Raw genomic sequence first — 144,179 nt, 5'->3', positions numbered from 1 at the left:
TCAGGTGGGTTCTCATGCTTCCTTGCTGAACTCAGTCAGGGTCAAGGACACAGGACCTCACAGCTAACAGCTTTTCTCACCATCCATGATTTAGAAGGGATCACAGGTCTCTAGGCTGACCAAGTGGTCAGCTCCACGTCAGTCACAGCATGGCAGCAGTTGCAAACTTTAGCCACCAGATGGCAGAGGAGAATTCATCGTGGCCACATAGCCCAAGGTCTCGGGCTGCATCTGAGCAGGTGACAAGAAGGGGAGGAGGAGACAAAGTGGGCAGTAGGTGGGAGTGGGTTAGTCTGACCTGCTGCTTCATGCATCATTAAAGGGTGGCTTTGAGCTCACTAAGAAAACTGGAGCAAGGACTCCAGGCTGTGGCAGAGGGCTTGGACCAAGCAGACAGATGTTCTTGGAGACACTATGACCTGAACATTGGCCCCTAAAGCCCTAGAATTGCAGAACGGGAAAATCCTACCTAGGTCCACACCTGAGATCTGAGACTTGCCCTCCCATCTCTTCCCTGCCAGTAACACCCCAATGCACTGTATCCTTCTAGTGCTCCAAGAGAGAGCAGCCAGCTGTCTGTGGGTTCCTTGGTGCCCCATGCTGGTGGTTTATCAGTGCTGGTCCTGGCATGACTGGGCAGCGTTCTTCTCAGGAACATCAACAGAGATTTGTATGGGGTATTGAAAGGAAGCATGAAATTCATGTGGCCAGAGCAAAGAAGTAAGAGAAACCCATGAACAAAGGGGAAGGAAGTGAGTAATGGGGCCAGCTTCCTGGGTGTGGAGCACCCCTGGGTCTCTCCTTGGCATCTCCCAGAACTGTTCTGATGCTCCTCCTTCTGGAAGCCTGGGACGCAGAGGTGCAAATCATCCCTTCTAGAAGTTCATGTCTACTAGTAACAAAAATGGACTCGGGGCCATGGGACAGCATTGTGTCGCCTTCAGCACAAGACAGGCTCTCCCTGTCTGTGTGACCACACATGCATTTGCCCTTGACAACCAGAGTAAGAAAGATGGTCTCTGTTCCTTGGGCTGAGCAGACCCTGGTTTACCTGGGCAGGCAGGTGCCTGGGGTAAGAGAACACTTGGGAGGGAAAGGTGGGGCAGCTCAGTGAGGACCGCAGGAATGCAGACAGTGAGGACTGGAGATGCTCCAGGCAATGACAGAGGAACCTGAGGTCTGGGTAGCTACAGTCACCTCAGAGCTAATCTCTTGGTGGCAAAGGGAAACGAGTCTACAATGGTATCCCCCGGTGTGGCTTGTTGATGTAGCTGGATGCTCTCCCCCTCACTGGGGAGGGTCAGCAGGGGTTGTAGGTCAGACTCTGACTCAGCTTCACTTGATGAATTTACTTTTAAACAAACCCCTCTGGGCTTTCCCCCTGAGGCCTGTCACATAAATTTCTATTTAGTGCCACTGGGTTTCCAGCCAGGGAGCTGCCAAGATGTTTTGAGAAGAAGCTGGGAGGTCAAATGGTCTTGTCTTAGGGACTGTGTAGATGAGATCTTGGAGTAGGGTGCCAGATGGGGACTTGAAAGGAAGGCTCTGACTGTGGAGCCATTTCCCCAGAACTCCTGGAAACAGCGGCTGCTGGTCAACCAGCTTCAGGCCCCTGAGTTCCCTAGTGTGTGCACACCTAGGGAGAGGGAGCTGAGGGTCACAAAATCCATCCTCTCCTGGGGTCGGCATATCTACAGAGAAATGCCCAGGAGTACAGGGTCCCTGTAGAACCCTCCCTGTGCTCTGGGCATTTTCTTAACTGTTCTGGTGGCCTCTTATCTAGGGGACAGAACAGTGCAGTGAAGTCCTGGGTGCATGGGTGCTGTTGACATGGACACAGCCATATCAAGGACCCCTAATGCCTCAGCCCCATAGAATTGGAAAAGCCTTCCTCAGGTCTGAGTGTAGATGCTGTTAGTGTGTACAGAAAATGTCCACCATAGCTTTCTCTCCTGCCAGGATGTTTATAACCCGAAGACAGCTTCCTTAGAGATACTGCTCCCCTTGAGATTAGCAAAACCTGCCTCCTTGTTCAACCATATACAATGACCCAGACTCCTTGTTTGTCTGTAATATACCCACCCCTATGTGCAGTTGCATCCAATAGTCCCATCCCTTCTTTCATGCTATATAACAAAGACATCCGCTTCTCCATCAGATTTCGTGTTCTTGCATTTGCTTTTTCCTTATTTCCTGGGCCCAGTCAGGCTGATCACAGCAGTGGTAAGTGTCCACTTTTCACACTGGAACCTGAGACTTGCAGGCCCTGGGGCCCCCTGAAAGCCACAGGACAGGGTTGCAAAGCCTCTAGCTGCCTCCTCCTGTCTATTTTAGAAGAATCTTTATAGAATGTTCACCCTAAGCCATTACTTTATGTGTGTTATTAAACCTTGAACCTTGGCTTGTCGTGGTGTCAGTGAGGTGGCCCAAGGTCAGAGGGATCTTCCATCTCCAGGCCAGTGTGGAAATCCTTCCATACTCTAAACCAAGACCACACCCCTTAGTTAAAGCCGCAGCTTGTATTGGAGCAACGCTGGAGCAGAAACGTGAGGTTTTCTGTCCCGTGTTTCCAAGGTATCTTAGAGGGGAGGTGCATGCATGTTTATGGCAGAGCCAGGCTCCAGAGACCCCACTACAAAGGAGTCAGCCTGACCTGCAGTCCTTGGGAGGGTATCAGAGTGGAGGTACCCTCCTCCTGCTTGATGGGTGTGTGGCCCAGGCAGGCAGAGAAGGTGGGAGGGGTGCAGAGCCACCGAGAGCACAGCACAGCGCAGCCCTGTTTGTGTTGGCAACGTGGCTGCCCAGCCATTTCCAGGTTGGATGACTACATGATGGAGAATGAAGGTCAGGGGTTTAAGCAAACACCTTCTGGATCTCACATCTCTGTGAGTGTGGGGAGGGGCGCAGGGAGCTGCTGGAGAGTTTGGTAAGTGTGGAATTGTCCCTGGATTAAAATGACAGCATTGTCAGCTGTCACTTGCCTTGGTTGGGGGAGAACACGGGCAAAGGAGATGCTAGTCTGGCCGTAGAGCACAGAACAGCCAATGGACAGGAAGACACAGCCTGGTATCAGCCAGGCAGAAGGCAGCCATGGAGGGAACAGAGTGGGCGAAGGGGATGCTGTGGGAATGTGACACTCAAGCATGAACAGGGGCCAGAGGCCACCAACAAACTCTGGAATGAAAGACCCCAGTCACGGAGAAGAAACAGCCCACCCCAGTCTGGGACCATGCACATGGGAGGGCTCTGTGGCAAGTCCCATAGGCTCACACCTGTGAACGACATGGAGTGCTCCCACCCGCCTCTCACTGAGGGGAGCCCACGTATGAAACCAAGATGTCTATCTGAACCCCGAGGCAAGAGTCTGTGTTGACACTTGTCATTCTGTGATCATCGCGCTGGTCCCCGAAGCTCTGAAAACACAGGCAGCGGCTGACAGCGGAACATGTCCTGGGTGGCCTCTGGAGCCAGGCCAGAGCTGTCATTAAACAGGGAGGGAGACCTCTAAACTGCCTGTCACCAAGGATTCATGACAATCTTGCTTGACCCAGGGCTCCACATTACCTGAGGCTAGGGAGTTTGTTGTCCCTGAAAAGAGTGCTTTGGTAGAAGCTTGGTAGAAGCTCCAGAGACCTTGGGGGACACAGTGTAGAGGCTGCTCATTTATATGACTAGCTCAAGGTAGGGGGCTGCAGACTATAGGATGACACCCCTATGAGCTTTGGAGGGGCGGAACTACCACCCAGCTGCCCACTCACTGGTGCGTGCATGTGTGCGTGAGTGTGTGTGGTATGTAGCCTGCTCCCCAGGAGTCCTCATCTGTTGTTCATTTTACATAGAAGTCATCCTACTATTCTGGTCCCAGTAACCCCTGGCCAGAACCCTGGTGCTGGAAGCCTGAGCATGGTAGCCCTTTGTGTAGGGACTAAAAGACACCAACCTGCATGGAGTTCCTCTCTCCCCTCTGTCTTTGCTTGAAGAGAATTTATTGACTTGAGATGGTGTCGCTGTGTGGATAAGAAAAACGCCTTCCTGAGGAACCGCAGAGTGGCCCTGAGAGTCCCATTGCCTTGGTGGGAGGCCTGACCTCACTTCCTCCACTGCGGTAATTAATGGGACAGAAGCGCAGCCTCAGAGCCAGGTCCCCAACAGCAGCATACACTCGGTGCATTATTTCTGTGTAAGGAGCCCTCGGGGCCATTACACTTGCAGGTCAGCGGGCAAAGAGGCCACTCTGGCTCACCCAGTATTTACTGAGAAAACATCACATATCTTCTCATCTGCTCATACACTTAATATTTGACACTCGTCCATACCAAAAACAAGTGGGTATTTTGAATGGGGGGTTTTCTTCTGAGTGCCAGGAGCCGTGGATCAGAGTCTGTGGTTACAGACTCCTCATGGGGATGCTTTCCTTTCCTCTGCACTGGAGGCAACTAGGAGAGAGGGGAACTCAAGTCAAAGGTCAGAGGCCAGAGGCCCTCACCCAACCCACCTGAACTGAATCTCCAGCACTGACCATTAGGATGCCCTGCTTCCTTCTCCTTCTTTGCATTCTCTCCCAGCAGGCAGCCCTGCCTGTGACCTTCTCACCCTCTCTTTCACCGAGTATTTACTGTGCATACGCCATGAGCCAAACCTCCTTCCAGGCACTTGGGGCAATCCGTGAGGAACGTGAAGCAGGCCAGATGCCTGTCCTGAGGGAGTCTGTGTTCTGGGAACAAACAGCAAGGAATACCAGTGAGCCCTAGGGGTGCTTTGAGGCTGACAGGTGAGGGACAGGAAGAGGGACCCGGGAGCAGGGGCAGCTGTGGGAGGCATGGTGGACAGGGAGGGAAGCAAGGTCATGGTGGGAGATGAAATTCGGACAGGTAACTTGCAGGAGGGAGTGGGGCTTGCACCTAGATGTCTGGGAAGGGACATCCCTGAGATTGGGACATATGGTGGAAGAAGAAGCCAAGAGAGGGTGCATGGCTGAGTTGGAGGTTAGGGGTACAACTTGGATAGACCACACAGAGTCTTGGGTCCGCTGTGATGAAGGGACCATACGATGGTTAAAGAGAAGTCTTAAGTCACTGTCAGTGGTAAGGCAATGCAGCGATGCTAGTGACCCTTCTCTTCAATGCCGCCCTCCCCCCTGCTTCTTTACTCTGCTCCTCTTCGCCTTCCTCCTCCCCTTGCTCCTCCTCCTCTTCCTTCAAGGATGGATAGCCATTGCCCTTTGTCTTTTCATCCCATGTAGGAGAAAGGCCCAGAACTGTCGTGTCTCCCTTAGCACCCCCGTGGAATCCACCAGCTCATGTCCTTCAAGGGCTCTCTACTCGCTCCACAAACTTCAGAGCAGGTCAGGGCTACAGCTGGTGTTTGCCTGGACCATAAGCTCAACCCTTCCACTGACAAGGGGCTAGAGATCCCCCATGTTTTCTCTCCCGTAAAATGGGACTGAAGGAGTACTAACTTCTGAGGGCTGCTTTGAAAACTAAGCCAATGGCACACATGGTGACCTGTTGCCAGATGCACCAAGAAATTGTTATTATTGGGGAGAATGTGCTGGTCACTGTGTGGACGGACGGTTTAAGGTCCAATGGGATCACAATTTCACTCTAGTTTTGGAGACATCGGGTAGACAGACCTAAAAAATGCTAACTACAGTTATAGAAAGGCAGCCCTTCACTCAGGCAAGTAAGTGGCTACGCGCTTGCCTGCACTGAGGCGGGAGCATTGGGTTGCAGGCTCACATAGTGATGGAGGTGCGTAAACCACTTAACCATGTCTCCTGGAAACCCTAGGCCTCGCTATGTAAATAGTTGAATAGAAAACCCCAGCAGTTTAAATACCACACTCACCAAGGAAAGGAGACCTGAAATACAGACGCTGAACACTTAGCTGAAAGCAAAAGTCATAAATATGAAGAACCATAAAGCGTGCAGGGGTTCCGGGGAGAATACATGTCCTGGGGCAGATTCTGAAGCCATCTTCCAAATGACAAACCCATGGAGAGTGACCTCGGTTTATTTCAGCTGATTCTGTGTGGCATGCTATACATGTGGAGGTCGTAGGTCGGCCTCAGGTGTGGCTCCTCAGGGGCTGTCCACTTTGCCTGTTAATTCAGGCTCCCCCAGTGGGGCTCACTGTGTAGGCTGGGATAGCCGGCTGCTACCCCAGGACTGTTTCTGTTTTCTAGTCCTGGGATAGCAGGAGGGCAGGCTATTTTATGTGAGTTTTGGAGGACAAGATTGAGGTCTTCATGCCTGCCCGGCAAGAAGGTCAGCAACAGACGCATCTCCCTGACTCCCTTGCCTTATTTTAACAAAGAGGAACCCAGGCATGGTAAACAGAGACTAGTGGATAGCTCACATTACACTAAAGTGATGGGGAAGTGATAAGCTGACAATGTTTAACTCTCAGTGCTTCCACTGATTATCTTTAGACGGAAACATGCATTTCCAAACAGACTTTAAAAAACAAAAATGTAGGGGTTGGGGATTTAGCTCAGTGGTAGAGCGCTTGCCTAGGAAGCGCAAGGCCCTGGGTTCGGTCCCCAGCTCCGAAAAAAAGAACCAAAAACAAAACAAAACAAAACAAAACAAAACAAACAAAAAAAACCAAAAATGTAAAAGCGAACATTAAAAACTGGGTACCAGAAGATGGTTTGGGATAAATTGTTTTAGTAACAGGACGTAAATCCCAATGTTTAGACTGTGATCTAAAATACACAAGAAGACTGAACCTCACAGCCTTTTAAACCTTAATTCTCAAAATTGACAAAGGCAGCACAGAAAAGGAAACTACAACCCACGGAGGGAGGGGTGTGTGAGAACAACTGACAAGACACTTGCAAAGCAGCCTGCTAGACTCCAAGGCAATACCCTGGCCCTCCAGAAAGGATCACCCTGCAGATATACTGAAGGACAGTAGAAAGAGCGTACATTGGAAAGGAAGAAGGGAGGGAGAGGGAAGGAAGGAGGGAAGGGAGCAAGGAGAAAAAGGAGGAAGGAGGAAGAAGGAAGAGGGAAGGGTGAAGGAAGGAGAAGAAAGAAGGAGAAGGAAGAGAAGAATCATTTCTTATGGCAGTGGGCGAGCCAAGACTGAAAATGGCAGTGCTATGGCTAAGAATGGTACTTGGCTGTGGTGGATGTGGAGAGGCTCATCCTGTGCCTAAGCAGAGGACCCCAACTGAAATACAATCACCCCTCCTTGAATTTAGATCTCACAGGTTGGGGAGAAGGATGTCCAGCAATCCTCCCATGGCTCCTTGGTTCTGTGCTTTTGTTGACAGGATGGTCTATTTCACCCTGTGCTGTAAGGACTTTGTTAAGGAGACTGTAGAGGTGGTAAACCACCTCAGGATGCCCAAAGCCAGCTGAGGAGAGATGAAGCATGGTGTCTCCTGAGATCAGGAAGAGAGGGTCCCTTGTCTCTGCCCTGACCCCACAACCTCCATAGATTGGCTCTTCCTGCCAACTGCCGTACCTTGGATGTCACCTTGCCTTACCTGTCTTTTTTGTAGCTGTTGCTGCTCCCATCCCTATTTGGACTTCAAATGCTGGCCATGTGAGTGCTGAGCAGCAAGGCTGAGGCTCAGGCCAGGCGCATGGCCTTGCCATCCATGTTGTGGTACTGTCAGGAGGGTCTGGGAAGCAAGAAGGACATCCAGGGAGGAACTGACGTCATGTAGCTTATATATGTACACAGAGGAGCACGAGTAAGGGAACAACAGGGAGGACCTTGGAGATTCCCACAATTCCTCAGGACTCCATCCTGACCCTTAGCACTTCTATCTGTGAGTTCAAGGATAGGGTCTAGGCTGACCTCTGGCTTCTTCTCAGCACTTTCAGGCACACTTCAGATCCCTAGTTCTCCAATTTGGAACAACTTAACACTTCATGCATTTAACATTTCTATTAAAATGCAATTATATGTACAAAAGATGCAAAGTCCGCGATCTCTGGGAAGTAAACTGTGACCTTCCACTAACTAGTTTCTTAAACTAGAATCAGATAGAGAATGTGGGTCATGAAAAATTAGTTAACAATGAACTCTTTCCTCAATGCACAACTGGCAACAATGTATGCTTTCTTCCATGTACAAATTGACAACAATGTATGCTTTCCTCAGTGCACAGTGATTAAGAAGTAATCCAAAGTCCAATGGTTGTCATAAATGCAGTGCTCACCATGGTGTAATGCAGGACTTCACTGCTGCCTTGGTTCTGAACTCAATATGTACCCTTGACATTGTACCTGTCTCCTAATGCAAGGCTGGAAAGCACAGCCCCAAGGCTGGAAAATCCTCAGCCCAGATTCAAGGCTGCCACACTTGCTACAGTAAGGTTCGTTTTTATTATATTGCAGAGTTTCCTGCATTTATAGAAACATAGTGGTTCAATTATAGGAAACAAAGACTTTTAATAGTTTCCTACCACCATCCTTCAACAGGCAAGCCTTTACACAGTGTTTGGTGGCTAGTTTTATCAGTTTGAGACAATTTAGAATGACCTGGGAAGAGTCTCAATGGGGAACTGTCTAGATTAATTGGCTTAAGGGCCAATCTACGGGAGTCTGTCTCGACACCTCTTATTGATGCGGGGAGACTCAGCCTCACTTGGGGCAGCGTTTTTAGGTACCACCCAGAGAAGAGGATGTGTGAGAAGGAAAGTGTTTTGGTTTCTGGCTCACTCAGCTCTCACTCTTGCTGGTGAGTTCATCTACTGTGCTGCTTCTGCCGTTGTTGCTGCTTCTTCTTTCGATGGCTGTTACTAAGCCAATCTCTTCAGTCTTCAAAGTGGACTGAACACCATGTGTTCTCAGGGATCCTCCAGGCCTCTAGGGACATATTGGGACAGCTGAGGAATCCAACTTCACACACTGAGAAATGAGCTTCTCTGACCATATTGTATAAAATTTCCCTTTAATGTGCTATCGTTTTATTGATTCTGTACCCTGGGGAGCCCTGACCAATACAAGAGGTCTTTCTAGGGATGGCTTGAGGCTGAATCATGGGGTGAGGGAATTTTTTTTTCACAGAGGAAAACCAGCAACTCATATGTCAGTCCAGGAACACCCCAGGGTGAGGTTAGGGGTGGTCAACATGCAGCCCTCTGTGGCTTCGCATTAAAGATCAAAAGACTAAAGGACTTCGGTGGGAAGAGAAAGTATTCAGGCTCTGTGGGATTTGTAGTCAAGAGTTGGTGGGCTTCTGGCTGACAGCAGCTTGCAGAGTCCATTTCAGTCAGGCTTGCCCGTGTTCATTCTGGAGACCCATCATGATACAGTAACAGGACTGTGTGAATACATTCCTCATAATAGTTGCACCTGGAAGGTCCAAGTGACTTCCTTTAAACATTCCGAGGCTGGGAATTGGTCCCAGGAGCACACCAGCAGAAAACAGCAGAGTCAGGCCATAAGGACCCACCTACCTCCTTTAAGATTCTTTGACCTCACTCTGAAGCCTTCTCTAGTATAGATATGACCACTCCCTCCCTGCCTCAATGGATCACATAGGCCAATCAAGAATGGCTTTCACTGCAAACAATCTCTGGCATCCATCTGTCTTGCCCAATGACTAAATGTCTGCGTATCATCTCTATGAGCCTGGCCTTCTGGCTGCTCCTCTGACCTATATCTCAAGACCCCTTAGAACACCTTTTTCTGTGTGCAAGCCCACTGTGTGCTTTCAGATTTCAGATTCCGTGCTCTCTCTTCCTTCTTGGGACCATGCTGTGTAATGGGGCTTCTTCTTCCCTTTACTCAAAAAGGACAACAACCCTGAGCTCCCAGAAACTCTGGTGCCCACATTGGATAACTTGTGAGGCTGCAGCAGTTGGCTGTGCCCTGGGAATGAGGAACACTGCCCTTAGATGGGACCTCTTTGCCTCCTCCTCTGTGTGACTGTCCCCTGCAGGTATCAGCTTTGGACTGGAAGCACCTGTGCTTAGGAAGGTGACACAGTGGCATGTGCTGGTGTATGATGTGAGCATGCTGCTTCCAGAACCAATCAGATGCAAGCTTGGAAGGTTCTGTGAGAGTCGCCTCCCCTCACTCTGTGTGACCTCCAGTGGTTGGGAGCCCAGAGAGAACTGATACATGCAGTGGCGTAGTCTCCTAGAGCTGCTAGGAACTTCTTGCTTCTTAGAAGTCACAACCCCAGGCCCTTGGGGCTTTAGAATTCATATTGGCCAAAGGCTCTATGATTACCTGCCTCTGCCACTTCTGAACCAAGAGTGACACAGCTGGTCCCTGTGGATCTGACACTTTTGTTCTTGGACCAAACCATGCAGCACCCCAGGGTCTTCAGCCTACAGACAGCTGCTGTGAGGATTCTCAGTTGCATGGTATTGTGAGTCAGTTCCACAGCAGACCTGTAGCTGAGTACCTGTCCTGTGGGATCTGTCTGACGCCCAGAACTAACTAGCATGATGTTCTAAAACCTTTTAAAAAGGGCAGGCAGGACTGCTAAAGGCCCACAGCCATTCACTCCAAGGAAGTGCCAGGAAGGCCTAGGAAATGCTAAAACAAAACCGTTAGCAAGGCCCATGGCATGACATGGTCTCATCATTGTCTGAGTTGTTTCTTCAAAGAGCCATGCTGGGTACCACAGAATGGATGGAAGACAGCCTCCTGAACCATCTAGCTTCATCATTGGGCTGTGATTCTATTATGTGGGGCCTCCATGCAGCTTTGTGCTCCCCCATGGTATCAGAAGGACTGGTTCTAACCTGCTGTGTCTCTCACTGGAGCCAGACCCCTGGTTCTGACAAGATCCAGATTAATACCATGGCCCTTGCGTCCCCACCGGTCTTGCCTGGGTGCCAAAAGGGTCCTTCTGAGCTAGGTAAACAATCTGTATTCCCAGTGTAGTTTATATCATAATGGTGGAGGGGGGGATAATTATTTGCCCCTAAAACAAACGACCCTTTCTTCCGTCGACGGCTGCTCAGGCATTGAGCCTTCTAAAAGCTCACATAGCACAGCATTTGGCTTTCTGTTCATTTTTACCCTCTGGGAACTCCACCTTGACACAATTCCACCACGTTTGTCTCTAAGTGAGCTAGGAAGCCTCGTTCGTCTGCCTTTCCCCTCTGTTACTTCGTCTTATTCATATTGTACTTTATAGAGCCAGTCCACATACCGGTCAAAGCCATTCAGGCCTGTGAGAGCTCATAAAGACCAGCCCACCACGGGGCTCACAAGGCCACAGACATCCCATACCCTTCCCAAGGTTGCTGCTGAACCGACCGTCTTCTTACTCGCCAGTCAACGCAGTACTCTGCCTAGGTAAATCTGACATCTAACACTGTTGGTCTCATGTCCAATTCTCGTAGCAAGGCCCCGCCTTCTTCCATTTTCTTCCTGGACTTGGTATTCAAGGGGACCCCAGCTGGTGACATTACAGTGCCATTAATGGCTTCTATGAGCCAGAGGCCACCAGCTACTGATTTTCATTGTGTTACCTCAGGCTCTGTAATCTTTGTCCCAGTGAGGGATAAGCAATTACATTATTCTTTCTCCATCTGAATTTCCAGTGTAGTTTACATCATGTACGGTAGGGGGGGGAGTTATTCACCCCGAAAACAAACTTACCCTTTCTCCCATCAGCAGTTGCTCAGGCATTGGACCCTTCTAGAAGATTGACCCCCATCCCATCTGCCCTCCCGACCCAAGCCTCAGGAGCTGAGCTGTGGCTGCTTCTTTTACTTCTTGTTTACCCTGGAGCGCCCTACTTCTAGGAGGAGTCAGAATGGAAGTTCAGGCAAGCTCGGTAGGAGTCACCTGCCCTCACTGTGCACAGGACTTCCAGTGGCTGGGGGCCCAGTAAACGTATACATACAGTGGCTTGGTCTCCTCCCAGAGCTGGCAGGAACTTCTTGCTTCTTAGAAGCCACGACTCCAGGCTCTTGGGGCTTTGGGGTTCATACTGGCCTTATGATTTCCTGCCTGTGCCATCTCTGAACAGAGAGTGACACAGCTAGTTCATGTGGGCCTGACCCTTTTGTTCTTAGACCAAGTCCCAAATCCAGCAGGTCAGCGCGCAGTGGTCTCCGGCTGTCTTGATTTCCTACTCTGCAGGCTGAGTCGCAGATTTTCCCTTCTTCTGCGTTAATGGTTGGTAAACCTGTTCTATCATGTATTCCTCCTCCTCACTGTCCGCCTCTTCCCACAGGTTCCGTGTGTTTGGATCTCAGGAAGGGCTCTAACATGCCTTCCCATCAGTGCAAGAAACGTTCCGACACTTCCTGCCATCCTCCTGTCTCATGCCACTCTTTCCCCCCACACTCCCCCTGTCAAGTCAGATGCTCATTAGAGGCTTGCAGCTTAGTGTCCTTTTCCGGTTGTAACCCCCACCCCCAACAGACAGGTCTTTCTGGAAGGACACTTGGGCATCAATTATATGACTTATCACTCACAAAACGGCCACACACTGGAGCCTAATAAGGATCTAGTCCCATAGGTGCTTTTAGGGCCTGTGATTATTTTTTTTTAATTTATGAGACATGTTGGGGCACCCCCGCCCTCACAGAGCAGACCCCATTCATCAAAGATGTACACCACTCCATACCACACAGAAGAAGATGGCTATCTTGGGAGTCTCCCCAGATCATCACCACAGCAGTAAGGTAAGGTGGCATGCCATACCACACGGGGACAGGTAGCCACAGTGGGACTGTACTGCAAAGCCTCCACCCTCACATAATCAGCACCAGTTGCAGGTGTGATCACCTGTTGCAGGGCCCATGACACCACTCCCTCCCTCAAACTTATCTTTGGTTTTAACTGTCCATGTTCAAGTACCAATATCGTGTGAGTTTTCCTGGGGGGGGGGTCTGGACAAACACCTATGCATCCCAGGCAGAGAACCACCAACAGACCAAAGTGTCAGTTCCACAAAGTCTACCTTGGTGAATCAGCGACTTTATTTGGGTTCTTTACAGGGCTATGGGCAACTCTGTATCATCCTATGTTCCTCCCTGGGCCCTTAGCAGACAACTTCGTGATTTGACTCCTAGAGCCTGGTGACCAAGACTGGGGAACTGGTCTGGGAGAGGTGTTATCATGCAAGGCAGAGACCACTGCAGGCTCTTCAGACAATGGTTTTGAGAAAGAGCAATGGGCTCTACCCAGGTCAAGTCACTGGGAGAGACAGAGTACCCTCCCCTTCTCCTCCCCCTCCCTCTCCCCCTCCTTCTCTCTCCCTCTCCACCTCCCCGCTCTCCCTCCTCCCACCCCATCTCTGAGTTTCTCTACCACACCAGCAGGCAGCAAGTCCCACACTCGTTTTGTCTCTACCCTATCCCAGCAGCACAGATAAAGGCACACAGCCGTGCTTTGCTTCTGAGGTGTGTGAGAAGACTTGAAGTCAGATCTTCACGCTTGTTCAGCAAACGCTCTTACCCATCAAGCCAATCCCCCAGCCCCTGATGTCTTTTCCGGGCCTTCTGACTACATGATATGTATCTCAAACGATGTTTAAACACGAGCAGAGTGTGGTGGCCTGCACCTATGATCCTGTCACTCTGAAGACCAAGGCTGGAGGACTGCAAATTCCCAGCCAGCCTGGACTATAAAAGACCATGTCTCAAAAGCAAACCAACGAATAAACAAGATGACTCGTAAAGCCATTTTCTCAACCAGGTCAGATTGCTCTGATGGCCGCCACATGGCACGGGCTTCTTTATCTTTTACCCTGGGTTTATCTTCAACAGAGAGCATGGTCTCTGCCCAGGGCTGTGAACGGTGTCTGGAGATAGCTTAGTTGTCTCCAGACAGTGGAGCCAGAAGTGTTGTGGATCTGCCTGCAATGCAGGCACCGAGTGCTTTGCCCCAGATTCGACCAGGCCTCCGAGTCAGCAGGGCTGTGGTTCGGAGGCCCCATTCAAGAGTAGCCCCACACGCCCTAAATTATTTCCTCTGGATGAGCTCTTGGCTGTAGTAACTGGCTGAACTTTCTTTATGTTTAAAGGCACTAGCACTTTGGTTCTATTTTTCATACGACTCCTTAGACTTTCTCAACATCATAGATGGTACAATTTGCTGGCTCATTTTCTTTTTCCTTATTTTAAATTCTTCGTTTTGCTTAAGAAGGCATTCAAAGCCCTGGAAATCCCTTTACTCGCGACTGTGACCAAAACCTCATCTTGGGGTATAACTTGAAAATCTTCCGACCTAAACCATGTTTTATCACAGGATTTGTCCACTCCTTGGTCTGTTTGTTACCCAGGAATGCGACTTTTATGTGGAGTGAAAGGGCATCTTGACAACGTGTTCATCAGTGAGGCATGTCTCCTGTCCTGTGGTCAGAGCGGCTGTGCGCAGCTCTGGTTTTGGTTTTCCTTGGTTGACGTTTTTGATGTGTTTTCATTGACTACCAGTGTGAGAGCTGCTCTCTTCCTTGTCCTTATTTCCTAAACATCCACTGATCCTATTCCAGCCATCTTCTGGATTTAGATCTTATGAGATGTCCGTGCAGTGATTGGAAAGGGATTGTCCACCATAGGTTCATGTATTTATATACTTCTTCCCAGTTGGCGAACTGTTTGAGAAGGATTTGAAGGCGTGGCCATGCTGAAGTGGGTGTGGCCTGGTTGGAGAAAGTGCATCATTGGGTGGGCGTTGAGGTTTCCAAACCCCATGCCAGGCCCAGTGGCTCTCTGCCTGCTCCCTGTGGATCAGGGTTTAAAACTCTCTGCAACTACTCCGGCATCATGCCTGAGGCATGCCACTATGCTCCCACCATGGCGGTAATGAACTAAACCTCTGAAACTATAAGCCAGCCCCAATCAAATTCTTTCTAAGAGTTACCTTGGTCTCTCCACAGCAATACAAATAAATGGGGTAGAGACAGATCTTAGCTTGCCTGCTCATTGCCCCTCGTCCACCCATTCCTGTTTGTCTTCCTCCAGCGAGGTCCCATGACAGTGGGGCTTAGACCCAGGAGATCTCTCTATTTTCAACATAGGACTAGGCTTAGAGATAACAATTTGGGCAGCCACGCCAATGCACTCAAAGATATGAGACACATGCCCTAGCACTGCAGGCAGATCAGTAGCACCCCTGGCCTTACCCACTGGAGATAACCACGCTATATCCAGACACTGCTCACATACCTGGGTGGAAAATATGTTCTCTGCTGAAGATAAGCTCTGAACTTGGGCAAAGATGAGGAAACCCAATCTCTCCCATCCCATCCCATCCCATCCTATCCTATACATGACTGGATCTTGTTAAGGAAGTGACTTTACAAGTGTATGGCCATTGCAGTGCTGGGATAATGGTAGGGATAGAAAGGTCACTGGGGCTTGCTGGCTACCAGCCTAGGTACAGAGGAATCCTCTCAAGGGAATACAGTGGAGACTGATAAAGGGAGACACCTGACATTCTCCTCTGGTATATACATGTGTACCCCCAACATATACATACACATACACATGCACATGCACATACACATACACATGCACATGCACATACACATACACATACACATGCACATGCACATGCACGTGCACGTACACATGCACATGCACATGCACATGCACATGCACATACACATACACATGCACATACATACTCATGCACCAAACATACATGTAAGAAAAAAATCAGAAAAGGGTGTCAAACTTTTAAATTAGTTAATAGCAACAGGCACAGGGTGAAGGAGACACAGCAGAAGGCACAGCGAGTGTAGCTGTGGGTCTCATGCATCTAGGTTCCTACCTGTGGACATCATCTGCAAGAATGAGGGCAGGAGCTCAGTTGGGTATGTCCCCTTTCTGCCTCTTGCTCTGGGAACCCAATCCAGTCTGCCTTATTATGCCTGTCACCAGAACATTTCTAGGATGTAAACACCTCTCTCATGTCTCATAGACTACCATGGCTATGCCATTAAGAACCCTACTATTAGGAGCTGGTCTCCCTCTCTCCTAAAATAGGGTTTGCTTATTCTTGTGCTAAAGTCCCTGGAGTAAACTGAGCTCCTCGAGAGGCTCACCTGTTTGCCCATAGGTCAGTGGCTGTCACTCCCATCTCGGCACCTTGTTCAATGCAGCCTCTAAGCCCTTCGTATTCCCCACTGACCCCAGCCTAACCCTGTGGATGGAGCATGCTCCTGGGCAGACCTGCGCTGCAGAAAGCCCTTCTAAGACCTCCAGAAAGCTCAGCACTCCATGCAGGAGCAAAGCCATGAAGACAGTGTAGGTTCATGGTGGATCCTAAGGCCATGTGGACTTATCTTAGAGACCCCATGACTGCATTCCTGGTCACCCTCTGTGTCTCCGTGGGAGCACCTTCCTCTCTTGTCAGCATTTCCCACTCCTCCCCTCTGCGCCACTGGAGTTCCCTTTATAGAGAAATTGCATCATGGTCTCCAATGCTTCTGCAGGATAAACCAGTCCATGTGCCTATGTGTCTGTGCTCTGAATCCCCTGGGTCTATGATCTGCTGGGGCCAAGGAATGGATAGAGGGGCGCCAACCTGGAAGGCTTCAGTTTCATGGGAGAAGGGTTTCCAGACTGCCCAGTCTGGGCACTGTGGGTGATCCTGGCAGAGCTGTGTGCTGGGTGTGGAGTGGGGCCTTCTAGGCTGGGTGCTATGGGTTATGGGTGGCCTGCTGGGCTGGACACTGTAGGTGAAGGGTGGCCTACTGGGATGTTTGCTGTAGCTGCCGAGACGGCTTCCTAGGGCTGGGCTCTACAACTGTGTGTCTGTTCTCTTGCATGTTCTGGATGTGATCCTACTATATATTCAGTATAACGGGACTAACTGGAACCACAGAACCTTCTTGCTGGGAACCTCCCAGGCCAGCCCCTGGTTCTGGCACCTGTGAGACTGACTGATCTTCTGGAGGCTAGCAAGGGTGGGGTTTATGTGAGTGTGGACAGAGTCCTCCTGTGCTTTGCATCCCAGAGTGTGTAGACACACAGGGACCACATCCAAGAAGCAGTACTTGGCCAAGCCCTCGGGACCAGGGTTCCATGAGAACCGTTTTTATTGAGAATTGTGGTATGTAGTAGATTGAGAAATTGCCATAGTTGGAAAAACAAATAGAAAACCTTCCAGAAAGCAAACCCCGAGGACGGAAGTGCCAGGGCAGGGAGTGCTGTACACGTGGGAGGCTGGAACTCAGTTTCTAGGGGAGCGCCGGGCCATGCAGGTCCCAGTGCCTGCGGATTTGGCCTGGCGGCAGCTCTCACTCTATTTCAGGTCTCAGATATTCTGATTAATTTCTGTGGACTTCACTAGAGTTACAACAGCAAGTCCCAGAGCACTAATTAAGGAAGAGAGGCGGACAGTGACTCATGCTGGAAAGAACCCTCCCAGCCCTAACAAAGCGTCTCAGGTCCTCACAGTGGGAACGGCCTCTGATCAAGACTTTGGCTTTAGGTCAGCAAGATAATGGTTAGAGCTCTTACTAGGCTCGCTCTCTCTCTCTCTCTCTCTCTCTCTCTCTCTCTCTCTCTCTCTCTCTCTCTCTCCTCTCTCCTCTCTCATCGGTCTTGGTGTGTCCTCTCTGTCTGTTTATGTGTGTTTGTCTGTCTCTGTGTGTCCTTCTGTTAGTCTCTGTGTCTTTGTCTCTCTGTCTCTGTGTCTCTGTGTCTCTGTCTGTCTGTCTATCTCCCTCCCTGCCACCCAACAATCTCTGCATGCACATACAGGCTCCAGGCTCCAATTGTGTGTTCCCCAGAAGAGCTGACAGGGACATCTGGCATGGCTTCTTGCACAGTCCCCCCCACCTCCCTCAGAGGCCAACAGACCCTTTCGGGACTTGAACCCAGGGCCTCACACAGGCAAGGCAAGGCTCCCACTGAATTGTGATCCAGTTGTTCCAGATCACAAGTCCATGACCAGGGATCTGCCACCACCTATGTTGGAAGACACAGCATCCATCTGGCTCCAACCATGCGGGGCCATCTTGGCTGACCAAACCTTTTTTTGAAAGCTTGGGTGGTAAGAAGGAGAACAGAGGTCGTTGCTTCAGTCACATGCTGGGGAAGGTTGACAAGGCACAAGGAACTAACTCTTATCCAACATAGAAGCAGAGTGTGCCAAAAATGAGAGCAAATTCAAATGTGCATTTTCTCTCCAAGCGAGAAGTAGCTTGGAGCCCTTCCTGACATGTGACTAGACTCTGGCTATGGATCTGACCTGGGAAGCCACAGAGGGACCACAGGCTGGGATTCCTTTAGGAGCCAAGCACTGACCAGCATGTGCGGACATTATTCCAAGTAGCACTTGATCTTGGGCAGACAGGGAGCTGAGTGCTACAGGTACAGCGTGTTGCTGTGCACCAGAACTACCAGCTCTGTGTCTGGGCGATGTCAAGAGTATTACGTTCTCACAGGCTGTCTGTCCTCAGCCTCCATCCCTGTGAGCACTTTGTATAGAGATAAGAACCAGCATGTTGTTAAGCCAAAGGGAATAAATCTACTTCAGACCAGGAAGAGACACCGTGGCTGAATCTTGACAGCCAGGCAAAGTACAAGTGCAGAAACCTTTGCTGTGAGCAGAGACAGCCAATGAGAAGCACCAGGCCACACAGGGCTAGCAACTCAGCCAGTGACTGAGATGGGCCTATCTGCCAAGCAGCGTGCTGGAGACCAGAGACCCAGCAGGGAACACACACATGTGGCCAGGTCCCCATGGGATGGTAGTTGACAGACAAGCACACTCAGACTGCGTCCTCCTATTCTCTTGGGTCTCACAAAGGGTAGTGGTGGAGAAGTTTTGCCAGCGAGCACAGCAACTGTGGGAGAAGAGGGGTTGGAAGATTTAAGAAGCTGTTTACGTTGTAAGGCCTTTTATTGCTCACACAGCAGTCATAATCCCAGGTTGCCCAACACTGAAGCTGCCTTTGAGCCCCAGCTTTCCCCTGGGAGCCATTCCCCTTTATTTGGTTTCGTTTATGTGTAGAGATGTTCACATGCATTTTTATATAGGCACCATAGGCATAGAGTGCCCACAGAAGCCAAAAGAGGACATCAGATCCCCCTGGCACTGGAGTTACAGGCAGTTGTGAGCCTCTATGTAAGTGCAGGGCACTGAACCCACGTCCTCTGCAGGACCAGCCAGTGTGCTTAACCACTGAGCAATCTCTCTAGCCCCTTCGCTGTCTTTTCTACACCATGGCAATGTAGAGACACTTTCTCACAGCTGACAAAACCCTCTTTATGAATTGTACCTTCACACAGCATTGCTTGTTTTAATTAAAAAAATTAAATAATTGTAGAGTCACAGGCAGTTGTAAAAAAAAAAATAATGCCCAGAGGCCCCATGTGACTTCTTCCCAGTGTCAAACAACGGTAACATCTTGTATTAAGTTAGGACAGCAAATGGGACCTTTTTTGGAGAAGAGCATCCAACCATCCCTGCGTGATAGCTCAGACTCCCAGGTCTCTCATCCCCAGCCTTCTGACATTACCCTGTAGGGGTCCCTTCCTCATTCTTTCCCTGATCCCTGAAATGGCTACTCTGTTCTCTGGGGTCTACAGTTTATCTGCTGTATAAACAGGGCTGTCCAGTTGGAATTCACTGTCCCACACACTGTAATTTTCTGAAGACTCATCCCAGCTGTGTGCAGTGGCCTCTTTCAACGGTGGAAGCGTATTTGGTTGCGTGAATGTGGCTCAGCTTGTGTCACAGTTTGTCTTTAATATAGGACATTACTGAGGACATCTGTGAGCCGGGCTTTCTAGGATCCGTGCCCAGGAGCAAAGTTGTAGGATGCTTGTCCAGGAGCAAAGTTTCTGGGTCACAGGGTAGTGAAGTATTTAAAAAATCTCAAAACCATCCAAATTGCTTCCCAGAGTAGCTGCCTCATTTTAAATTCATAATGGAGATGTGTAAGCAAGCAACTTCCGGGACACTCTCCCTAGAGAGCGGGATGCCCCTGCTTACAGCCATTCGGATAAGTGTGAAGAGACACTTACTTGGTTTTCATTCCCCAGAGGCTGGTGGTGCTTCTTTGCGATAAAATCTCTCCTTTGAAGTGCCCATCATAGCTTTTGTTCATTTCCTGTTGCGTCTCAATAAAAATAATTTCATCCACATCACAGTCCATCACTGAGGGAAGTCTGGGCAGGAACTCAAGGCAGGGTCCTGGAGGCAGGAGCTGAAGCAGTAGTCATGGAGGAATGCTGCTTGCTGGCTTGCTCCCCATGGCTTGCTCAGTTTGCTTTCATATACAATTCAGGACCACCAGCCCAACGGTGGCATGGACCTCAATGCACTGGGCCCTCCCACATCAATCATCAATCAAGGAAATGCCTCACAACTTTGCCCACCAGCTAGCATTTTCTCATTTGGAAATACCCTCTTCTTCCCAAACGTCCCTTGCTTGGGTCAGGTTGACAAAATGTTAATCGGTCAGCACAGAGCCCTTGTGCTCACTGCTAATGCACAGTTAGTTTGTGCCTGTTTGTCGTGTAATTGGGCACTTTCTGATCTCAATGAGTGTCCTAGCATTTTACAAAGCAGACTTTTGGGATTTGGGTGTAGAGGGACATATCGTCTGCAAACAGGGGTGGTCTCATTTCTCCATTTCCAGGGCGTATACATTTAATTCATTTTCTTTTCTTGTCTTATTGTTGTGGCTGAACCTTCCACCAGCATGTTCATTAGCAGTAAGAGTGACACCTTGGTCTCCCTACCTCACATTTAGTAAATGTATTCTGGATATGGGAACTTTATAGATGCCTTTTACCTAACTATGAATCCACTGTAACCACTTTTTTTTTTCTGAGAATTTTGGTTCTCACCAACAGTGGATGGTGAATACTGCCAAATGGTTTGCGCATCCGGTGACAGGCATTTGTCATCTCATCTTTATTCTCTCAGCATTAATGCACAGATGTAGATATTTGTTTCAAATCACTTCTTTTTTTATATAAAATTATTTGAGTCTCATATATGTGTACAATGTATTTTCATCAAATTTGCCCTATTCCCTCCCCCTAAATTCCTCCCCTATCACATTATTATCTTTACCTCTCAAATTCATGTGACTTTTTTACAAAACCCACCAAGCCCACTTAGTGTTGCCCACTATGTGCACGAGTGTAGGGCCATCCGTAAAACCTGATTGCTTTTCTCCCCCAGTGAACATCAGTTGTCAATAGCTCCTGATCACGGGACAGAACTTCATGAGTCCCACCCTTGCCCGTGCTTGAATTTCAACTGATTTGATCTTGTGCAGGTTTTGTGCCTGTAGTCACAGCTGCTGTGGGTTCATGTGTTGGATGATCTTGTTGTGTCCAGGAAATGATGTTTTATTGCAAATGTCTACTATCTCAGGCTCTTACAATCTCTCTGCCCCCTCTTCCTTCGTGACCCCCTGAGCCTTGTGGGGATAAGGGTGTTATATAGCTGTTCCATGTCCCCATAGCTAGACACTCCAGTCTCTTAATTAATTGTGGGTCTCTGTATCAGTTGTCACTTATGTAAAGCGTTTCTCTGGTGAGGGGTAAAGATGTACCATCTGTGGCTAAGAACTTGAGGATAGATCATCAATATGTCCATAAATGAATAATGAATGTTATTAGTTTTTCCCTTAAGATCTAGGACCTAGAAAAGCCATGGATTTCGGCTCCTTTAATGCACCAGACAAGAGTTCCATCTTATGGAGGAAGGCGTTAAATCCAATTAAAAAAATCTTGAACTAGCCTTGCACTCTTGCAGTATCTCTTAGTTGATCAGTGTATCAATGGACACACACACACACACACACACACACACACGAGGGTGGGGGGAGATATACAATAGTGCTAAGAAAAAAATGGTAATAGTGAATGCATAATTGAAATGTCTCAAATAAAAAATTTAAACTCCTCTAGAGCTAGAATTATAGGCAGTTGTGAGCCACCCAGACATTTGCACTGGGAACTAAACTCAGGTCCTCTGTGCAGGCAATGTTCACCCTCGACTACTGAGCCATCTCTTTTCCCTCCATTGTTTTGTTTTTTCAACTGTCTGTTTTTGATTTTGGTACCAGGATAATGTTAGCTTCATAGGTTGAGTGGTTTCCTCCTAATTGTTTTCTGGTTGAGACTATAGATTTGTTGTTGCTCCCTAGTCAAATGTTTGGTAGAGTTTTGAGTATTAAATTATGAATTTAGTTTCCTTAATATTTATAGGCTGTTCAAACAATTTTGTTCATACTGTGTGACTTGTGGGAGGCTGCTGATTCTATTTTGTGTTTAGAATTGGTCTAGTGAAGCCAGTTTGACAGGTTTATGTAAAACTGTCTACGGTACGCCTTCACTATCCTCTGAGGTCTTTAGGATCTGTAATAAATTTCCATTTCATGAATGGTATTGTCTTTGCTTTCCCCCTTTCTTTGTGGGTATTGCTAAATCTGTCAACATTACTGGTCTTACCTATTTGTGTCCCTGATGTTCTTTATTGTTTAATAAACTCAACATCAAGAATTTCTATTCTCGCTTTCTGATCCTCCATCATGGGTGGAGCAGCCTCCACGATGCAGATTTTTGTGAAGAGCCTTACAGGGAAGACCATCAGACTCGAGGTTGAACCCTCGGACACTATAGAAAATGTAAAGGCGAAGATCCAGGATAGGGAAGGAACTCCCCCTGATCAGCAGAGGTCTTTGCTGGTAAGCAGTTGGAAGATGGCCGTACTTTGTCTGACTACAACGTTCAAAAGGAGTCCACCCTCCATCTCGTGCTGAGACGTCGTTATGGTGCTGAGGAAAGGAGGAAGAAGTCTTACACCACCCCCAAGAAGAACAAGCATAAGAGGAAGAAGGTTGGCTGTGCTGAAACACTATAAGGTGGATGAAAATGGCAAAATCAGCCGACTTCGTTGGGGATGTCCTTCTGATGAATGTGGTGCTGGAGTTGTCATGGGAGGCCACTTTGACTGGCATTACTGTGGCAAGTGTTGTCCGACTTATTGCTTCAGCAAACCAGAAGAAAAGTCGTCATTTATGAGTTAATAAAAAGAAGGAACTGATGTTTAAAAAAAAGAATTTCTATTCTCATCTTTATTGTTTATTCTTTTCTTTTGATTTATTTTCTCTCTTAGATTCGTTAGGTAGGAGTTTAAATTTTTTATTTGAGACACTCAATGTATGCATTTATTGTTACCAATTTTCTTACCACTACTGTGTGCCTATGTCCTACAAACTTTTACGTGTCGTATTTTCATTTTCTTCCATTAAATGACTCTAACTTTCTCCTGCAGATTTCCTCTTTGACTTGTGCATTTAAGTTCTGTAGGGTTTTTTTGTTACAAATTACTAGTTTCTGGCTTGGCTATGTTGTGGTTGGATAACACGCTTTCTATGATTTTCACTCTTTGGAATTTACTGAATTTATCTTATGGCCCAAGATACAATCTGCTTTGACTTGTGTTTTTATTAGCACTTAAAACAATATCTACACTGCTGTTTGTGTGTGTTCTGCTTCCATGTATATTAGATACCATTGGTGCCTATATTTTTAGTGTTCTTTTGTTAGATTGTTCTATGAATTACTGGGAGAGGGGCTGAAGTCTTCAACTATAGTTGGATTTTCTGCTCTATTATTTTACTTTATTTATTTTTATTGTGTGTACATGTGATGTATGTGCATGGGGGGTGTTCATGCCATAGTACATATCAGAGGACAACTTTGTGGAGTTGGTTCTCTTTTCACCATGTGGGTTCTGGGGATAAGAGTCAGATCATTATGCTTGTTCACCAAGTGCCTTTAGCTACTAAGCTAGTTCTGGAGCCATCAACCCTATTGAACTTTGTTGTTCTGTGTATGTACATTTAGTGTAGCGCTGAGTGGTTGATTCCTGGTGTGTGTGTGTGTGTGTGTGTGTGTGTGTGTGTGTGTGTGTGTGTGTGTGATGTGTTTTAAATCCAAGCTATAAATTCCTTTCTATTAGTGTCTTTAGACCATTTACATTTAGTGTAATTATTGCTGCCTTGGGATATGTCTTCCAATGGCATGCTCAATATTTTTTGATTCCATTTTTGTTTAGTTTCAATCACCCAAGTAATGTAAACTTAAGAGTAAAAATGTGAATCTGGTTGTTAGCATTTACAGTTTCTCATAGGTGACTTTTCCTCTGTGTTCTGCTTAACATGGAGACTGTTTTCCTTGAAGTACTCTGGGTGTAGATGGGAAATGTGGTGCTTCGTTTGGGGACAAGAAGGTTTCAGAGAAATGGAGAGTCTCTAAGGAGAGTTTCCTTCTTGGGAGTTCTCAATTTCCTGCCTGCAGACTCTGAAATCTGCACGGTCTGGCATCTTTGAGGTACTAATGATTTGTGTACCTTGGTTTTTTTTGTTTGTTTGTTGTTTGTTGTTTTGGTTTTCTTTGTTGTTGTTTTAAATCTAGAATCCATTTTTTTATGCTTTAGGACTTAAATTTTCTTGCATCTTTGATTTGAACAGGAATTAGTTTTGATGGTTCTGTCCCCCAAGTCCCTAGAACTAGAGGGTTCAGATCCTTCGCTTCCCTTCTCCCTCAGGACAGAGCTGAGAATTTTGTGTGGGGCACCTCATTGTTATAAAATACACAGTGTATTTTATTTTAAAAAGTGAGATTAGCACTTGGGAAAAAAAGCAAAAGACCTGGTCGTGGTACCCCACTGAGCTGGACATCACTGGGATACAGCTGTGCTAAGGACCTTCAGCTGCCGTGGAGACAGGCTCGGAGTTGTCTCCCTCTGGGACCTGGAGGGGCAGTGTTTATCAGGGCTTCTCTAGATGTGTGAACTCACTGGCACTAGCACCCCTGGATGTGTCCAGTAGGAATGAGTGTCAAATGGCCAGGAAGCCCTATGCAGAGAATGGGTGTGGTCAGGTCACACTTGCCCTCAGGCAGTTCCTTGGTAACCACTGAAGCAAAGGATGACAAGAGGTTCTCCACTGTTGTAACTTGAAAGTATACGGGAAAAGTTTTTATGTTAAAAACGTAACCCCCAAAGTCACCCATTAATGGTGTCAGTGGATAATATGCCTTTGTGAAGGCATTCTCGGCTTCCGGAGAGAGAGAGAAAGAGAGCGAGAGAGACAGAGACAGAGACAGAGACACAGAGACAGACAGAGACAGACAAAAGAGACAGAGACAGGCAGAGACAGAGAGACAAAGGCAGGCAGAGACAGAGACAGAGAGACAGAGATAGAAACAGAGACAGGCAGAGAGACAGAGAGACAAAGGCAGGCAGAGACAGAGACAGAGAGACAGAGATAGAAACAGAGACAGGCAGAGAGACAGAGAGACAAAGGCAGGCAGAGACAGAGACAGAGAGACAGAGATAGAAACAGAGACAGGCAGAGAGACAGAGAGACAAAGGCAGGCAGAGACAGAGACAGAGAGACAGAGATAGAAACAGAGACAGAGGCAGAGAGACAGAGAGACAGAGACAGAGAGAGTACATCCATTCTGTCTCACCTTGCACCATATTTTTCTACCCACCCCAGAAGCTGGGTGAGCACCAGGACCATGGGCTTGGACTTCCCAGCTGCCAGAACCATGAACTAAATGAACTTTTCTTCTTTATTTTTTTTCTTTTCTTCTTCTTTTTTTTTTTTTTCCGGAACTGGGGACCATACCCAGGGCCTTGCGCTTGCTAGGCAAGTGCTCTACCACTGAGCTAAATCCCCAATCCCCTTTTCTTCTTTATAAATGACCTTGTTACAGGTATTTTGCTATAGCTGTAGAACACGGACTAAAACCATCGCGTACTCTAGAATGCCATCACAGGGCAGTGGACTCTCCTCACCTGTCTCTGGGTGATCAATTCATCTCTCTTACCTACGGGGTTCCTTTACCAGCTGACTTCCTTCCTTCCTCATGGACTCGGCTCTTTTATCTCCCAGCTCGCTTAGGGTTCACATGCCACCGCTTCCCCCACCCCTGCTGCTGACTCCAGAGTCATATCCTTTTGGCTTCAGCTCTTGTAGCCAACAAGAGCAGCCTCTGTTCCCCAAACCCCTAGAGGACCGTGCTTGGCCCAGCTCATCCTTTTGATAGAGGCCACCCATGCCTGGGCTCTTGGCAGCTAAGTCGTTATCCAGAGTTCACCTCCCTCCAATCAGCAGAGTGGGAGGGACAGGGATGGCTATATGGAGATGAGGCTGTTTTCACAGGAGACCAATGGGCGGGAAGACTCTACGTGGAGGAGGAAGACTTGGGGACAGAGAAAGGTCTTCTAATTCTCCCTCACCTTTAGAATTCCTCAAAATCGACAGTGGGAGGAGAAGGGTCCAGAGGTCAGTAGGACCATCCAGCTAATAGAAATTCGCATCTCCTTCCAACTGCTCAGCCTTGTCTGCCTTTGTTTAATCTGTGAATTGCTGGTTCAGTTCCAATATGATAAAGAGTCACATTTGTTAATCTTGGCATCAAAACAGCGTCTTAAAAATCCGAACAAAACTAAGGGAGCAGTGAGTTTCAAAGATGTAAGACCAAGAAGGGAAGGGAGTGTTTTTGTGGATAGTATGTAAAGCAAGACAATGGAGTGAAACCTCTCTGGACTGTGTGAATCTTTTACTGCACCATGGAGGGGAGGTAGGGAGCTGCCATCTAATTTGAACACGAAAAAACAAGTAACTTGTATCAGCACAAGTTTCTCTCCTGGGCACGCCCTGTCTAGAGCCATGCATCATTCCCTTCACAGGAGAGCACAACCCTAGTGTCCCTGGCCTTGCTTTCAGCCTGTCAGTATGAAGTGAGAGTGGGTCCATCCCACTCATTCGTATGTCGAGTGCAGCTGAACAAAGTCAGCAGGGACCATGCAACTCAGAGCTGGGTGCTAATCTTATCAGGATTTCTTCTCCCCTCTGGACAGCCACGTAGCCCCAAGCACTGGCAGCAAATTATCCAGAGGCTCATTTCAAACTTGGCTCCTCCCTGTCCGTTAATTCATTTGAGGGACAGCCCTGTGGGTTGGGCTTGGTTTTCACAATGTCTTCTTTATAGATATGGACTGCTGTTTCCCGGTGCTGTGGATCTCATGAAACCACAAAGCCATCTCTGGGTATTCTTTCCAGGGATGCACGGAGGCCTTCCCAGACCCTAGGGAGGATGTGTGACCCCAGGGCTACAACCATCCGTGCTCTAAGAATACCACACCCGGCTGCACTTTCCATTTTCCTCAGAGTCATTGTCAAGGTTCCCATTTGGCCATGGCCTCTCAAGAGGTCAACGGGTCAAGCAAGTTTTCTCTGCTTTCTTTCTCCTCGTGGTCTGTAAGCCTGGCCATTTTTAGCACTTACTGAACTTCTGTTCTCGATGTAAGTGCTGAATATATATTTTTAAAAATGTTCTGTGTTGAAAGCTGACAGGGATCCCAGCACAGAGGAGTGTAGGGCCATGATTCAGGAGAACTTTGACCCAGCATCAGTGGTGGGGCAAGCACTGAGAAGCCCTAGGTGTCCCACCCTCCCCGCGTCCCTGGTGGCTCTGTGTGCTGCTCCTAGATGCTACTGAGAAGGATCACCCTAACAGCAGCTCTGCCCCCAGCCCACACCAAAGAAATGGAGCCATCCCCAGGAATAGTCCCAAGGCTCACTACAGCTCCCTTCCTGTCCCTTTCACCAGAGCTGTGCTCCTCGGGAATCATGGTGACAGATTGCTCAGTCAGGAAAGCGATTGCCTCATCAGCATGGGGACCCGAGTTTGGATCCTTAGCACTGACGTAAAGAACTCAGGTGTGGCATTGCAAGTCTAACCCAAGTGCTGGGGAGGCAGAGGCAGGCAGATCTGTGCAGCAAGCCAGCTTAGCTGAATTAGTGGGGTCCTCAAAACTAAGGCGATGGGCCGGTCTGATGGCTCAGCAGGAAAGGTATTTGTCTTCAGCCTTACAAGCTGAGTTTAACACCACTTGGTGGAAGAAAAGAACCAAGTCTTGCAGATCCCCACATGTGTGCATTGGTACAATGTGGACACACACACACACACACACACACACACACACACACACACACACACACATTTGCCCATTGGTGAGCCATGGAGGCTGACACGGAGTCTTGGTGCTGCTCTTTCTTCAAGGCTCCTTAGGAACAGAGCCCTGAAAACTCCATGAAGCTTCCTGCAAGACACTCAGCAGCCAATCTCGGCAGCCTTCTCCGCCCAGCCTCATGGAGACCCCATCTTGAGATGGATGCCTCTTGTCATACCCCAGCCCCTGATACACCTCCAATCCCACCAACTGTCAATCCCCACAGTCATCCCATGTCTCTGCCGGCTTCCATATTCCCAACCTGTCCCCACAACCCTCTATTACTACTCCCTATAGACTTCTATCCATGCACCCTCATATCTCATGAGTGGTGCTCCACAAACCCAGGAAACATCACAAGTGTGGCATGTGGCCTGCTCTTGCCTTGGGCCATGCTGCCTTCTGGCCCCATATCTCTGGCCTCTGCTCTCTGTTGGCTGCCCTGTAGTTATTAGAGACCTCTCAGGCCACTACACCAGGGACACGGGGAGAGTGGGACACCTAGGGCTTCTCAGTGCTTGCCCCACCACTGATGCTGGGTCAAAGTTCTCTGAATCATGGCCCTACACTCCTCTGTGCTGGGATCCCTGTTAGCTTACAACACAGAACATTTTAACAAATGTATATTCAGCACTTACATCGAGAACAGAAGTTCAGTAAGTGCTAAAAATGGCCAGGCTTACAGACCACGAGGAGGGAGAAAGAGAAAACTTACCTGAGAATTCCAGGCTTCCTGGAAACAGTCTCGGGAGGTCTGTGTCTTGTTGCATAGATGGTGGACAATTTTAGTGTCTTTTGCTCTGTCACCATCTGGAATCATCACCAAACTTACCACGTACTGGATGGTGTCACCATTTGACTTGCAATTGGACTGTATACTTTCCTATAGGTCAGTTACCCAAGCTCTGTGTGTGACCACCCCGTCCCCAACAAAACCTAAACATACAGAGCTCTATTGACTCCATGCCCCACCACAGCCCCCAGGTCATCACCACCATCTTTATCTTCATACTCTAACAGACACCCTCATGTAGGCCACTTCTCTAGCCTCCGGCCTCCTCTGCTGACACAGAGTAGATAGCACAGGGCCATATATTCTTGTAAGCCTGTTGTCCCAGGAAAGAGAGACTCTGTAAGCCACATGGCCCAGGGCACGCGGCCTTGCTCAGAAGAGACAGTTTGGAGCCTTTACTGTTTCCCAGCCTTGGACTTGGCTAGGCCTCTCTAGCAGTGGCTCCCTGAGCCCTCTCTCTCTGTTTCCCCACCACCATGAGAGGAGCAGTTTTCTATTACACACACCCCACCGTGGCTTACAGCCACAGACTCAGACTACTGAAACTGTGAGCTGAAGTAAGCATTTTCGTCTTTCAAGTTGCCTCCCGGTTTTTGTTTTTCTGTTTGTTCATTTGTCACAGTGACTCAAATCAACACGCTTTGGTTCCTGGGCCCAGGTCTGCTGACACCAGTGTTAACACAGATCAGCATTGCTGGCTTCTAGAAATTTCTACAGCTATTAAGGTGCGGGGAACCAAAGGCATGGCTCTCATCCTTTCTCGTACCCTTTAGAGTGGCGAAATGTTTCATTTCTGCAACCCACTCAGCTTCCAGGCATAGAGATGAGAACAGAGGGGAAACACGGGGCAATGCAGGCCTCTTTATTGTTCCTGGGTGTAGAGCGTTATACACAGCGTGTGGCAGTCACTTGGCTGGTAAAATATCTCAATAAATAAACAAATAAGCAATATATACACTGAACAGGGAATATAAAAAATGGCTAGCTGAGCAGATCATGGAGAGGTAAAGAACAGGAGTGTGCGGGTAAGAATTCCAGGCTTCCTCGAAACAGTCATGGAAGGTCTGGGGTGGGAGGGATCTTGGGTTCTTGTTCTGAGAGCCTTGGTCCAGTTTAAACAGGTTCTACAAGAATGCACTTCTGTTTTATTTAAAAATATACATTTTTTTTAAAAAAAAAAGGCACTTAGAGGGAAATACAATCCAATATATATCCTTACAAATGCATTCCTGAATCTAGAACTTTCCAGAAAGTTTCCCCCAAACTAAAGCTCAGGAGGAAAATCCAATGGTGAGCAGATAAGGACGCAGAAGTCACTGACAGGAAGGCCGGTGTCCATCCCACGGGTATCTCTGAGAAGGATGTGAACCTGGCTCTCTGTCCCCTGCCGCTGTTGTCCCCTCTGAACACTTGGGCGTTGGGGTCATGAGGAGCCGTGGTTGTCCGGGTGCCAAAAGTCACAGCCGTGGACGCATCCAGTTCCTCTTGCGCCTGAGATGTGCAGGTGGGTCTGGAAGAGAAAGAGGCAGGTGAGATGCCGTAGCATTCGGCCTTCATCTGAGGGAACCTCAGGCTGCAGGTATGGCTGGAGAGCTGGCTCTGCTCTACTTGTGCCACTCCCAATTCCTTCCCCCACAGAAGCTGGGTGGGAAGGGACCTCAGAGTTCCCAGGCCCTGGAAGGCTGCTCTTCACACAGCACTGCACCATCTTCTTCTCAGGGCCACACACTGGCTCCTGGGAGAGGCTTCCAGGGTGAGGCCGCTGTTGATGGTGGCCAATCAGGATTAGGAGGGATTGGATGAGCACGTGGGAGAACAAACAGCCTTGGGGGAGAACTGTCCAAGGAGACAGATTTCCCTTTGTAAATTCTTAGGAATCCATACTTATGCCTTGGAAAACAATGATAGATTCCCCCAAAGTTGCACTAAAGTGTGCAGGCAAATCGTATGAGCATTACAACTGATTTCCCCAAAGTGTAAATTCACAGTTAGAATACCATAGCCTCAACACCTGGATGGATATGTAATAAGTGTATATAGTGAATATGTGGTGTGTGCATCTGTGTGTGTATATGTGTGTGTTATGTGCTATGTGTGTAGAGTGTATCTGTCATGCATACATGTGTGTTATGTGGTGTGCGTGTATAGTATTATGTATGGTGTGTGTGATATGTGATGTGCATATATAATGTATGTGTGGTATATGTATATGTGACACATGTATAGTGTAGTGTTGTAGATGATAGTGTGTGCGTGTGGTGTGTGTGTACATACGTATGTTTTTGTGATGCTGCTTAGTGTGTAAGGAGTATGTGCGCGTCACATGTGTACAGTGAGGTGTGCAGCATACATTGTGCTGTGTTCTTGCCACCTCACCTGTCAGTGAGATCCACCACTGTCCATCGCTATGATGTCATACAGCTGATTTTTAACCATGTGAGGCAATGAAAACTGGGCCAGTAGGGCTTGACGCCAATGCCAGCTTCCAAGTTCTGCTCTCATGGTGATCTGGTGTAGGAACCTTCTGGGGGTCACTTAGCCTCTTCTGGGGCCACCTCTTAGAGCATTCGGATGTGGACAGCGGGTCAAATGTCATGTTCAGGGAAGACACTGTATTCACATGCCACATGCCCATGACCCATGGGGCATTTCACTTACAGATACAGAGACGCAGGCACATATAAGTATAACGTATGCACACATGCCTGCAGTGCACTGGGTGACCTGCTCAGCCCCAGCCTACCCTGCCTTCATGAAAGCTGACTCTGAACCAAGCTTCCTGGAGGGGGTGGTGTGCAGACAGGAGGGGAAGGGCACTGCACGAGGGAAGACCTCGAGGAGTCTGGAGGTTTTGACAACGGATCTCCATCATTCACTTTTGCCCACCTCGAGCTCATGGAAAATGCGAAGGGAGATGGTTGGAAGCGGGTGGGAGAGCCAGAATAAGAGAAGGTGACCATTGATTCAAGATTGCTTTACTGCTGCATGATTCCCAGAGTGAGGAGGACATATTAGTTGGCACAAGCTGGGTCAGGAACCAGCAGCACGCTGAAAGTCTCATCCAGGTAGGTAATGAAGCCACTAAGGGTGGGCACAGCCGGGCCTGAGCGCACACCAGGACCACAGCAGAGGCTGCATGGCTGGTCACTGGCCAGTGTGCCAAAGCCTCCAACACTCAGCAATACTGTTTCCAAGGCCTGGGCTCAACGAATGGCTTCTTAAAGCTCCAGAATGCTTCCCCCTTCTGGAATTGTGACAACAATCTAAAAAGTCTAAGATTTTCATTAAAATTAGGTATTCACACACAGAGAGGCACACATACAGACACAGACTCACACACAGACACACAGACACTGAGAGAAACATGTACACAAATACAGACAGACACACACACATACACACACACAAACACACACACACAGAGAAAGAGAGAGAGAGAGAGAGAGAGAGAGGAGAGAGAGAGATGTGCGTGCTTGCTTGCTCTCTCTTCCTCCCTCCCTCCTTTTTTTTTTTCAAGTTCAGAGCACTCCAAATATTTAAGCCTTTTTAAGTGGTCCTGGGCAGAGAGTCAAAGGCTGCTCTATTGGAGAATGTGGTTATAATTAGATAATTAATAGAGGAGAGGGGAGAAAGCTAAATGGAAGCCTTCCTCAGTGGGAGGAAATAATTACAACAGCTTTTGATATCTGAGCTGAGCCAGCCCTCCACGGGAAGCACAGGATGGCCCATGAGAAGCCAAGAACGGTAGAGGCTGTCCCCATAGGGTAGGTTTCAGGGGTTGGCTTTATCAGCCGGAGGGCCCTGGGGCTCAGGCAGAAGCAAGTGGCAGGTTCATTAGTCTTCTTGACTGAGAGCCTCCTAGCCTAACCCGTCGATGTCACCTTGACCCCCACATGTCTGTAGATGTGGGCAAATGTAAAACATCTGGGCTCAAGATGGCCTCCCCACTGAAGGGCTACCCGAGCCCCATGCATGGGCCTCCTGTGGCTCACTCCAGCTCTGCCTGGTCTGAACAGGCTGCAGAACTGCAGCAGCTGGACGGAGAATAGTGTTCAGTGGTCCCTGAACCAGACTCCTAGGCACTAGGAAGCTCATAAGGGCCTTGTGCTGGCCAAAGGAAGGTATGCCACACTAGTGTCTGCCTCCATAATACAACAGTACATTACCTGCAGGAAGTGAGACAAGGAGAAAGGCTGCAAGGTGTCTGTCTGTCTGACTCATGTCTGTCCTTCCATTCATTCTCCCTCTTTCTCTCTCCCACTCTTTTCCCTCCCTCCCTTCCTTCCTTCCACCAGTGTGCACATTCATCCACCTTCCAGCATGTGTTGTGTCTGTGCAAAAAACAGTGCTCATTGCTGAAAGCACAGAGAAAGAGTCAGAGGATCTGACAGGAGGAGAAACACACATATAAACTAATCCATGATGGAGACACTGAAAACATCTCAAGGGAGACCATGATGGAGACACTGAAAACATCTCAAGGATAGACCATGATGGAGACGCTGAAAACCATCTCAAGGATAGACCATGATGGAGACGCTGAAAACATCTCAAGGATAGACCATGATGGAGACACTGAAAACCATCTCAAGGATAGACCATGATGGAAAGCTGCTCCTACCCTCATTTTAGCATTGCCCAGGCTGGCCTCAAATTTGCAAGCTTCCTGCATCCCAAGTGCCAGGGTTACAAGTGTGAGCCACCACTGCCAGAGACCATTCTCCTAATGACTCACTGCTCTTTCTACCAAACTCATCCAAGATAACTCAGGACAAAAGAATGAACCCACGACTAACTGCCACCTAGAGTAACCCACTTACCAAAGGTCCACAGAAGCTATAGGGGACAGTAATTTCTACCCATGTGACGCCAGCTATTCCAGGGTGTAAGCAAGAGGGCACATTTTCTGTTTTTTTTTTATGTATTCATGCCTGTTATTTTAGAGCCTAATTTTTAGAGCCATTTTAGGTTGATAGAATGTAGATTTCCCATCTATACCTGTTTTCTGTTCCCATTCCGTCACCAACTCTTTCCCTCACAGCCTCCCTCCCTCAAAACATTACCAGACACCAAGCCAATGCTGCAAGCACCAGAGGGAGGAACATTGACACGTGCGTCGGCAAATCTGCTTGGGCTTTTGTTGCTTTGGTCTGGTTAATGTTGTAGGTAGGGTTTCAGTAGGTAGCCCAGGCTGGCCTTGAACTCTCAACCCTCCTAGCTCAGCCTTCCAAATGCTGGGATTACAAACATGAGCCTTGGTACTGTTTTTAAGAACTAGTTCCAAATGACCTAAAATGTTAAATTTGGAGGCTCAGAATGAAACACAAGTCCCAAGGATGGAGGGCTGGTTTCAAATACCTACTTCAACACACATGGAGGTCGGGAGGATAGACCTGTAGCCAGACCTTGGGCTAAATACCAACATCTACTCACAAATGGGGAGGACTTGGGGTTTACATTCTCTGGGCAAAAACACTAAGCAGGATTAATGATTGGACCTACCTTGAGGATCATGGACCTACAGTGTGTGGTTGGAAGGTCATGGAGACATATTCGGTCAGTGCTCAGGCTAGGCAGATGGTGGAAGTTCTGAAAGGGAGGAAGCTATCTCCTTCCCTTGCTGGGGCCCTATGCCAGCTGTGGTGATTTGAATAAGAATGGCCCCATAGGCTGATAGCTTTGCCCCTTAGTCCCCAGTTGGTGCAACTATTTGGGAAGGATTAGGAGGTGTGGCCTTGTTGGAGAAAGTGTCACTGGGGATGAGCTTTGAGGTTTCAAAAGCCAATGCCCCCTCTCTCCCCTTCTCTGAATACTGCCTGTGGATCAGGATGCGAAGCTCTCGGCTACTGCTCCGATGTCACGGCTGTCTGCTTCTCATCACGATGAGCATGGACTAACGCTATGAAACTGTAAGCAAGCCCTCAGTTACATATTTTCTTCTAAAAGTTGCCTTGGGCATGGTGTTTCATCACAGCCATAGGACAGTAACTGAGACACTTGTCAACAACATGCACTTAGTAGCTGTCGAAAGAGGGGCACTGTGAAGAGACCAGAGAGAACCTAGCAGCTCACTCAGCTCCTGGCGAGCAGTAGCTGGCTACTGCAGGAGGCATGGTAGGCCTGGACCAGGGTGGGCTGAGGACAGATCAGTAGAGCGATGAGTAATGGTGGTAAGACAAACTTTGCTATGCCAGTGACAGCTCATGCTGGGGGACAGTGGGCACAGGTCCTGTCGTCTGGCCCTCATACTCAGTATTATAGGGAGACAGCTGAGCCTCAGAAAACTCAGCTGCCCCCTGTTACAGAAGGACAGTCGATGAAGACCACACTGACATTACTAGGCAGAGAGAAGACACTACTGACCCCACCCTCAGGACAGCCTTGCTCCCCACCACCAGGCAACCAACCTCCAAGGCCCTAAGACTGCGAGGGGATGCTGGCATATGTGTTTTCCCAAAGCTGACAGTCAGAGTGTTTTTCTAGCCATGACAGAGAGGCAGAAGGAGCCCTGGGTTGGTGATGCCCACCAAGCAGCTTCAGGGGGCCCAGTGAGCAGCCTAAGTCTGGATTCTGCCACTCAGAAACAGGCACAGTGGCTGCAGAGTGTGACCCAGGAGCCTCCCAGTTGTCACTACACCTGTACAGGTTGAAGTTCCCAGCTCTTCTAGACTGCTTCTGAGAATGTGCGGTCCGGCTGTTCACATCCAGTAGCGGCTCAGCCCTGCCCATAAGGGAACTGAGGCTGAGACCACCCTTATCACACAGAAGCTTAGCACTGTGGCAAACACAAGGCCATAAACATTTCGCTGTTCCCTGTCTTGGCCTGGCTCTACCATGGCCACCATGCTGAGGATGAAACGGCTCGTTTCAAAGATCACAGACATTTAGGCCATGGTTTTCTCAGGACATGCAGTGGACACTGCTAGCCACCCTCAGTGATCAACCACCTAAAGAGGCAGGCACCATGATGCTAGGGACAAGGACCAAGTCACCTCAATCAGCTAAAAGGGTTTCATTTCCTACCGGGTAAGAGCTTCAAGGAGAGCACAAGGCCTCTGAGGGGACACCAGCTCTGGACAGTCTCAGGTCTGCTGCCAGCCCCAAGCTACACACACACACACACAGAGACACAGACACACACACACACACACACCCTGTTGCTGCCTCCCCCAGCCTCAGGTCTGCTGCCAGCCCCAAGCTACACACACACACACACACACACACACACACCCTGTTGCTGCCTCCCCCAGCCTCAGGTCTGCTGCCAGCCCCAAGCTACACACACACACACACACACACACACACACACACACACACACACACCCTGTTGCTGCCTCCCCCAGCCTCAGGTCTGCTGCCAGCCCCAAGCTTCACACACACACACACACACACACACACACACACACACACACACACACACCCTGCCTCCCCCAGCCTCAGGTCTGCTGCCAGTCCCAAGCTACACACACACACACACACACACACACACACACACACACACACACCCCTACCCTGTCACTGCCTCCCCCAGCAGGCTGTCTTTTTGACAAATGCATGTGCACAGACAGGGAAGAAGCAACATGTTTTCCTTCCAAAGGCAAAATCTTCTTCTATTCCAGATCCTGCAGCCAACTCAGCTCAGAGTAAGGCAGGGCAGGGCAGGACAGAGACAGCGAATACTGAAGACAAAGAGACTACCTCACAAGAACCGCAAGCCAGGCTAACCTAGATTCTTCAGGTGCTGGCTAGTTAGGAGTAATGATCCCTTGCTGGATGCTGGATACTCGGAATTGGGTACTGGGTACTAGGTACTAGGTACTAGGTGCTAGGTTCTAGGTGCTAGGAGCTAGGAGCTGGGTGGGAGTGACCAGTGTAGGCTTATGGGACAATGGGGCATGAGACAGTTGGGCTTCCTTCTCTCAAGACAACATGTCTGCCTACTCAGACCTCTGAGCAGCCTCTAGATGACTCAGGTGGTGGGGAGGTCATACGGGCAAAGTACAGAGCCACAGGACTGGCCTCAAACCCCCGGCCCGCCACCAGACTGAGGCTTCTGAAATGAAACAGTAGCTGAAAGGGACCTTTCGGAGAGTTTGAGGATGGGGGTGGGGAGCACTTCTGTGGGATGAAGGATGTCAGTGGGCTCTGGAGGAGGGATAGAGGCAGGCTGTTCTTTCTCTGAGGCAAATGAAAATTGCTAAGCAATGGGCCTTCTGGGACTCATTTGTTTTTATAGTTTCCTCTGGGTGGCTGTGCCCGGGCCCCTCACAGGAGGTGCCTACCCTTCAAAGGGCTATTGTGGCGTTCACCTACCTGAAGCAGCAACTGTGTGGTCTCCTTTGTGGGTTTCTGGACTTGGCTCTAGAGTGCTTGGCCAGAGCTTGGCTGTGTATCTCATCAGACAATGAGGACGCTGTGGCAGTAGCCATAGGGGTCTACAAAACTAGCCAGAGCAGAGACAGGGAGCCACCCTGGCGGCAGAAGGGGGTCCTTTAACCCTCTAGGACACAAGGCTTCTCTGCCACACTGTTCTGACCCACGGATGACATTCCATCCCCTCCCACAATCCCGGTTTGCCTATGATGCTCTTCAATCCTCCCATCCCCCAGGCTCGAGATGGGGTGGGTCACGACTGTATGTTCCATTTTGGGACCTGCTGCTCTGATTCTGCTGTAGCTGGTATGGTCTTGGGGAGGGTGACCCCAGTGCATCTGTGCTGCTGAAACCTCTGTGCTCACTGGCTATCTCTGGGTGGCACCATCTTGGCAATTTTGGATCCTCACAGGTAAGTCATTTGCAGGAAGGAGTTGGGCAAAGAGGGCCACATAGGTCTTCTCAACATCTGCCCTCTCTCTAACTCAATGCTTGCATCTGTCCTGGGCTTGCTGTGTGTGACAAAGGAGAAACCTCTTATTCCCCTCATCATCCTTTCCCCAGTGGGCTTGGCTGTCTCCTTCAGGGACTCCAGGCTGACTTTTTGGAATGATCCCCCCCAACTGGTGGCCCCCAAATAACCAGAGAAGGGTCAGGTTTGCCTCTATCCCAGGGTCACTTCAGGGTCACTGTAGGGTCATTCTCTATCCACCACCCATCGATGACCCCACATCCCAGAAGCTAACTCTGTCCCCTTGTCCATCCCATGGGAGCTACCACAGCAAGGCCAGCAGACACAGTGTCCCGCTAGCTAAGCCTTCCTGTTTTCCTGGCAGCCTCCTGCCCAGTAAAGCCTGACTTTTCTTCCTCACGGACCATCAAAAGGCTGCAAAGGGCTTTCCCTAGCCCCAGAGCCACAAAGAGCCAGATCACCAGAGGAGCTGAGCCCTTTCCAAACCCTGTAGTCTCCACGTCCAGGAACTACTCCTCGAAGTGACTTACGACTTCCTCAGACGCTGCTGAATCAGCTCCCAAGTAAAACCCAGGGGAGAGAAAGGAGGATGAGAAACTGCTCCATCCCAGCTCGGTGGTGACAGAGGCTCCTTCAGGGACCATCCAGTCAGACACTGTCATCTCGGAGACAGAAAGCACAGGACACAGGTGGGCTAAGATGGGTAGCTGAACCTCAAGTCCTGGTGGGAAGCACCATTTCGCATGCAAGGCTCCTGGCACGCAGGCACACACTCTGGGGCATTAACTCAGCAAATGCACTCAGACGATGTCAAGGATCACCCCTGACACCAGCACCAGCTTAACAGAATCTGAAGAATGGCTGCAGGAGGTCATACTGGGAATGGGACAGTAGCAATGACTGGGATTGTCCTGAACCAGTTCACTGCTCACTTTGGGGACGCATAGTACAACAACTCATGTAGCAAACATGCCGTAGGTGTTCTAATGATGCGCTCATGTAAGTCCGCTCAGGGCTGTGGGGCTGTGCTGTAGAGTCGATAAGCATTACAAGCACAAAGAAGTCCAGTGTAGCACTGCATGCTCTTGAGAACCCTCAGCCCTACAAGAAGGGCCTCGACAGAGAAGCGGGGCCTAACCAAGGACATAAATAGGAGCATCTGGGGTGGGCCAGAGATACACGGACTACACATGACAATCTGGAGACAGTGGCATTGGATATGCATTGTAGAGCCAAGTCTGGTAAGGAGAGATGTGACCAAATGATGAGGGAGGGATCTCTCATTTGTCCAGAAAACTGGAAGAGGGAGGGGGAGAGGAGGAGAGGGAGAGAGAGGCGGGAGGGGGAGGGGGAGAAGGAGGGAGAGAGCACAATGCAAGCATACTTGTGAAAGCCAGGCAACTAACTGTGTTAGAATTTGAATCTGGGCCCCTGGAGTCCAGTTCTGCAGCTCTTTGCTTCCTGCCTAGGATAGAACTCACAAAACAAGCTGCAAAAGGGGTCGGGAATGAGCAGTCTTGTGGAAACCTTCAGCGGGGGCATCTGGAAGGGAGAGCAGGCAGGTAGCAGCCCCTGCTATCCAGAGGACTGAGCCATCAATACAAGATAACGGAGGGCCAAAGCCTAGACTGTAAGAGGCAGTAAGGGAGCACTGTAAGAGAGCACTGTAAGGAGGACTGTAAGGGAGCACTGTAAGGGAGGACTGTAAGGGAGGACTGTAAGGAGGACTGTAAGGGAGCACTGTAAGGAGGACTGCAAGGGAGCACCGTAAGGGAGCACTGCAAGGGAGCACTCTAAGGGAACACTTAAGGTAGCACTGTAAGGGAGCAGAGATGGAGAGATGACCTAGGAACAGTCTCTATATGCAGGGTACAACAAAGACGGTACCCAGACACTGGTGGGTGACACCCTGGTCCTTTTTATATGCCAGGCAACGTGCTTTATTTGGCCACGGCATGCAACACTCTCAGCAAGCAGGTGCTTGGGGCCCACATTTTATGTGAACCTCCCTGAGATTCTGTACGTCACAGCCCCAGCAATGAAGCGTGGAGGGGTGAAAAGCAGGGAGGTGGACGCAGGTGTCCAGCATTCCTCACACAGTCACACAGTGCTCAGGGACACCGAGTCAGGGAACTGGGAAAGGGCTCCGTGATCACTTCTGGCCAAATGCCATGTCACCTCAGGCCGCTTGAGGGAAGTAGAGAGATCCAGAAATACGGTCATAATTGCTACATTTTTAAAAAGTAATATTCTTGAATTAAATCCCAAATTCATAAATGGTGGGCTATGGAACACATTTATGTATTTATTTTGCTTTCCAAACGTTCTTTGAACAGGAAAGCAATTATTCTGTATTTTTTTTAAACAATGAATTTTTCCCTAAGTAAGAGGCATTGTGAGTGAGTGATAGCACATGTGTGCACATTTCTGCTCCTACTTCTAGAGAAGAAAGCCTCGCTGGGAACCCACTATGGACTATGGGATGCAGGATGCTCCTGGACTCGAGAACACTGGAGTCAAGGTGAGAACCATGGGCCATGGACCTGCTAGCAGCAAGGACTACACCCTGTGACATCAGTCAGCTCCTTAAGCATCCGCCTGGCTCTGTGAGTATGGCTGCTGGGGTGATCACCCATCAAAGAACTGTAGACATGGTCACAAGAAAGGCAGGCAGCCTTCTGACCCAGCAAATGGCGTCCTTGGTGGTCTGGCCTCCCTGGCCAAAAATGCCCAGGGCGTTCCACCCGCACCAAAGGCCGACTTCACTCCTGCAGCATCTCCTTCAGTGCTTCCTTAATCCACATTGTTTGGTGGTATGCACAGGGGTGGGATTGCTCTCCCTGGGCCTGGCTGAATCGGGCTCACTTCCACGTAGCCATCTCTTCACTCCTACATGCCAGGCAGCCCAGGGACAGATTGGTGTGTCTCCCTCTGCGATCCTTGTCTCATCTATAAATGGGCAGGGCAAGGTGAGGGGACGCCTGGCACCTGGCTGGTGCTCACTGAGGGTTAAGAATTCTGTAACTAACACGAGTTCCAGAGCAGTTATTCACAAATGAGGTCACCAGCCCATGAAGCAGGAGAGGTGCTCCAGGCCACATGCACGGGCTTCTCTGGGACTCTAGGTACCTGTTCCTTCCAGGTTATGTAGTACTAGAGACCACAGATGTGTGTGCACAAGCAGAATCTTCTGTGAAAGTCATCACTCAACAACACAGGCCATACAAACCATAGCATTCTGCTCTAGGCCCCCAAGCAGGGACTGATAGGAGGGTTGTCTGTCAGAGAACACACCAGGGACTTTTATACCTTGATTCAGACATCCCTGACACATAGAATCATCCCTATGTATCCTGGGACCACCCTCCCAGAGAATACCAACATTTGTGAGTGCTTCCTCACATGAAATGGAACGGTATTTTCAGACTACATGCCCATTCTCCTGTAGACGTCAGTAAAAGAGGTTTCTATGCTTTGAAAAAAATACAGCGTGCCATAGGGAAAAAACCTTTTACAAATGTTTCCAGTCCCAAAGTGGTAGAATTTGTTTATAGGTAACAACTACATATGTACATGTATGTGTACATATATGTGTGCATTGCATGTGGTCACCCATCTATATAAAAACACCATGTATAAAGGTATGTATACACTCATGCATAAATGCACACATACAAGCACATAGAGATACATGCATATGCATGCATGCATTCACACATGCATGTGTACACACACACACACACACACACACACACACACACACACATAGTTTCTTCTCTAAAAAGGGCAACTTTTGACGCAGTCCACTCTGATTGTTTTTTACTGAGTTCACTGTTTGGAGCAGGGATTTTTAAATTCATGTGGTCCTAAGTGGTTCACCATCAGGAAGTCAGAGTGAATGCAGGTAACTGGATCAGCCAGTCAGGCCCAGCATCTCTCTTGGCTGGCTTCCACACCCCTCCCTCTCTGTCCCTCTGGGACTCCAGGGATATTCACTTGTCTGCTTCTAGGAGAAGGGTTACCTGCACTTAAGCCAGCGTCAGCTTGGAGAGCGGGGTATGTGGACATACCCAAGGAAGGCACTGGGCTTTTATAGAGCATGAACGGCCACCACATGCCTAAGGACACCCCCCAGTTCTATGTCTCTTGAGGACTTGCCCTGGGACGTCATCAGTGGGACTCTTACACTCACACACATGTCCTAGCATTGTATTTTCCTATTGACAGTGGCAATATTCCTAAGTTAGAAATGACTTTTATTTCAAATTATAGCAAAGCTCAGGGCCCGAGATACCAAACAAGATCTTGGAAACCAGCAACGGGGGGTGGGGGGGGCTACTTCAGTCTCCAAATGCTCTCTACAAACTTTCCGACAGAACCAGACCTGGTGCTTTCTGTGGGAGCCAGCCCTGTCCTAACTGCCCATTAAAAGCTTTTGATTAAGACTTGAACTCCATCTTAACATCCCAGAGTCAATTCTTTTGCCAACACAGACCCCATGAATATGCAAAATGGTTTTAATGTCAGTTTTATAAGCGACTTCAGCCATCTACTTAAGGCCTTGATCCAAAAACCCACCTTCCCGCCCCATGTCTCTTTAATCAAGCTTGGTCAGTAACTAGATGTGATGCAGATGTCCTGCGAGGCTTTAAAGAATTCAGGTTGAATTCACTTTAAACAAAACACTGCCCTGCAATCAAATAAAAAGGATGAAAGTAAACCAAGAGGAGGAAAAAAAATCAACAAAACCCTCACCCGAGGCAGGACTCTGAAAACAAGCTAGTAAGTCTGAGCCGCTGATAAAAACTTGGAATAGCGGTTATGGAAAGTGCAAGAGAACGAAAACTTTTCAGCCTTCTAATCTGTGTGACTTTAAGGAAACCTGATCTTGGAGAGCTACATTCACTGCTCACATAAAGTCCTGGGTGAACCCTGGAAGAGTTTTATAATTTGTAAAAACTGTAGTGAGACGTGCCTTCCAGGGCGGAACTCGATGGGCGTGGATTTTAAACGGCTTGCTTTACTCAGCTCTCCTGGAGGGTATGTATCTCCTCAGGGAGCGAAGATTCTTCAGGAGGCCCGGATGGACAGCAATGCATTATGGGATTGCTCTCCCTCGCCGCAGTACGGTTCTGTCAGGGTGAGTTAGGCCTTGCTGCAACAACATGCAAGCCCCCGAATGCTGGCACTCTCTCGGTACTGGCTTATGGTGGTTGACACTGTTCTGCTCTACACAGTCAGGGTGGGACTCCGGCTGGACTCAATATCTTATGTCTGTGCAGTGTATCATTTTCAGGAACTAAGGGCAGCAAGAGACCTCAGAGTGATCCCTGCCAATCCTTCCATGCTTTAGCCGAGAAATACCAGTGGCCCATTGCTTGGAACCAGTCACATGGCCCCACCCAACCTCAGGGATGGGTGGTGGTATTCGAACATGTTCTGAGACCTCCTGACATATTGTCCAGCCCAAACCTCTGTCTCTCCTGCTGTGGCGGTAGGCTGAAGCCGTACAAACAACATTGGGGTTTCTGTGTGACTGTTCTTACTGGCATCCCAGCAACACTGCCGAACTCTCACCTTGTCCCACCTCCTATCCCCCACTCCTCTGCCAATCTTTTCGTCTCTCCAGCTCGCTGACATTGAACCACGGACCAAAGGCTTATCACGTTACGTTACGATGGAGGCGTGGAGCCTCATGGCCACCTCACACCCCGGATAACCAGAAGACAGCCCAGAAGCATGCTGGGAATACGGGATAAGGTGAGGTCATGACGGGAAGACAGAACAGCATAGCCGTACAGACTCATCACTTGCACCCCCACAGCTTCTGAGCATTCGATTTCTCCCACAAGCCTTGCCCTGCGAACAGAGATGGGATTTTAATGCGTTGCAAAAAGAAAACACTTTCTCCTTAAATAGTCTACCTTGGGTTTGGGGTATTGAAATTACCTGTGTGGTTGGCGGAAGACACAATTAGCCATGGGAAAAGCTAAGCCATAGGCACTTTAATGGTTAGTCCATCGTTCCACTTCACTCTCAGTCTGGAACTCAGTCGCCAGAAGGACTGGACAGGCATTAAAATACCAGGACCATTCTGCTAGTTTACGATGAAGGTCACTGAATGTCTGTCTTCGTGGGAAAAACCCCCAGTGATTTAACTTCTAGGCTGGAGCTCCAAGGACAGTTTTAAGATCCCAGATCAAGCCCCTCTAGAAGCCAATTGGAAGTGGGAAATGTCTCCGTGGTAGGTGCTAATCTCCAACCAAGACCTGGGCTTCCCTAAAGCTACAGAGGCCAGATCTTCAGTCTCCTCCATTCTCTAAACGAAACGGGCCAAGTCAGCTAGCAACTGTCAGGGTGCTGGTGAGGCACCACATGGGCCCCTGGGAGTGGCTGTTAAGGAGATGAGCTGGGCCCTTGACTCTGCAGAACTCTGCTGTAGCCCAGGACATAGAACCAGTGATGTGGGGGAAGAATCAGGTACTGCTCTAAAAAATAAGCCAGGGAAACCTAGAGATGAAGAGCCCAGCCTGGCTATGACGGTTTAGCCTCTGACCATCTGCATGATTTGGGAAGCATCTGGGGACTTCCTGGAGCAAAGAATAGGGAAATGTGGTTCCCAGGGACAATGTACCTTCAAGCCGGTTGCTCTGTCTTTACCCATGATGAAGCTGGGTGAGCCTGTGAAATGACTGGTGAGGGGGAAAATGTGCTGGTGCGAGCAGCTCAGACGCAGGGACCGTCCTCACGGAGGAGTGAGCTGTTGGCTAAAAGCCCACCCTGTTCAGCTGTGCTAGCACTGGGGTGGGGGCTTTTTATCAGGGGACATTTCTAGCACCTTAACCTCAACCACATATGCCAGCACCCAAACGAGGGGCTGTTCATTCCCTGACCCCAGGCTTTACCCCGGGGCCTGCGCAATGGAACCTCAACCTTGAAGTTGGCTCGTGAGTCATTCCAGGCTTGGATTCTTGTTTTGGATTTAACCCTCGGCATCCTCGACAGGGCAGTTTCTGAAGACATCTTTGAAAGTCAGTATGAATACCAGGTAGTGTGCAGGGGAGCCCTTGGGCTGAGTGAAGCCTCCCACCCCTCTGTCTGGGGAACCATAGGTTCTCACTCCAGCAAGCAGTCCTCAAGGAGACCTGAGGTGGCGCCGGGCATCAGGACCTCAGATAGAGGTGAGGATGCGCATGTGGGTATTTGATGCAGGTGAGGCCCCCACATCATCTCCCAAGCACTGTGAGTATCCACAGTGCCTTCCTTCTGGGGAGGGGCTTGGCTGCCTGGCTTCACCCCAAGACTCCTGAGAAGGGGTACGTGGGGGGGGGAGGGAGGGTTTCAGATAAGCAGGGTGATGGAGAGGTTGAAGGCAGCTAACGCTGGGCGAGACAGACTGAAACCAGAGCTGCCAGCCTTATCAGCCATCAATCACGGAAGTCCAGCTGATGCAAAAGGGAAGACCAGCCAGTTCTGTGCTTCTCACAGAGGGGAAGGCAGAAACAACAAACCCCTTGGCCTAACTCCTCACAAAGCTTAGCATCTGTCTCCTTTCCCAGGACCCTCTCAGATGCCCACAGAGCCAGGAACACCTCTATCCAGCTCCCTCAGTGGGCTTAGGGCGCCTTTCCAGCCAGTCTTCTAGAAAAGCCTTTGCCTCTGGTGCTAAATGTTTCCCCTGGTGCATTCAAATCCCACACCTTCTAGCTCTGCTGGAATTAAGGCAGACGGGGAGTGCTGAAAGCCGCTGGGCAGTCTCTGCCTCACAGAGCATATAGCTCTGGGTATCTCTAACTACAATCCCTTCCCACTCTGTCTTTTCTCTCCTAGTTTTTCCTGTTTAATGTCAAGTAAGCCAGCCAGGCTCCTCGGGGACCCACAGCTGCAGAAGCAAGCGAGAGTGGATTTTAAATCAGTACAGAATTTTAGAAGTGAGTCAAATGGAAAAACAAAAAAAGAAGCTGGTATGTGACCCTGGGGCTCTGCTGCTCCCACCAAGCGCTCAGCATCCACCCTGTATGTGGATACCCTGTATGCGTGGATCTTTATGTGAGTAAATCTCTCTGTGTGCAACATTCCCACTGTGTGTGTGTGGATCCTCCTGTGTGCACTTGTGTGCGTGAATCCCATGTGGGCACAGTTCCCATCATGTGCACAAGTCCTTGTCTTTTTGCAGCTCCTACTGGGTGCATAGATTCTCATTCGTACATAGTTTATTGCGCATGGATCCCTGGTGTGCACACATTACCTTCATGCTGTATAGACGTCTATGTGTATAGATCCTCCTGTGCATGAATTTCCCTGTATGTGCAGACTCTATATGAAGTCCCCTAACTGTCCCCTATATCTCTCTGTACTCTTACAGAGGATGACATATTACTCACAGGGCATTTCCACGGGAGGAAAGGGTCAGAGGTGCCATCCAGTCCAGACAATAAAACAGGAGTCAGTAAACACCAGAGTCTCTCCTAAGTGCTCCCAGAACTGCTCCAGTGAGCAAAGTAGACGTGGAGACTGAGGTACGACTCAGTAGTAGGGACTTGCCCAGCATGCATGAGGTCCTGGTTTGCATATGTAGCCTCACAACCTAGCTTACTAAGAAAATAAACCATGGAGAGTGGAGACTCAGGTACTCCAAGCCCTTGCTCAAGTTTCTAGAATTAGCTGAAAAGCCAAACAAAAGAAAAGACTCACGGAAGGACAATCCATATCCCTCTCGTTCCTAATAGGAGGACCAGTGATGGGAGCTGTCTGTGAAATCCTGGCATTTACTATCTGTCTGGTGGCTTTGCCTTAGCAATCTATCCTAGAGGGACACACCTGACTAGAGGGAAACCTGATCCTGGGTGCCCCAGCTTTCTGGCAGAACAACTCAGAAACCATGGTTATATTTTGTTTTTGAAAATCCTTTGTCCTTGGAGGAGTTTCAAAATTGAGTTCTTACCTCCCGGTACTCTAAACAGACCCCCACAACCCCCTCACCACAGAGCAAGATCAGTCTGGAGGTTGTAGCACTCTTCGCTCCTGCAGGAGTGCAGTGCAGGAGTCTGAGTGCTTTTACAGACCATCAGCTCCTGGTTGGGAGGCAGGGTGCAGAGAGAGACACTCGAGGCTGACTGTGGGAGCTGTTAACGAGGCCAGGATGAGAGCTCAGACTGCAGTTCCTACATGCTTCCCAAGGACTGTCTGTTCTGTAAGGCAGGGCATCCTGGCACAACAAGGGATGCTGGGTTTTTTGTTTCTTCTGAGGCCACAGCATGAAAGTAGAAAACCAGGATGATGGGTTTTCCTGCCTCCTCGCTACTGGATGGCCTTGAGGGTCCCCGAAAGGCCAGTCAGCACAGGTGGGCTCTCTCTTCCTCACCCCTGAGCTGCACAGGGGCTGGAATTCCGTGACTACCAGGCCACACCACATAGCCAAGTTCAGCCAAGAGAGTGACCTGGGCTTGGAGTGAAACAGGTCCCAGAAATGTCCCTACATCCCAGCTCTCTGTATGACCCTTCCACAAGATGTATAGTAGGATGTGGGTGGGTGGGGGACGGGGGATTGAAGGCTGGCATGGCTGAGAAGCCCAGACCCTCAGAGGATGATCCTTTTCCTCCCTGGATCTGGGAAATCCCTGCATGCCATCTGAAGGGCACGTTGTTCCTCTAGGCTGGCTGGTACAGGAGGCAAATGCACTTGTGCAGGTGCGTGGACTGTGAGACCACTCTGCCTGGGCAGAGACCCCAAACCTTTTCAACCATGCTATTCTCTCGAGACAGCAATATTCCTGGAACCTAGCCCTTGTAAGAGCCCCAAGAACTCTCTTCTCTGGGACACTATTCCCCAGCCCAGGCAGGCTGAATTGAATGACTGAATGAATGACCAAGGGAAGGAGTGGGCAGGTGGTTGGGACAGTGATGGGTACAGGTAAAGGGAGCCGCCTCTGCTGTCAAAGGAGGGCAGCTTCCCTCAGGTGCGGCTGGCGAGAGATGAGCCCTGGGTGATTCTGGCCAGTGACCCACACCCAGTGAACCATGAGTAATGGTTCAATATGTCAGTGGCCTAGGGTTGTCTCTGAGGCCCCCTGTCTGCACACACACAGCTTGCAGCCTTTCAAGAGAACCCTCTCTTGCCAGCGTTGAATCAGACCACCTAGTGGTCCCTGTTCATCCCAGACTCTCTTTACTCTGCTGTAGCAAGCTCTTCATAAACTATCTATTCATCCCCCTTAGCAAGCCCTCCCGTACCCCATCTGCACCAGAACAATCTCCCCCCTTGTGCACTTTCAGGGAGCCTCCTGTGAGTGCTGACAGACCAGCTTCCCAGGGCTGTACTTGCACACCAGCACTAAATGGGCTCCTGGTCTTCATGGATACGGTTTTCAGGTGGCGCATTGGTGTAGATTAAGGACCACAGGGCAGAGGGAGGGAGGGATGTCTAAGGTACTGGAGCAGCCCGTCCGGCAGGGAAGGCACACATGGGTTAGGCTTATCATATATTCTGAGAGTCGAGGATACCCATTCTTGGGAGAATGGGCCGAGACAATGCCTCACTAATGGAGAATACATTGTCAAGTTCTTTAATAACTAAATTTACCAAGACACGGCCAACTCCACACCTTTAAGAAGCTCAAACCAGGTAAGGCAAGATCAGACCTCGGCGAGCGGAGGGAGCCAGATAGGCTGTGTTATCACAGGAGGGGTCACTCAGGAATCTGCTTCAAGCAACACATGCAGAACACACAGGAGACCCTTTCTGCATTATGACTTCACGTTTTATGACTCGGGTGTTTTAGTGAGGTCACATGCTCCTACATTCAACCCACCCATCCTCTCTGCTGTCTGCAACATTAACACTTAAAACATTCGAAGGCAGTCGGCTCCAGAAGGTGGCCTGCTATAAAGAGACGTGCACAGACGACTCCCACCATGAGGCCTGCATCCTCCTGTCTCCACTACATTTGTCCCAGTGGTCACAGGGAGCTCCCAGAGACTGTTTGAGACTTGCCTCTGTGTAGCCGCTACTGCTTTTGGGAGCATGCACCTTGTGTGGCATCTCCTAACGGAGCAGACTGTGGAGCAGAGTGGAGAGCACCTGGGGAAAAGATTGGGCCCCTGCAGCTACTTGTTACTTCAGAGCCAAGGGGCAGGAGCTGACCCAGATCCCTCCCAGCTGAGCTCTGACAATCACCAGACCTCTGCACACCGAGCAGGTCCATGGATTCCCATGGCCTTAAGAAGTCCTGAGGCCCCCACCCCGGATGGGTGGGTGGAGGCTGTCTGCTTATGTTTTTCGGGATGCTCTGAGGGACTGGCTGCTGTTGAACTGAGGCTGAGGGGTTTGTAAGGAAGGTACAGTGTGAGGCTAATTGTGCATGGTAAGGTGAGCCCTGACAGAGTGCATGGTGGCCCACTCATGCTGAAGAGCTGAGGCAGAGGCTAGGAAAGGTCTGGAGGGAGGGAAAGGCACCCAACACAGAGCTTACTAACCACCCTGGCTGTCCTTACCATTCTGTCTGCTGAGTACCAGCCCACCATACTGGGAATAACACATCTCTTTCTACCCAGGGGTTTGCCCTGTCCCTTTCACCCTAAGCCTGCCCATGGCGAGTATTAGCTTTCGCCTGAGGACTCCATGGCTCATGCTATCCATTTTCCAGTGTCTCCCAGCGTGCACTCAGATGTTTTACACCATACCTCGGAAATAGCATCAACAGTGAGAGACCCCTCGTTGTTTGTCTGCATAAATCTTGCTACCTCTGTTGTCCTGACTCTCACAGCTGCCTGAGCCTAGCCTTGCAGCTTTGAAATTCTTACCTCTGTGATTTGGTAAAGAAATGCTCAGTTCCTCGTTTCCACACATCCCCGTTGTAAGCAGACCTGACCGTTCAAAGCCAAGTTCTGCTGTACTCCCCAGCTGAGACTGCTTTGTAGAGAAACCTGCCCCATCCCTCATCAGGCAGATACAAGATAGCATCTAAGGTTTCTTCTGTGTTGTATTGGTGTGTGTGTGTGTGTAAAAGTCAAAGGATAATCTCAGGCATCTTTCCTCAGGCACCACCTACCTTTTTCTTTCTTTCTTTTTCTTTTTTCTTTTTTCTTTTCTTTTCTTTTTTTTTTTGAGAGAGAGGATCTCTTACAGGCCCAGGGCTCAACAAGTAGGCTAGGCTGACTGGCCAGCAATCCCTAGATCTACCTGTCTCCTGTCTCCTCTCTCCTGTCTCCTGTCTTCAGTTTTGGTGCAAGCGCACGCATACATGTGTGTGCACACACACATACACACATACCACACATACACATACACACCACACATACACATCACACATACACATGACACACACACACACCATACACACACATATACACACATACACCACACACACACACACACCACCACCACCACCACCACCACCACCACCACCACCACCATGCTTGGTTTCTTTTATTTTAAAGTGAGTTCTGGGGGGCTCTGAACTCAGGGTGTCCTGCTTACAAGGCAAGCACTATTTACCGGCTGAACCATCTCCCTTGCTAGCCCCAGTCTTCATTTCTGGAGCTGGCATCTTTCTGGCTGACAAGAGAAACAACAGCGCTTGGCTATTGGTACCTCACAGAGTGTTGACCTCTGTCCTTGGTAAGAGCTGAGCTCCATCACAGCTGATTCTGAGTAACACTTGTGCGGGTGACCCGGTGGGGAGCAGGGCTCCTGAAAGACAACTGTATCATCTACAAATATTTATTTATCGTCTACTATTTGTCTTCCTCTGTTTGCCTTCAGGACTCCCGTCAGTTTTTAGTTCCCCTGGAACTACTCTATCTTATTATTTTTCAGACTAGCATGCACAGTCTTAGAAACCACTGTGGCATTTTTTGAATGAAGTGTGCTTTGTTGATTCTCTTTCTCCCTTACCATCCCCCGTGGAATTACTTTAAAAGACAAAAACAGTCTTGCCAGACACCCCTGCTGACTCAAACAGAGCTGCTCCCAGCATCAGGAAGATACTCCTGTTAGAAGGCATGAGGTTTCAAGTAGCAGCGAGACTGCTCCAGAAACATTGTTGCCACACAGAGCGGCTGAGTCCACCACCCTTACTCTCTTTTCTGACTAAGGGAGTGATGATTGACACAAACGATCAAAAACCATGACTTCATCAGATGTGCTCTTTAGCACATTTTGCCAAACTGTGTTACAAACTTAGTAAATATATCAATGTTAAACTACCTTTATGTCCCATCCAGAACCCCTCCTAGTTCCCTGGATGATACATTCTTTAGAAAGATTATTAGTACATTACGTTGCATTATATTACATTGCAAGAAAAATTTCTTGCAAATGACCTAGAATTTAAGTTTCTGGGGAAGTTCGGTTTTTTTTTTTTTTTTTTTTTTGCTTCTGTCAGGTCCCTCACTGGCCTTGGGAGGAGCTGAAGTGAAGGCTCTTGTGGGTTCACAGGCTTTTCTTTCTCCTGATGTAGTTTCTGTCCTGTTGCTATGTCGCAGGAAAGGTCTTTGTCTGTGCAATGCTGCTGAAACCCGGTCCTTCCTAATAGCAGGACCTGGGGAAAAGGGATCCAGACCCAGACACAGGCTCTCCCAGATAGATGCCTCCACCACCCATGGAGCTCCTGCTCACCATCTGCTCAGGCTTCATGCATGGTACGTATGTGTGTGTGTGTGTGTGTGTGTGTGTGTGTGTGTGTGTGTGTGTGTGTGTGTAATGTAAAATGTTTTATTTTTTAATTGTATGCCTGTGTGCATGTGGGTCTAAGTACCCATAGAGGCCAGTAGATGGCGTCGGAGTCCCTGGAGCCGGTGTCGCAGGTGACTGGGAGCTGCCCTGCATGGGTGCAGAGAATAGAACTTCAATCCTCTGCGAGAGCAACCAGTGCTCTTCGCCACTGCACTCACTGGGTTTCTGATGCTGACCTGAACCCTATTATGTAATCAAGGCTAGCCTTGAACTTCATGTACGTATTGATTTGGTGGCAGTGCACATATGCATGTAGTTGTGTGTACACATGTATGTAAGTAGAGTGGATCAACGTACTTTCTTCAGTTGCTCTCTACCTTCTTTTGAAATGGGATCCCTCCCTGAATCTCTCAGTTAGGTATACTGATTGACTTTCTAGCCTCAGGGATCCTCCTGCCTCTGCCTCCACAGTGCCGGGATTGAAAACACTTTCACCTGAAAACACTTTCACTGTGCCGCCCAACTTTTATGCATGCATTCAAGGGGTTGAACCTGGGTCCTTGTGTTCCTGCAGCAAACACTACCAGCTGAGCCAGCTCCCCAGCCTCTTAACACTCACTTCAGCATTCCTGCTGGGGTTACAAGAGAACACATCTGGCTGTGTCTCCTAGTAGTGAGCTTCTTGTCAGTAACAGTAGTTTGTAAGGGGCACAGATGCCCACTAGGTTTCTTTCTTCCCAGAACCTCTGTCGCCATAGCCAGTTACGGGGCTGGAGATTTGAACTCTGACCTGGAGCCTGGGCCCTTCCTGCCTCCATTTCCCTCCAAGCCCCAACAGACAAAGTGCTAGAGCCCACGAGCAGCCACCTCCTTTGTCTTGTCTTTTTTCTATTGCATCAGAATCTTCTAAAGTAAACTTTCACCCAGCCAGGGCTGTGCAAGGCCAGAGGGCTTTGCCAGGGATCTGTGAGGTAACTTTCCATCTGTTTATTTATGCTTTGCTACTTGGGGACAGAGGGAGAAAGGCACAGGGACCTAGGAGTCCCGGAAGCTTAAGCAGAGTGGCTGACATCATGGGAATTTGCGTGGCCTGACTCACGGTGTCCCCTGGTGAGGGAGTAGAAGTTCACAAAGTGCCTTTGGCTCCTATATCACCAGGAATTCGCAGTGTTGCAGCCGCTGGGAGCCCAGCCCTTACAGATGGTGTGAGATCCCACAGTTTCCAGCCACATGGAGCACACAGCCACAGGGACCCTCTATGGAAATGTTGGTCAGCATCAGAGTTTTCCATATTTCCTCTTTCATCTCTTGGCTGAGGCTACCTTTATCCAGTGGGGAAATGGCTGGGCTCTTCTATCCCAGTAGGCAGTATAGTCAGAGGGGTCCTGAGGTACCCTTCTCTTCCGCTGAGCTCCCCACTCCTGTCCTCAGGGCTTTTTGAGGGACTGCTGGCTACCATGTTTCAACCCAGTGAAGAAAAATAGAACTGAGTCCTCTGTGGCCCAGGAGAGTGACAGACCCCAGATGTCCTGTCTCCCTCCCTGGTCTGCCCTGTTTAAATCAAACCATTTCAAAGGAGGGGATGCCAACAAAGGTCTTTCATAGCTTCTCCACTATTGCTGGAGCCTTCTAGCAACAAGAACACTGTGAATCCACTCAGGCTGGGATGTGCTGTGGTTCTCTGTCCTTCGGCCAGTGCCTTCCCTGTGGACTTCATTTAAGCTTCTCTGGGAAGTTATGAACAGAGTCTATGTAAGGACAGCAGGTCACAGGGAGGGGACAGGTGTGGCAGAGAGATGTGGAACCCAGAAAGTAGGTGTGAGGGTCCACTCACATCCGGAGAATAAGTCAGGGAGTTCAGTGCTACGGGGCCCCAGCTGCCTCACCTACCTGGATCATCATGTGATACAGCAAGCTTTGTGGACATCAAGAAGCATGACAGAAGAGTATAGTGTGCTGACAGCCACAGTATTTATTCATGAAAGTCAAACATAGGAAGCTGGCAAGTGTCCATTCACAGACCAGTAACTATACCTAATGCCCTATAACACGAAATATCATTTAGCCTTAGAAAATGAAATCTTGGCATAGCTGTAACCTAGATGGACCTCGAGTCATATGCTAACCAAAATAAGCTAGTCCCATGTGACAAATACGTTGGGGTTCCTGTCATATGAGGTCCCCAGAGGCCGGAAGTAGAATGGTACCAAGAGCCATGGCAGGAGATGGGGAGTTAGTGCTTCATGAGCGTTAAGTCCAAGCTTGGAGATGAGGCTGCAGAGGGGGTGGCTCTGACGGCTCTAACGGTGTGTGATTGGGATTACTCACCAAGCAAACAGTGCAAGCTAGGTCAGTGCCAAGGAGCCACGCACCTAAAACCCAGCATGAGTGTAGTCGGTGCCGCTGAACCGCACACCGAAACACCGTAAGGGTGGCAAACTTACCTGGGTGTTTTTTAATTAAAAACACAGAAATGTCTCTGCCAGGGTAACGGGGAAGCAGGTACTCATGATCAGGGTCTCAGCAACAGGCCTTGACCATCTTCATGCCCTCTCTAACTTTTTGGCATCCCATCCTTAGAAGAGTCTCTCCAGTGTTCCTGGGTCAGTTGTTAGCCCAAGCCAAGGTCATTTCTTTCACCATCTGAACCTCAGCCCGGGGAAACGATGTTCTAGGCCATGGTCTACGCTGTAGGCCAGGGCTGGAGCCAAAATAGTGTGGGGGTTTGGTGGGTCAGGATAGTGACCCTATGCGTGTCAGGTCTTCTAGCAATTTCTAACCTGAAGCAAGCTACTGATCTTCAAGAGGGAAGGCTGAGTCTCTGCATCCACCTGGTACTGTGTGTGCTCTGTGCTGAAATCTGACCTCTCTCTATCCGAGGATGAAAAGGACAGGCATACTCAGGGAGCTGATGTGGGGTCCCAGCATATCCCCACAAAACTTCCAACAGTTGGATAGTTAGCTAGACAGGTGACCGATGCTGGCTCCATCTACGGAAATCTTCATGCCATGGGCTCACGGCCTGAGTACACACTGGGAAAGTTTAGAATGGCTGGTCCTACTAATGGAGTCTCAGGCTCTGGGCCCTTATGACTTTGAGAAGTGGGAAGCAGGCAAGGGTTCATTCACAGACCAGTGACTATGCATAATGCTTTACAATGAAATATGACTTAGCCTTTAAAAATGAGATCCTGGCATAGCCGAAACCTAGGTGGACCTTGAGGTATATGCTAACCGAAATGGTTCTCGAGCCTAATGTCAGAGATGGAGGACTGTGAAGACCTGGATCTCAGTTCCCTCATGGAAGCTGAGGTCTGTGCTGTTCATTTGATGTTACTGTCCCCAGCAACAGCCTGGGGACAGGTTCACTGCCATCTGCCATCTCAACCCTGTCAGCGGCACCATCTACACTTTCTGTGGTCGTCTGAATGTCGTGAGCACCATTCCTCCCAACTCCCACATTGTGGGATATTGAAACAGCCAAGTTAATCTGCCCTATCCTCTTGTAACAGCCAAGAACATCAAGGAAGAGAGTATCGGAGATGTGTTGCCTTATGTCTGGACATCGGTGACTGAAGGCTTTGGAGCCATTCCTGCCATAGTTGGATGACCTGCCCCTGGATGCTGGTCTATACTCGTCCATCCATTCCTCCTGCCCACAGGGTCTGTCTACAGTGACAGCCTTGTCAGGATGCTCCTTTTCTGGGTAACTGAAGAGGCTCCTCCATGACCAAGACATCTCTTAGATACTTGTTATTGTTTAATTCTGTTTGCCTTTGCTAGAAGCTTCCTTCTGGTGGGGGGGGTGAGGTGGAATCTCACAGTGATTGGCATTTATGTATCTCTGAAGGTCAGCCATGGTGTGGAACAACTCATGGGCTTCCTGGTCATTTCTTTCACTTTGGAGAAATGTCTATCCAAACTTTCTGGTCATTTTAGTTGTTGAATCTTTGGATTTATATATTCTGGATATTAACGTGTGTGTGTGTGTGTGTGTGTGTGTGTGTGTGTGTGTGTGTGTGTGTGTGTGTGTTCGTTCACCAATTTGGAAGCCAGAAGTTTCAGGTGTGTTCCTCTGTTGTTTCCCATCTTTTCAATTGAGACTCAACCTCCCACAGAAATTCATTGTCTCAGCTGTGAGGTCTGTGTCCGCTCCACAGTTCTGGGTTTGTAGATGCCCCCCATACTTTCCTCAGCTTTGTTTGTGGGTGCTGAGGACTGAGAAACTCGAGTCGTCTCTCCAGCCCCTTGGGTACTAACTGTCAATCAGATTTATGGTCTATGAGCATTTCTTCCCATTCCAAGTCTGGCCTTTCTACTGTTTTTGAGTCTTTCGATGCACAGAACTTTTAAGACTTCGTGGAACCAAGGCTGTCTGTGTTTGTCCTTACTGCTGCCTCCTGTGAGTCTTACCAAGAGCCCAGATTGCTCTCTGAGACAATGCAAGCCTCTGTTTCGCCAGCAGTGCGAAGTCACAGCAGCAGCCTGGACCAGTCCCTTTTCCTTCACTGAAACTGCTCCTCACTTTACTCAGAGTCAATTCCCACCCTGTGCAGACCAGTCTTTGTGCTTACCGTAAGTGTGGCTTTGTTGGAGTCATCTATCTGTTGAGTCCTCCCCAGACTCATCTTTTGCAAGGGAGCACTTCAACCATTTGCTTGCCATGTGTGGCTGCTAGCAGTCTGCCATTTCACCGTTCCTTAAGTCTCCATTTGCCTGCACTCAGAATGCTAAACCCACTAGGGTCCCCAGCCCAGGTCACTCTGCCAGGCTAAGCCATCAAACTTCCTCCTCCTTTGTCCTACAAACACTATGGTAACACCAGCCTTGCCACCACCTTAGGGGACACAGAATGATTGATTCTCTCCTTGTTTTTGGCACTGGACACCCAGTGCCCACTGACCCCTTGGAGACCTGTCTTTTGCATCTTGGAACTCAGTCTATCGTACACTGTTCTAGGGCTTGACATCAGCAAAGGCTGTGCGGAGAACGTAGCTTGACACGGACGCAGTCACCCAGGGTTGCCTGGATGCTTACCTTTCTCCTCCAAGCCCCTGCAAATGTCATTTGGGAGGTAGCTTGGAAGGGGACCAGTGTCTGGTGTGGCTGTGGTGGTCTTAGACCCCTGAGTGTAGTAGGCTGAACCTCTTGCTCCGCAGTGGCTCCCCATCAAGCTTCTGGACTTCACAAGCAGACTTGAGGGTGTTCCTTGTCAAATCCTGCCTGACCGTGGAGTGGATGAAGCCCAGGGTGTACGACTGTAGGACAGCAATCCCGGGAGAGCAGGTAGAAGCTGGGGCCTCTGACATCAATTCCTGCCTGGGCTCTGTCTTAGACTGTTGTACTTGATGAGTTCCCAGGGCCTTTCCCCCAAGGCACCAAGAACCAGGTGCCGGAAGCTGCAGCTGGGCCAGCACACCCAGACTCCTGGGGCTGGTGCGGCCAAGACTGAGTCTTCAGTGGTCATCACACAACCGGGAGGTGACTGGGTACTGCTACTATCTTCTCAGACTGCAGTTTTTATGGGAACTTTGCTTTGACTTCATCTGCCCTTTGCTTGTGTGCTGAGCCTCCTCCAGACCGAGTCTCTGACACTGCCTGCTGCTGATCTTTACCTCTGGTCCATCTCATGTGGCTTTGCTCGTCCTCCTGCTTGGCACTGAACTACATCCAAAGCTACCTTGACTTTCTGTGGGATACTTCCCCTCCCAACCACCCTCGGCTGACCCTGATGAGGGTGGCACTGCCTTACCAGTTTCTAATTCTCAGCACTTGGCCTGTGGTGAAGCTTCACATGAGCGCACACATGTCCGGCTACCTCCTCTGTGCATGCAGTCATGCCTCAGGTGCTCTCCTGTCCAGGTATCACTCACCACCGGGCTGGGGGAAGGCAGCCAGATGTGGGCTCACAAATGACTATGACAGAGGTGCACGGGATGTCATAGCTGCAGACCATCACTAGAGGGTGTTCTGGGACAGGGAGTTTAGGTGTTGACAGGTGTCAACAGGGATGACCCCGACGGTGGACAATGGAAGCAGTTGCTGAGGATTAGAGGGGTGCTCTAAGTGCAGCAGAGCAGAGTCACAGACTGTGGGAGTGCCATGCTTTAGGGACCATCATCTGGGTCCCTGACACTGTATTCTCATGGGCACTGGGCATGATATGAAGAGGGCATGCTCAATTCGGAGCAGAAGCAAGATGGGGGCAAGGCCAGCCAAACTGCTGGACAGTGGATGAGAACCAGGGTAAAGGAATCAACACTTGGAAGGCAATGCCAAATGCTCGGTAGGACACAGCCCCTGTCACTCTAGCATGGACAGGTAGACCACGTGAAGAAGAACCAGGGAGGGTCAGGAAGAAGGCCACCAGTCCCCGCTGGGCACCACGAGGCAGGGGAACTGCAAATGTTGCATAACGGGAGGGGCATTTTGATCACATTTGACATCTTTCTCATCGATTTGATTGGATTTAGAATCACCTAGGAGACACACCTCTTTGTAAAGACTTTTCCAGAAAGTTTCCACTGAGCACTGAAGACATCTCCTAAGTGTGGGAGGCAGTATTCTTTGGATGGGGAGGGGTCCTGGGCTGAGTAAGAAGGAGAAGGAGAGGTGGACATCAGCATTCATCTCTCTGCTTCCTGACTGTGGATGCCATGCGGCCAGCTGCCTCCTGCTCCTGCTGCCGCGCCTTCCCCTCCATGATGGTCTGCAGCCTCTGGCAGCCCAAAAGAAACCCTCCCCGAAGCTGCTTCTGTCATAACAGTGAGAAGCAAATTCAACACAGGACAGCAGCGGGAAGTGATTCTTGTCAGGGAGACAAGATTTGTTACTTCTTACTACACATGGAAGGGCGGTTTGCCACTGAGGGTATCAGGGAGGCTCCTGGCAGGAGAGAGATCTGACTCCTGATGCCACAGTAGGAAGACAAGCCCCCCAACAGCATACACTGGGTACTGTGCTTGGCTCTTCCCTGACCCCTGCTGGGTGGAAAGGCCCAATCTGCAGTCTTGGGGGTAGGTCTTGTGGCCGCTGACACCAGTTCCGAGACGCATGCTCCATCCCCTCCTGTCAGTGAGCACACTGGGCCACCTGAGAGCGGCTAACAAGAGTATAGAAAATGCCAGCAAGTGCCTGGCTGTGGCCCAGGTGGGCTGTCACCCTTAGGGAGTTCACATAGCAGCTGGGATGGATGGCTGCCTCACATTTGCAAAAGCATATTTCACTTGGAACTGGGATGTACTTTATAAGGGGAACTGGAAGTTGTAGGCCATCAGCTAAAAGCAGACTACCTGGGTTCGCTTCCTAGCCTGCGCCCGTTGCTATCTAGTCTCTGGGGACCTCAGTTTCCCTGCCTGTGAAGTGGGTCTTTTTGAGGATAAACGTGATAGAATGGTGGGAACCATCTGAGCCTATTACACCCTCTCTGGCCATCTGTCTTTGCAGGGCAATGATGTCTGTGTCCCCAGAAACAACAGAAGAAAAGGGACTCCCGGCCACCTTCCAGCTAGATCCTCTGAGCCTTTTATGCTTGGAGAATCCTGGAACCTCCGATCTTGCCTGACCAAAGTCCCCACCCCACCCCAAATTCCATATCGAGGATCCTTTGGAGGGAGATGACAGGAAGAGGATCCCACCTCCATGGTACTCGGTTACTCAATGCTCAGGGAAGGGGACAGACAATCAGTGTTACCCAGGGTCAGGGTACGAAGCCTGGAATGTCGCGGGAGGGGTGGAGTGGGAAGATGGCGGTGGGTCATGTGTCTAAGTAACCCAGGCATGGCGCCCCCAGAGCAGGTGTCTGTAGTGTTTATCCTTAGAGTACTCTAAGCCTCCCAACAGGAGACCTCCCACCGGACAGCAGCTCCCTGAGTACCCACTGGTCTGTCTCTCCATTGTTCCACTTTTGCTCTGGTGAGGTCCAACCTCCTCTCCCTGATCTTCCCTTCCTCAGGCTGACCTGACTTTTGAGCTGGGTGGGGCGTCCTTAGAGCTGGGAGTCACCTCCCACCCTGCACCCCAGGGATCAGTCAGACTTTCCTGCTTTGTTTATTCACAGAGCCAGGAGACACAAGCTAGGCTCTGAGTCACCCTGCTCCCAGGGCTCTGATTCATGGAGGAGGCCCCTGCAGGGGACTGACCCCAGCCATTAACTTCTTGCTTCCTTGAGATCTCTACAAAAGGAATCCATGGTTTTGAATCAAGGACTAAGGTGCAGGCCTGTGAGAGTGTGACATATTTATGGTGGCGAGTGCTACAGAGGGAATCTGAGTGTGGGGGAGCTCGCCCCTCACCTCTGGTCACTTCCCGCCTAGATGATGGAAACTCACAAAAATGTCAGTCATTAGTCCGAAAGAGATTTGGTCATCTGGCAAGTGTGGTCCTAGAATTTGCCAGAAGTATGCGTCAAATGTGTGAAAGAAAACAAGAATAACAGAAATTAGATTACGACTGGGGACTCCAAAAGGAGACACAAGATTCAGAGCCTGGTTGCTCTCCAGCCCTGGAGAGGCCCAGCTGGTGGCTCCTTCCATGGAGGGGCTGCAAGAGCAGGTCCCAGGAGACGGGATGTGCAGGGGACTTAGGTAGGAGCTAAGTCCATATGGAGTCACCAACCCTCCCAGGTCCTAAGCGTGTACCACCCGCAGCATCAGCTGGGACCACGGTGCTGAGGGAGTGACTTTTAAATCCTACAGAAGCTCGATACAAACACCTGCAGGTGAGTGGCTTCCTTCCTGCTCCCAGGACTGAGGTGGCTTTAAATGGCTCTTCTCAGCATGGCCCAGGGGAGCGGTCAATGAATTCGCTTAGATGTTTTTGCTTCTTCGTTTTGTTTTCTGCTTGCTTCCACGATTCTGCAGCAGCCAGTGGTTAGTGTCCTCTCAAATGGCACCCCAGAGGAGCAGAGAGCACAGAGAGGAAGCAGAGTCTTGTAGGGGGTCTGTCAGTGGGAAGACAAGCACGTGGGGATCTCTGCCCTAAAGCTGAGCAACCAACCGGTCAAGGACATCAGGGCAGGTGGCCCTGGCAGATGGAGCTCAAGACATAGCCTCATAGTCATAACCGCAAACCTGTGGTCAAGAGGAGCTTGTGAGCTACACTACTGACCTAAAGCACCCTAGCTCGCACACTGCAGAGGAGTGCCCCAGATTAACCCAACAGTCACTGTGTGAGGACGGGGACAGGGGTCACCCATGGATTGAGGAAGGCATGACAATATCCCTCAAAAGGCCACTTTCTAGTTTTTGTTGTAGAGCCTGGGCTTAAATCCAAGGCCTGCAGCGCGCTGGACCAGCGCCCCACCAATGAGCTACCTTCCTAGGTCACTTCAGTAGGATGCAACGAGGATGTTGCAAGAAAGTTCTGAGAACCCATCCCCTGAGGAGTGGTGGCTGAAACAGTGTGGCGACAGCACTGTTTCACGGAGGTGGGCAGAGAGGGTTGGTTGACCTCTCCTGTAGGAAGGGGTGCTGGTGGGCATCTTCGTCTGTAAGAGCCTACTCTGTGTCCAGGCTCCCAGAGAGCAAAGGTGATTCAAGGCATCTGTGGGCTATTTAGAAAACAGGCTTGTCCCTGACCCAGGCTCACTGTACCTGGTTGGTTTTAGGCTACTTCAGTGAATTGCACCCTGAGGGATTTGTTACTTTGTATAGTACAATGAGGGGGGGAGGGGCATTGCATGACTTCGCACTGCGTGGTTGTAACCGTTCTAGTTTTGAAATTGATTATTATTACTAACTGTAATCTTGCTACTGTTCTGAACTGTAAATATCCCACATGCAGGATGTCTGATGTGAGAGCCTCAAGGCAGCAGCACCCACAGGTTGAGAAGAAGTTTGCGGTCATTGATTTAGAAGGATCCCTAGAGGCAGAATTGCTGGTTCAAGGCGGATGCCAGCTGGGATGTAGCTCGAGGGTAGAGCGCCTGCCTGGCACGCCAACCCTGACACCCATCCCCAGCGCCACAAAGCGGGGTGAAGATCGATAGCTTGAATAATGGAGAAAGTGAGCCAGAAAGAGATATTTTCAACTCTAAACGTTCCGACTCTTCTCAGGCAAACTGCAGAGTTTTCTTCCAGGCCGGAGATGGTGGACCTGGCTCACCCTCACCTTCCTCAGTTCTGAAGATGATCATATTTGCTGATCCTAATGAACCATAATGTCGCCAACAGTAGAATTTCATGTATTACCATTGAAAGCTCACACTTTCCTCGGTTTTTCTTTTCTGTTGTGAATGTGTAGTTTTGCCAGTATTTCTACTGCCTACGTCACCATCTAGTATAATTATGGACCGATTTGATTATAGATATGATTACAGTATGATTTGTCTAGTAAAGCAGGCCAGAGGGGATGTTGTTGGACACAGATGGAAACAGCCCTGTCTTCCTGGCAGCTTTCCTCACAGCCGTTTGAAGATTTCAGCGGATAGCACTTCCCTCCAGGTTTTAAACTTTTGATTGGCATGGTTTCTGGCCTATTATAGAAGGCTAAGCTTTGGTCAGGTGGAAGTCACTCTGTGGGACCTGCCCTGTGGCACTCAGAATGGACAGCTTGAGAAACTGGAAGCCAGAGGGACCATGAATAGTCACTGTGGGGGACCTGGAGGACAGTCCCACAGTGGCTTCAATGTTCTGGTTGTGTTTGTCTATGATGTGTCAGGTAACTATCCCTACCGGATGCAACATGGGACCTCAAAGGGACAGAATCCATGTTTCTCTTGGGGACTCACCCGGAAGTCTGACTTGGCTCTCAGTTCTCCGGGAACAGGTAGCTGAAGGAGAAGCTTACTGAATGCATGCTTTCCTGTCAGGCCCCTTTCTTTGGGGACAGTGTCAGGAACACAGCAGGAGGGAGCACTGCAAACCCAAATGTGCTGACCTGGCCCATGACATCTACAGAGCATCTCCGAAAGCCACTTGGGAGTCACAGGAGGAAAGGGATAGTATATAGATACCTGTGACCAGAGACTGGCATGGCAGTGTCTCTCCTGAGCGTCTGAAAAGAGAAACAGAGCAACATCCCTAAGAGAGCATCCCTAAGAGAACACGTGTGTTGCCTGTGACGGTGAGCAGTGTGTGGTGAACAGACGTGCATCTGTCTGTAGCTTAGAGCCCCACAGATGCAGGGGAGCCCACTCCTGGCAGGAGCAGAGGGGCTACAAGACCACACAGTGTCCGTATTGTAGAATGATCCAGTTTCTCTCATCAAGCCAAAGCATAGCTTACCCGGGACTCAGGCTGATTCTTCTGTTTCCACCTACCCTTTTGGGATCTCTCTCTCTCTGTTCCACTTGGCCTAGGGTGGTGCAGGGAGAAGTGGGGGGCAGTGCCAAGATAAGTGGCTTTTGTCTGCTGGCAGCTTCCTGAGAATGGGCAGGAGGATATCCCTGCCCAGATTCTCAAAATCCGGCCAACGCTCAGGCCAGCAAGAGGCTGGGTTTCCACAAACATCTCAACACCAGAGTGCATGCATGGTACCACCAAATCGATGGCTTTCCTAGAGAAACAGGGCTGAGGATTTGTGAGGTGGATAACCCAGTGGGTAAAGGAACTTTCCACAAAGACCGAGAACCTGAGTTCAGTCCCCAGAGCCCACACGATGAGAGGAGAGAGCGAACGTTCACAAATTGTCCTCTGACCTCCACACATGGGCTGTGGCACATTCTCACAATAGACAGACAGACAGACAGACAGACAGACAATAGATTAGATCGATGATAGATAGATAGATAGATAGATAGATAGATAGATAGATAGATAGATAGATAGATAGATTCTAAATGTAATAATTTAAAAAAAGGAATAAGATTGAACTCTGCCTACAAAAATACAGAGCCCTCCTATCAATCCTTCTTGCCTGGGAGGCTGTTACAATGTCTCAAGGACACTGTGGAACACAGCAGAGTTCATGCATCTGGGAGAAAAGTGGAGGGGGGGGAGTGTGAAAGAAAGACAACCTAATGGCCTTGAATGACATGATACCACCTTCCCAGTGTCCCTTCTGGGGACAGCATCTATGCAAAAGACAAGTAAGGGTCTTATATCCTTGCTGTTGGTACCAGTGCTTGGAGGGTCTCTGGATCTAGACAGCAGCCTGATATGGTTTTCTCTGCAGGTAGACAGACAGACAGACAGACAGACTAATCCAGGTGGGTCTGCCCCGTCACCAAGGTGGGCAATGCCATCTCTAGTCACCCCATTGCCATCATGCAAAATGTCTCTGCCCTTGTCAGTGGGTGGTCACACACTTACTCTTCTCTATCCCACTCTTCAGAGATCATGAACTCAGTCCAGCTTTGAGAGCCTCGAGAACTGAGCAGTTCAGAACTTCAGTCAGGGGTAAAAGCAGACACATGCTACCAGCATTTCTGAAATAGAGTCGGGGACATAGTGAAATACACAAAACTTGTGATTTGAAACGTTTTTAAGTATCCCATAACTGTATGATCAAATGCATTCCCGTTGTGGAAACACCATCATTAGTACATTCCAAAACATTTTCCTCCCTCCATCCAGAAATCCCACACCTGCTTGCAGGTCTCTCTACTTCACCGTCGCCAGCCTCTGGCAGCCTCCAGCCAGCTTTCTGCAGAGTCACAAGAATTGTGGCCCCTTTTCAATTCACTGCTTGAGCTTCACATGCTTTCAAGATGGACCCTGGCGCTATGTGGGTGTGGTCTTTCTCCATCTGGGTGGGATTCACGTTATCCGCCCTCCCTGAGCCGATGGACCTGTGTTGTTCCTGCCCTCCTGCTGCTGTGAACGTCTCTACACACACATAGGTTTCCGCATATATTTTCGTGGCTTTGGGTTATGTATTTGTGATGGAATTGCTGGGCCAGATCAGCACTTAAGAGATTTTGGAGGGATCTCAGAAACTCACCATTTTACAAATGGAGAAACTGAGGCCCAGAGAGCACCCCACCACCACCTCAGAAAACTGCAGACCTGGAAGCAGGAAAGTGTTCCTCACCCCATGCCTGACTTCAGCTGTTGTATTCTAGGTCAGATCTGCCAGACACAAAGGAGTGCACTCTGCCTAGAAGGCCCCTGGAGAACCAGCTCGATTCCTACGAAGGCAACCAAAGAAGGCCTTTGGTTTCTGTCTAATTAAACTTTCCCAAATTAGAAAAATACCACGTCAGAAGTTTCTGAGGGCAAAGACTCACACGTGATTTACTCTGGAAACAGTGACTTAAACTAATTTCAAAATCCATTGTGTGGAGTCCTTGGCTCACAGGCAGCCACAAGCGTTTAGTTGTCCCCAGGAGCCGTAACTGACTGCTGCACTAGGGGAAGCACCAGGCAGGAGGGGCTCAAGTGGCACCCGGGGACAAGTGCCTTGTCTTCTACTTGCCCTTTCCCTCTCTCTGGGCAGAAAAAGTGAACGGCACAATTGGCCCTAAGCGATACTGTAAGTACAAGGGAGATGCACAGCACGGGCCACCCGACAAGGAGCCGACTACAGAAAAGCCTCAGGGTGGCACGTTCCGTCATCAACCAAAGTCCTGCCACGCACGAGGAAGGTTGCTCTGCTGGGTGGTCTGGCTCCCCTTCAAAGAGAGGGTTGATTCAGTTTTCTCTGAGTCTTGGTGGCACAGCGGTTTTTGAAGCAACAGTGACCATGGAACTGTACTTACAGTCATTAAATTCGGAAAAGGACAACAAACTGAATCACGACCTCCACTTCCTCTCCTTAGACCTGTGAAGGCCGAATGGTCCTGAGTTCACACCCAAAGAGTTCTGCCCAAGGCTGTGAGGCCATAGAGCAGTGGGATAGCTCTTTGCATACAACCCATTGAGTCCTTTCTAATGCTGCCTTCGCTGTCTGGAAAGGGTCCTTTTGTGCCTCTGCTGCCCTGCTCTGGGCCACTTGAGCCTTCTTCCCAGAGTCCCAACTCATGCCCTGAGGACCCCTGCCCTCTCTGGCTTCCAAGGCCTGGTCCTGATAGGGTCTTCAGAAGCAGGATCGCTGCTGTAGGTTTTGATTTCCTTCACGGAACAGAGTGGTCTGCCCTGGGCCAGCCTCGGCTCATGGGACTGACAAGGTTTTGTAGTTCTATCGTTCTTGAGGCTAGGTGGGGTAGGCTTATTCTCATGGAACTCTTCTGAATCTCACTGGTTCTCAACCTTCCTAGTGCTGCAACCCTTTAATACCGTTCCTCGAGTTGTGCTGAGCCCCAGCCATAAAATTATTTCATTGCTACTTCCTAACTGCTATGTGCTACTGTTACGAACCGTAATGCAAATATCTGACGTGTGGGATACCAGATATGCAATCCCTGTGAAAGCGTTTGGGGGTGGCCACCCACAAGTTGAGAACTTCTGCTCTTAGGGCTTCTGGACTGAGAAGAGGTTCTGTGTGTGGCAATAGAGGAGTAGAGCCCACACAGCCCAAAGTCTTCTGCTTTTTGACTAGAGCTCCTCCAGAGTCCACACTATGCCCTCAGCAAATCTGAGCACTTTTCCTGCTTCTATTTCAATTTTCTTGCCTGTTTTGCCCTTATAAGCGGCACACTAACGTACATGAGGTTCCTAGTGAAATTGTCCTGTATCGAAATGACACAGAACTGCTCACGTTTAAAGTACAGTACACAGAGAGAGAACGTGAGACAAGCCGAGGGGTCACCTAAAGGATTGGGTTCCACTGGCTCTTTAGAGAACACCCTCTGTCCTCAGAAGATGGTTCATCAGGGAGCCCTGATATCTGCTTCCCATCTGGAGAAACACCCCAAAGTCCATGCTGCCCTTATAGTCCAGCTTGTTTATACAGCATGGATGGGCCCTGGGCTGCACAGAAGCGATCGACTCCATAAGTCTCAGCTCCACTTGAGGGAGTTACCTGCTCTGCCACACCCTTGGGTAGGGCCACAGCTAATCCCCTGTTGCAGTTTGGGGATATAAGCAAGTTGGAAGAGTCAAATCCACAAAATAGGATACTTCTAGGTTCTTAGGATAGAGACATTCATATCTGATTGGGGCTGTTTTATTTTATTGCTACTATTAATAGGCATAATAATAACAATGACAGCAACAACGATGAAAACAAAAGCAGCAGCCAGCTAAGGAGAAGGGTCTCCAAGCACACATGTGGGTCTGGGTGAGCAGTTCACAGAACATGGAACTCCCAGGACTCCAAAATGACCGGATCCTCCCAGAAAGCGTGTTTACCCCTTAAATACGGCCTTGCCACCCCACTGAACACAAGGTCAATCTTTGGGATCTTCTATTGCCTTTGTATGGGAAACCTCACTGGGACTTATGGAAATCATTTTTACAAAGATGATGTCATAGCTAAAGAGTCAACAGGTGCACTGGGTCTGAAGAAGAAGACAGAATTTCCAGAGGTAAGAATGGTCACAACAGAAGACTCAGTGACTGGATTCTTTACTGGAAGGTTCCTAGCTACATGTAGCAACATAGTCAGATCCACTGGAAGAGGAGAATTCTGGCAGCTGGGCCCATGCTAATGGATCGAGATAGTTAGAAGCCAGCGTATGTCCAAGTCTGTGATTCAGTACTAATTGATTTCAGGAAAAGCAATCAATCCCCGGTGAAGAAACCAGTCACATATCAACCCCAGTGTAGCAATAGAGGCATGAGGCAGCTCAAGTTCAAACCAAAACCAAAACCAAAACAATCAAACATAAAAAACATACCTTCCCACTCCTTGCCCTCCCACTCTGCAGACACTTAGGCTTTATTCACAGAAATGGTAACAATGTTTTAATGTATCCAGACACGTAATCTCTTTAAGAATCAGATTAAAAGTTTGCACAAGTCTCTGGAAAGTGCCGCAGTCAGAGCAGAGTTTTCCAAGCCTACCAATGACCTGGGCTGATTCACTAGGGGCACCCTTCCCTCTGAACCCCTGGGGTGAAAGTCTGAGAAAGACCGCTGACACTTTACCACTCCATGGGAAGCAACCTGCAGTTGAGTTCCGATCTTTCTGATTCAGTCCACCTACATACCTGAGAGGGACGACAGAACGCTCGTCTCTAGATAAGATGTAAAGAAAATACTAGCTGCTGGCATTTCTGAGCGGGGAGTGTTAACTCTGAGTGGATCACCTCTGAGTGGATCACACAAAGGAACCCGTGAGCTGCAGGCTATTTCTTTTCCCAGTCTGTTTATTTTACAAGGCAGCCTTTTCCTGCTGTCCAAGCCATGAAGACTCTCTGGGTCACAGAAAGGCTGTGTGTGTATGGGGGTGCTGGAAAGATGCTCTGGGGGACGGAGCACTGGCTGCACTGAGAGGACCCAGGTTTGATTCCTTGCACGCACATGGTGGCTCACAACCATCTGTAACTCTAGTTCCAGGGTGATTTGATGCACCAGGAGCAAACACAGCATAGTGATAGATAGATAGATAGATAGATAGATAGATAGATAGATAGATAGATAGATAGATAGATAGATATTGATAGATATGGATATACATATGTTAACAAATTTCCAACACATAAAATAAGAATAAAATTATTTTAAAAGGCAGGAAGAAGGCTGGGTGGCACTTGTCTGTGAGACAATGGGAAATGGTACAAAGTAAAAGTGTGGGCCTGCCTTCTTTCTGAGCCAGGAAGGCAGCAGAGGGATGGAGCCCGGCCCTCTCTCTAACAGCTGACTAGAGCTGCCTTTACTGACTCTCCGGAACCTCTCTGCTTTCCATCACACCACCAAACTCAACCACAGGGAGGATGTCTGGTCACAAAGGGTTACTGAAAGTCAAGGTTTCCTTCAAATCCACCGCCTCGCAGACACACCCCAGATAAGCAGAAACACAGATAAACTCCAGAACACCCCCCAGACCCCCACCCCGACCAAATGTGCTGTCAATGAACAGGCTCTTTGGGCAGAATGTGAGTTAGACAGGAGAATTTGGAATCTCTGCCTGTGTTAGGCTCAACCTAACAACCTTCAACCCTGCCCTTCATCGAACTGGCAGAAAACAGGACCACAGAATCTGAGGGCTCAATCGGGTCAGAAGATGCTTTTCCTGAGACCCCAGAAATGAAGTCACAGTTCTAAATAGGCAGAGGCTGGGTCGCCCTAACCTCCGCTGGGTCGCATGATAAAGGGAAGCAATGGGGGAACCGAGGCTGAACCCTGAGAAGCCTCTTAGACAGAGCAGCTGGGGATCTCAGCCCTGTCTTGTCTCATTCATAAACACAGGACGGTGATAAGATTCTGAGCAAGAGTTAGGGACAATACCAGAACATTCCAAGCCACTCAAACACTGTTCAAAATCACTGTTTTCAAGGAGTGCTGAACATTTCCTTCGTGCTGAGGTAAAGTCACATGCTAGCCCCTCCAGCTTCAGATCCAAGGCTCCCTTTGATGTGACAACCATTGGTAATCACTGACTAGGGGAGAGAAAAAAATTCCACTGTGCCTCAGTTTACATCAGCATGAAAATTACAGCCTTAACCTCACATTCTCGTCCCAAATAAACACTCAATTAAGGCGTAGTTTAACATAACTAAATCACATAGGAAGGCTTGCTGCGAAACAGGGTCACAGAATGTGTTCTGAAGACAAAGTCCATGATTTGAGACCTCGTCCCATATCTCTGTCTCTCTCTCACACACAAACTCTGAAACTTCCGTATTTATATTATTCTAAATCACCCTTTAGCACTGAGGAAAGCCAGTAGTGACATCCTCAGGAGTAGACAACTGCCCCTTTCAGACGAGAATGTCTGCAAATCCACTTGTGAAGTTTTTTCTCTATTAGTCTGGAGGCCAATTCCTGTTGGAATTAATGCTCCCTCCCAAGTTTCTGAGACACCACTCTTTGCTTGGGAGCTTCTAATTAATGATATCTATCTCAAGACCTCACATTCTAAATAGAAGTAAGGTAACACAGACGAGGAAAAATGTAGACTGTCATATAGATTTTCTTTAGTTTATTATTCAGATAAAACAGTAATAGCTCCCTCTGAAGTCTGCCCATTTAAATACAGACTAATTCTTATAGAATATTTTTTTAAACTGGGAAGGGGGGTGGATAAGAACAAAGTCTATGGTATACTTGAAGGAAAGTGTCTTCAAGAAACATTTTCCAACGTGTGGACAATGATTCTAGGCCAATAAATACTTTAAAATTTTTAACTTTGTGATACATTTAAATTTTCAAGGAGGTTCTGCGTTTTTACACATTTTCTCCTAAGGATGGCATCTTCCTAGACTTCCTAGCCCTTAGACTGTCTTCTTCAGGTGTCAGCATATTTCTGCATAGGTGAGTGGTGTGTGTGTGTGTGTGTGTGTGTGTATGTGTGTGCATGTGTGTGTGCATGTGTGTGCATTGTGTGTGTGTTTTGTGTGTGTATGTGTGTATGTGTGTGTGTGCATGTATATGTGTGTGTGCGTGTGGTGTGTGTGTGTATGTGTGTGTGTGCGTGTGTGTGTGCATGTGTGTGCATTGTGTGTGTATGTGTGTGTGCATGTGTGTGTGTTTTGTGTGTGTGTGCGTGTGTGTGGTGTGTGTGAATATGTATGTGTGTGTGTTTTGTGTGTGTGTAAGTGTGTGTGTGTATGTGTGTGTGCATGTGGTGTGTGTGTGTATGTGTGTGTGTGTATGTGTTTTGTGTGTGTGTGTGTTCCACGCCTTCCAGTTTTACCACATGTGTAGGCTCAGGTGACCAGGAACAATACCTTTTGAAACATTTTCTGACTGTTTAGTTTCATCTTGGCCTTGGAAAGCAGCCATCTGTGTGTGTCTTAGATCCTGTTCCTTCTGTAATGGAGGCGAGGCTCCGCTTCATGGCTACAGTAACTTACCCACCCCTTTGAATTTTACGGCCTCCTTCGTGATCTCACTGATGGTGGAGAGCTTTGCATTCACTTTGCTTTCTGTAGCACACTTCTGCCTTCCCAAGAAAAGACACAACACACACAGACATTCCCGCCCCGTTCACAAGGCTCTTAAAGACACCAGCGAGAATGGAGGGACGCAGACCCTAACCTGAAAACTGCCCCAGAAGTGCAGCCTTTAAACTTGGCTTATTAAAATATTTTCTAAGTCCGTATTTAAACTTCAGTTACGAGTTTCAGTGCCCTGTGCACAAAGAGTGGACCTCGTGATTTCTTTGCCAGGCAAAATTAGTCCTGCATCTGTGCCTTCCATTCAGGACACAGTGAGGGAGGCCAGTGGAAACTCAATGCTTCCAGACTTACAACCTGTTTGAAAGAGAGGATTTTCAGACAACCTCAGTAAAGGACACTTCAAATGACCTCAGAAAGTCACCCCAGCCTCTCCAGCCACCACCCCCATCCAGATGGGAAGCAGGAAAACGCTACTGATCTTCAGGAGGACGGATCCCACCGGCAGCTCTTACTGTAGGGAGTTCTGTAAGACCATTTCGGTTGTACCTCCTGGACCTCCTCTCTGGTCTACTCAACAAACAAAAGCCCTGCTGGGCTTGTGCGTTTCCGTTCCTCCCCAGGCGAGTTTTATTTTGAGACTAGCTAACACCCCGATGCAGCAAACACCTCCATGAAGCAAACTTCCAGGGGAGAGGAGAGGCTGACATGGGTTGGAAGGTGAGGGAGACACATACTCTGTCCGCAGGAATCAAGAGTGCTCGGAAGGAAAGAAAAAGGGAAAGGAAAGCACAGTCGTTGGAGATGAAAACCTGTTGAAAAGCTGTGCAGAGTCAGCAGAATGGGAACCGATGCCGCCTTCAACCATGACCAAGACGGCAGGATAAATAGTGGATGAGAAATGGCTGCCCGTCTCTGTTCTGGACCAGGTGACAGCAACCCAACTCAGAGGGCTCCTCCATGTCGCAAACATGCTGGGCCCCTTCTGAGACTTCTTTCGGTTATTTGAGTCCTGCTGACTGGGAAGAGCCCTGATACCCAGTCTAATGGAGATTTGAGCACCCAGCCAAAGAAAGACAGGATAAAATTTAATATAAGCTGGATGTCAGGGCCCAGGCCCCATTGCTCTCCACAGTCCAGGATGATTTAAGTTTTGTGTCGTTAGTAAAAAAAAAAAAAATGTCACAATAGACATTAAAAGTATATACAGTTCACTGAAATGTCTAGGTCCTTCTCCCTCCAGGTCTATAATTAATGTCCTTTGGAAATGTTACAGAGAAATAACCAATTACAATTAGCAACGTTTCTAGGAGATTAAAGTAATTGCAATCGTATTTATGCTCCTCCAGAGGGATGGGCTAAGGCTTAGTAGGAGCATAAAGATATTCGTTAGCACAACCCTAATAAATTAGACCAAGGCAGGTCCAGCATCAGCGAGTGCATCAAACATGGACACATTCCCTTGGAAAGAGTCCTCTGTGTGGCCAGGCTCCGGCTAACCCGACTAGCCATTGTATTTGATTATTTGAAAGTAAACAGGCCTGCATCTTGCCTTCCAACCCAATGTGTTATCTGATAGTTTAATGCCTTTTTGTCCAAATAAGCTCTTAACATTTTTCATTTGTTTATTACAGATACTGCATTTTGGATTTTAAAACATATTTGATTGCGAACTGTGATTGAGTCAAAATTGTCGAAGAGAGCAATTATCTTAAAATGAATTTTAAATACCCCTACTGAATTCTTGCACCAGGGTAGGATCTCCTGGGGTTGGCTTTCAATAATTTTCAGAAGGACTATCTTAACGATAGTTCTGTTGACATTTTCCTTAAACAAATTCTATGTGTGTGTGTATAAAAAAAGATGGTGCGTTTCATCTGCCTCGGCTTCCTCAGACATGTTGTAAACCATGGTGGTAAGAGGGGTGAGTGGAACTTAACTAATGGACACTCATAATTTAGGCAGCGAAAAACAGAATTAATGTATTATCCCTCTGTAGCTTCGTGTACTTTGCCAACCCAAACTTTCTTTCCTAGAGAAATACGTGATGGAGACAATTCCCATCTGTTTTTGACAAACATAGGGGAAGATTCCCACAAGTGACTCTGTTAAAAGCTCTTCTTTAAAACTATAAAATAGTCCTTATCCCGGGGGGTTATTTCATGAAAACAGTTTTTGATGACAGAAATAAAAGATTTTAAAAAAAGAAGGAAAGAAAGAAGAATGGGGGGGAAAGAGGAAAGAAGAAAGAAAACAAACCCACTGTATGAAGCCAGCATTTTGTAGTCACAGCAGCAACTTTCAAGATATTATAAATAATAAAATCGGAAATAGATGTTTGGGATAACGGACAGCCACGCTGATCTTGATTAACCTAAATTCTTTCCGTGTAAAGTGGAGACTTTCATCTGAAAAAACTTACAAGATGTGTGAAAAACCAAGGGAAATTATGTGAGAAGACTTTTTCTACACGACGCTCCCCTCGAAGATCCAAGCAAGGCCTCAGAGAAGCACAGCCTGCAAGCCTGGTCTGGAGGACACTGCCCCTGGGACCGCCTAAGGATTCGTCTGCTGAGCAGCGGGTGCTCAGCTGTAGAGGTGCCTTCACGCCTTGTTCACACTGCGTCTTCATCAACACCCACCCCATACTCAGACCTGTTACCCAGCCTGGATCCCTTGCCTTGCTTGCCTCTGTGTTTCCAAGTTCAAGGATGGCGGTACCCTAGGCATACAACTCTAAACACGATCCACCTGCTTGCCTCAGCCAGATACTTCAAGCCGCTACATCCACCCAGGCCTGGGCGCTTGGGGGCTTCTAAACTTTTGGGGCGACAGTGTCTACTGCACTCCTGGCGCCCAGCGATCTGCTCCTCACTGCTGTGAACCTGGAGCCCCAACACTGAACAGAAACCTTCCTGCCGAGCCACCATCATTGTACCTACTGAGCGGGCTCAAACGCCCTAGCGTCCAAGGCGCGGGCCGGAACTGCAGTCAGAAAGAGCAGATTGTCTGCACCACGCGTGGGCTCCGCGGCTCCACAGAATGAGCGCGAAGCAACAGGTCTGCCACAAACCAGCGGGTATCGCATCTCCTGGCCTCCGCTGGCCTAAAGATATTTTGACAACCGCTCCCCACGGGGTCATCCACAGACACCCATCCAGCAAGAATAGGAAGTGTGACCATTTGTGTATTTGGACCCTGCTGGGGAGCCACTGGCGGGTGGGTTCAGAACTGATACCCCTGGCAAAAGGCCTCGGGCGTGCCCCTGAGATAGGAGAGCTTTTTCATGTCCCGCCAATCCCTACAGGGTGAGGAACTTTACCCCATCCCTGTGCGGTAATCTGAGGGACCTTCACTAGGAGAGATATCCAGGCCCGTCTGCCCACCCACCCGTACGTCGTGGATACCCATCATACCCAGTACCTACCCTGGCGTGCGGCTCCGGAGGTGGGTGGCGCGGCGCTAGTGGGAGGCGGACATGGACCACGCGCCCTCCATGCGCCACACGGAGAAGGCGTAGCTGAGACGCTCGTGAGCCACGTAGCTGCAGCTGGTCATCTTATTGTCCATCTCGTCGCTTTGCAGGACCTGGTAGAGGAAGTCTATGTACCTGGCGGCCAGCTTGAGCGTCTGGATCTTGCTAAGCTTGTCAGAGGGGAGCGTGGGGATGATCTTGCGCAGCGCGGCGAAGGCCTCGTTGAGCGACTGGGTGCGCTGGCGCTCGCGCACGTTGGCTAGGATGCGCTGGCTCTGCAGCTCCTCGAAGGACTGCGCGCTCGGGCTGCCCTTCTTGCCGCGCTTGCCCGGGGTCGGGCTGCCATCTTCGCTCGATTTCTTGCTGTAGCGCCGCTTCCGGCCGAAGCGCTTGGGCTGCCGCTCCAGCTCTTCCTCGCTGGTGCCCAGACTGTCCACGGGGGACACCGGCGAGCTGGAGCCCTCCTCCATGGCGCCCGCCCGGCGCGCGTGGGGCTGGGGGGGCGCCGAGCGCACGCCACTGGCCAAGCCCGCGGCCGCGGAGCAGAGGCTCCGGGTCGCTCGCAAAGGCTCTGATTTCGAGGCCGGCTTGTGCAAAACCGAGGTCTCCGGGAGAGGAAGTTATTCTAACTTTTTTGGAAACTCTATCCCGGCTGGGTTGCTAAATAGCTGTCAGGAGCGAGGGCGGCGCGCTGATTGGCCACCGTGGCCAGGGGCAGGACAAGTTCTGGGGCCTTCGCCGGCCGCCCCCGCCCCCCCTCCCACCCGGGGCGGCACTTTCAGTTTTGTCTCCTCTTTTTTCGGCCCTGACTGTGGCCAGCATCCCGGAGGCCAGGTCTGCGCGCACAGCCTGCGCTTCTACCTCAGGCGCGGGCCGCTAATCAGCGGTGCTGACCCCTAGGCTCAACGGTGCCTGGCTTTGTCTGAGTCTCCTGGAGCAGATTTGGCCCTGCCAGGGTGCAGGGTGTCTGCGAGGGGTGGAGGAGGCGAGTCCAAGCCCAGATGTGCTCCGCGGACCGAGAACGCAGCTGGGAGCCTCTCGGGGCGCGCACTGAGACCTCAGCGTCTGCAACGCGATCCTGCCCGCAGTGAGTGGAGCTGTGCAGGCAGAGTGCCACGACCCGGGGCAAGGCAGATACTCGCCTGTTGGCAGAGATGCCCACCCCCACCATCTCGCCTGTAGGATTCATAGAGATGCCGCTCCCGCTCTGGCCAGAATGCGAGTTGGGACTCCTTTTTCAATCCCGACTTTCTGGGGTGCTTCAGCGTGGACACGTTTTCAGACCTGCCCCTAAATGCTTTATAGCTTAGGTACCACAGCGAGCCTCTGCGGGAGCGCCCATGTGCCCGCTAGGCCTGCCTACATGACCTTGCCCTGAATACTGGATTCTGGCTTGGGATTCAGCCTCAGCCTCTGCACTCTGCTTCGTTTGCAGGCGGTCGGTCGGCCCAGAACACTAAGACTTGGGAGAGGCTGAACCTGTCTGAAGTCCCCTGCTCTGGGCACTGATGGGCAGGGGGCAGGAGGGCTCAGGATTGCACAACGTTGGGCCAGGCCATGGCGAACAGACATCACGGACCCCCGGCTCTTTGCCATCTGGACTCTGAGCGCTGAGCTCCAGCGCGTTTGAAGTGCTTGGGGTCTCTTTGTTCGCTAGGCCGCTCTAGCTGGGGCCTGGAGGTGGTTTACAGCTTCCTTGCCTTTGAACCTATTCCCAGGTGACCTGGGCTCAACTAGGCCAGGCTTGAGCATGGCTGTCAGAGAAGCCCTGTGATCAAGGGCTGACTAGGTCTTATTGAAGTTGAACCTGGGGCCAGAGTGCTCAGTCTCAGCCTCTCCTGGAGGCAGTGGGGAGGGCCATGAAGTGGGGCCCGTGGGTTAAGACCACTGTCTAGGGGCAAGAAAAGGCTGTGTATGCCATTTCTTGCCCCGTCGCCACAGCGATGGGAACATCCAACTCCCACCACTGGAAAAATGCTCTGTGGAGAGCAGGCCCACTCGCAGAGGACTGTCACAGTGCTACATGTAGCTTGTTAAACATTCCCAGGCTTCGGAAGGATAAAGGTCTCCTTCAGTCACAGTGCCCAGCGCCAGGCTGACTTACCTTCTGGGAAGGCCACATTTTATCCAGTGTCCCAAAGTAGCTTTCCTCCGTCTTTTAAAAATTTAAAATTACTATAAAAAGCAAAAGCTGCACCCAGATCCCAGCTTCCTGCCTGCCTGGGGTGGCCTTCTCCCGGACTTCCGGGTGGAAGACCTCGGGTGCAGGCATGCTGGGTCACTTTTATCACCCTGTATCACTCGGGGTGAGGAGTCTTCTGACCTGGACCTCCTTTAAAGTCCGGCTTAAATAAATAAATCAGGTGATACTGTCCTCCCTCTATAACCAAAGGGTGTTTTTCCAACAGAAGCCTTCTGGTACCCAGCCCAGCCCCCTCCCTCCTTCTTGAGTCTGTGTTTCTCTTTCTCGCTGTCTTCTCCTCTCCCCTCCTCCCTTCCTCCCCCAGGCAGAGGTCATAGTTGAGAGGGAAAGGAAAACAGCCCAGCCAAGAAGCCTGGTAGGTCTCAAGCTGCCGGGGCTCAGTTCAGCCTGAGGATGGGGGTGGGGACATTGCACAGAACATGGAGCTGCTACTCAGGATGGGGTTCACCTTTACATAGGACAGTGGTTCTCAGCCTTCCTAATGCTTCGACCCTTTAATACAGTTCCTCATGTTGTGGTGACGCACACCACCACCTCAACCATAAAACTATTTTGTTGCTACTTCATAACTGTAGTTTTGCTACTGTTATGAATAGTAATATAAAATATCTGATATACAGGATATTGGATATGTGGACCCCCCAAAGGGGTTGAGACCCACAGGTTGAAAGCCACTGACTGATCTAGGAACTAGCCGTGAAGATTTCTCCTGAGGCCACAGTGGCGGGGCAATTGTGAATTCCCACCCAGCAGCTCACTTAGGTCTTCACTTTTCTTTCCGTGTTCTGTTCGTTTCTATTTTAAACACTTTTAACAAATCAACGGCGTGAGGAGTCTGAGGAAAAACTTGTGCTGGTGTAATTTGGAACCCCATTCTCTCTCAGGCATTGCCTTTGTTGAAACTTAAAATACAAAAGAGTAAGGCACGGACACACACCAGAGTCTCTCGGGTGTCAGGAACAGGACAGTAGGGAGGTGGTAAGCAGTCTTCTCTCTTCAGGTTTTTTGGAATGAAGCTCTGATGAAAATGAGCCCGTTTGGGTAATAATACTCTGGTTATTGATATCGCCTGACTTTTTCTTTTTCTTTTAAAAACCAAGTCATTAATAAGGCTAATAAAACCAAAGTATTAATAACACAGGAACAAAATGTGTTTGTGTGTGGGTATCCACCGGACCACCCAGGCTCACCCAGACGTGTGTGAAATATCACGCAATAAGGGTCCGTGGGCACACATGCAGCTCTTGGTATATTTATTCATTATCGAGGTGGAAAATCATGTCAACGCTTCTTTTGGTGAATGTAAAAATGTGTGCTTTGTTTCACAGGCCTTCGATTTATTAAATAAAAATACGACCCGGAGTTCTGAAAGCTTCTTCTATTGCCTGCTCTCTTTTGGCCAACGAGGAGGACCGGGCACTCTGGTCTCACAGTGAACTTGATGGCTGCTGGCCGGGTGTTCTGACACTGCTGTCACCTGGGGATGGTCCTCAATGCTGGGACACGTCAGACAGCTCCTGAGCTTTATTAGGACAATAAAATGTGTGCTCGATACTCAGGAAACATTTTTTTTAACATCCCCTCCCGAGGCTATATAAAGAGTAATAAACTCATACCTTTAAATGCTACTACTGCTACCTATTTCCAAGATACGGTGAGCACACCCATGGGCTTCCGCAGACTTGGCTAAGCTGTGACGTGTGAGCCTAGATATGTAACAGAGCTGCTGTGCGTACAGGCTGGGGAACTCGTGGCTTGCTACCTTCTCTTGAGTCAAGAGAGGCAAAGCTTAAGAAGGCCACGCAGCAAAGTGTTTGTGTCAAAACGGAATCGGTGGCATTTATCAAGAGGTTGAAGATGCCTTCCTGGTTCTTTCTACGCCATTGTTCCTGGGAGTAGCTCGCCAGTGACTTACTTGCACAGCAGGAGAACCTGAGTACCTTCCGTTTTGAATCACTGTCAGACATAGCGGGCACTGAATGTAGCATCTTGTCTACAAGAGCCCTAATTCCAGAGGTGGGTTCCTGAGAATTATGTCAAGCTGTTAGCTCATCTCGATAAACTGCGGGAGTCTTAGGATTGCTTTGCTGCATGCCAGAGCTGTTCGCTTATTAACAACGCTGTGTTACGGCCCATACCCTTCCCAGCTGGATTCGCGTCATCCAGAACCTTCCCTGAGCGAGCGAGTGTCTGCCAGGCAGGAGAGTTCATTTGCGTCTCCCCTTAAAACCCCAGGTTGAAGAAAGCCCCACAGTGAATGATTGACTCCTAGTGAGGTGCCTGACCAGTTCCAGCAAGTGATAGAGCCCCTGAGCCAATCCCCTGCCTCTGTCATAGCAGTCACTGACGATAGAGTCCTAGAGACAATCTCCTGCCTCAGTCACCGCTGCCGAGGACGGAGTCACATCCAAGCTACAGGCTGCAGATAGGGAGACTCTGCTTTTAGAACTCCTTCGAGTGCTGTGTGCTACGGCCCTAGGGAAAGGATGTTATCACTGTTTTTGTGGTGTTACGTGGGACTTAGCCCAGTGTCAGGTGGAAACATCCCCATCCTCCCTTCCAATCCCCCCCGTTTCTTCTTGGCTTGACAAATGCCTTGGCTTGTGGAGTTTAGAATTATCTAAGAGACAAGCCTCTGGCAACATCTGCAGACATTTCCAGAGAGGTTTAACTGAAGAGAGAGGGTCTACCTTGGTATAGATGGCACCTTCCCAGGGGTCGGTGGCCGAGACTCTTGAAGAGGAAAAAGCAAGCTAAGCACCAGAATCTCTCTCTCTCTCTCTCTCTCTCTCTCTCTCTCTCTCTCTCTCTCTCTCTCTCTCTCTCTCTCTCCTTTCTGACTGTAACCAGCTAGCTGCCATGCCTTCCTATGCTGAGCCAACATAAACCCTTCTTCCCTTAAATTGCATTTTGCCGGCCATTCTGTCAGTGGATAAGAAAGACAGCTAAGACGCTTCTCAGTATTCGTGTTTCTAGTGATAAATCACCGCTGTTTCTACGTCAGCTTTCACAGTAGTAGTTCACGTCTTTGGGAATCACTATTTCCAGAGACGAAGAAAGCAGATGCTGATATTTAATGGGAAGAGATGAGTCAGTGACTGTGCCGAGTTCAGTGGGATTGGGGCTCATCCTCATTTTATTAGCAGTGGGCATCCTGGTCCTGACCCCAGGAAGCCCCGAGATCATTGACCTTTCTGCTATCTGCTGGGGTGAACAATTCATTGGTCAAGGTCTGGGGCCGAACTGTGCCGTGTACGACTGGAGCATCAATAGGACTGTGTCCTAACCTACTGGGTCATGTTAAAAGGAGATGTGGTGGTCAAAATAAAAATGACCCCCATAGGCCCCCATAGGAAGTAACACTATTAGGAAGTCTGGTCTTTTAGAGTAGGTGTGGCCTTGTTGGAGGAGGTGTGTCATTAAGATGTTCATACCCCACTCTCCTCCTGATGCCTTCATAACCTGGAGTAGAACTCTCAACCATTTCCACAGCACCATGCCTGCCTGCATGCCGCCATGCTCCCACCATGATGACCGCAGACTGAACCTCTGAATCTGTAAGCCAGCCCCAATTTAAATGCTTTCCTTTATAACAGTTGCCTTGGCCTTGGATCTCTTCACAGCAGTGGAAACCCAAACCAAGATAGAAGAACCTAATGAACATGACTCCACAGGTCAGAACGGGACAGGATAGGCAGACAATAATGGTCATGGATAGAAATATATCAGATACATCAAACCCACGAATAGTAATGTTGGTCAAACAAATCCTAGTGGTCACCATTGGCTGCTGCTAGGGAGTTGGCTCACAGCTCTGGGAACCTAGGAATGAAGAGGAGACACAAGCACGTAGCCCAGATTTTCTTACCTAGCATGCTTCAATGTCGTGCCAGAAAAAAAAAAAGAGGCTCATTCTAAGGAGGGTCTTAAATGGGTGAGGATCCCAGCATGGTGGGCTCACACTAGCACCATTCTGCAGAGCTCTAGTGGGAGAATGGGCATGGGAATTTAAGGCAGAGGGAAGCAGCCCACCCCTAAAGGATTTATATACCAGTTCTTCCAGTTCTGGATCCCGGGGTCCCAGTTCCAGGAAACCCATGGTGAATATGGATGGATATAGTGGTATCACGTGCTCCTGTTGCCTCTGCTTCCTCTGCTCAGCCACCAAAGCACTCCTTGCACCTTTGACCATGATGGGTAAGACCACCCACACCAGGAGCCACACCCATACCTAAGGGGTGCCCATGCCCCTGCACTGGGAGGGCACCTGTAGTAGGAGCTCAGGCCTGGTGCCCTTGCAACCTGAATCTGCTTAGCAGAGAAGGAATCTGTTAACTAATTCATGTGGGTATCTTTGCCTTGTTCTCCATTCAGGCTTGGCTACACCCAGAAGACCGAGTTGCTTTATCTCCTGTCTCTCCCTCCCTTCCTCTCAGCTCTGCTTCCCTTCGCGTGGGATCTCACATCGGATACAAGAGGCCTGACCCTCTACGCTGAGACATAGCTGGCTAGACTTCAGGAATAAGGGCTGCAGTTGCTCCCATAAAGCACAGACAGGAGAGCAGCGTGGTGTCCTGCTGGCAAGGGGTTCCTCAGGAAGAGATACGAGGCTGGCAAACAGTGTGTAGAGGTTTGAGAACCATTGAGAGAGGTGGGCCAGGCTCCTGAGTCTCACATAGTACCAGATACTGAGCTTGGATTTCCTGATCGTGGCATGGGCAAGCAAAGAGGTGCTCTAAGGAAGTGGCGGCCATAAGTGATTTGATTTTGAAGACAGCTGCCAAAAAGAAAGCTAGTGTAGAAGGCAGCCAAGGATTGTGTGCATCCTGTGTGAGAGGGGAGAGGAAAGCAAGTGCATGTGTGTGCACGCCTGTGCAAACATGTTGGGGAGGGAAACACAGCATGTATATGTTGTTGTGTGTTTATTTATACATGTACATATGTGTGACCGACCACACACTTGCATTGTTGAAGGGGAGTGTGCATCTGTAGGTGTGTGTACATGTGTGCATTTGCACTGTGTGTGGAGGGGGAAGTTTCTGAAAGGGAAGTTCAGAGATTGACTGTCCCTGGTGTGACAAGAATGCATGAAGCTTGACTTGGTTTAGGGTGAGGCCGCATTGGCACATCCCAGGACATCAACAGTGTCTTTGTGATTTTTCTTTAAACTAACTGGGGCAAGAAGGGATGTGAACTTGCATTGCCGTGTAAGACAAATCAATGAGACCCAGCTACAGTACTAGCCACATAGAAGGGAGGGTAAAGGACCAAGAGTGGGATCCCAGGACTGGAGAGATGGCTCAGTGGTTAAGAGCACTGACTGCTCTTCCAGAGGTCCTAAGTTCAATTCCCAGCAATCACATGGTGGCTCACAACCATCTGTAATGAGATCTGATGCCCTCTTCTGGCCTGTAGGCATAGGTCCAGGCAGAACACTGTATACATGATAAGTAAAGCTTAAAAAAAAAGAGTGGGATCACAAGAGACTTGACTCTGTCTCTGTTATTGCCTGTGACCCCCTTGGATTAACACTTTCAGTGCCGGGGACTCAGTCTGCCCCCTGTGAATGAGCAGCCTTCTATGGATAGCCAGTTTGACTCAGCGTGAAGGCAACCTCTACTTCCAGAAATGGAGACCTCTGTTGGGGACCCCAGCAGGCATTGGGGGAAACACAGAGTGTGATCCTCCCTTCTACGTCTGTCTGTGCAGAGAGACTTAAGTAGCCACACACACCCGACCCTTATAAAGTCCTGCTCCAAGGTGGCCTGACCATAAACGTCCCTGAAAGGTCATTTGAATCCATCATGCCCTATATTTTATAATTACAAATTATGGCCTCTCTTCCCCATGACAATTTTGGGCCTTAGCAGACCATAAATTATAACTGTATATATGTTTCAAAACAGTCTTCAGAAAGCTCTAAATTCATGAGTCCTCACTACTTACCTGACGTATTTAACGCCATGAGCTTAGAATTAAATGTGTGTGTTAAGATTCTGATTACATCCCAAATGTAAAAACACACCAAAGACATCTGCAGGGGGACAGTCCTAGGCATGTGGCGAATTCCTCTTTTAAGAGGTCACCAGAGCAGCAAAGCGTGTGCTGCAGGCCTCCCCAGAGTGACAGAGAAGGAGACACAACTGGATAACCTTGGTTAAAGTGCATGTGTGTGTTTGTAGGCATGTGTGATTGTATGTTTGCTTGTGTTTGTATTGTGTGTACGTGTATGCTTATGTTGCATGTGTGCACGTGTGTGTTTACATATGTGTTTCTGTGTGTGACGTTCATGGGTACTCAAGTCTGTGCATGTTTGTGAATGCATGTGTTTCTGGAATGTGATGGCATTTATCTTCCTTATATCATACATGTTGGGTTTTTTTACATTTTTATGCATTTATTATTTTCTCCCTGTGTGTGCCATGGTGCACATGTGGAAGCTGGTTCTTTCCTCTCTTATGTGTGTCTGGGAATTGAACTCAGTCCATCAGGTTTGGCAGTAAGTGCTGTCACCCAATGAGCCATCCGCATGCGTCCTATTTAATTCATTTAGCCATGATTTCCCCTCTTTCCTCTTCTAGAAATTCCTCACATCTAAACTCCAGGACATACCTGACTCCTGGGGACACTCTAAATTCTGAGTATAAAGTCAAATGGGGGCTGTGAAAATGGCTTAATGGATAAAGCACTGTTGTGGGAGAGCCCTGGAGTCTGGGTCCCGGACCCCATGTAAAGGCCAGCCATGGAGTGAACGTGCAATCCCACAACTCCTGTGCAAAATGGGAGGTAGGCAGGAAGTCCTGGAAGCTCTGCGGCCAGCTAGCATGGCATGCAGGGGCAAAGAGACCTGTTCTCAAGCAAGATGGAGCTGGAGAACCAACATCTAAGGTTGTCCTGTGACTAGTACCATGACATATATACACCATATTCACGTGCACAAACATGGGCACACTCAGTTCATACACATATACATGTGACGAACACCCCCAAGTTCAAACTGGCTCTATCCATTTTTTGACAGATGTGTATGTATTCTCTCTCTCTCTCTCTCTCCTGGACACTAGCTTCAGAAGATGAGAATTCCCTTAGTCTCTGGGCCACCCCAGGTAATTTCCCCTCCGCCACATTTCCATCTCTAGTGCCTTCAATGGGCTGGGCTTCCAGCCCTCTATCCATTTTGCGTTCCCCCGCTGGTACACTGCAGCATCTTAATGCACAGCCGTGTGTTGGGTCAGAGAGGCACGAGGGAGGCCTGCAGAGGCTGAGCACAGAAGGAAGGAAGCATGCACACTAGTGGTTTGTTTTGTTTGTTTTGTTTTAGTGCAAGGGGAACAGAGCACTGGGTGATCTTCTATGTAGACTCCAGAACATAAAATCAAAAGGGTGCAAGCGCTGGCACCTTCGAATAACTTGATATTTTCTCTGTGCTAAGGAACGTGGTTAGTTCAGTGAAGAGTGATAGAGGGAGGGAAGAGAATACAAAGACAAGATGGAGGAAGACGAAGAATGGAGACAGAGGGAAAAGCGAAAGCAAGTTGATGAGGAAGGTTTGATGACACCTGGTACCGAGCAAATAGCCAAGGGAGGCCCGACTCAGTTTCCTTACTTCCTCTCCCTGTCTTGTGTTCTCGGGGACCCACCTTCATGGAGAGCAGAAGCACCAGTCCCTCTGCAGTGCAGAAGGAAGATCCGTGACTGAGGCTTTGGTTTGAAATCAACCAGTTTTCAGAGGTATCGTGTGTGTGCGATAAATTTTACCCACTCCATGGTTTGATAGACTGCAACCACTATGGAGTTCCAGGAAACTCCCCAAGCTGTACCCTGATCTGATGATGTCTACTCCTGTTTTGTCTTTTCCAGAAGGAAAGAGAAACATAATTGTAGAAGTGTGACCTTCACGCCCACCTTCTTGCATTGAAAACAATGTCTCGGCCATCTGCTCACTGTCTTGCTGGGCTATTGCCGTGAAGAGACACCACGACCAAGGCAACTCTTAGAAAGGAAACCACTTGACTGGAGGTTGGCTTACAGTTCACAGGGTCAGTCTGTTATCATCATGGTGGGAAGTATGGCGGCATGCAGGCAGGTACGGTGCTGGAGAGGTAGCTGAGAGCTACATCCAGGTCCTCAGGCATCTAGGACACACATGCACACGTGCACACACACACACACACACACACACACACACATTACATGCACACACACATGCATGCACTCGCACAGAGAAAGAGAGAGACAGACAGACAGACAGAGACAGAGACAGACTAACTGAGAAACTGGGCCTGACATGGGCTTTTGAAACCTGGAATTCCATCCACAATGACATAATCCACTCTAACAAGGCCCACACCTCCCAATCCTTCCAAACAGTTGATCAGCTAAGGACTAAGCATACAAATCTGTGAGCCTATGGGGGCCATTTTCATTCGGACTACTACTCTCACCTGGTGAGCATCTGAGGCCTATGTGTCTCTCCTGAGGGCTCCATTGATGAACACACCGTTAATGCATCCGTTGGCCTGAGGTAGATCTTGTCTCTGAGGAGTGACGGTTTTACAGCATGTTCTGTGTGTACATATTGTGTCTCCCATCTCTGTGGGTGGTCCGTGTGTGTCTCTCATCTCAAGTGGTGGTATGGCTGATCCTAGGAAGTGCCAGCTCAGCTGTCAGTTAGGGGTTCTACTGCTGTGAGGAGCCACCATGACCACGGCAACTCTTACAAGGGAAAATACTGTCGCAACTTGCTTACAGGTTCCAGGCTTTAGTTCATTATTATCAGGAGCCTTTGAGCCACCATTTCAGCCATAGGAGAAATTGTCAAACTACTTTCCAAAACAGCTAGGCCCTTCTGCATTCCTGCTCAGCCTCAGGTGGCTACAGTAAATAAACAGTTAATAAAACAGCCAGGTAGAAGAGCGTTTCCACACAGTGCTCCTTGGGGAGATGAGCATGGTACAGCCACTGTGACCAACAACTTGACTGGGTCTCAGTAGCTTAAATACAGAATGACCATGTGACCTCTAAATGCTACCATTGGGTATATCCCCACCCAAAAGAATTGAAAACTTGAATATTCATGGCAGCACCGTTCATAAGCACTGAACCACAGAAACCACCCACAGACCCAGGGACAGACGGACAAGTCAATAACTGAGCAATGGAGTGTTATCTGGCTCTGGAAAGGAATGAGGGACGGACACGGGCTATGCTTGAAAGAGCAAACCTTGAAAACATTATGTTATATAGAGACACAAGAAGCCATATGACTGTAAGTATGGAGATACGGTGGAAGACTCCAGGTAGATAAAAGCTTCAGAGGGAGAGAAAGCAGGTGGCAGTTGCTATTCTGCACCTGATGACACTGGACCATCCGGGCAGCTTGGGGAGTCTAGGAGACACTGTCCTTTCCAGGTACTAACAGTTCCAAAAGCTCGCTTCACAGCCCCCACCACGTGCAAGGCTAGTTCTTTTCTTTCTGCTCAAGTACAGGGAAAATGGTTGGTTAAGTAAAAAGGGAGGAGGGGAGAGGGGAGAGGAAGAGGGGGAAAGGAAGGAGTAGGAGGAGGAGGAGGAGGAAACTCCAACTTATCTCAGGGACCTGCAGTCCCAATCATGAAGCCAGTACCACCATACGGACCAGTGCCCTTTGGAACTGAATCTGCAGCCTGCGCTTCACCTTCCTTGCCTGCCTTTACCCTGGAAGCCGCAGTCCAGGATGCTTTCCTGTGTTATTTGTATTTATTTATTCTGTCTCCAGTATCCTATGCTTCTTCAACCGTTATTTGGTTGTTGGTTTTCAGTTTTGGTTAATTGTAAGCTGTGGTTACACAAATCTCCCTCTCCCTCTCCCTCTCCCTCTCTCCTTCCCTCCCTCCCTCTCCCCTCCCCTGCCCTTCTCACTTCTCACTTCCTCTCCCCTCCCCTCCCCCTCTTCTCCATCCCTTGTCTTCCTTTCTGCCCTTGAGACTAGAAAGGCAGGCTGGCTGGCGTTTGACATTGCCCACGCTCTTAAACACTCTGTCTGTTATGTTATTTACACTGACTCAATTTCAAACTGAGCAACCCGCCCCCACCTCTGAGATGCCCAACTTCTTTGTCAGAGGAATTCATCTCCGATTAAAACCCAAACCCCTTGTATCCCGGTTCCCACTCCCGTGTGTAGCATTATTTCTCCAGGAGGCCTTACCTGTTGTACATTTTGCGTCTCTTGACTTCCGTCCTCTGTTATACTGCAGTGCACCCTGTCCTGTCTGCTGTCCAACACATGGCGTCAGCTCCCACTACGGCTCTTCTGACAACTTGTTCTCTTGACGGTTCATCTTTTGTGAATTCTAGGCACTTCGGAGCCTGCTTACTGAGTGGGGGCTGCTGCATGTAATGTGGCGGTGCGAACCGGCAGAGCTGGTACTTATGCTTCTGACAGGCTGGTGGTTGAGTTGATATCCTGAAAGTCACCTGGAGCTCTCATGGTAGACACTGCGCTCCACATGTCTACCCTGAAGGACTCCTAATTCCCAGGTTAGCTTGGAATGTCGTACATCTTTACTCCCTCCGTGTTCCTGCTGCACCTCAGCTCTCAATGTGTCATGCTCACCTGACTGTGCGAGGTGCTGTCCTAAATCCTTAGCCCTCTTGTTCTTCCCTGTGAACGTAAGAGCCCATTACTATGGACTGAACTAAGTTCACCACCATGCCTTTCCCACCATGATAAACCTTGCCCTATGAAACCAAGAGCCCAAATAGAACCTTTCTTACATTGCTTCTGTCCTGTACTTTGTCTTAGTGATGAAAAAGTACCACAGACTGTGGTGGTTTGAATGAGAATGGCTCCCATAGGTTCAAATGTTTGAATGCTTGGTCCCCAGTTAGTAGAACTGTTTGAGAAGGTGTGACCTTGTTGTAGAAGGTGTGGCCTTTGTTGTGGGAAGTGTGATCTTGTTGTAGGAGGTGTGGCCTTTGTTGTGGGAGGTGTGGCCTTGTTGTGGGAGGTGTGCCCTTGTTATAGGAGGTGTGTCCTTGTTGTGGGAGGTGTGCCCTTGTTATAGGAGGTGTGTCCTTGTTGTGGGAGGTGTGGCCTTTGTTGTGGGAGGTGTGTCCTTGTTGTGGGAGGTGTGTCCTTGTTGTGGGAGGTGTGCCCTTGTTATAGGAGGTGTGTCCTTGTTGTGGGAGGTGTGTCCTTGTTGTGGGAGGTGTGTCCTTGTTGTAGGAGGTGTGGTCTCGTTGTGGGAAGTGTGACCTTATTGGAGAAGAGGTATCCGGATGCAGAGGTTTCAGAAGCCCCACTCCAAGCCTAGTCTTTCTTTCTTTGCCCACTACTCTTAGCTATGTCTCTATCACCACTCCTGTATGCTGCCATGATAACAATGAACTAACCCTCTCAAAAGTAAGCAAGTCTCCATGTTTTCTTCTATAGGATGCCTTGGCCATGGCGGATCCTCACAGCCATAGAACAGTAACTAAGACACACACCTTACCTGTTCTGGGTGTTAGGGGTTTCTGGCTACCTGACCTGCAGCCACTTCATTCTCATCTCTACCTCAGACCCCACATCACCTTTGCCCCTGTGGCCTCCCCTCTGCTTCTCTATCAGAGCAGTGGCTATCAGATTCTTTTTTGTACCCACTTCAGTAAGTCCTGTGATCTACTCACTTGAGGATCTTCAGTTACATGATATCTGCAACAACTTCTTTTGTTTTCAATAAAGTAAGTGGGGATTGGGATGTGGATGTGCTTTTGGGGGGAATTACCATCCAATCCCAAGCACCCAGGCTTAGCAACTTCAGGTTCAACTATGGATTGATACGGTTCCTGCCTCTTGCTTCTGCTTTGCTGAAGAACTAACCCATGTCCCACTGCACTCCTCCAGAAGACTGTCACTATAGGTAATTAGGCTCTCCTGATAGCCTTGTGTCATCAGCTCTGTGTGGGACTTGAGGGAAGGACATTCTTGAAGATTTTGAGACTTTTTCTCCCAGACTCTGCACCTCATGGCAGTATGAATCACGCATTCTGATGTGGGTATAATAAAGCCCTGTCTTCACCCTCAAGGACATTTTTGGACAATAGATCAGATTTCCTTATACCCAAAGTCAAGTGCCCAGCATGGCTAGAGACCCTGGATGCTGGGTCCATGTACACCTCGAATCTCTGATATGCTCACCCATCCCTTGGGTGTTTCACGGGGAGCTTTGGCTGCACAGTTCCTTAAATAACGACCCCTACCCCCACCCAGTCACTGCCTGATCATGGAAATGACCATTCAACCCTTCCATCCCCAGGGCTGGCTGTTCCAGATGTCCCCAGGGCCCAGTCGTCATGGGGATAGAGTGGAAGGAAGAGTTCTTCCAGAGTGTGTCTAGACAGGACAGCTGCCCGGAGCATACACATCTTCCAGAAACCCTGTTTATTTGAGTAAGTGGAGGCTGGAGGGTGGCTCTGAGATGGAGCCCTACTCAGACCCTGGAGCCACAGATGTGTCCCTTGCCCTCCAGATAGAGGGACAGCACAGACGGGCTGCAGTTCCTGATTGCCTTTGACCCTTTGCTTCAGAACTTTATCTTTTGGAGTCATGGACATATTTAAGCTGTCAATCCTGCTCTGGCTTTCTCTCTTATTTGGCAGTTCTGCTGAGCTCTTCCTTCCTGGAGGGAAGAGCTCTCCCAGTCCTGAACATCTGGGGAACACACACACACACACACACACACACACACACACACACACACACACAGTGGACTCTTACTCTCAATCTCATCCTGCCCTCACATCACCGAAGTCCATGACTCAAGAAGTTCTGTGAGGCCCTGGGTCTTCAGAGTGCAGGCAGTCAGGCCATGCACCTTCTGCTTGTTTAAAACCAACCAGGTAGGGGAGGGTTGGGGAGAGGTGGGAGCCTCACAGCCATTGGGACCTGTCTCCATCTCCCTTCACAATCTTTCCTGTTGGAAAGTGATAACAAAGCTAGACATTCAGGCCTCACAAATCTCACTTCTGTGACAGGTGTCCCGTGGAGTTGTAAACTTAGGTGAGTAACAACGTTTTGTGGCTTTGGTTCTATAAACAGGGCTGACAGAGGGACCTGTGTGCAAGCTTTCCTGACACTGAGACAGTGGACAAGAGGGAGGAGGCTTGGTGTCTTAGGACTTCCAGGCTTCCTTTAACATTCCTCCTGTCCCAAATCTCTAGGAGCTTCAGTTCTGCACTCTTCCTCTGTAGGGAGCACTGGGGAGCCAGAACAAGGTCTCCCTCAGGTCCCCAGAGCCTATGGATATGCAACTTTCCATGACAAAGGGGGTCTTTGGGGTTGTGATTAAGGGGGAAGCTCAGCTCTAAGGGGCGCTATGGCCTTTACCCCAGGAACAGAGGTGGCACAGTGCTACCTAAGACACTGTATGGCAGACCTCAGGCTAGCTGCCCTAGAGAGCACAAGGTATTGTGCCCAGGCTTGGATCGGTCCCTTACAATGCTACTTTCTGCCTTCCTAAATGAGGCCTGGCTGTGCGGCCTGAGGCACCTCCTGAATTTGCTTAATAATGTGTTTGCTTAATTTCCCTGCAAAGCCAAACCCTACTCATGGTCCCCACAAGAAGTTTCTGACAGAATGTAACAACAGTGCTGATGGATGTGTGGGGAACCTCATTAAGAAGAAGAGTCATTCTTGCACCCACAAATCCCTCTTCCCCCAAAAGACACGGCTGGTCCGGCACATGGCACCCTGGGGCTGTGTTGCCCAGGAAGACTGTTGAGAACTGAATGGAGGCTCTTTTTAAGTGCTGTTGACATGAGTTGTCCCCCTCCCGCCAAGGCTCTCTTAATGCTCACCCCTTCAGCCCAATTCTGTAACAATGGAGAGTATGTCAGGGCCTGGGGTGAGGAGAATTCGCAGTTCTCCTCCCAGAGAAAGTCTAACCCACTTGTTAATTGAAAAAGAACTTTGAGTTGCTTCAGTTTTGATGCTGGGGCTGCTGTCTGGTGTGGGAAATAAGGAACAGGAAGGAACACACTTCCTTCACTTCAGGAGTGCCTGACAGGTCAACTAGAATGATATCAGAGAACATAGGCAGCAGACACTGCCTCACTCTGCCTGGGTTCCAGAGAGCTGCGTCTGCCTCACATTGAACTTGGAAGTACACAGGCCTCCTGGAAGGGGTATTGCCAACGGCACTCATCTGTCAGATGTTTGGAGTCCTGGCCTTTGCTTAGATGAACCCTCTCTGTAGGCTACAGGTGGACCAGGAGGTCTGGAAAATGCCACTGGAGGGAAGGTTCTGTAGGAACACACAGAGCTGCAGCATTTAGCTTTGGTGTATCCTCAAGTTGTCCCCACTCGAAGGAATTGAAATGTTCAATTGGAAAATCCTGTGATGGAGAAAAGCTGGAATCTTTTCAGGCCACGCATGCATCAGCTCCCTACTCTGTCCCTAGGGCTCGATGATGCTGTAGATCTTTCCATTCGCAAGTCACAACACAAACCTCTTAAAGACACTGGGCAATATCACCCTAACAAAATGGCTACTAGCACTGGTTGCTGTAGTCAGTCTTCCCTATCAGCGTAGTGGCATTTAGATCACCATGGATACATGTGGACCTCTCAGTGTGTCTTGGCAAGTATTTCCGAAGGGTTTAGCAGAAGAGTGAAGGCCCACCGTATTTATCAGAGGCGCTACACCGTGGGCTTGGCCCCAGGCTGAATGCAAAATGAGAGAGTGAGCTGAATCCCCCCAGAATTCACCTCTCTCTTCGTCCTGACCGAGGATGCAATGTGATTGGCTGCCTCAAGCTCCTGCCTCATAAATACCTCCCTTGCCATGATGAACTGCACCTCCAAATGTGAGCCAAGGTAAACGTTTCCTTCCTTACATTACTACTGTTAGGAATTTTGCCATAGCAACAAGAAAGGTAACAATTAGGTTGATAGAACAGGCTGCCAACAGAATCCAGGACCCAGTTAGTGTCCAATGAATGTTAGGTATGGTCTACTAAGGCTGTTATGGTTACTGTTAGTCAAACAAGAGGTGATCTTGTGATACATGCATGTATGTCTACACAGCAACAAAATGGAGCGAGACATGCACCACATGTAGATGCTTCTTAAGTTGCCACAAGTTGGAATGAAGTCAGGTGTACATTCTTCATGGAAGCCAGCATAAGCATGTGGGGTGAGCTTCAAGTGTGTTCCTAGTGTTGAATGGTGGAGGATTTGCTGATGTTCTCTCTCTCTCTCTCTCTCTCTCTCTCTCTCTCTCTCTCTCTGTGTGTGTGTGTGTGTGTGTGTGTGTGTGTGTGTGTGTGTGTGTGTGTGTGTGTGTTATGTACATGTATGTGTTTAGTGAGCTTTGTTTCCAGCGAGCTATATTATCCTTCCCACCGAGCAGGAGTGAATCACTGCTCTGGGTCTGATGACATCACTCTTTCTATTTTGGGCAGAGAAAGATGTTCCACAAAGCATTCTTTTCAAAGTCTGCTTTGAAGGGCCAGTGAGAGAGGTACATGGCAGCTGAGAGAAAAGCAGAAGCAAGCTACAGCCTCTGCTTTCTTGTCCCAGGCCTGTCAGCTTCCTCTGACAGGAGGCATTGGTGGGCAGGAAGATGAGCATTAGGAAGCTGAAGTGAGTGCCTATCCAGTATTTTATCTCGAGACACCTCTTCCTCTGGCCTGCTTGATGCCATCACCTCTAAAGGTGGTGAGCCAGTACAGATGTCTTGATGGAAAGTCTGAGAGACCAATACAGTCAGTTTCCCAACTCGTGGAGCCTGTTACAGGTAGAACTGCAGTGGATTGGGTTCTCCAAGCCACAGGGCTCCAGTCACAATTTTGGTAGGAAAAATGCATGCGTGTAGATTGTATCACTGACCCATCTCATGAGCTTTGTGTGAGAGGACAGTAAGAGCTGGGCTTGGTGGCTCACATCTGTGATCCCAACACTTGGAAAACAGAGACAAAGGGAGCACAAATCCAGGGTTAGCCTGGGCTTCACAGCAATGCCCTGTCTCTAAAAACCCAAATAATCTCTCTCTCTCTCTCTCTCTCTCTCTCTCTCTCTCTCTCTCTCTCTCTCTCTCACACACACACACACACACACACACACACCCTATAAAAACAAACAAGGACATTGAATCTTGGGATTGCAATCACTTTGCCCTTCATTCTCTCTGCAGAGTTCTATTCCTTTGCTTTTCTTTCTGGGTCACAGTTTATTTTTGGAGAACACATCACACAAGATTTCTCAGGTTTTGAATAGGAAAGGCTTGTAGAGTACAAGAACAGGATGCTACTTCTCAAGATCCGCGAAGTGTGTCATGTTCCCTGTGACCTGACTGGGTTAAGTGAGTTTAATGTATTCTATGAGAAGCAGAAGATGAAACAGTGTACCTTACCATGAAATGCTGGTATCACTGACCCCTTTAATACCCAGCCATGGTAGCCCAGCTCAGTTTACCATGAGATGCTGGTATCATTGACCCCTTTAATACCCAGCCATGGTAGCCGAGCTCAGTTTACTAGAAATCCTGGATTTATAACACATGCAGGAATCCCATTTTATCCCCAGTAATGTTTAACTTTACAATTTCATTTCCCTGAAATCCAAAAATATTAGATAGAAAATTCCAAAAATGAAATTTATACATTTTCAAAAGATGCTATCTTATTATTAGTTATTGCTGTTAATATCCTGCTGTATTCAATTTCTGAACATTATCATTTGTTGAGCATGTATGTGTCTGGTAATATAGTTTTAGGCATTAGAGGAAAATCTTAGAACACAGCCTACCGACAAAGGGCACTACTGTGGAACTAGTCAGTTTCCACAGTACTTTTACTTATGTTACAGATATTATTTTGTTATAGTAGATACATTTATCTATGAAAATATAAAAAACTAACCCCAGAGATTTTTAAGGCTTAATTTTTGTTTTATGTGTTCTCGTGTTTTGCCTGCATGTATGCTTGTGCATCATGTGCACACAGTACCCCAGGAACTGGAGTTACAGGTAGTTGTAAGCAACAGTAAAGGTGCTGGGTCTTGAACCTGGGTTCTATTCAGGACAGCCATTGTCCTTAACCTCTGAGCTGTCTCTTCAGCCCCCTTACCTCGGATTTAAAATGTAGACTTTTTGTGCCGAGGATCAAGAAATGAAACAGAGGAAGTGGGCACTCCTGAGGCTGCAGAGCGGAAGAGACCACCAACACTGCCCACCCCTGCCCACATCCCTGGCCCAAGAGGCAACTGTATAAGGCCTCTGGGTTCCCGTAGGGGAGGGCCCGGGAGCAGCAGGACCCCTGCGCCTGAGACACTGCCGGAACCTGAAGGAAACAGACCGGATAAACAGTTCTCTGCACCCAAATCCCGTGGGAGGGAGAGCTGAACCTTCAGAGAGGCGGACACACCTGGGAAACCAGAAGAGACTGCACTCTGTGCACATCCAGGCGCCAGAGGAAAACACCAAACGCCATCTGGAACCCTGGTGCACGGAGGCTCCTGGAAAGAGCGGCGCAGATCTTCCCGGTTGCTGCCACAGCGGAGAGGACTTAGGCAGTACCCCACGAGCAAACTTGAGCCTTGGAACCACAGGTAGGACCAACTTTTCCCCTGCAAGAAACCTGCCTGGTGAACCCAGGACACACAGAGGCAAAATTCCTCTAAGGCCGGGCACTTCCTGTGTTTACCGGAAGTCCCACACCGGCGGATCCCGGACCGCAGCAGCTCCCTGCTCCCAAACCCCGTGGGAGAGAGACCTCACCGCCTGATCAGGTGGGCACTCCTGAGGCTGCAGAGCCGAGGAGACCACCAACACTGCCCACCCCTGCCCACATCCCTGGCCCAAGAGGCAACTATATAAGGCCTCTGGGTTCCCATAGGGGAGGGCCCGGGAGCGGCAGGACCCCTGCGCCTGAGACACTGCCGGAACCTGAAGGAAACAGACCGGATAAACAGTTCTCTGCAACCAAATCCCGTGGGAGGGAGAGCTGAACCTTCAGACAGGCGGACACGCCTGGGAAACCAGAAGAGACTGCACTCTGTGCACATCCAGACGCCAGAGGAAAACACCAAACGCCATCTGGAACCCTGGTGCACGGAGGCTCCCGGAAGGAGCGGCACAGATTTTCCCGGTTGCTGCCACAGCGGAGAGGACTTAGGCAGTACCCCACGAGCAAACTTGAGCCTTGGAACCACAGGTAGGACCAACTTTTCCCCTGCAAGAAACCTGCCTGGTGAACTCAAGACACAGGCCCACAGGAAGAGCTGAAGACCTGTAGAGAGGAAAAACTACACGCCCGAAAGCAGAACACTCTGTCCCCATAACTGGCTGAAAGAAAACAGGAAAACAGGTCTACAGCACTCCTGACACACAGGTTATAGGACAGTCTAGCCACTGTCAGAAATAGCAGAACAAAGTAACACTAGAGATAATCTGATGGCGAGAGGCAAGCGCAGGAACCCAAGCAACAGAATCCAAGACTACATGGCATCATCGGAGCCCAATTCTCCCACCAAAGCAAACACGGAATATCCAAACACACCAGAAAAGCAAGACCTAGTTTCAAAATCATATTTGATCATGATGCTGGAGGACTTCAAGAAAGACATAAAGAACTCCCTTAGAGAACAAGTAGAAGCCTACAGAGAGGAATCGCAAAAATCCCTGAAAGAATTCCAGGAAAACACAATCAAACAGTTGAAGGAATTAAAAATGGAAATAGAAGCAATCAAGAAAGAACACATGGAAACAACCCTGGACATAGAAAATCAAAAGAAAAGACAAGGAGCTGTAGATACAAGCTTCACCAACAGAATTCAAGAGATGGAAGAGAGAATCTCGGGAGCAGAAGATTCCATAGAAATCATTGACTCAACTGTCAAAGATAATGTAAAGCGGAAAAAGCTACTGGTCCAAAACATACAGGAAATCCAGGACTCAATGAGAAGATCAAACCTAAGGATAATAGGTATAGAAGAGAGTGAAGACTCCCAGCTCAAAGGACCAGTAAATATCTTCAACAAAATCATAGAAGAAAACTTCCCTAACCTAAAAAAAGAGATACCCATAGGCATACAAGAAGCCTACAGAACTCCAAATAGATTGGACCAGAAAAGAAACACCTCCCGTCACATAATTGTCAAAACACCAAACGCACAAAATAAAGAAAGAATATTAAAAGCAGTAAGGGAAAAAGGTCAAGTAACATATAAAGGCAGACCTATCAGAATCACACCAGACTTTTCGCCAGAAACTATGAAGGCCAGAAGATCCTGGACAGATGTCATACAGACCCTAAGAGAACACAAATGCCAGCCCAGGTTACTGTATCCTGCAAAACTCTCAATTAACATAGATGGAGAAACCAAGATATTCCATGACAAAACCAAATTTACACAATATCTTTCTACAAGTCCAGCACTACAAAGGATAATAAAGGGTAAAGCCCAACATAAGGAGGCAAGCTATACCCTAGAAGCAAGAAACTAATCATCTTGGCAACAAAACAAAGAGAATGAAAGCACACAAACATAACCTCACTTCCAAATATGAATATAACGGGAAGCAATAATCACTATTCCTTAATATCTCTCAATATCAATGGCCTCAACTCCCCAATAAAAAGACATAGATTAACAAACTGGATACGCAACGAGGACCCTGCATTCTGCTGCCTACAGGAAACACACCTCAGAGACAAAGACAGACATTACCTCAGAGTGAAAGGCTGGAAAACAATTTTCCAAGCAAATGGTCAGAAGAAGCAAGCTGGAGTAGCCATTCTAAGATCAAATAAAATCAATTTTCAACTAAAAGTCATCAAAAAAGATAAGGAAGGACACTTCATATTCATCAAAGGAAAAATCCACCAAGATGAACTCTCAATCCTAAATATCTATGCCCCAAATACAAGGGCACCTACATATGTAAAAGAAACCTTACTAAAGCTCAAAACACACATTGCACCTCACACAATAATAGTGGGAGATTTCAACACCCCACTCTCATCAATGGACAGATCATGGAAACAGAAATTAAACAGAGATGTAGACAGACTAAGAGAAGTCATGAGCCAAATGGACTTAACGGATATTTATAGAACATTCTATCCTAAAGCAAAAGGATATACCTTCTTCTCAGCTCCTCATGGTACTTTCTCCAAAATTGACCATATAATTGGTCAAAAAACGGGCCTCAACAGGTACAGAAAGATAGAAATAATCCCATGCGTGCTATCGGACCACCACGGCCTAAAACTGGTCTTCAATAACAATAAGGGAAGAATGCCCACATATACGTGGAAATTGAACAATGCTCTACTCAATGATAACCTGGTCAAGGAAGAAATAAAGAAAGAAATTAAAAACTTTTTAGAATTTAATGAAAATGAAGGTACAACATACCCAAACTTATGGGACACAATGAAAGCTGTGCTAAGAGGAAAACTCATAGCGCTGAGTGCCTGCAGAAAGAAACAGGAAAGAGCATATGTCAGCAGCTTGACAGCACACCTAAAAGCTCTAGAACAAAAAGAAGCAAATACACCCAGGAGGAGTAGAAGGCAGGAAATAATCAAACTCAGAGCTGAAATCAACCAAGTAGAAACAAAAAGGACCATAGAAAGAATCAACAGAACCAAAAGTTGGTTCTTTGAGAAAATCAACAAGATAAATAAACCCTTAGCCAGACTAACGAGAGGACACAGAGAGTGTGTCCAAATTAACAAAATCAGAAATGAAAAGGGAGACATAACTACAGATTCAGAGGAAATTCAAAAAATCATCAGATCTTACTATAAAAACCTATATTCAACAAAACTTGAAAATCTTCAGGAAATGGACAATTTCCTAGACAGATACCAGGTATCGAAGTTAAATCAGGAACAGATAAACCAGTTAAACAACCCCATAACTCCTAAGGAAATAGAAGCAGTAATTAAAGGTCTCCCAACCAAAAAGAGCCCAGGTCCAGACGGGTTTAGTGCAGAATTCTATCAAACCTTCATAGAAGACCTTATACCAATATTATCCAAACTATTCCACAAAATTGAAACAGATGGAGCCCTACCGAATTCCTTCTATGAAGCCACAATTACTCTTATACCTAAACCACACAAAGACCCAACAAAGAAAGAGAACTTCAGACCAATTTCCCTTATGAATATCGACGCAAAAATACTCAATAAAATTCTGGCAAACCGAATTCAAGAGCACATCAAAACAATCATCCACCATGATCAAGTAGGCTTCATCCCAGGCATGCAGGGATGGTTTAATATAAGGAAAACCATCAACGTGATCCATCATATAAACAAACTGAAAGAACAGAACCACATGATCATTTCATTAGATGCTGAGAAAGCATTTGACAAAATTCAACACCCCTTCATGATAAAAGTCCTGGAAAGAATAGGTATTCAAGGCCCATACCTAAACATAGTAAAAGCCATATACAGCAAACCAGTTGCTAACATTAAACTAAATGGAGAGAAACTTGAAGCAATCCCACTAAAATCAGGGACTAGACAAGGCTGCCCACTCTCTCCCTACTTATTCAATATAGTTCTTGAAGTTCTAGCCAGAGCAATCAGACAACAAAAGGAGATCAAGGGGATACAGATCGGAAAAGAAGAGGTCAAAATATCACTATTTGCAGACGACATGATAGTATATTTAAGTGATCCCAAAAGTTCCACCAGAGAACTACTAAAGCTGATAAACAACTTCAGCAAAGTGGCTGGGTATAAAATTAACTCAAATAAATCAGTTGCCTTCCTCTATACAAAAGAGAAACAAGCCGAGAAAGAAATTAGGGAAACGACACCCTTCATAATAGACCCAAATAATATAAAGTACCTCGGTGTGACTTTAACCAAGCAAGTAAAAGATCTGTACAATAAGAACTTCAAGACACTGAGGAAAGAAATTGAAGAAGACCTCAGAAGATGGAAAGATCTCCCATGCTCATGGATTGGCAGGATTAATATAGTAAAAATGGCCATTTTACCAAAAGCAATCTACAGATTCAATGCAATCCCCATCAAAATACCAATCCAATTCTTCAAAGAGTTAGACAGAACAATTTGCAAATTCATCTGGAATAACAAAAAACCCAGGATAGCTAAAGCTATCCTCAACAATAAGAGGACTTCAGGGGGAATCACTATCCCTGAACTCAAGCAGTATTACAGAGCAATAGTGATAAAAACTGCATGGTATTGGTACAGAGACAGACAGATAGACCAATGGAATAGAATTGAAGACCCAGAAATGAACCCACACACCTATGGTCACTTGATTTTTGACAAAGGAGCCAAAACCATCCAATGGAAAAAAGATAGCATTTTCAGCAAATGGTGCTGGTTCAACTGGAGGGCAACATGTAGAAGAATGCAGATCGATCCATGCTTATCACCCTGTACAAAGCTTAAGTCCAAGTGGATCAAGGATCTCCACATCAAACCAGACACACTCAAACTAATAGAAGAAAAACTAGGGAAGCATCTGGAACACATGGGCACTGGAAAAAATTTCCTGAACAAAACACCAATGGCTTATGCTCTAAGATCAAGAATCGACAAATGGGATCTCATAAAACTGCAAAGCTTCTGTAAGGCAAAGGACACTGTGGTTAGGACAAAACGACAACCAACAGATTGGGAAAAGATCTTTACCAATCCTATAACAGATAGAGGCCTTATATCCAAAATATACAAAGAACTCAAGAAGTTAGACCGCAGGGAAACAAATAACCCTATTAAAAAATGGGGTTCAGAGCTGAACAAAGAATTCACAGCTGAGGAATGCCGAATGGCTGAGAAACACCTAAAGAAATGTTCAACATCTTTAGTCATAAGGGAAATGCAAATCAAAACAACCCTGAGATTTCACCTCACACCAGTGAGAATGGCTAAGATCAAAAACTCAGGTGACAGCAGATGCTGGCGAGGATGTGGAGAAAGAGGAACACTCCTCCATTGTTGGTGGGATTGCAGACTGGTAAAACCATTCTGGAAATCAGTCTGGAGGTTCCTCAGAAAATTGGACATTGAACTGCCTGAGGATCCAGCCATACCTCTCTTGGGCATATACCCAAAAGATGCCTCAACATATAAAAGAGACACGTGCTCCACTATGTTCATCGCAGCCTTATTTATAATAGCCAGAAACTGGAAAGAACCCAGATGCCCTTCAACAGAGGAATGGATACAGAAAATGTGGTACATCTACACAATGGAATATTACTCAGCTATCAAAAACAACGAGTTTATGAAATTCGTAGGCAAATGGTTGGAACTGGAAAATATCATCCTGAGTGAGCTAACCCACTCACAGAAAGACATACATGGTATGCACTCATTGATAAGTGGCTATTAGCCCAAATGCTTGAATTACCCTAGATCCCTAGAACAAAGGAAACTCAAGACGGATGATCAAAATGTGAATGCTTCACTCCTTCTTTAAATGAGGAAAAAGAATACCCTTGGCAGGGAAGGGAGAGGCAAAGATTAAAACAGAGACTGAAGGAACACCCATTCAGAGCCTGCCCCACAGGTGGCCCATACATATACAGCCACCCAATTAGACAAGATGGATGAAGCAAAGAAGTGCAGACCGACAGGAGCCGGATGTAGATCGCTCCTGAGAGACACAGACAGAATACAGCAAATACAGAGGCGAATGCCAGCAGCAAACCACTGAACTGAGAATAGGTCCCCCGTTGAAGGAATCAGAGAAAGAACTGGAAGAGCTTGAAGGTGCTCGAGACCCCAAAAGTACAACAATGTCAAGCAACCAGAGCTTCCAGGGACTAAGCCACTACCTAAAGACTATACATGGACTGACCCTGGACTCTGTCCCCATAGGTAGCAATGAATATCCTAGTAAGAGCACCAGTGGAAGGGGAAGCCCTGGGTCCTGCTAAGACTGAACCCCCAGTGAACTAGACTATGCGGGGAGGGTGGCAATGGGGGGAGGTTTGGGAGGGGAACACCCACAAGGAAGGGGAGGGGGGAGGGTGATGTCTGTCCGGAAACCGGGAAAGGGAATAACACTTGAAATGTATATAAGAAATACTCAAGATAATAAAAAAAATAAAATAAAATAAAATAAAAAAAAAAGAAATGAAACAGAGAAAGATTAAGGACCAAGATGTAGTCATGAAGACACTCAGGAGGAATGAGATAATTTGGGGAACAAGAATACACTAAAAACAATGGGCAGCTTCCTCACCCTCGAAACAAGAGCAAGGTGATATGAAAATGGAACAAGGAGTCAAAGTGAGCCCTGAAAAATGAAACAAGACCACGTGACTGCTAAAATGAAAGATTTCAGTAAAGGATATGGAAAATAAAAAGCATTTTAAAGTTTTATAAGGAAACAAAAATAGCAGCCTGGATTCCTATAGGGCATCTGGACCCTGTCCCTCCACTGAGCATAGGTCCTCCCTCCACTGCCTCAGCCTCAGACAGCACCGACTGTGAACAGGATTGTGTACCTTACTTCACACAAGTTCCACTGGAAGGCTAAATCTCCTTGTGCAAGTTCCCAAAAGGTATCCACTGTGGGCATGTCTTCGCGTCTGCTGCAATCCATACACATTTCCAGCCTCTTCCTACCTTTGCATCATCAACTTCCTGGGGGAACCTAGCACCCAGGCGCTACAGCCCTCTCTGGCTTGCCTTTGAGGTACATAGACCTGTATCTAGCTGGAGGCCATGGGTGTCCAGGCAGATCATGGTGTCAGGAACCAGAGAGATGATGCATAAGCTTAGCGTCTCACAACACTGTCACTGGCCTTTGGTGGTCACGGACACAGAGCATGGGCTTTGGGGCCACCTGGCTCACAAGGGGATGTCCGAGGTAGCTCTGTGAAGTAGCAGGCATGCGCATGATAGTCACTCCGTGAGCCTTCACAGGCTGCCCCACTGTGAAATGCCTGTAGAGGGAGGGGCTGGCTTTGATTTCCACAGGGACCTAGGACACATCAGCAGCCCGTAGAGGAGGAAACGCCGCTGACTTGGCCCGCAGCTGGCTCAGAACTCCTGCCAAGGACGCGCTGTAACCTCCAAAAGCCTGTGAACTCCGAGAGCAGGAGGGATTTTAGAAGCAGAGCCAGCCTTCCAGGTTCTTCCACACACAAAGTCCCAGCCCAGTGTCTTCTGCTGCCTCCACGTGCCTGGGCCCCATCCTTGGAAGGAGCCCATAGGATAATGAAAGTTCTAGAAGCATAGTTTATAATTGTTGGGATGGTTATAAAAAGGGATAAGTGTTCTGGGAGCCAACCTTTGTGGCCCTTTCCTTAGGGAGTTCACTGTTAAGGAATATGTCAGTGGAATAGCAAGAAAAGAGTTTAGTCTGTTAGACAACAGGGCCAGAGACTGCTTTGGGGGAATGCCAAGAGACTGGGTTACAGGCTGGACTTCAGTGAGCTGACAGTCTAGTTAAGGGTGAAAAAGAGGGTATTATTGTAAGATGCCTAAATTCACCCATGCACTCTGAGTGTTGTGACAAGTCTGACTATGAGGAGATTCTACTGGGAAATGGATGTACTTGGGTCCCAGCTGGCAGGATGTGAGTAGGGTGGGATAGCGGGAAACCCAGGGCAGAAACAGGTCGTGGTTCCTTAGAAGGAAGAGCAATGCATTCTGGGAGGGGAAGGAGAGACGTTCCAGGGATGAAGAGGATAATGTTCTGAATGTGGGGAAATGCTGGTGACATGGGGCAGAGGCAGTCTGAGGTGGGATGGGCGATTCATCAGGGATTTTGAGCTTCAAGGTTGAAGATTTCTGAGAGGGGTTGCTCTGGGGATGGTAGATGGAGGACTTAGGCCAGGAGATATGAAGACTTCGAAGGCAGTCCTCCAGCCTGTGGAAAGAGGAGCCTCAGCCATGCTGGGACCTATCCAAGGGACTGGGCAAGGGACTAGAAGCATTAGTCACAGAGAAAGAGGCAAGAAGGTCACTAATCTGACCTACCTACCTCTTATTTCCTAGTCTTTAGCATGTGACCACAGTGCCACCACACAACACAGAGGGATTCTGAGCACTGCACAAGGCGGATCGCCACCACAGGACACCAGGAGCTCCTGAGCCAAGGACCCAGTGCATGGGGAGAACCTGACTACACTGGCCTGCTGCTAGGACTCGGGGTCCTAAGAGAGACCTGGCAAGGAGTCAAGTATGAGACAAACCATCTTTACTAGAGCCAATGGCGGAGCAAGAACAAACAGATCAATCTTATTCCACCTCACCAGGCTGACATGTTGGCGGGACTTCCTGACATAGAAGATAGAGTCTCTTAGAGATGGCATAGACCTGATCTACCCTCCAGGTCCAAGCTTTGACAGAATTCCCTTCTACAACCCCTCTAATAGGGACACAGGTCAAACAGTCTGAGCCTACAGCTGACATGCCAGAGATGTGGCTCTCTGGAAAGACGTTCTTTTCAGGCTTTCAAACACAAGTAATAAATCAGTAGAGTTATGGGCTGGGGTCTGTGTCTGGCAGAAGGGCAATTCCTCATGTGGGAAGCTTAAGATGGGTCCAGCAGGTCCAGCAGGACTGAGAAGCTTGTGGTCCCTCTCAGCTCTGCGGAGTGGGCTGTCTTTATTCAGACATGATAACATGTCTGTCAAACAGTCCCAGCGTAAGATGTTAAATGGGTGAATTGAGAAGTGAAACAGTGCTTCTGCTGTGTCCTCTGACAACAGGACATCGCCAAGGGCATTAAGGACATTTGAAAATGGTTGGACTAGAGAGATGGCTCCGTGGCCTTCCAAAGGATCTGAGTTCGATACCCAGGCCTATAACTGCAGCTCCAGGAGTATAACCTCTCCAGGCAATAGCACTCAAATGGGCATACCCACACACAGGCACCTGCAGAGAGAATATCTTGTGTATTGTACGGATGCTTCACCTGTCAATTAAAAAGAACCTACGGCCTATATCAGGGAGGAAGAAAGAATTCTGGGATAGAGTCAGGGTTGGAGATTCATCCCCGTAAGATGTAAATGAGACAGACACGGGACCTGAGCACAGGTAGCCAGAATGTAGAATTGAAGAATGTAGGTTGAAGTGAATGGGTTATCATAAGTTAAGATCTAGTCGGAGAAGAGTCTAGCTCTATGGCCAAGGTGTTTGTGAATATATTTTGAGTCTGGGTCTTATTTCTGAGAGCATGGGACTGGGAGGAAGAACCAGGCCCAACTTCTACAGACACCCCCACCACACATATATAATTAAAGCCTACCCTATCCTAACTCATCATCCCCCTGCCTCCTCTGCTTTCTGTGGCGGGGTCAATATTTTCCGATTGAGAATTAGAGTTGAGGACCAACAGGAGAAAGGAAGGATACTGAAATATAGACATAGACCAGGATAACCCAGACTTAGCTTTGTCATGAAAGAGAATTGAGCAAAAGGTTGTGGAGCTGACATTTAATTGAGAGCAGAAATAGAAGCACATTTGTTCCCGTTGCCTTGACCATGGGCCAGTCGGCACGCTGACGATTCCTTCAGTGTCTGTGCGTCATGCTCTGGGTGGTTCATGTTTTCCCTCCGCCCTGAATTCAGAAATATTTGAGAAGATTCAACAGATGTGGTTCTATCTCTGTTTCTCTTTGTTATTTAAATTAGGGAGGGAAGCGAAATGGTTTTAATTAGCAAATAAAAAAGACCATCTTAAATGTGCAGACTAGCCGATCTGAACTTGATTTGCGAATAGGAATTCGTTAATCCCTTCAACGTTTCTCGAAGATATGGTTGTGGAAAGCGTTATTCTGCTTTTACCGGAGCGAAGCGGGCTCTGCGAGAAGTAAGCGGGCGTATATTAAAGAAGACGCTTTGAGAGGCAACGGTTTAAACTCCTTGTAAACATCCCTTGAAATGGAAACCAGAGTGAGGCTGCCTCGCCGTGAATCACCAGCACCCAGATGTGGCAGCTTCAGCCTAGAAACTCCTTCACCGACTTCCGGATGACTGGAAGACAGCTGTAAGGCCATCACAGGCAAACTTCTTCGGGTTTAGGCGGGTCGGAACTTCCTGCTACGCAGGCGCAGTTCCACAGTGAAACTGGCCAGTATCTTGCCAGGTCTTTAGGGTGGGGCAGGATGAAATTAAATCAGGATCCTGAACATCTCAAGACGACAGGGAAGTTCTAGAGAGCTGATTCAGAACTTACCTATGTATTCTTAAGGAGAACATGGAGCAAATCCTGCCCTTCCTGATGATCGGGTCCCACGGTAAATTGTATGACTGTCCTCATGAGATATGCCCACCTAGAATCTGTAAGGTGCCCTTATTGAAAAGGAAAAGTCTTTGCCCATATAATTAAGCATCTCTAGATGATCTACATGAAATTGTCCCCTTAAGAGACAAAAGAAATGATACCAGAGGAAAGTGGAACATGGTCATGTGACCAACCGCCTAATGCTGAGGGGCTGGAAGAGGAGGGGCGGATTTTCACCCAGAGGAAGTTCAACCCTGCCCACTCCTTGACACTGGAGTCGGGAAGTCACAGACAGACCCGGTCTCAAAAAGGAGGTTCCTGAGAATAACACCAGAGGTTGACTTCTGGTCTGCATGCTCCCACGCGCAGGCGCGCACGAACACACACACACAAACACACACACATTTAAAAGATTCTACGCTGGCCATTTTTTTTTAATGGTTAAGACCCAAGAAAGAAGAGAGTTTGCACCTAAGTCATTATTCTTTTGGGAGAGACACCAAGACCACAAGAGAAGTTTTCCTGGGACAACAGGCAATAGATTTTTAGGATTGTAGACTTAGGGTCAGCTCTAGAAAGGAAAGTAGACCCCCCCCATGAGATTCCTAAAGCAGGAGGGTGAGTCTTTAGCAAGAGGTCCTGAATCCAACATGGGAAAAACACACAGGGGGTCAAGGGGCTGAATCCTGAGCACACCTCTTTGGATGGAACTCACCCTCTGAATGGCACTATTTATTCCCCAGTCTGGTTTTACAGCTCTGAAGGTGTATGAGTGAATCTCAGAATTTAGTGTCGGCCTGGTCCACACAGGCTTCAAGATGGCCATAGCTACAGTGTGAGACCCTGTCTCCTAAGGGTGTGCGACACTCAGTTCACTAGCAGGCATTGCAGGGCTGGTGCCTCTAAAATATAAATATAAAATAGGAAATATTAACTGCTTAAAGGTCTGTGTAAAATAGAAATAAAACCCAAGTTAAGTGATGCTTGAAAAATACTGAAATATAAAACAAACGAGAGAGAGAGAGAGAGAGAGAGAGAGAGAGAGAGAGAGAGCGCAAAAGCACCACTCACTGGAGAGGCTGAATAAAGCACTCACAAACAAAGCAAGCAGGCAGAGTCTTGGGACCTGTGGACTCTAACTGGAGGCCTGTGTCCATCAAAGGCCGAGGACGAAGGGATAAAAAGGAGACCCAGAAAAACTACTCCAAGAACTAATGACTGGAATTCTCTAAATTTGCCCAAAGCCATGAGCATACACATCTGAGAGTAAACTCCAAACGGGATCAACCCCACATACAAAGCTATCAGCAACCACAGAAGATGGGTCGATGGCTAGCTGAGTTGACGAGTCCCAAGCCAGTGAGAGACCATGTCTCTAAACTCAGAATGGACAGCTTTGGAGGCATGACACTTGAGGTTGTCCTCTGCCGTACACCACACACACACACACACACACACACACACACACACACACACACACACACACACGCCTTGGAATCAATGACCAGAAGCGGTATCTGGATGAGGGAGGGAATGACTTGAATGATGATGGGTTTCTCTGCTGCAACATTGGAGCTGCAAGGACACAGACTTCAGGCCTGAGTCCCACACCTGGAATGATGCTCGGGAATGGAAATGTGCTCTGAGGAAAAGCCACTGCAAGTGTGAGCTTATCAGCAAGCCCGCCCACCCACAGGAAATGACAAGGCATGTTCTCTAAGAGACTTGTGGGACTCAAAGAGGCTTGTGGGAAAGGTAGGACCGTGGAAAGAACAAAAATTCTAGACAGGCTACTTTAGAGGCCTGATCCTCTGGGCGACGTAGGATCCGCTGATCCCTGATCCTACCTACTTAGGCTCTGGAGAGAGAGAGAGAGAGAGAGAGAGAGAGAGAGAGAGAGAGAGAGAGAGAGAGAGAGAGAGAGAGAGAGATATCAAGCTCTAGTTTGGAGTCTCAGAGTTTCCCATCCTGGCAGCCATGATGAGGTTAGACCCTCTCTTCCTGGGAACTGACAAAGGGAGATGATGATGGATTGGGTCAGAGATAATCAGGTGCACTCGGCAATGAGGCTCAGAGGACAAAGGTGCTCTCCCGCTGACCTGGAAGAAGCCTGTGGATGACTATGGTAGGCAACCTCCAGGAGCTAAGGGTCTCAGCCCTATAGCTACAAGGAATCCTGCCAGCAACTCGAAAGAGATGAGAAGACTCTGGTCTCCAGATGGATGCACAGTCTGTCCACGAGGACCCGGATGGGCCGTGTCCAGACTCCTGGCTCACAACCACTGTAAGACAAAAGTGTATATTTTAATCACACACAGGCATACACAGCAATTACAGCTCATTGACAACGAAGCTATGCTCCGAGTAAGTTAATGGTTCTCTTAAACGCAGGCGATCAATTTGTGTAATAACATGACCCAGTTCTGGGAGTGTTGGCTCAACGAGAACATTAGTTATCAGTTCTTGGAAGAGGAATTTGGGCTTTGCCATCTATATTCATTTCTTTATTAAAAAGTTTTAATTATTATTTTTTAAATGTATGTGCATGGCTGCTCTGTCTGCATGTATGCCTGTGTACCACATGCATTCCTGGTGTCCATGGAGGCCAAAAGAAGGTTCTGGAGCCCCTAAGACTGGAGTTGCAGACAGTTGTGAGCTGCCATGTGGCTGCTTGGAGTTTACCCTGGATCCTCTGGAAGAGCAGTCATTGCTTTTAACCTCTGAGCCATCTCTCCAGCCCCCATATTTCTTTATTTTTAATGACAGATATCTGTGGGTTCTCCTAGCTGATAGCCCTGTATGGTTCATGTTAATCAACTTGACAGGATCTAAAATCACTTCAGAAACAAACCTCTAGACCTGTTTGTGAGGGACTTTCTAGATGCAGTTAACTGAGGCGGGAAAATCCACCCTAAGCGTGGGTTACCTGGTCCCCTGGGCTGGATCCCTGGACTGAATGCAAAGGTAAACCAGCAGGAGCCGAGCACCAGCGATCGATCGTTTCTCTTCCGCTTCCTTCCTGACTTCAATGTGACGGCTGCCTCAGTCCCTGCTGCCACAAGGGATGATATCCTAGAACTGTGAGCTTCCTCAAGCTACTTCTGTCACTGCAGTGAGAAAATTAACAGGATCTCTAAATGCTGGCTGTGCAGCCCGGTACAGGCTGTAGTGAATGCTTACAGGAGACGATGTGACGCCAAGGAAGCAGCAGGCAGATAAATATGCTGCATGGTTTAGCTTATATAAAGTGCAAAATCAAATCAATGACAACCTACACCTGTGTTGTTAAGACCATTGTGAGCTCTAGGAGAGGTAACAGTCGGGGAAGCTTTTGGGGTGCTGGTAATCCTGGTGGCTGGTTCCTGTGTATACCTGGTTTATATGTGCTGGGGAATCTCCTTGCTCTGCTCAGACAGGATAGTCCCCCCCTAAGAACTGTAGTGTCGGTCCTCCACAACAATGCTACCCCATGGGGTAGATGTCACTGGGCTGTGACATCACTGCACGCCAGGAACTGCAGCACACATCTGGGGTTTAAGCTTGTAGACCAATCACCTTTTTCTCTATTTAGAATCACTGCTGGGTGGAGCGGGGAAGGCCGGAGCTGAGGCAAGCATCTGCTGCTCTAGCAGAGGACCTGGTTTAGTTTCCAGCACCCACATGGCGGCTCACAGCCCTCTGTGATCCCAACGCTGTCTCCATGGGTAACGGACACACACGATGCACTTACATATGTGAGGCAAACACTCATACACATAGAAAATTCCAAAAAGAGTAAATTCTTAAAAATTCCCCCCAGAGGCACAGTTCCTTCTGCAGTTCTCAACCTTCCTGGCGCTGTGACCCTTTAATACAGTTCCTCATGTTGTGGTGACCCCCCAAACCGTAAAAGTCATCTCCATTGCTACTTCATGGCTGTAACTTTGCAACTGTTATGAATCTAATGCAAATAATTTTTTGGAGATAGATGGTTGCCACGGGGGTCGCGACCCACAGGGTGAGAGCCCCTGCTCTAGCTTGCTTCACTGCTGTCTAGAACAGCTGATGTCAGCTGCTGGCAAAAGACTCCCAAATACCCCATTGTCAGGTGGAGTGTAGGGAGGAAGGGGACTGTGGTTAAACGTGTTGGTTATTGTTCTGGGGTGTGTGCTGGTCAAGTTTGTTCTAATTACTTCCCTGCTGGGTGCTAACTCTTCGGAGCACTGTGGGGAGCCACCCAGTCCAAGAAGCTTATGGGGAAACCCTGTCTACTCCCTTATCAGCTGGAGTTTGAAGATGGGAGATAGGACATGGGAGGAGGGAGGAGGCAGGGTGCCCACCTCCCCTGGCAATACTTACTGCTGAGGTGTCCTCGCCCCTGAGGGCCCACTGGTGTCCTTACCTCTAGATTGTGAGGGAACAGCCTGATTCCACTGTGGACCGGCTGCCTCTGTGGATCAGCCATGGCCGCTGGCGTCATCTTCCTTGCTTCCTAACTTCTGAGCGGGGTCAGCTCTGAGCCTTTTGGGTGAGGTTTGTACAGCTTCCACTGTAACTGACATCACCCCTTCTCCGACTTGGTGTACTTATCCTCCGTCAGGGGTCGTAGTGCACTAGACTACGCTAGTAATGGGAATGGAATAGAGTCTGCTGTGTGCCACCAAAGACCATCCCTAGAGCGTTGGTCCACAGCTGTTAAGCCTGGTGTCTCCCAGGAGGGGATCCTTCTGTTACAGGTGGCCCATTTCCTATGCCTCTGCTCAGAAGATGAGCTCTAGACACCAGAGGGCTGCTGCCCCATAGGATTCTGCTGGAACCCTCAGCCTCACTGGGCCCTGGAAGAGCATTCCAGGAAAGTTCCACGCCGAGGAACTCTGAAGGATGGGCTGAAAGAGAAAACTGATTCTGCAGAAGGCGCGGAATCCTGTGGGATGGGATAGATACATCCATGCCCTCTCAGTACCAGCACTGTCCCCTCCCAAGCCAAGTGGCAGGTGCTCCCACACAGCTTCTTCTCCTTCCCCAGGCAAAGAGAGATGTTGGTCAGAACTGCTCCCAGTGGGGACATCTGGACTCAGAGTTTCTGAAATGTTCTTCACCAGATTGCCAACTAGATGTTTCTTCCAGGGCCTGAACATTGTAAAGATAAGGCTCTGCTTGCCATAGAAGCCACTGAGAAATGCTCAGAACTGTGCAGAGAGCAAACTAGACACTTGCGTTTTCAGAAGACAGGATAGACTGGAGCCAAGGACAGTGTCTCTTTTGTGTGCCAGGGAAAGGCTAGGCTAACCTCTCTAATTTCCTACACCAATTGATTTGTCTCTCTGAGAATTCAAATAGGACCCTCTTTTGTCACCCCTGTTCATCCTTTCAAGTTAGACTCTTATCTCGGAGAGCAAGATATGTGTGAAACCCCTCTAGTTTTTAATACAGACACGGGAGCAGACACAGGGTCATCTTTGAAATGAGTAGCATCTCTGTGTTTATCTCCCAGATTATTGGATCTGACTCCACACCGTGGACAGTGTTGCAGAGTACATTGGTTGGTTCTGCATCATTCAGCACAGGGCACTTTCCCTGACGTTAAAAGTCCTCCCAGCACTTCACAGTAACAGATCACTTTGTAGCCCTCCAAGAAAGAGCCTTTTAACATAAAAATGTGTTGGAGTACCTCTAGAGGCCCAGGGCATGCCGGTGTTTGGAGCAGGAAAACCACTTCTAAATTCTTAAAAGTAACCACTTTAAAATCTCAAAACACATCAGGTAACTCTTTCTCCCTCTAGTATTTTAGTTCAGGCTTGAAGAGGCAGCATTATTTCTGAGCAGGAAACATAAAATGAACTTAAAAATACTTTAATTGTACAATTACTTCTAAGTCGTTACCCTGCGGGTGTTCAGGGCGTGGCCATGAAAGCGCCTGTAAATATAATGTTAACAATGACAAGTGAGAAAGCTCTAGGAGAACAAATCACGGTAGGTGTTTGAGCTCTCCACTATCCCGTGTGACTTAACAGTCTGTGAACCCTGCCTGGGATCCATCAGATAACTCAGAGGTCTCCAAGGGAACACCTGTCTACCTACGAAGGGCAGGAGGGCTTCCAGTTATTAATCACTGATCATGTCCGAGGGAGGGTTGACGTGGCTAACCCGGTGTGCTGGGGGGCAGGGCGACACAGCCAGCTGCGGGGTCAACAAAGAGGGGGAGGCGGGGAGTAAACAACCATGACTGTTAGCTTTTACTAGGTGAACATGCCGCCCCCGCCTCATTTTTTCTCTTAGAAGTGCCTCCCATAAATGGTGGGAATCCTATAAATATCCCCTCCCTAGATCCACGGGAGGAAGGCGCAAAGGCGAAAGGGGAGTCTGAAGCTGTGGCGGAGTGGAATTCCACGACCCTAATTCAGAACCATTCCCTGCAGAATCCTTCTGCTTTCAAGTGGTCCCCTCATGGGGCTCCCAGGGGATTCGAGGCCAGTGCCAAGCTAACTATCTCTGCTTTTTATCTACTGACGGAAATAGGAGCGGTACACACAAAATTAGCTCCATAAATAAATGCTGGAGTCTAATTGCCCGGCCGGCCCTAGCCCAGGAGGTTGTGGAGAGGCACTCTGGTCTCTTTCATCTCTGGCTGCAGCTGGCCTGGGACGCAGGAAACCCTGTGTTTTCTGCCCTCGGAGAAGTGCTCTGGTGGCCGACGTCCACTTCCCTGGTGGAGAAATATTTACTTTGTGCTAATTGGTCTCCTCTTGGCAGCCTCAGCGCGCCATCATGATTCTTTGAGTTGAGATTGTGTCCTCTGGGGGAAGGAAAGAAGGTGGCAGGCTCCTTGGCCCAGGGGCATAGAGTTAAGGGAGACAGCCTGTGTTCATCTGGAACCCGCTAACCAAACATCTGTTCCAGGACAAACTCTGTCCTCAAAGTCGTTGGCTCACAGTCTCTCCCCATGGACACCTCTGCCTTCCATTCCTGTGGGAGGCACTGACTGCCCGCCGTTAAAGGGCAGGGTGCCCCCAGGTCCAGTGATTCCTTCTGCCAGGTGCATCAAGTATCTTAAGTGATCGTTTGTGACTTTGCAAAAGTAACCATGGGTATCCTAGGAGCTGTGGAGAATACAGACTCAAGTAATTGGTGGAGGACTTCCCACAATCCGTCACTCAGAGGTAACCACACTGGGAGCTGGGGAGATGGACCCACAGGTAAAAATGCTTGCGGCATAAGCATGAAGATCTGAGTTCAAATCCCCAGCCCCCACGTAAAACGCTGGGCATGGGCCTATAACACCAGTACCATGGGGAGGGAGGGCCTTCCCTAAGGGACAAGAGGATCCCCTAAGGAACAAGAAGATCCCTAAGGGTCTGCTAGTCGACCAGTCTAGAAAGAATGGGGGATAGGGTCCCAGGTTAAGTGAGAGACTTAACCTGGAAATAACCCAGAAGGTGTCATTTGACATCCTCCAAATACCTATAGGCATGTAGCCCATACATACACATAACCATAAACAAGAAACAAACAAGATCACCCCAAATATCCCCAACATTGCCTCCTAAAAGGAGCCTTGTCCACTTTTAGCTAACAGGACAGGGTACATTTCCTACGATTATTTCAGGCTCTTGGGGAATAGTTTACACGGGCAGTATAGGGTTTCATCACTAATTTTCTGGTATTTATTTGAAGATCTGCATCTGGTGATAGACACTTGGGTTGCGCTCAGACTTCCTTCTTATAAATGAGGTGGTGATGAACGCCTTCAGGCCCGACTGTTTCCACTTTCCTCACCCCGCAAAGAGGATGAGTGGGCGTGGCGTTGCTGAGTGATCACTTTTAATCTATACTTCAAAACCACTTTCCAAAGCGTTCTATTGGCCTTCCAAAATAACCCGCAAGAACACCCAAACTACCCTGACTTAGGCCCAGTGTGGACAACAGGGCTTTAAACGATGCTACTTAGAACTTGCTTTTCTGATCTGCAGTTATCGGTGATGATAAATACGTTTTTAACTTATTCTACCTTCTGTATTCACATACTCTTGGGGGGTTTGATTGTTTGCTGTGTGTGCTCATGAGTGTGTGTGTGTGTGTTCATGTGTGTGTGTGAGAGAGTGTGTATGTAAGAGAGTGTGTATGTGTGAATGAGTGTATGTGTGTTCGTGTGTGTGTGTGAGTGTGTGTGTGTGAGTGTGTGTGTGAGTGTGTGTGTGTGAAAAAGTGTGTATGTAAGAGAGTATGTGAATATGTGTGAGTGAGTGTGTGTTCATGTGTGTGTGAGAGAGTGTGTGTGTTCATGTGTGTGTTCATGTGTGTGTGTGAGAGTGTGTATGTGAGTATGTGTGAGTGAGTGTGTGTGAGTGAGTGTGTGTGTTCATGTGTGTGTGTGAGAGAGAGTGTGTAAGAGAGTATATGAGTATGTGTGAGTGAGTGTGTGTGTGTTCGTGTGTGTGTGTGTGAGAGAGTGTGTATGTAAGAGAGTATGTGAGTATGTGTGAGTGAGTGTGTGTGTTCATGTGTGTGTGTTCATGTGTGTGTGAGAGAAAGTGTGTGTTCATGTGTGTGTGTGAGAGTGTGTAAGATAGTATGTGAGTATGTGTGAGTGTGTGTTCATGTGTGTGTGTGTTCATGTGTGTGTGAGAGAGTATGTATGTAAGAGAGTGTGTGAGTATGTGTGAGTGAATGTGTGTGTGTTCGTGTGTGTGTGTGAGAGAGAGAGAGAGAGTGTGTGTGTGTGTCCGTGTGTGTGTGAGAGAGTGTGTATGTAAGAGAGTATGTGAGTATGTGTGAGTGAGTGAGTGAGTGTGTGTGTGTGTGTGTGTGTGTGTGTGTGTGTTTGAGATGATGGAGTGGTTTGAGTGGCACATGCTTACTCTTTGCTATTATGTCTCTCTGCCATGATAAACTCCTTATCCCTCTCAACCATATGCCCCAAATAATTCCTTTCTTCCGTAAATTGCCTTGGACATAGTGTTGTTTCATAACAGCAAAAGAAAAGTAATTACTACAGTGGGAATCCTACTAAGTGCCCAGGCAGTCATGATACCACTACCCTCTCTGTAGTCCAGGCTGGCCTCAACTCATAGAAATCCTCCTGTCTCAGCCTCCGAGTGCTAAGATTACAGAAGCAGCCAAATCTGGCTTCTGTTGGTTTTTAAAAACCCTTTCGTCTCATTAGTGAGTCTTATTTTTTTCCACTTGGAGAGGTTTAATGAGAGAGGAAGAGTAGAAGAGGGGAGAAGTAAAGGCCGGCTATGAGCACTCAGAGGGAAGGGGTGGGGTGGGGAGAGAAGGGACAAAGGGGGAAAGGTAAGAGAGCAGAGAAGAGAGGAGCTCATTGGTGAGTCTTACATGAAGTAGACAGGGTATTTCCTGAGCAGCCTACAGGTTCTAGTGAACATCACTAGTGGCCCAATGACTCTGTGATATTTGTGGCATAGTCATGTTCAAGTTCTTTCCCTCTTTTGAGGTGATAGCCTCTACCCTCCTCAGCCCATCTGTCATCACTGTGGACCACTGTGGTGACTGTAGACTTCACCTCACTGTACCTTGCTGACTCCTTCCCTGGCCACACTGATGACTGGCCCTGCTGCTGTGTTAGTTGAGGCCGTCTTGTCCTCTCTTCTCCTCATAGTTTTTAAGGGATTCTCCTTTCCCTGGATGCTCTGATGTTTGCTACATTCTGGCTTCTCATGCACCTGCACTTACTTACCTTTCTGAAGTTCAGAGGGATTTTAAAGTCTCCCCGCCTGTGTCCCCCAAGTCTGACGATGTCTCCAGCATTATGTCCATAGGCGCTGCCCATTCTCCAGTCTGTTTGGCATTCTCTCTGGAGCTTCTATGAGATGCAGGTCCAGGCTCCCCTGTTTCGTCTTCCGTGCCTTTATCTCTCTTTTGCATCGTGTCCTTATCTCCCTGTGTGGCCAGCTGGTGAGTTTTCAGATTTTGTTTCCATTAAGTTCTTTGTGTCTCCAACTACATCTCATCTTCTTCTGGGGGTAGAGAGGCTTCCTGCCCCTCAGGGACAGCATTTGTTCATCTCGGAGGACCCAGTAACAAGGCTCCAACTTAGGAGCCAGAGCAACCCTCACCAGGCACCTTCATCTTGTGTCTCCATTTCCAGAACTCTTGTGAAATAGATCGCCTCATTTTAAAATGACCAGTCTGAGGTATTCTGTCCTCACAGTAGGAGTGGACCAAGAGGAGGAGCCCCTCTCCCTTTTTGTTTTTGTTTTTTTTTTTCTTTTTTTTCCGGAGCTGGGGACCGAACCCAGGGCCTTGCGCTTGCTAGGCAAGCGCTCTACCACTGGGCTAAATCCCCAACCCCTCTCCCTTTTTGTTAACTCTGTGAAAAGGTGCACTTTCAGTTCTGTGAGAAGAAGTCCACAAAGGCCAAAGAAGGGTGTCGGGTTCCCTGGAACTGGAGTTAGGGGTGTCTGTGAGCTGCCGTGTAGATGCTAGGGATTGAACCCTGGTCCTCTATAGAGTAGCAAACACTCTTTAACGCTGAGCCATCTCCCAGACCCCTCTGTTCTTCTTTTGAAACCATTTTCACATTCTTTCTTCCAAACCTGCTCATTTTGTAAGTTACAGAAACCCCACACAAACCCTCACTGGAGTGAATTTAGAGGATCATATTTTCAGACTTAATTTTCTTTTCTAGAAATACGTCGCAGTCACGCATGTTCTGCCTTCTCTGCTCGGTGTTTCTTCTTGCCAGTGCCTCACCTCTTCCACCGGAACAAGCCCTGCATCATGGTGACCAGCATGCTTGGCTGGCACACTCAGCCCCTTTTGAACAGCTACGGAAAGTTCTCTTCTGCCTCGACATCGACCTTGCTTTTCCTCCTGAACCTTTTCTTCAGGGCTCTCCCTCGTGGTCTGGAAGTTTGTTTCACCTTCTTTGTCTCTCATCTTCTCTCTCATCTTCTAGCCTTCATTTTTCACTCAGTCATGATGCCTTAAGGTTTGACTTCCTTGTGGCAACTCAGTTTTATAGAGAGGTTGTTTTTACAGCAGAGGGGTGAGCTGGTACCCTCAGAGCACAGACCTGGTCTTATCACTTTCCTGAGGCCTTTGCTTGCACATTCTGGTTGGCCACCAAGCAGTGCAGAAGGAAGGGTGCCTGCCTCCTATGACCCACACTCCTTCTCTTTTTGTGGCCAGCCTGCCCTAACCATCCTCCCCTCCCCCACCGTGTTCCATCACACACCCCTGCTGCCATGCTGCCCAGGACTGAAAAACCACCCATAACCCTAAAGAAAACCACCTTCGGGGAGGGAGCCGGCACCTGACTACCAGGGATGGCCAGAAGAAGGCTTTTCTCTCTTCCCTCTGGCTGGGGCATTTTAGGACTCCTAGGATGGCCGGTAGGCTCTAGAGTTCAGGAACGCTTGCCCCTGGCTGCTCATCTGCCTTAGCCCATCTCCCTGCTCCAACCCTAGGTTATGCACTTGCCTTAGCAGGGATGAGGGCATGGGCCAATCAGAATGACAGGGGCCAAAACTCAGGTTGACCTGAGATTTTGAAGTTTATCGGTTCGAAGGCTTGCTTTGTTGTTTACAAGCATCTCCAGGCCTGACCACCTGCTCTGCCAGGCAGTGTTTGTCTCATTTCCCTTGCATCTTGAAGCTTTGGGGATCACTTGGAGGTAGCTTGGAGATGTCAGCATTCCTGCAACTGAGATATGGGTGTGGTTAGTTCCCGGTCCCTGGGGTCTTGGTATCAGCTACCTTCTAATCCAGCATGGCTCACCTGAACTTATTTCTGCTTCCATGCAGGCTGGGAAGGGAGACTCAAACACACCACTAAGCCTGGAATGACTGAAGTGTGTGGTCATGGATGTCATATGCAAAACAAGCCATGTCCTGCCGCATGAAGCTCGCCTAGGTTCGGGGGTAATTCAGGGCATGCCCTCAGAGGGCACCACGGGCATGGATAAGATAACCAGGCAGCTGGGTGATGCCCATGGAGGGGTTGACTTTTTCCTGAGCCCATGACTCCTTAGCTACAGAGTGTGATCAGAGCAAGGAAGGTCAGACGGACGTTCCCAAACAGCAGCCGAATTCCCAACCTCAGGGTCTCCTAGAAATGCTATCATCTACACATGGTCACAGTTGTCCCACACAAAAATGACACAGAGTCACGGCCTTTCGTGGACTTTGACAAACTGATGCTGATGTCCCTCTGAGTCCCGTCACTGATTGGGGGTCTGGCAAGATAGCTCAATGGGCAAAAGTGTTTGCTGTGCAAACCTGAAGACCCGAGAGAACCAACTCCTCAAAGTTGTCCTCTGACCTCCATACAGGTTCCATAGCACACATGTGTACACAAACACGCACATACACACACACACTCATACACTCATAACACATATACACACTCACACACAACACATGCACACACATGTATATACTCATACATACAAGCACACATATACACACACAACCATGCACCACATGCACTCACACACACAGAACTATACACAAACACATGCATATACACGTACACACATACCAGCACACATACATTCACACACACAACTACACACACTCAAAACATGCACACACATGTACACACACTCACACATACAAGCACATATACACTCAAACAAACAACCAGGCACCGCATGCATACACACACTCACAAACAGCTACCCGCACAACACATGCACACACATGCACACAGGCTCACACACACAAGCACACATACACACGCACACGCAACCCCATACATACAAAACAAATGCACACGCACACATATTTAAAACTTGGTCCAATGGGAGGTTAGTAGTGAGGATAAAGGAGACTCATGCTAACAACAGAGTTTAATAAATCCTCCAGCCATGTTGCTACAGCTGCATATGGAGGGTGTTAGTAAGTAAAATGGTGGTTACTTAAACACAACCATTGGGAGACCTGGACAATCGGATGACCAGACAGCTGTTAAGTGACAGCAGTTCACAGCACACATACACAGTGTGGACTCGCTGGGTGGAGGAATAATCCCCACCCTGGTAGGATGTGGTGAGACAGCAGAAAATGAAACATTCATACAGCACGAGATGTGCCCGGTCTGTGTGCCTGGTGTGTGCCCGGCTACACTAAAGTCCAGTGATACTCAGCACCTTTGTGTGTAGGGGGAGGGGTCAGTTCCCAGACTCTAGATTTCCTCTTTTACATCTTAACCCTAAAACTATCTGTCCACTTGCTCACATAATACCCAATGGTAAAAGGATAGAAGCGTTTCTCCTGAGATCAGGAGGGGACCTGGGTACCCACACTTGCCACCTCTGTTAAGCACAGCCCTAAAAACTCAAAGCAGAAGAAATGAGGTATAAATCAATAATGAAGTGATATCCAGATCGGGAAGGAAGAAGTAAAATATGTGCTCGCAGAAGCTGATCCTGCCAGGGACAAACCCTGGAGTCTGACAAACAGACCCATCCAAATGAATGACTGGATTCAGGAAAGTTGCAAGAGACAAAATCAATATACAAATGCCAGATGTGTTCTACACACTAACTACGAGCCATTCTGAAAGCTATTAAGGAACCAAGTCCCATTTATAGTGATTCGGGAAGGGACAAAAGGAACACACCAAACCCCTGAGGGGAAGAGACTTGGATACTGACAACCAGGGAGCACTGGTCGGAGCTGCCTAGTAGACTAAGAAGACACCATTAACTGTATCACCCTCCTCGCAACCGTAGCAAGGGATAGAACAACCTTGAAAGTAACAGGGGTACTCACTGTTCAGCCTTGGACATCATATAGACATTGCTTCAAGTACTTCGACATATTCACCTCCTTCCCTTCCCCTTCCCCAGGTGTCCCTTCTGCCTCCCCAAATCCCTCACATCCAGCTCTGTGTAACTAGGACCCACAGTGAGAGAGTACACAAGACATGTCTGGTTTTTGTGTACCTGCCTTATTCCACTGAACACAGTAATCTCCAGTTGCATCCATTTTCCAGCAAACGGCATGGCTTTATTCTTTGTGGCTGAATGAAGCCCACGGTTTGTATATGGTGCATACTTCCCACCCATCCACCGACAGGCACCTCACAGACTCCACAGTATGACTGCTATGAGCATGCGCACGCAGGTGTCCACCTTCTCTGTGTTGCCTTGGAGCATCTCAGGTACTTATCTTGAAGAGAAAGTAGATGGTATAGTGGGCTTATCTTTAATTTTTAAACATTTCTCTTTAAAACACAAAGTAGTGCATATTTGTGTGTGTGTGCATTTGTGTATGTGCATGTGTGTGTGCATTTGTGTGTGTGTGCGCATTTGTGTGTGTGCATTTGTGTGTGTGCGCATTTGTATGTGTGCATTTGTGTGTGTGCATGTGTGTGTGCATGTGTGTGTGCATGTGTGTGTGCATGTGTGTGTGCATTTGTGTGTGTGCATGTGTGTGTGCATGTGTGTGTGTGCATGTGTGTGTGCATTTGTGTGTGTGTGCATTTGTGTGTGTGCATGTGTGTGTGCATTTGTGTGTGTGCATGTGTGTGTGCATGTGTGTGTGTGTGCATTTGTGTGTGTGTGTGTGTGTGTGTTCCTGTCATTTCACAACACAGAAAGCACAGCAAGTGTTTGCTGTGTATTATTTTTAAAACCAGGCTCTTTTTAAAAATTAAATATACTTCAATTTTTTTCATTTATATTGACACACAGGCACATATACTTAGTGCGGTTTGTAATAAAATACCTGTGTATCTTTTATAAAGGAAAAGAGGCCATCAATTTGAGGGGGCACAGAAGTGACTAGAGGGAGGGAAGGGAATGGGGGAAGTGACATTTATATTGTAATTAAAATGCATTCTAAATAAATAGGCATTATTACTTTTTTGGCGGTGATGGGGTTAAACCCCAGGCCTCATCCTTGCTAGGTAAGTGCTACACCCCAGCCACATGGACAGTCTACAGGCTAACTTTTTTCATTATTGGATTTTTTTTAATTTACATTTCAAATGTTATCCCCTTTACCGGTTTCCCCCTCCAGAAACCTGCTATCCTTCCCCTCCCACCACTTCTATGATGGTGCTCCCTCACCTACTCACCCACTCCCTCCTACCTCCTCAACCTAACATTCCCCTACACTGGGGCATCGAGCCTTTCTGGGATCAATGGCCTCTCCTCCCATTGATGCCTGACAAGGCCATCTTCTGCTACATATGTGGTTCATCCCTGTGTTCTCTTGGGATGGTGGTTTAGTCCCTGGGAGCTCTGGTTGGTTGATATTAATGTTCTTCTTATGGGGTTGCAAACTCCTTCAGCTACTTCAATCCTTTCTCTACATCCTCCATTGGGGACCACCTTCTCAGTTCAATGGTTGGCTTTGAGCATCCGCCTCTGTATTTGTCAGGCTCTGGCAGAGCCTCTCAGGAGACAGCTATATCAGGCTCCTGTCAGCACGCATGATCGCCTTTTAAAGCAAAAGCCACGCCATCCATGCCTACCGCACACTTCATCTGCACACCCCTGTTCATTCTGAGGCTCCATGTTTCTGTTTTCGTTTCTGGTGGTTTCTTACTGTTACAGGAGCCGTGACAAACATCGCCCCAGCCGAATGGCCGCATCCTCTCACCGGCACTTCCTGGGATCATACCTTAGAAGTACATTGCTGGGCTAAAGGTATGCTGCCATTGTTATTCTCTTAATTATCGAGTTGCAAGAGGTACCTTGATAAATCAGTATTGTGGTTGGCGAGATGGCTCAGCGGGTGAAGGCACTTGTCCCCAACCCCCATTGGAGGAGACAGCCAGTTTCTGCCAGTTGTTCTCTGACATCCACATGTATATTGTGGTGCATGTGTACATAACACACACACACACACACACACACACACACACACGAAATAAAATTTAAAAATAAGAATCAGATGCCCCGCTTGCTCTCCAACACCCACCGCAGGCCTGCCTGCTCCAATTGGCAGCTCTGCAGTGTCCTCCAGGAGGAAGGGCCTCTTCCTAGACAGGGAGGAGACTGGGAAGACAGACGGACAGAGAGGAGAGCACTGAGGCTTGGCTGGAAGCAGACTTGGATGTGTTTTCTTATCAGAGGCTTTTTGAATTGGTTTAAGGGAAAAGCCAGTCGGTGACTATTGGTGTCTGGCAGTCCAAAAGTCAGAATCTTTTTAAATTTTCATGTTCCTTGTTTGCACTTGGTGAAGTTCGTCCTTTTCAGTGGTGACAAACAAGTACAGCTGTCCACCCGCCGGGACAATCAGGACGTCCCGTTGCTCCATCTCCTCTCCGACCCGTCTCAGCCTTGGAATCAGGAGGACAGGGACATGGGTCCTGTGCAGGGAGATTTAACTTTAGGGTGGCCATGTGGCAATAGCGCCTAGAGGTTGCCTTTCAACCCACCTACGCTGTTTGCTCGAAATGTGGGAACAGCCGAAAGAATGTGTGCGCTCAGTGCCAGCGACACTAATTCAACAAAACTTCCTTCAGAGCCACCCAAGTTCTCAGCTCCTGCCAGAGTGCATTTCATAGCCCCTCGTCCCTGGGATGCCCACCCAGGTTGAGCTGGAAGTCCCTTTTCGGAACAGCAGAGTGGAGCAGGGGTTACCATCAGAGGGAAAGACAGAGCAAGTATGCAGCCACAGTGAGCAGCCAGCAAGCAGGGCCCCTGCGTGCAGACTTGGTCCATAGATTCAGGACCAGCCCCCGTCTCTGCCCTTCAGACAGCCAGTGCTAGACAGGGTGGGCCTCGCTGCCCTGGTGTGGCATCTTCCAGGGGAAGGTAGAACCACCAGCAAAGCCCTCTGACACCAGTCTCTGTCTCACTGCATACACAGAGAGTTTCCACAGTTTCTTCTCTGCACACGTCCTCTGCCACCAGCACAAACACGGTGCAGTGCAGAGGCCTCCAGCTAAAAGAACCAACTGGAGCCATGATTCGGCAGAGACAAAGCTTCGACTCTCCAAGAACCACCATGTTGTAAGCCGGGGCTGAGCACTCTGTGGTAGCTAGCAGAGTTGCGTGCACTGGAGGGGTTCAGCCTCCAGACTTCTGGTGTGCACTCACTTGGAGAGAAAGGGATCCTTCGAAGCCTGGGGTAGGCACTCAGTAAACTGCTTCCTTCCACAAAAGCAGGCTCTAACTCGGCAGTTCTCAACCTCTGGAGGCTGCATATCAGAGGCCCCACCTATCAGATATTTACTCTACAGCCCATACAGCAGCAAAGTTACAGCTGTGAAATATCAATGAAATAACCCTATTGTCGGGGGTCACCACAACATGAGGAACTAAAGGGTTGCAGCATTAGGATGGTTGAGAACTAGCGCTAGCTGCTTTTTGACGTCATCATCAAAGGAGCAGAGGAGATAACAGTATGCCTTTAAATAAAGGATGACACAAACCCCAAATACAAGGAAAAGTCTCTCCTCTTTCTCACACACATACCCCACACACCACAATACACACACAACACACACATATACACATGCACACACATACCACACACCATACACACATGTACACACACACAAGTACAGATGCACACACACACATATACACCACATACACACACACATGCACACACCACATGCACACATACCACACACAGTCACAGACACATATACCCTAAATGTACACCACACACACATATGCACACATACATACACCATATATACACACCACACCCACACATCACACAGACACACATCACACCACACACAGACACACACACATGCACACATACATACACCATGTACACACACCACACACACACATCACACAGACACACATCACACATCACACCACATACAGACACACATACCCCATACCCCCCACACACACCACACACACACACACACACACACACACACACACCACACACACACACACACCACACACACACACACACACACACACACACACGCATGCATACACACACACAAACATGCACTAAGGCAGAATTTGAGTTCAGTAAAGGGCATTTTTATTTTATGTAGACTAAAGTCTATGGCTCTGTAGTCCCTAGAAGTGCAGTCTGGTCATGACAAGCTGCCCGTGCTGTTTAATTAGCTCCAAGAGTGGGCAGCCCTTGGTCCAGGCCTGGCAATGAGTCTATTCGCAAACCAGTTCGCACTGTGTTAGAACATCTTTTTTCTGTACTTTCTTAAGAGCATTCGTGACATCTGGAGCTTTTGCCACCAGAGAAGGAATAGAAGTCCCCTCCCCTCCCTCAGCTCTACTGACTTTTCTTTCTTCAACTGCCTGTCCTCGAAGGAAGAGGTTATTGTCAGAATTCTTGTGCAAAGAAAATAGAGCCTGCAAGGCAGAATGCCCCCAGGGTCTTGTGAGCAGTGGGCAGGCCCTGCAGGTAAGAGTTGCTTCCTCCCAGAGCCTTTCCAGAGAGGCCTCCATGCAGCAGGGCCGCCTTCCTGCTCACCCTGGAATGCTTTTGTTTTAAGTAGCTGCCAGTCAGAGGCCTTGTGACAGGCCTTCATGGTGGTCAAGTCTGAACATGTCCATATGCAAATTTATCCACACACACTCAGTCCTACTCGGACCCTCCTCATCAAACCAACTGCTTTCTTTTTTTAGTTCAAAACAGGGTTTTCAGTATAGCCCGGTAGTCCTGGAACTCACTCTATAGATCAGGCTAGCCCTTGAACTCAGAGATTCGCCTGCCTCTGCCTCCCAAGTGCTGGGGTTAAAGGTATATGCCACACTTCTCAGCTCAGCACTGTTTCCTGACAGACATTAGCCAGAGAATTCCCCACTCTTGACGGTCTCCTGTGAACTCTGCTGTGATGGAAGGCTGCCTGCCCCAGGCTGGCTGGGAGCTGTCTTGAGATCATTTGTCCTATGAAATACAGATGGGCACCCACCCCCTGGGGCTGTCCCCTCTGAGCCCTACAGAAGCTGGGAGGTTGCTGTCTGACTTCTGTGGTGACATAGGTGACCCTTTTCGTCCAGTCTCCATTTTCAGAATGCTATCTCCTCAGTTTAATGAAGTAGCCGGGCTAGGAGTTTCTGATAAGGACCTTTTTCCAGGAGGCTTGAAGCAGCCCCATCTGCTGTCTGCTATCTTTGTCTTCTTACAGATGCTGTGACCGCAAATCATTTTGGTTATGGTCATTTTTTTATATTTGATTCTCTTTGGTTTGTCCTTTGGGATTCTATCGATTAACAGACTACCCCTGCACAGGCTTGTGACTGCACAGGGAGCCACTGCCTAGAGTTGGTGGGTCTGGTGCAGTCCAGAAAGGGACAAAGAGATACATAGAGCCAGCCTTAGGTTTACCTGCAGTCAGACTGCCTGCTGTATCTGGAGACCTCAGAGCGTGGGTGGTCAAGCCCTGGACACTTGTTGGCGGGTTACTGGTCTCTCTCATCAGGTCTCTTCCTTCTAGAACCTCAGCAGCAGCTCAAGCCCCAACCCTGAAGTATGTTCAGCCAGCTTTGGCTTCTCCAGCCCCACTGTGGGGGCCCGGAGCTGTGTTTATTTGGGTCTTTCTGAGGGCCCTCTCACCATGTTCCATTTCTGGAGACATATTTGGCAGAGCTGCACAGATTTCCTCCTCTTCTTTTTTAAGTTGCAAATGCTTAAAATTCTGCCGGCCTTTGAGCTCCCAAGGGGAGCCCCCCATCTCCAGCCCCCATGTGCCGTTGCCATGACGACCTCTCCTTCCCTTTAAAGTCTGGAATGCCACATTCCATAAGATTTGCACAGAAAGTCGCTTGATCATACGCAAAGGCCCGTCTGTCAGCTCTAACATTCTGTATCAATAAACACGCTGGGAGACCCACTCTCAGCCACACTTGTAAGAAATCAAGCTTTGACACTCGTCTGGAGATGCTGAAGGACTCCAGGGCAAGAAAAGGGCCGGCCTCCTGAAGCACAGATTGCCCCCCACGCCTTTCCCTGGGCACACCAGCCTTTTTACACTACGGTTACAAGAGCACGAGCATGCGTTACACAGCCCGGTAAAATTACAGTGTGCCGCTGACTGCCGCACGGGGCTCCAAATATTGAATTTTACACAGATACTAAGAGCGTTTAAAATGCTAAAGCACATTTAAGTCCTCAAATAAGTAAGTAACTTTAATTACCTAAAGAATTAGATTTCTAGAAAATGATGGTTATTTGCTGGAGGAAAATAACATCTAAGCCGTGTTTACGACTTAATGGCTGTCATTCTGGGAGGCATAGGCCCTTGTTTTTAAGTCTATAGGTTTAACATTTTCTGAAATGAGCCGGGGACCAAGTGCCCTCGGGTAAAAAGGTTGGTGTATATTTTGTCTTCCATCAGACGATGAAAATAAACAAAAGACACAATGTTTCTTTGTCAAAATAAAATTCCCCACGGCTAGAACAAAGCATAAACCAGACAATATCGATAATTTTTTGTTACTGTTAGAGAAAGTCCTTCTATATGGAATGACACATTTTACGTTTGTTACTAAACAGAGAAGTTTTGCTCTTAATTATTTCAAGAGCCCCCCCCCCCCCACTGTTTGTAGCTGAGCTTGCCGTGATATTCAACAGCCAAGAAGGTGCTAGCAACTGATTAAAGGAGAGCAAGGAACCCTGGCTAATTGCACAGAAATCTTGGCACTGGTGGATCGCAGCTAAGAGCAAGCCACACACCTGTAGGGCTTTGGCACAGTGATCCCGTGGGACCCTGCTCAAGTGACAAGTCCACGGAGCAGCTCAAACATCTGAGTCCCTCGTAGAACTTGGCTGACCTGGAGACAGAGGTGATGTGGCAGGGTCTGCTTGGTTTGGGCAGAGTATGTCCTGGCATAAATCTGCTGGAGACACTGGGGTGACACAGAGGCCATGCAGCCTCAATAACTCAGCTCTAGGCACAGGCAGGGAGCGGGAGAGAAGAGGGGCTCAGAGCAAGGCAGCCGAGGATGGGGCCAGAACCATGGCGCGCTGATTCTTTCCGGGCCTCCAGCACCACTGACCCACAAAAGGCAAGGCTGTGGCTGGCTTGGTGCATGTTACCCCTTCAAAGAGCGACTGTCAAGTGGCATATTGCTTCAAATTAGCTTCTTAAAGCCGTCTGCTGTATATTGTTTCCTAATTATACAATATACTTCCCGTCCCAAGATTTAGGAAGGAACTCAGTTAGCCAAGCTCAACTTTTCCACAAACTCTTTTTTATACAAGTTAATGAGTAAAACCCATCCATTGTTTAAACACTGGGTTTGCAGTTCAGAAAAAAAAAAAAAAAAAAAAAAACCGAACTCAGCTTTGTGCTGCTCGTGTGTTTGTCTGTGTGTCCGTGTACAAAACACAGTCGCAGGCATTGTGTACAAGTTCCACCTGCTTAACAGCTAGAGAGAGAAGTAATTCGCAACTGTAGCGATGTTTCAGACCTCCGACCTTATTGCGTCAACATAAGGCCTATTTAGAAGTGTTTTATAACCTAAGAAAAGTGGAGGTGGAAAGAGTTTGCTCTTCTACTTTATCTAGACAAATTCAAGAAAAGCCAGAAGCCCGAGACAGGGGTTTTCATTAAAAGAAAAACAAAACAAAACAAAACAAAACAAAAACCCCACTGTGCCACGTCAGAGGTGCTATCTTGGAAGTTGGGAAACAGCAGTCAAAATCATCCTTACCTCTTAGAAAATCTTTCCAAGAGGGCAGATGTGGTTACCAACACTTGTGCGGAGTGAGAGGGTAGCGAGAGGCTTCATTAAAACCAGAGCTTTCAGGTTTGTGTGCTCATGGGGGGTGGGGGGTTGTTTGTTTGTTTTTTAAGGCAAGATTGTGAAAATGGAATTATACGAAGGCTGACAGCCAGACTGATCCACTTTCTCAGCGCTTTTATTTATCTAAATGGGTGCATTGAAGAGTTCGGAAAACCCAAACTTTACCCAGGAACCACTACAGAAAAAGAAAGAAAGAAAACTGTGATTTAAATAGCATCTTTCCCTGCCTAAAACTTATTTAAAAGTTTTAATTTTTAATTAAATGTGAAATTGCTCGGGAAGACGTTGGTGCCTCCTTAGCGGCGACTACGAAGAAATTCATTTTGACTTAATTCAACCCACTTCCATTTCCGAAACAGCTCACATAAGTGAAAATTAAAAAGTAATTTAAAAATAAGAAAGAAAAAAAAAGAATTCCGTTAACTACACAATGGTCTGTGTCAAGTTTATTAGAAGTTACGAACTTGATTCCAGAGCACACTTTCAATTTTAAAACTATGTTTTAAGAGACTTAAGCAGAACAGCACTTAGGGGAAAGAAAAAAAAAAAAAAAAACCTTCAAGTTTGTTCGAAAGAAAATCCTGCCCTAACTAACCAAGGCTGCAGTTTAGAAGAGATTGGGGATTTCAAAGTTTCGAGTTCTGCGCCGCCATCCCCGCTCACACCACACGTCCTGGTCCCCCGTGGAGATATCTCTTTCTGGCACTTTCATTTTCCGAGGCTGCTTGCTGGAGTTCTCGAAAATCTGTGGTCCGTGAGCTTCCTCGCTGTGTTTTATGGCGCCGCTCACCTATTTGCTGTTTGAGTGACGCCACTGAACTCTAGGTAACCTTCTGAGCCTCTAGTGCTGCCTTTCCGGGATCGAACACCGTACATCAGCGCGGTGTGGAACTGGCTCCCGCCCTGATCCCTGTGACCCCGGAACCTGGCCTGGGCTGCACAGAGCACCCGGGAAATGGCCTCTTTGTAAACTGGAGGGAAGAAGATGTTTGGCAGATCTGGAAGGACACAGACAGGCTGGCTGGGTGGGAAAATGGCTTTTTTTTTTTTCCAGGACTCAGAAGAGGAAGCTTTCTAGGAGACAGGGAACAAGCAGGAGGAACATGATTGAATTTAGCTTTGGGCTGTAATTATGATTGAGGGAAGTGGCCGGGCTTGCTGTGGAGGGAGAGAGCACTTGAGGCCGTAATGGTTTTACACACCAAGGCTGCAGACCCACGTACAAGCAAAGACGGACACCCACCATGACCCTTGCCATTGATTAGAGATAACCAATCATGGTACCCTGGGCCTCCCTTGGAAAGTGGAGTGGGAAGTTCAGCCCAAACCTAGCAGTTGCAGAGAGTGCATTTTGTAATTTTCCTGAAAATTCAACAAAGGGGAAAGGCAGGGAGTAACATAGAACATGCAGTGTTTTGTGGTCACACTGGGCTTCCCAGCCTCAGCCTTAACCACACCAGACCCACAAATTCCCTCTGACATCTGCTAGTTTAAGAGTCATTTCCTCCACAAACCGGCCTGTTTTCTGCATTTTAAGATCTACCCTAAAGACAGGGACCTCCAGCTTCCTGATCCTTCTGCGTTCGAATCTAGATTGCAACTATCGTCTGACTGGGGATTAGCCCCAGCCATGGCCTCGTCAAAAGAGTCCAGGATGGACATAAAGGTTCTAGGTTACCCCCAAATATCTGTAAGCCCAGAGCATAGCCATGGAATGCCTCGAGAAGCCCAGGCCTGTGGAACACCCTGCCCCAAAAGGACACAGACCCATTTTAGGCAAGAGTGGTGGAACTTTCTAGCCACTGAACCCCGCTGAGCAGGTGCTCGGTCCTCCAGCAGCACAGTGCTTGATGCTGCAGAAGCAGCCCAGTGACCAAACTGGGGCCCAATTAATAGAAGGAGTCTGTCTACAGGATAATGGAATTTGTGTGCCTAAAGGAGGGAGAAATTCCAGTGCAGGTTGCAATATGGAGAAGACACTGTACTCCATGAGATAAGGGACATACAAATGATAAATACCGATGAATATCACAGGGTATGGTGGTGTGTGTGCCAATAATCCTGGAGCTCTGGATGCTGAGGCAGGGGAATTTCTGCAAGGTTGGGGTCAGCCTGGACTTTATAGTGAGCACAAACGCTTAAGAGAGTGTCTCAAGAGATCAGAATATGAGGACGTAAATAAATACCATGTGGCAACATGTGTGTAATGTCCTGAAAGTACTTTCTAGGATCAAAGCAGAATGGCAGGTTTCCGGAGCTGGGCAGGAGACCAGCAGTTAGCGTCGAGTGGAGATAGCTCAGCTCGGGAAGATTTCTGAGAAGTAATGACTCCTCGGAAATCATGAATCTGAGTGAGTGTGGTCAGTGCATTGAACTGTGTACCTAAAAATGGCTAGCATGGGAAATACCATTGTGTGTGTGTGTGTATGTGTGTGTGTGTGTGTGTGTGTGTGTAATAGATTCTATCACAATAGAATAGAAATAGCATTTTAACCTCATGCTAAACATAATAATACAAACACAAGAAAACCTGCATTTGCAACCTGCTCCTGAGCTTTAAAGTAGCCCCTACTATTAGCCAAGGAAAGGTGACCTAGAGTGTCTGAGAGAAGGGGAGGTTAGTGAGACTAGCTGGGGTCAGGTGTTGCATATATAAGCAAGGCTACTTCCAAAACCACCAACTGTTGGCTGTGTGATCTTGGGCCAGCCACTCTATTTCTCTGGAGTCCAGTCTTCCTTACTCTTGAATAAGACCATTTCAGACACTTTTTCCTCCAAGTTTAGACACCCTGAAACTTTAGAATTCCATCCTTTTTAAACTAAGGTCAGTGGCTAGTGTTATTTCCTTACTGCGGAGGAAAGCGAGCACTGCATCCTCTGCGCCGTGGCATCTCTCTGGCTTGCCCCTGCGTGAGCTTACACATGTGGAAAGAAGAGAGCTGCAGAGCCTTTTCCTAATAGAGAACACATTTCTCCACTTGCCTTTGAAGTCTTTTATCTGCGGCAAGACCACAAGGGGGCGATGCTCGCCGGAATCTTCCAGCACGACGCTGAGCACCTCCTTCAAGGAGGGGGCTTTGTTCCTTCCAGAAGTTAGGCAGGGTCTGTCCCTGGAGGCTCCAGGGGCTGGGGGAGCACCCACGTTCTCTTCAAGGGTTGAGCACTCATGTGGGGGCGCAGCTAGAGAACCGAGACCATTCGAAACTGGAATATTTGTGATTGCCCAACAGACTTCACTGAACAATGAAATATGGGACGTTTTCAAGTCAGGTGATTGACTATGCTAGAAGAGAGATTTAAGTAGGGCCATCGGCAGGCTTAAGGTCCTGCCTCTCAAAGGTAGGCTCAGAGCTGTGGCATTTTTAGACGTAGAAGCAGGTTTGGCTCACTCACTTCTGGGGCTTGATGTCACCTCAGTGTGAACTTCTGGTCTTCTGAAAGGCTGGGTAACTTGAAAACTGCAAAATTACCATGGAAAGGAATAAATATTGGTGTGCTTCTTGCTCAAACGTGGGACTCCTCTACCTTGGTGGACACTGAGGGGTTGTGTCCTGTGTCCTGATACAGTGTCTTCACTTGATGACACAGCCAGCTCTTGTGGTTGGGAATACCCTCCATGCCTTATTTCTTCCTTCAAGGCTGTCACCTGCTGGCATTCTGGTATCTGCTGCTTGCCAGACCCCTAAAGATGTCATGCCCCTGGTAACAATGAGGAACAGAGTTTCTGCTAGCGTTGGTGTCCTTCCACCCAGCATGTGCTGGAATCCTCTCTAATGGATTCCCAAGAGCTTCTTACATGTTCATTTTGACAATCTCTCTCCTTCCTTTTCCCATAAACATCCCATACACTAGTGATGTTACCTTTCCCAAAGGTACATGATCCCTTTGCCTGTGATCAACTATGCCCAGTGCTGCCAACCATCAAACAGGGCTGGGAATAAAGACCTGACACCACTGGGCTCGAAGATGAGTTTGTTGTGTTCACATTTCAGCCCCAACTTATGATACACATTTATAGACACCTGACTGTGAATTCCTCACTAGGCAAACACTCACCGAAAGCCTCAAGTAGGGGAGACAGAGTTACTAAGCCTCGGTTACTGCAAGAAAAGACTCAAAAGCTACCCTGATTGTGATAAATGAGTCTATGGGAGACAGACCCATGTGCAAACCAGTATGGAAGATACCAGTTACAGCCTGAAGCTTGGGAAGCGAGCTGGTACTTGCAGTGAGACTTACCTGCTAAGTCAATCTACTCGTTCACTCGTGTAACCTACGTGCACTTGACACTTACCAAGTGCCTGGGTCACTTCAGGCACCAAGGCATTAAAGACTAGACAGGTCCAATATAGACAGGGAGAGGGTCCCCAAAACAGCTGTAGACCTTGCCAATTCCCTTTGTCCTATATGGAGTAAGAGTGGAGTCTACACTTTTCCTACACAGAAACAAACAACGAAACAGACTGAAATGTGTGGAACAACAGTTTTCCAACCCCCAGAGCGGACACTGAAGGCCAGCAGTCACTGTGGGATGATGAGTGTAAGGCGAGTCCCAGGATAACCCAGTTTACTGCATTGCTTTTACCGAAGCAGGCTGAGCCCGCCAGGCCCCCTAACACTGAGAAAGTAGAGTTGAGAGTATGGGGTGGTCGGGTGGAGTCCTAGAGGAGAGAGAATGACAGAGACAAGGTAGGCAGAAGTTCACCACGATCTGAGCAGTGGATCACGTGAGGGAGCTACCCAAGTCACCTTAACGGAGAGAGGGAATCAATCATGCTGGCTTGCACACAGACCTACCAGTAGTGTCTGTTCCCACTCACAAGCCTAGAAGCCTCGAGGGCATCAGGCAGAATGCTCAGCATTAGCCCCCACTGAGGAGAATAAGAGTCCTAGATTAAAGAGGCACTGATCCCACCTAACAAATCAAAAGGAGGACTCCAGACTGTAAAGAAACTCAGTTGCATCCTGAAGGAAGTTCAAAGTCACCCAGCACCCAGCGAGATGAAATTCACAGTATTTGGCATCCAATCAAAAAAACACCAGGCAGGCAAAGAAACAGAAAAAACATGGCCTGTAATGAGGAGAAACCCAATCAGCCAAAACAAAACCAGAACTGACAGAGACGTTAGGATTGACAGATGGAGAAATTAAGTCACCATAACTGTGCCCCATATGTTAAAAAATTTGAAGCGAGGATTCGGAAAGTACACGGGAGACAAAGTGAGCATCAGATACGAGAACTGTGGCGTCCGAAATCAAATATGGAAGGGGTGCATTGACGGGGGACCGTTCATTGCGTGAGAGACGATCGGTGGACTTGAATACACAGTACTGGAAACTTCTCGGAAGAAAGCACAAAGAAAAGAATTTAGAAAGCCAGTGAAAGCAAGCCAGCAAGGTGCTGGAGAACTTCAAGGGGCACGAATGCTATGAAGTGGGAGTCCTAGAAGGGTGGGAGAGAGAGAGGAGTGTGCACCGGTGGAGACACGATTTGCTCCAGACTTGACGAAGACTCTAAGCTCAAAGACCCAACGAATGGGCTCAACCACAAGAAATCACACCCCACTCAAAGAAAGCTGTAGCACAGAGGTTCAAAGCCCATGGTGTCTGGAAAAGGTTTTAAGATAGAAAGTGATATTTCACGTACAAGGAGCTGTGGGAGATGAGAGTACATTTCTCAGGAGCATCAAGAAGATGGGGGACCCAACATTCAAACACAAGTGATACGGCTGTCGGCCTAGGATTTTAGAGCAGATTTTGATGTCAAGATCTACTAAACAAAGCAAATAAAAATCAGCATCTTTCAGCAAACAAAACAAGGCAAAAGAAACTATCAGCAGCAGATTCCTCTATAAGAAATGTTCAAGAAATCATGTCAGAAGGAAAATGACACCAAATAAAATATGGATCTTCAGAAAGCAATGGGGTGGCAGGAGCAGTGGCCACTGTAGGAGCATAAACACATTTCTCTTATTTTACACAGACCTCCTTTAAAAATTGACTGAAAAATTGCTATGATATAGGATGTATAACATTTGCTTAATTGCAATGAATGGCCAAGTTAGTGTAAGGCCCAGGAGTGAAGAAATGAGGCACCATTGCCTGAAGACACACTGGAACTTTAATAAATTTGTACACTGTGGGGCCACTGAAGCAGCAGAAATCTGCAAAGGGAACACAGTGGGGGGCATAAAACCCATGTGGTGGGTCCTTTAGCCTTGTACGACATGAAGCAAAAGCATGCAGATCTGGAAGGAGAAACAGGCAAATCACAATCAACGAAGAGATCTCAGCACACATCAGTACGAGACGGAACAGATGGACGGAGAACCCACAGCGATCAATAAAACAAGTACAGCATCAACAAGCTCGACTTCCTGATGAGAAATTTTCTGTGCAACGACGGGATATGGATTTTGAAGCATACAAGACATTGCCACCGAGTTTAAAAGCAAGAGAAAGCGAAGATGTTAAGAACAATACTGGAGTAGTGTACGAACTATGCCAACGGGACAGGAGAGCTGTCTCTGAGGTTGCCATGCAAACGTGAAGACCAGAGTTCAGATCACCAACGTCCACGTAAATGTCAGATGGGCAAGAGACCTAATTGCAGCCCAGCATTAGGGATGCAGAGGCAGGGGATCCTCAGAGCAAGCTGAGGAGTTGGATTATCTGAGGCCGTGAGGTCTGCCTATATAATATACACTATATAATGTAACCATATAATAAATATAATGTGATCAAGGAAGACACCTGACATCAACATGTGGCCTCCACATGCATGTGTTCCCATCCACATACACACGTTCACCCACATAGGTAAGCCTGAAAACACACATGTAGAAGCACACACACACACACACACACACACACACACACACACACACACAAAAGAATAACAACGAATTCAGCATCTCATATGACATGGACCGCCTCTTTAAAGATGAAAACTATTTTAAATATCACTGAAGAAGTTTGGTGACAGTGGCAGGTAGTGTTGACTGGGAAGGTTTCTCCACACCTGCCTGCAGAGGCCAGAGTGAGGGGGGCCCTGCGTGTACCACCTTCCGTCTGAAGCTATTTGTAGAGGAGGGTCCATAGAGTACACAAGTTCAAGTTGAGCTCGGCCACAAACGAAGTTCCTTTTTGGAAGTCAGAATAATGAGGCTGCAGAAGTAAACACCTCCTGAGTGCTAATGTCCTCAGACAATCCTCCAGCCTTCCTATCTGAGAGCCAAGGTGACCCATTGAGGGGAAACCTGTGGGGATTCTTAATTTAGGGGATTCAGAAAGGGTTCACCTGAAGAACAGAAGGTAGTACAGCTAGGAAGATCATGGTTTGGGAAACTATTTACCACAGGACCCGGAAATTATTTTTAGGGTGTGCTTCTGAGTCTCTCTGTAACTCAGGAGCCCTATCTCTGTAAAAGTGGAGTGGAGAGATGGACAATAAGCAAATCCCCCTCCTTTCTGCAACCCCCTGGCTAGGGTACCATTCCCAGCCCAGACAAGCTCTTCCGGTCTTGCTCTGCTCCAGACTTGAACTCTGGGATCAACTCTTTGCACTGGCTTCTCCAGTTACAGTAGTGTTCCAGAGTGCCCTTCAGGCCCTGCTGTCATGTCCTCTTGTCCAGCCCATGGCCACTTGAGGTTGCCACTGGGTCAGCAGGCATCAGATTCTACTGTCCTGGCATGGCTCAACCTCTTTTTGGTTCCCAGGAATTCAAAAACCCAGGCTATCACCATCAAATCACACAGGTCTATATACTCAACTCTTAGCCAGAAACCACATCTTCCTTAGTCAGAATCCAGTACGTCCATGCCGGGAACCTGACTCCAGCTACACAGCAGGGCAGGCATCCATGCTTGGGCCCAGCTGCCTGGATATGAGGTCTGAGCCCTCACTCTTTAAGGTCTCTGTTGAACATGCTGATGACAGTATGGATACCACCAGCCCTTCCTACCCATAGCTATGAGGCCTGGTGAACTCCTCCAGGGCAAAGCCTTGCCAAGTCTTCTCCCTGGCCTGCTTCTGCTTGACTCCTAACCCATGGGGGACATTCAACACTGGCTCTTGGGGCTGGAGATTGCCATTTAGAATCTGTGAAAGAGGTGAGCAGAGTAATGACAGGGGTCACAGCAGACAGGTCTGTTGTCCCAGTGTGTCAGATGATGTTGACAGTCACAGCAGACTCATACAGTAGGGGTCAAATCCGCAATCTTATAGAGCAAGACAAGGCTCTAAGCTGATCTTTGAATCCTTGTAAAATTAGAACTCAGTTCTTTTTGAGGTCCTATACTAGACTAGGATCAGAAAGGCTTTTCATGGTACCTAGAAACACTCCTGTTTGCATAGTGGCTGCATATCCAATAAAGAAGGTCTGGCTCCAGGGGTGACACACAAGGCTCAGGATAACTGGACAGATGGCCATGGTGTCCTTGCATTAGAGGCAAGCACTATTCAGATCAGGACTTCTGTGGCCTTTGACATCGCTGACATCCCTCTGCTGTACCTTGTCCGATCTCTTCACAGCAGCCTACGGTCACTTCTTCCACTAACCTTGAGTGAGAACTCCAGCCCTGGGAGCTGGTGTCCTCCGACCTTCAGCAATTGGTCTTCATCCAGAGCGGCCATATGCCTCTCAGACTCTATGCCCATCACTATCTACTTCAAACAGTTCAAACTATCATTATCTACTGAGATAGACTGGGGAGCAAACTCAACTTTGTTTCACTTAACACCCAACTACTTCCAGATCCTGTCAGTTTTTTACCCAAACCATGTCTCAAGGTCCCCCACTCTTCTTCATGCTCAATGCTCCCCCACCCATCCCTGCAGTGTCCAGTCTGTCAGGTCTACAGACAAGGCCTACCAGGAAGCACTGCTATAGCCACATGACATCTCCAGGAGACCTGGGATGGGCAAAGGAGAGGGAGCTCTGTCATCTCCTCATCTGCTGCGGTCCACATCTTCAGCAGATGTGGCCAAGGTACTCTTAACACAATGGAGAGGGCATCTCCATCTTGCTCAGGATTCGCCAAATGTGTCCCATCATGCCTAGGGAGAACCTCCATGCTCCTCCTCAATCTGAGTGCCTAAGATCTGGCCCCTCATTCCTGTCGTTTCCTCTGGAATCACAGTACCAGATCTCCCTAGAGGATTCCACTTCCAGTCTTGGGGACCTTGTCCTACTTCTCCTTGAAGATGCCTTCCTGCCTCCCATTCTGGGAGCATCTCTCACCTCCATGATCTCCATGCCCTGCAAATGCAACCCTTCTAGTAACTGAAAAACACCCTCCTGTCTCTGACCCTATGAAGCCAGGGCTAGTTTACATCTGTGTTTCCAGCCCTGTGCTCTGTCCAGAGGGCCCTGAGACGCAGAGAATGGCCAACTGAAGCCAGCGGTGCACACCTAGCATTGTGACATGGTTCATGGTTACTCAGATTTTTTTCACATCATTCTCTGACCATTAGAATTCTCAAAGATTGCTTCCCCTTGAACATCTCCCAAGATGGCCCTCTTTCGCCTTCTGGCTCACTTGCCCCACTCTTCAGCTGGTCACTGGACACAGGAACTTGCCGTTCCTAGATTCATCTGAACACACGGCACCTTGAGACAGTAGCTCCACCTTCCCAGGACTTCCAAAAGCCTGGAGGATGGGATGGGTTGGTGAGGGCCTATAGATCTCCTCAGAGTCCTGGTTGATTTAGTTGTTGGGCTGTCAAAGGTCCCAAGGATACAAGGGACACTGGCTTACAGTTGATTCTAGAGGGGATGTTCAACACAGTCCATATTGCGTGCAGATGTATGTCCAGGGAGCACAGTCTGCCTGTGAAACGCTTAAGACAGACAAGATGTATGAAGTGGGTGGGAACTGCCAGCATTGGCCCCACCAGCATGTGGAGAGTGAACAGCCATTACGGACATTCACAGGGGACACTTCTCAGTGGCTCTGCACAGGGTTTCTTGATGCACACTGCGATCCCTTCTGAAAACACTTAGAGCCTTTGAAATGTTCATGCTTCCAAGGCTGGAATTAGAACTTGGCTAGTGTGGGCGGAGGTGGAGGTCAGAGGTGCCATTCTTCTTGCTGGTAATGAACACTAATGAAGTGATCGGGGGCTGTGACACAGGAGAAGGTGGCAGGCTTGGCGGGGAGCACTTGGCTGGTGCCATGATGAATGGATGGAGCTCTGTGTGCACGAGGCCATAGCTTTGTTCTCCCTCTTCATCAGTGTGGCAGGCTTAGACAGACTCTGTGCTGTCTTCATTTGTTTGGGAGAAGAAAGTGGCTGGAGGAAGCCCAGGAGTCACTGGGGTCACTGAGCCTAAGATTCTACTTGTAAATCACAACCTCTGTCCTGCGACCTTTAGAACGTCTTTCCCCCTCCCCCTCCCTTCCTCCCTCCTTTCCTCCCTCCTCTCTCTGCCTTCCTTCCTTCTTTCCCTCCTCCTCCTCTTCTTTGATTCCTTCCCCCCTTCCTCTGCTTCCTCCCCTCCCTATCCTCCCTCCCTCCTTCCTCCCTTTTTTTCCTTCCTTCTTCTCTTCATGCTCTTCCTCTTTGACTCCTTCCTCCTTGTTTTGATTGTTTCTCTTTGAGGCTGGTCATGAACACAAAGGACGGCCTTGAACTTCTAATCCTCTTGTCTCCATTCCCCTACCTGTCCTGACTACAGACAAGCATGGGCCCACACCTTGCTTTATGCAGAGCTGGGGGTGTGTGTATCTCACCAGGGCTTTGTGCTTGCTAGGTATGCACTCTACCAACTGAGTTACTTATTCATGCTCCTCCCTTCTGCAAAGGGTAAAGAGCTGGGCGGAGATCGGATCCAATCGAGCACCCTGGTCCTTGTCGTAAGTGGGGTGTGAGGTCACTAACTATACAGGATGCGAGGTCACTGCACAGGGTGACTGTTGCCTTCCTTCCTTCTGGTCCTCACACTGCTGCAAGGCTTTGCCTGGGCGACACCTTCTTGTTATAGATTCAGACGGAGCATGAGTCCACATAGACCTCGGAGCACCTGTCTCCCAGGATTGCTCCTGCTCTTGCTAATAATGGTCTAAGCCTCCCAGCTCAGTTGTAATGGCTTCCTCTTCTACTTCTTTGCAGGGCAAAAGTAAAGGGCTCAGCCTCACTATCTCACAGAAACTGCACAGATCAAAGTCAAGTGTCCACCATCACAGTGCAGTCTCTTCCTCAGTCACAGGGCATGCTCCTGACTTATGGGGTCTCTGTGGTAAAGACAGATGAGGAGTGTCCGTCTCTGACCTCTCTCTGGGCTGAACATCCAGTTCACTGTTCTTAGCTCCCATGGAGTTGGATACTCACACTTCCCCACCCTACAACGACCTTCAGGTTGAAGCTCCAAGGAGAGCCTGAGAAAAGAGAGTGGATGCATGAAATACAGAAATAATGTCCAATGTTTTCTATACTCAATGAAAATAAGGAACCCACAGAGGCAAGAAATTCAGGAAGCTGCAATCAGAGAAAGAAAATCATACGTTTTTTTTAACATAACGAAAAGGAGAAAATCACAAACCTTGTCAGTGGGAAAGATGCAGGACAGAAAAGGATGTCACTTGGGTCACTGCCAGGAAGAGATGTGAGTCAGAAACAAAGGAACAAGGTGGAACCAACACAGCTTGATGGAGCACCGAAAGCAAAAGTTCTCTATACCCATGAGATGGCTCTCCAAAGACGAGGCTGACTCGAAGACTCCATAGGTGTATAAAAGTGGAGAGAAGCCAGTTTCACACCCGGCATGTACAGTCACGGGTAGGGGTGACACCGGGGAACCACATGTACCTGCTGGGACATCAGAGAGCAGAAAAGAAGGCACTGCACATAAGTGGACATATCTCAAGGTTCTTCAACGTTTTCAAAAAACAACCACACTGTATCGGCTTAAAATACAGGAAGCAAAATGTGTAACTTAGTTGTACAGGCCTGGGAGGGAGAAATTAAAGTTTCTGGTCATGCAGTCCTTTAAATACACACACAAACACACATACACACACACACACATATTTGTACGTATATACAGTGTGCACACATACAATGTACATACATACAAAAACGGTAACACAGGATAGAGTGGGAAATAGCCTCATACCACAGCCCTAAACAACCTAGTCATGTGGTAGAAAAGCCGCCACAGACAAAGAGGCTGTCTCGTGGCTGAAGACGAGGGGCAGAGCTTGTGGGAGTTCGCAGCTGAGCTGGGCATGAAGCCATCTATCTCATCAGTAAGAGAGCACACACATTCTCTCCCTAAACACTTCCTGCCTACACCCGCACTGTCCCTGAAGAGGCAGGAAACAAGTTAGACAGCGGTTCTTGGGCTGTGAGAGCTGCCATGCCATGTGGCAGACAGCAAATAATCCAGAAGCTGAGAGTGAGTGCTATGCAGGCAGATGGAGCTGGGAGAGACCGGAGTGCCTGGTATTTGGGTGGGGACACCTGGCCCTGTGTGGGAATTCTGGGGTCCTAGCTCGCCCTGTGGCAGAGGAGCCAGATGAACAGAGCATGCTGGGTAGAAGCAGTGGTTAAAGCTGCCCTGAGGGCAAGGACTAAAGAGACTTGTGGTAGTTTGAATGAGAATGGCTCCCCAAGGCTCGTATGTTTGAATAATTGACCCCCAATAGATGGGACTGTTTGGGAAGGATTAGGGGCTATGGGCTTATTGGAGGAGATGTGTCACTGGGGGTAGGCTCTGAGGTTTCAAAAGACTTGCACCATTTCCAGTGCCCCACCCCATTCTCTGTGCATCCTATGTGCAGATCAGGACCTGAATTTTCAGCTGTTCCTGCTGACATGCCTTTGTTCTGCCAGCATGGACAGTAAGACTCTGAAATTATAAGCACTTAATGCCCTCTTTTATAAGTTGCTACACTCATGGTGTTCTGTCACAGAAATAGAAACATAACCAAGATAAGGCTAATCGGGCGCTAGCCCTTTCCAGTCCTGACAGTGGTGTGGCTAAGGAAGGGGGCTTGTCCAGGACCCAAGAGCCTCTGGGTGCTGTTTGTAATCGTGTGGCTGGGAGTATAGGGGGATGGCAGTAGGAGTGGGAGTGGGGACAAGGTCTCAGAAGACTGTGATGTCACTTTCAGATAGTGGGAGGTCCAGGAGAGGGCTGGTACCCCCAGGTCCCCTTACATGGGTGGATGGGGACCAACATAGAGAAGGCTCATGGTCTACATTTGAAGGCACAAGAGGCCATCGGACATGAAGATAGTAATGGAGGAGCAATGAGGTCCAGGAAAGGGACGGGACTTGCAAGGGGACCCACAGGAGGGATGTAAATGAGATCCCAGACAAGTTGGGAGCAGACTGAAGAGAGAATGGGGTGTCTGAAAGCAATGCCCAGGAAGGGCTGCTGCTATCAGGAATGGCCACAAGAGCTGGGGACCATGGAGGGGACTAGCAGGAAGGGGAGCCCAGGTAGTGGGCAGGACTTCTACAAAGACACTAGGGATGCAAGAGAGGAAGCTTATAGAGGAGGGGGAGGGGGAGAGGGAAGGGGAGAGGGAGGGGGAGAGGGAGCTAAGAGACCTAAGGGTTGGGAGGAAAGTCACTGAGCAGAGATGGAGGAGAGAAGACCTGGAAGTGACAACAAAGCATTGCAGACCCAGGGACACAGCAATAGGGGGGTGTGGATGGCCACCCACCACGAGGGAGTGTGAGTTGAGCACTCCCATAGGAGAGTGGTGCAGATGAGGCTTCAAAAGGAAGAAGGGGGCAGGGTACACGGTAGGCAGTGTTGCAGGATGGAGAGCAGTGTAGGGTAGCCTTTGTTAGTAAACTGAGCCCTTCTGCACGGGCTCCTCCCTATGATGGTAAAACCAGTTTCTACTTACAGAGATCTTCTTCCAAAGCTGTCTTGACTTAGGGGATTATGGGACCTTGAACTACATGGATCCTCAACTTGCACAGAATGAAGCTTTAGCCTTCTACTTTTGGGATAGTTACAGGAAAGGCAAGACATCTTTAAATACTAGAGATATGAATATAAGGGGGGTGGATTTTCATTGCGAGTCTATGGAAGTGGAGGTAGGAAAAGATGATCCAAAATGGCCCCAGTAAAGGTGCCCTCCTCACAGTTCAAGGGGTCATCTTCACACCCTGAGGAACCTGGCCTCTCCTGCTCCTCCAAGCCCCATGTGTCTTGAGTTCCATTTTGTGAAGGACAGGCAGGTTTCAGGTGTGGGTGACAAAGGGACACATGGAGAAGTGTAATTGGGTTTACCTCAGTGGGACAGACTGTGGGTTCTGTCACACAATTCCCTGAAGAATCTGCTGAGTACCTTAGAGACAGGCATGTGAAGAATTTAGTGTAGCCCTTTGTGGCCAAGAAGTTGACCACAAAATATATCTAGTTCTGTCTCACGCTGTTCTGAACACAATTTCCCCAGACCCACAGTGGCTGGTGTCTAAGCCTCCTTAGCTAAACAGTTCCGAGTGTTCAAGCATCCCTCTGACTCCCATACTTGTCTTAACCACAAGCAGCTGGATACTTCATAGACATTGGTATTATAGGTAAGTATCGTGGTCCAAAGAGCATTGGGGTGTCCAGGTTCTGGTGTTGCTGAACATCTCACCAAGCAAGGTCTTGTAAAAGCAGTATTCGGATGAAGGCTACGGAGCGTTCCCATGTTTGAGGGTCAGGTGGGCTCTCCCAGCAGAGCTAACGCAGTATCCCTATGTCCCCAACTCCTACTGCTGGCTGAATCTGCCCCTGACTTCTGAGGGCTAGGACTGCCATCCATAGAGGCTCAGCAGGGAGCTGTCCCCTTCAGCACTGCTCTCTAGCACCAAGAGCTGGGCACCCAAACCTGAATGACTTGACTTTCAGAACATATGGGCTCTTAGGAGTGTGTAGGCCAAGGGCCAGCTCTCTACCAAGCACGGTCAGTCGAAGGCCACGCTGTCCCCTCATAAGACCACTCTAGCGTTTGAGCCCATATGGTCCATCAAATAAGGAAGACTGATAAAATCCACAGGTGAGATCAGGTACCATTTTTTAAAGATTTATCAATGAAAACTCAAAGTGTATAAGCTCTGTGAGTGTCCTCCGAGCAGCCACACCTGCCTTGGTGGAGAGACCCTGCCTAGTACTTTGTTCTGAGAAAGACCACATCTGGAGAGCCCCCTACCCATGGGGTTACGGGCTGACATCCTGGGCACAGAGCAGACATGGCCAGAGTTCGCTCAGCAGCGGGAGCTCAGCACACCGTGGCATCTCTGGAGAACCTGAACACCCACCCCTCCTTTCATCCTGTGACCGCTGAAGGGGTCAGGATACACAGTGAACAGACTAAGGGGTTCTGACGAGGCTTCCCGGGAAGAGCTCTTAACATCTTTCTAAGCTTCCTCTTCAGGCTGTCCCAGAAAGAACCAAAGATGCCCAAGGCTTTCTGTATTTATATAGGGAATAGGAGGAGTGGAAGGATGGAGTTAACCTATCTAATATCTTCCTGTAAATTCTGAAAAAATGTGCAACCGACAGGGTGTGCAAAGCACTGGGATTTCTGCTTCTTATTCTGAATCCTTTGGTGATGGATTAAAACTTTGAAAAACAGTGTTCTATGTGCCCATTACATGCAAATCCTCTGAGCACTGTATCCTTCTGTCACTCAGCCTGCGGCCTGTGGCCAAAGCACAGTGGGCTGTTACAGCACAGAGTGAGCCACTAAACCAGATTCTGGAGAGTTCTCTAATTGCCACCTCTATTTAACTGTGACTTTGATCCTGAGATAGAGATGCTTTAGGACTTGGAAGAATTATCACCCTATCTCCCCTCTAGCGGTCTAAGCCACAGAGGTCCTAGACCAGTGGTTCTAAACCTGTGGTCACGACCCCCTTGGGGGTCAAACTACCCTTTTACAGGGGTCACCTAAGAGCATCAGAAATGTACATCATGATTCATAACAGGAGTAAAGTTACAATAGTGAATTACCAAAATATTTTTTATGGTTGGGGTCCCCTCATGAAGAACAGTATTAAAGGGTCGAAGCGTTAGGAAGGTTGAGAGCCACTGCCCTAGACTCTTAAGCCCCTGCTGTCTTCCTGTTGATAGTGGGCTGTGATTCTTAAGTTCTTTCTCTAAACAGTCTTTATAATGGCCCTATATACTCCGACTCTCATGTCATGGATTAGGAGACCAAGGCTTCGTGCTGAAGTTGAGAACCTCCTGTGCTGTCCCTCACCACACATCTGTGCGCACAGGGACCCACACTCTACAGTCTTGGCCCCAACGAGCCTTAACACAGCACTAGAATGAGTCCTTCCATATTTGAGTCCCGTTTGTGTTGCTTCTCTAGTCCATCCTGCCCTGCTTGAGAATGAACGCCAAGGTCATCACACTCCAGTGCATGGTTCCACAACAGGGAGTATCCAGGCGAGACAAACTGGACTCTGTGGGTTATTAACAGAAAAAAAAAAGGACACACAGTTGGGGGAGGCTGGGGAGGTGGGTCTGATCTACAAGGAGTTAGGGGACAGAGTAAGGGACAGAAAGCTGAATATAATCAAATGACACTGTATGAAGATTTCAAAGAACCCATGGGCTAGGGCATCTCTCAACACTCATCAGAGAAGCTTCTATTTGCAGTCAGACAGTGATTGTTAACACAGGGACCCACGCATGGCCAGTGCTCAGTCCCGAATAGAACACTATCCTGCACCTTCGTTTCCCAAGGCAAGGAAGGAAGACGGTAAGAGCCAGAGAGAATGGATGCACACACAGAAATGCTGTCCTCCAGACACACAGTAGGGCAGCTGTGCCTAGGAACACACAGCAGTTATGATAGCATGCACTATGCCTGCACCAGTTCAAGCCATGAGAAACCTCAGGATGGAGAGGGGAGATGGACTGGAGGTCCAACCTCCGGCCGACAAGCTATTAGCAGCCAATAGTCTGGAGGCAGGAGAGTTAGTTTTCTTTGAGTGTTGTCACTGGTGGGTCAGCCAGGCCTCAGTGGAAGGCCAAGCATCCACGAAGACATGGGCAGCAAGGGCCTGGGTACCATCCCTGCTCCCCTCACCTCTATCTCTCTGCTGCAGCCACCCCAGCCTCCCTGACCATCCTCCGGCACACTGTTCTTACTCTGAGCTCCACATCCTTTGGCTTCCTATTCTTTCTAGAATGACCTTCTTTTAGAAATCTACATAGCGTAGTCTCTCACAGTCAGTGTACCTATAACACACCTGGAAACCCTACTTACAGGTCCCTGGAAGCTGTGTAAGGTATACTATGTGTGGCCCTGCCCCATTCCAAAGTCATGTTGAAACTTGATGGCTGCAACAGAGGGTTCTGCTCTCACTAGGGGCCATGGGAACCAGCTGGACCCTTTGCCCTTTGTTCTTCTACCCAGTGGGGACACACAAAGAGAGTCCTTGTCAGCTGACAACTGCTGGCACCTCCATTTTGCATTCTGTAACTTCCGGAACTGTGATTTATAAATTGGCTGGTTTGATGCAACTTGCTATGACTTCCGGAATGGGAGGAGACACAGATTGTTTTCCCTGCACTGCTTGTAATCTAACAAAATACACACTTACTTTGTTTTCCTATTAATACTGATTATAAAATAAGTTCTGTGAGAATGGCGGTCTGTTTTACATAGAATCTCTCTCCTTCTCTTTCCTCAAATAATGCCATTGGGCAATGATGAAAGAAAGTTTTAAAAGGCATGAGCAGGCTGTATACACATGTAAGGTTATGCAATTAGCCAGTTTTCACATAGCACTATATAAAAAGAAAATTCTCACGTCCTTATTCTTCAAAAGTAAACAAACATTCCAGTGGATATAATATGCCCTGTCATGTGTGTGCACAGAATTTATCAACGACTTCCCCATGTTGGGGAATTCGGTTCCCTTTGCATAAGCAACACTTCAAACGATATGATCTCTTTCTGTATTTCCAGGTGTCTAATATACAAAGCATGCTGTTCCTGGCTTTGGGACTTGAAGAACAACCAGGACCCCATCCTTCAGACAGCTCACAGGCAGGCAGGCAAAGGAGGAATGCGCTGTAGACAGGACATGACGGACAGGTTCCAGTGTGTACTGGACTCAGCACCTTTTGCTTTTATACTCTCTTGCCAATTGTATCAAAATTAGGTATAGCGTGCTATAATAAATGCTGAAATGGGCGACCGGATGTCTACGTGACATTGGTTAGTACTGGTTATGTCCTTCTTGTGACAAACATAGTAAGTGAGAAAGAAGAGTGAGGTTGGGCAGGCAGACATGCTTGCTTCCCTTTAGTGATGACAGAGGGTGGTAAGGAGATGCCAACAAACAGGGGGTCAAGCTGCTGTTGTGGGGACCATGACGCTGGTACTTATATACCATTGCGTCCAGTGCCGGCTGATACAGAAGGCAGGCAGAGTAGCCAGTCTAGCTGATGCTAACCAGGATTGGAATCTGGAGGTCAAACAGAAGCCTTGGCTGGTCAATCTCCAGAGCTGAGTCAGTGTGGCAGGCTTCCATCAGAAAGTGTCCCCAGAGCTGGGAACCAAGCCGCCCAGAGAAAGGTGACACCTGCACTGATGGAGGAACTGG

General features: G+C 48.5%; 1 protein-coding gene, 1 long non-coding RNA gene and 1 pseudogene across 3 annotated transcripts; 2 read left to right on the top strand and 1 right to left on the bottom strand.

Annotated features, from left to right (window-relative positions):
- Window positions 22,422–22,964, top strand: Rps27a-ps9 (ribosomal protein S27a, pseudogene 9; annotated as a pseudogene).
- On the bottom strand, window positions 29,582–74,025 carry Twist2 (twist family bHLH transcription factor 2). Its single transcript, NM_021691.2, is given in 2 exon segments — window positions 29,582–30,250; window positions 73,508–74,025. A coding segment is annotated over 1 exon segment (483 nt). The 3' UTR covers window positions 29,582–30,250; window positions 73,508–73,542.
- On the top strand, window positions 48,408–61,567 carry LOC148003850 (uncharacterized). 2 transcript variants are annotated; one of them, XR_015629248.1, is made up of 4 exons: window positions 48,408–48,783; window positions 51,071–51,226; window positions 58,707–58,904; window positions 61,044–61,567. It is a non-coding gene; the product is annotated as an uncharacterized LOC148003850 (long non-coding RNA). The 2 variants fall into 2 exon arrangements; XR_015629247.1 differs by having other exon boundaries at window positions 48,410–48,835.
- Window positions 74,026–144,179: the final 70,154 nt, after the last annotated feature.

This window comes from Rattus norvegicus, chromosome 9, assembly GCF_021556685.1.
Source record: "Rattus norvegicus strain SHRSP/BbbUtx chromosome 9, alternate assembly SHRSP_T2T, whole genome shotgun sequence".
NCBI lineage: Eukaryota > Metazoa > Chordata > Mammalia > Rodentia > Muridae > Rattus > Rattus norvegicus.
This window is presented reverse-complemented; position numbering and strand designations above follow the sequence as displayed.